The 121926-nt window shown below is 44.5% G+C and overlaps 7 protein-coding genes and 3 long non-coding RNA genes across 17 annotated transcripts in view; 5 read left to right on the forward strand and 5 right to left on the reverse strand.

Annotated features, from left to right (window-relative positions):
* The window catches only part of LOC114857885 (G-protein coupled receptor 22-like), a 5728-nt gene extending 320 nt beyond the window's left edge, over positions 1–5408 (reverse strand). The window contains exons 1-3 of the mRNA XM_029154799.3: positions 4959–5408; positions 2974–4097; positions 1–2230 (exon numbers count right to left, since the gene is read on the reverse strand). The exon at positions 1–2230 is cut by the window's left edge and continues 320 nt beyond it. Of these exons, the coding sequence (XP_029010632.1) occupies positions 910–2226 (1317 nt within the window). The 5' untranslated portion in view covers positions 2227–2230; positions 2974–4097; positions 4959–5408 and the 3' untranslated portion in view covers positions 1–909. The remainder of the gene's footprint in view (positions 2231–2973; positions 4098–4958) is intronic.
* Positions 1–9242, forward strand: part of LOC129604289 (uncharacterized) — a 14834-nt gene extending 5592 nt beyond the window's left edge. The window contains exon 3 of the long non-coding RNA XR_008695060.1: positions 8340–9242. This is a non-coding gene — a long non-coding RNA (uncharacterized LOC129604289). The remainder of the gene's footprint in view (positions 1–8339) is intronic.
* Positions 9243–41958: 32716 nt separating this feature from the next.
* On the reverse strand, positions 41959–48520 carry hbp1 (HMG-box transcription factor 1). 2 transcript variants are annotated; one of them, XM_029154796.2, is made up of 11 exons: positions 48438–48520; positions 46893–47036; positions 46621–46801; positions 45461–45581; positions 45239–45353; positions 44836–44948; positions 44568–44724; positions 44259–44403; positions 43586–43873; positions 43243–43384; positions 41959–42938 (listed from the first exon to the last, which is right to left on the reverse strand). In XM_029154796.2, exons 2-11 carry the CDS (start codon positions 46963–46965, stop codon positions 42921–42923), a joined length of 1353 nt encoding a protein of 450 aa, XP_029010629.1. In that variant the 5' UTR covers positions 46966–47036; positions 48438–48520; the 3' UTR covers positions 41959–42920. The 2 variants fall into 2 exon arrangements, with proteins under 2 accessions (XP_029010629.1, XP_029010630.1); XM_029154797.3 differs by lacking the exon at positions 48438–48520 and adding an exon at positions 47952–48366.
* LOC114857888 (uncharacterized) lies at positions 42830–44078 on the forward strand. Its single transcript, XR_003786287.3, has 4 exons — positions 42830–42964; positions 43063–43142; positions 43234–43396; positions 43602–44078. It is a non-coding gene; the product is annotated as an uncharacterized LOC114857888 (long non-coding RNA).
* Positions 48521–48920: 400 nt separating the features above from the next.
* Positions 48921–61152, reverse strand: hsp90b1 (heat shock protein 90, beta (grp94), member 1). The gene is made up of 28 exons (XM_041071049.2): positions 60985–61152; positions 60432–60534; positions 60075–60216; positions 59850–59966; positions 59436–59767; positions 59088–59199; positions 58864–58995; positions 58639–58755; positions 58401–58538; positions 58214–58291; positions 58063–58128; positions 57616–57885; positions 57230–57475; positions 56968–57104; positions 56790–56868; positions 56498–56657; positions 56206–56288; positions 54238–54544; positions 53306–53341; positions 52686–52738; positions 52508–52591; positions 52226–52332; positions 51932–52085; positions 50870–50971; positions 50711–50785; positions 50559–50627; positions 50333–50468; positions 48921–50253 (listed from the first exon to the last, which is right to left on the reverse strand). The coding sequence occupies exons 1-28, from the start codon at positions 61031–61033 to the stop codon at positions 50120–50122; spliced, it is 3618 nt and encodes a 1205-aa protein (XP_040926983.1). The 5' UTR covers positions 61034–61152; the 3' UTR covers positions 48921–50119.
* Positions 61153–62523: 1371 nt separating this feature from the next.
* On the forward strand, positions 62524–69508 carry nt5dc3 (5'-nucleotidase domain containing 3). Its single transcript, XM_029152652.3, has 14 exons — positions 62524–62911; positions 63432–63616; positions 63743–63817; positions 63902–63957; positions 64080–64170; positions 64256–64393; positions 65207–65267; positions 65488–65590; positions 66008–66109; positions 66280–66361; positions 66451–66537; positions 67311–67451; positions 67523–67587; positions 67777–69508. Exons 1-14 carry the CDS (start codon positions 62620–62622, stop codon positions 68054–68056), a joined length of 1758 nt encoding a protein of 585 aa, XP_029008485.1. The 5' UTR covers positions 62524–62619; the 3' UTR covers positions 68057–69508.
* A 124-nt stretch (positions 69509–69632) lies between these two features.
* Positions 69633–72856, forward strand: parietopsin. Its single transcript, XM_029152653.3, has 4 exons — positions 69633–70194; positions 70263–70588; positions 70675–70920; positions 71032–72856. Exons 1-4 carry the CDS (start codon positions 69843–69845, stop codon positions 71155–71157), a joined length of 1050 nt encoding a protein of 349 aa, XP_029008486.1. The 5' UTR covers positions 69633–69842; the 3' UTR covers positions 71158–72856.
* Positions 72857–72935: 79 nt separating this feature from the next.
* LOC114857344 (D(2) dopamine receptor A-like) lies at positions 72936–75248 on the forward strand. The gene is made up of 2 exons (XM_029153729.2): positions 72936–74611; positions 74823–75248. The coding sequence occupies exons 1-2, from the start codon at positions 73274–73276 to the stop codon at positions 74976–74978; spliced, it is 1494 nt and encodes a 497-aa protein (XP_029009562.1). The 5' UTR covers positions 72936–73273; the 3' UTR covers positions 74979–75248.
* Positions 75249–75548: 300 nt separating this feature from the next.
* LOC114856847 (potassium voltage-gated channel subfamily D member 2-like) lies at positions 75549–106775 on the reverse strand. Of its 7 annotated transcripts, none has more exons than XM_029152648.3 (7): positions 105649–106525; positions 104185–105302; positions 80788–80950; positions 80228–80326; positions 79214–79312; positions 78004–78227; positions 75549–76966 (listed from the first exon to the last, which is right to left on the reverse strand). In XM_029152648.3, exons 2-7 carry the CDS (start codon positions 105294–105296, stop codon positions 76792–76794), a joined length of 1872 nt encoding a protein of 623 aa, XP_029008481.1. In that variant the 5' UTR covers positions 105297–105302; positions 105649–106525; the 3' UTR covers positions 75549–76791. The 7 variants fall into 7 exon arrangements, with proteins under 7 accessions (XP_029008481.1, XP_029008480.1, XP_029008482.1 ...); XM_029152647.3 differs by having other exon boundaries at positions 104185–105366; positions 105649–106521; XM_029152649.3 differs by having other exon boundaries at positions 78007–78227; positions 104185–105366; positions 105649–106502.
* Positions 106776–111148: 4373 nt separating this feature from the next.
* On the reverse strand, positions 111149–121166 carry LOC129604269 (uncharacterized). The gene is made up of 2 exons (XR_008695026.1): positions 119008–121166; positions 111149–112715 (listed from the first exon to the last, which is right to left on the reverse strand). It is a non-coding gene; the product is annotated as an uncharacterized LOC129604269 (long non-coding RNA).
* Between the last annotated feature and the right edge of the window lie 760 nt (positions 121167–121926).

Here is a 121926-nt window from a genome sequence, read left to right on the forward strand (position 1 = left end):
CGTCGTTTGAGTATCGTGCCCTTTCCAAATGACAGCGCTGTTTATTGTTCTTGTTTTGTGTAGTCGGTGTTTGCTCTTTCTGTCGCGGCCCCCGTCCCACCGCGTAGTTGCGCTTCATTCGTCATACCAAAATAAGGCAACAGTAGATTTTCCATTTGGCTCAAGAAGTGACTGCTAATGCAAAACAGTCTGTGTTTTGATTACATCTGGTGTGTGTCAAACAAGGTGATGAGAACCATGGTGTTCAGTGGAATGTGTGTTCTTCTTCAACGCTAAAAACATGACTGGGAGTAGGACCTCGGTAGCTTTTCAGTCACATAGTGTAAGCCGGCTTTTCCCATTGCTGTCTCTTCGCATGTGGCTTGTTTGTTTTTATTGCATCCCCACACCTGTAGCCTCATTTCACAGTAAGGGCCTTCACTTTGAGGACTCACAGGCAATAAGGTTAGTGGTCACCGGGGACTGCAGGCTGTGTTGACAGAGCAAGTGGCATGGTGATGAATGGGAGTAATCTCAGAGCTCTTAAAGAATCACATGCACTTTACTTGGGGGAGGGGAGAATAGGAAGTAGTTGGCTGCATTTAGGTGAATGAAGATGAAATTTATTATAAATATACATATACATAACAATGCCTACTTCTCTTTCTATTTATATACCTTGTTTACCCTATGCTGTACATATATTATGTATGTACACGAAGTACTGTATGTTGCAAAGCCATGCAAGATCTACAGTACAGTATATGATAGTAATGAAACCCTATGTTCTCAATAAATAGTAATAAATTATACATTTCTCATTTTTGTACACTCTATTATAAACAATATATACATTACAGCTTTGGATTAGCGTTTCCCTTTTTTATCATGACCTGAAAGTCTGTTTAAGCTGCTTTTACTGACTGTATATCACTCTACATCCTCAGAAGACAGACATTTCTGTCGCGTGTCTTTGTCCTCAAATGTCACCTTTTTGTTCCTCTTTGGATCGATCCAGGAGTTGTGAATAATGGCGTTGTTGGGAGTAGGATCTGCCTCAATGATGGACACCACTCGCTTCTTCATCTTGCTTTTTAAGACTTTTTGAAACTTCTGTCTAGTAAAAGCGTAGAGTAGAGGGTGAAAGATAGTGGTCCCATAGGCCATGACGAGGAAGCCCAGTCTTAACTTCACCATTAGGTCACTGGGGCCCATACTGAGGATGACTGTGTTTAGAACTGTGATGGGTGTCCAGCACAAAAGGAAAGTTGACACAATCAAAAGGGACATTCTGAAAACCCTTTTTTGACGCTCTCTCCTTTCTCTGTGGCGCTTCACAGCCCTGCGCAGGGCGATGATCACAGACACAGAGGTGCGCATGCCCAGCGTGGGGTTACGGCTGCCGCTGCTCTGGGATCCGTCCGTCGCCTCCTGCTGTGTTGTCATGGCCGTCATGGACGGGCGCTTTTTCCTGCGCGCCTTCTTCTTCTGCGAATTGTGGAAACGCGTGCCAATGCGGATGTTGAGCGCCTGCAGGATTTTGGAGTAGGTGATGAGCATAACAACGGCGGTGAAGAAGAAAATTGGAATTTGAGCCAGCAGGTGATAATAGAGACCAAGTTCTGTATAGTACTGGTTGACATGGACCACATTCTCCACCACTGTTTGGTTCAACTCAGCATGGCCCTGGGCAAAGAAACCCACTTCGATAAAGGGTACCAGGAAGCTGACAAAGGACAGCACCCATATGGCAGCCAGCAGGGCCAGGGCACGTCCCATTGTCAGCACCCGGTTGGCTGGTTTCACAGAGATGTCGTAGCGGTCGAGCGTGATGGCGAGCACGTTAGCAGCAGTGGCGACGCTAGCGAAGGAGACGCATGCTTCGTGGAAGCAGCAGACGAGGGCTGTGTCGTCATCCAGGGAGAGCAGCACCACCACAATAGTGAGTGGGATGCAGCACACGCAAACCAGCACGTCCAACACGTGGAGGTTCATCGTGACTATGTTGCTCACCGAACTGATGAGGTTTGATTTCATGCAGTAGAGGGCAAGCACAGTGAGGTTAGAGCTGAGGCCCAGTAGGATCTCCAGCATGAGGAAGCCAGTCAAGGAGACTTGGAAACTGACGGGATAGGGATACGGGCTCGGGCTGGCCGGACTCATGGTGCGGCTGATTGGTTCAGTGTTGTCTGTGACTGTGACGTTGCTCATGGTGGCTTGTTTTTCCAGATAGGGAAGGATATGCATTATCCTGCATGAGACAAGAAGACAGAGAAAATGAACAACAGAAAAATAAGGAACTTGGTGTTTGTGCATCTCTAGAAGGTTGGAATTATTAAAGTTAAACACCTGCACATCAGATTTTCGCTACACAATGTCTAAAGGTAGTTGATTGCCCTTCAATCAACTCCATTTTACATGCCAACTTCCTCGGTTTGATTCGAAGGACAAATAACCTTGTAACAAAATAAACCCTAATATTAAAATCTGTTCATTCAGTTGTAAAATCTTGTGTATGTTAGGTTTTTAGTGGATGAGCTGCGGCCTTTATTGTGACTGGCTTAGATTTAATGTATTGCATTTATGCATTGCTTTTTACACAATAAATAAAGGCCTGGGGTTTACAGAGGAGAATGAAGGCACTGGTGAAAAAAGCAGGTGTTGCAATCATTCATACAGGATTAATATTTTGGGTGGAGGTAGAGAATAAAATATTTATAATGGTCCTTGCTTTCTCGCAGCACTACAAAACTGTTGTGCGCTCTATAGAAGGATTATTCTGCCAGATAATTATATTTACCTCATCAGCAAACTGCTTTGACCTCTCTGAAATAAACTGTAATGTACATGATGATAACCCTCATCACATTTACATTTAAGGATGTGTTTTTTTAGATGCTAATTTATACTACGTTTTAATTAGAACCACATTGACATGAACCGCCTCCAGCAGAGTTGTAAACGTAGGAAAACATTTTTTTTTTCAATATTTACCCTTCCCACCAGCACTATCTGAATACCAGGGCTGTGCAATCAGGCCATACAGTCCATGTTGGATCCGCAGAGACGGGCATCACATCCAAACATAGCCAGTGAAAAAGGAGTTTTTGCTCCAGCAGAACCCCCCCCCCTCCAGTGAGCCTTTTCCTTTCGCTGCCTGTCCCTCCCTGAGAGGCTAAGAGCCAGAAAAGCACCTGTCTGTCCTGCCAAAGACCGTCGATGGTCTGGCAGCTTTTTCTTCCTGACCGCAAAATAGCGAAGCAATCAGACACCTGCACACGGTGGATGTTGGAGCGTAAAGGCTAATGTCTTCAACAGATTTTTTTCTCAGATCTCCGCTCCGCTCGCTCAAGTGATGGTGGGAGCACTGATGAATGAGTGGAACAGGCATAAAATGTCTGAGCCACCTCCTGTTTATAATCTCATGATATTCCCAGGCAGGAAAGACACAGCCAACCCTGAAAACAAAGAAACACAGACTCTTTCCCCTTCGCACAGCTGGAATGTGCTGCTTGTAATAAAATCCAAATCCTTTTTGGTGTCCAGTAAGAAGATGGTAGTCAAGTCTGTAAATATTAAATAATGGGTAATATCCAGTAATGTGTACTCCAAGTGGCAGTCAGCTGTGTAGATTCCTCAGTGTACACCATGGTAATGTCCAGAATGTGTCCAAGAAGGGTCAGTGCATCCGGACAGTGTCCAGGCCCTCCTTTGGGAGCGCTAATGGAACAGGCCTTCACTCCCCTTTTTTCTCATCAGTCTCTGCACGCCCGGCTCTGGCCGCCACTGGCTGGTAAATCGAAGAGCGGTCCCCAGTTTGCCCCTTGACATGCTAAAGCCCGCAGTCACTGATGGCGCCGTGGGTGGAAAAGATTAATAGAGTGCATGTGTCTCCAGTCATCAGGACCAATGTGACATTTGTGATGTCACCGCTATTCGTATGTTCTTGGGTCGGTTAAATTAAGGTCGTCCTCGTGAGCTAGTGGATGCGAGTCCATCGGACGACAAGCCCACCTTGTAAGAAAGAGGTTTCAGACAATAATTGGACCTGGAGAGGCAGGGGCTTCATGCAGCTTTATCTGTCTGTCCTTCATCCCACGTCTTTCGATCACAGCGACCTGAGGAGAGGGAAAAGAGAGAGAAATGTATGTTAAAACACGGGGTGTTCATTGGTGCTAAGGAGCATATTTTCAGTAGGTGGGTGACAAGGAAGCTCTTTTTAGCGCATCAACAAGCCTGTGATGTGTGTCGTGCCGCGTGTATACTGTACTCTACGTGAAGGTGCAAAAGCAACTGGTATTTTCCACAGCAGCCATGATTCAAGTGGTAAATCAACTATGTTAGTAGTTAAAATGTGAATTATTGCCATTACGTGTGTGCCACTTGTGGCATTATAGCACAGCTTAGCTTATGGAAGTAATACCGTGAAATGGTCACAAATGCATAGATGGGTGTAAGTCTTATGTCTTATTTAGTCTGTCTTCAAGGTTGTTTCACTGAGGGAGTCCTGCCCACAATGTTAGTGGTGAGTATAGATGTTGGAGAGCATCGTGCACATTTACTGTAATTAAGACGGTGTTGAAGGGCACAACTGCATTTCAGGTTTTCTTGGATTATAGTCAAGTGACAGTTTGTAACGTGTGCGTGGTAGTAGGACACCCACGATGAGCTCGTTGTATGGGAGTATACAGGCACCTTATGCATAAATTATGAGCAGCCTTTTACAGTGTGACCTGTACATGAAGAAGCACTTGTGAAGAGCCTGAAGCTGTTTTAACCTGTCATTGATAGGTTTCACTCAAAGCCTCGTTATCAAAGAAAAGTCTTTCAACAATGAATTAGAATCAAAGTTATTCAGAATTATTAGTTAATAGAGTTTTAGTTTTGTATGGACTTTGCTCTTGCTTGCATTTTATTCAGCTGTGTGATGTAAATCAAGGCGGTGAAGTAGAGTGCCCCGTCGAATGGGCAAAGCTTACCACGCAGTGTAAACACAGATGCTCCGGAGCTCGTCCGTCCGCCACGCTCTTCCTCCACCTCTGCAACAATCCAGGTCGAATGATGTCAATTTGCTTGTTTATCTTCTGCCCCTTATTGCATTCGTCCACGAAACAGAATCAGATATTGATGAACGTGCAAGGGTCACGCTAGTGGCAAACCATCTCTCCTTCCTTGGTCCCGGATAGAGAAAATTTAGTCCACATACTGTAGGTGAGTCTTAAAAGGGATGTTGGTGGGATTCTTCCTCCTCTCCCTTTGTCCCTTTTTTTCTCATCCACCCATGTTTACTTGTGTGTGCTTACTCCTTTACTAACTCTGTTGCGCTCCCTCCTTGCCTAACAGTCTGAAGAGGAGGGCGAACGATTGCACTCCTGGTATCTCTCTATCTCCCGCTCTGCTCGTCTCCCCCTCGCTCCCTCGTTCCCGCTCTCTCTCTCTCTCTCTCTCTCTTACTGCGGAGGTTTGCAGTGCTCCCCTGTCCTGATTGGTCTTCTGTAATAGGCTTAACCCTTTCCTCCCCAGCAAGGGGAGGTATTTCCTTTTGTTCTGAATCTATCCTCTTCTCACCGCCACTGACATCCTGTGAGGAGCTGTAGTGATCTGCTACGGTTTTGCACAGAGGCTTAAGATGCCACCGCACTAATGCACAGCCTGCTGCAGAGTTAGATAGGCAGCCTTTTAGGGGAAAAATAGTGGCAATGTTATATTAATTAGCTCTGTCACAATGTAATAAACAAGTAATGTATTTGTGATGGGGCTTGAGCTCACAAAATTTATTTTCTTGTGTTGATTTGGCTCTTAAATATGGATCTTGGTGAGTGTGTGTGCGCAGTGAAGCAGAGGTAGTGACAAGGAAATACTGTAAATTCCTGCAACAGTGAGTGGGAGACATAGATTATGCAGCATGCAATGGAAATCAGAAAAGAAGAGTAGTAGTAGTAGATGGATAGAGGATAGAGCTGATTGATAGTTTCAATTAAGTTGCTCTGTCAGATCAGTGAAAGGTTGACCACCCACGATTCCTTTTGTCTGAGCTCGTATGTCAGGTGCAATTATTGCCACTGGCCTTCCTAGCACTTGAGCCCCTAGTAGGGGAGAGGGGGGCATCTGTGGTGGCGGCATGGCTACCTGATAAACTAATGATTAAAGCCCGCAGAAAATGCATCAGGTGTTGTTGTTCCCACGGTGACAGTTTAATAATTGCAATTTGCCAAGCAGATGGTTCACTTAGTCCTCAAGGCTTTTCTAGTCCATGTGCTGCATTTCATTGTAAAGGTCAAAGGTGTAGAAGTTACTCAAAGTCTGGGCCTTGATAGTCAAACAATTTCTTTGGTTAGTCAGTTAAAAAGTCAAATGAACATACATATATGACTTGATTTACGATTTACTAGATGCAGAGATGTAGTTTTGTCTGTCAAGGAGCTTGAATATGAATATTTTGAGCTTTTGAAGTACAGTAGCAGTTTTGTTAATGTACACTTTCATCTTGACTTCAATTTAATTAATTTCTCTGAAAATAATTCAGCATATTACTTGATTAATAGAACTGACACATCGTTGTTGTCAAGTTAATGTTACACGATCCACATACCAGCTACCATAATTAGGTTTACACTGTATATACTGAGTATATACTGGGGCAGCTCCTAACAGAAAGGTTGGGCTGTGCAGCACATGTCCTCTTTGGTTTGCATGTTGAAGTGATTCATGCCTGCATCCCAGAAAGGCAGCACCTGTTCCCCACAGTGGATCCGTTCGCATGCCTCCGGCTGGCAGGCTGTGATTACAGGTCAAATCAGCTTTTTTCGTCATGACCTGGAACTGGAGGCGCTTTATGGCTCATAAGGAGCAATCTGAAAAGCGTGGATATGTGTGACAACCACCTCATTGCTCCTCAGGATTCCTCGCTCTTTAAAGAGTAGTAAGTACTCTGCCGCAAAAACACTGCATTCCCAAAACTTCACACTTCAATAGAAGAATGATGTTAATATTTCATTCCCATTAATATTTAATTTGACTTTTCCCTGTCCCCAGATTCTACTATCTGAATCACTGCGTTTTTTTTCTCCCCTTTCACTTTGAATGCCTGTAGACACCCATGAATATGAATATGGCCGTCAATACTCAAGCCCATGCATTTCTTCCTGTTTCACACTTACAGTACTACATGTTTACACTCTTCCTGGCACAGCGTGTGCGGTGTGTCTGTGAAGAGGACCCTCTATGGCCTGAGCCAAGATGCAGATGTGCCATCAGTAGGCATCTTATTTTCACGCTTTAGGTGCCAAACATCAGCAGGCAATTGTGCAGAAGTGGGCTGGAAGCTGGCAGGCCCAGAGGATTCATCACACTGACTTTTATCGCTGCTCCTTGCAACAGGCATCCTGCTTTTCCATTTGTTTTCTCCATGATTTGCCCCGGACTGCTGCACAACAGCACCAGTCCTGAGTGACCGGTTTCGAATGAGTTAGTGGTCTGGTGTTTGCTGATGTAACCTCGAATAGCTTCTGGCCCAACTTCACATGCACCTGTGCAGTTTATAGTAATGGACTTACTGCATATTCCTCTCCCCTCCCTGCTTTGTTTGCTTCTTGATGAGAGGGAGACTGAATAGAACTGGAACGAGTGTACTGTACTGTATGTGTAGCCCTTTTTGCCTGGAGTTGAGCAGCAGTCTGCTTTAGCCTAAGTACCAGTGTATCTTCGGATTCATCCACAGTCCGTTGATGGATTTGTGCACAGATCATAAAGGAAGCAGAGGAGGTGAACAGAAGCCCATCTTCACCACCTCCTACGTTAAACACTCACTGAGATTGATGAGCAGCAGTTGAAGATGATTTTAGCCTTAGTTGAAATGTAAATGTATCCTCTTCCATCGCTGCACAGCTCCATTAGCGGTGAAGTGGTTTCAGTTGTGCATGACATTCAATGCAGTATATTGTGTAAGAGTTTTAGGTACTACAGTATCTCTATACCTATAATATTTTATACGCCTAGTTGGTAAAGATACTACCAATAGGTTATTATTACATAAGACTTTTTATGTAACATACAAAAATAACCCTTACAGACTTAAATGTACTGGTTTTTCAGTTGAGATAAATAAAAGGTATTAGGATGTATCAATTACTTGAAGTAGTTTTGAAAGCGGTTGTGCACAGTAAGCTGTATTTGACTGTATAGGAAAGTGTTTGTTTTCTGCATTAAACTTTCAGAACCTTCATTATTCAGTGATCACTGGAGATCACTTGATTATGCTGAAAAGATCACAGCTAGGAAAATGTCTTTTCAAAGCAGTTGAGAGCTGTCAGATGCTTTTGCATAATCATGCCGTAACCATTTTATCATCTCATTTGTAGAAATCCAAGCCAGAGCTGTCTGCTGCAAGATTCTGACATGGAAATCTTGATTTGCAATCATCATTTTCTTGATTTCACTGTTGCAGCCTTTTAGCTTTATCTAAGGCTGACGTTGGGTTACATTTCAGTGTGTTGGAACTCTGTAACGCTGGAATTCTTTGTTTTATTCTGTGTTTATTCTTGTTGCATTGTGGAAGCCAACCTACAAGGTGTGTGTTATACTCTGTGACCCTCTGAGTAAAACACTCGCTTGTCACATTTGAGACCTGTGTCAAGTGTTAATGCTACTGAGATGTTGACACCCAGAGACACAGAGTGCTCCTCCACACAGCTGTGAACATAGTGAAGCAACAAAGAAGTGATGATAAGCTGATGTTAGACACCTCGTGCTGTGTTTTCTATTTTACCATGAATGTACGATAACACTGAAGAACAACCAGAAGATGTTGAATTATGTAGTGTAGTAAGAAAGGGGTCTTAAAGTTTATTTTCTATTTTAGATTCATTGAATAACAAACACCCAAGTATGTGACAGGTGTATTGAATAAAAAGGCTACTGTATTGAAAATTAATTCACGTCTTCTAGGTTTCCCTTCATGTAAAATGTGGGGAAAGCATTACATCATTACTGTTTAAAGTGTGTGCGCAGATGTCACATTCCCAGCAGACCACACAACCAGCATCAACCTGGCTGCCTTCAGTAGAGGAAACTACACAATGGGAGTTAAACCCCTGCTTATCTGTTATATTAAAGGCAACTGGGCTCAGCAGTGAATATTACAACCTATTGAACCACCAGTCGTCCATATTCTTTCACTGCTTCATTCCTGTAGTAGAGTGACAACGCTCTGTGTCTGTGCTAAATAAAACACAGTGGAAAATATTTAGACCACTATGTGACAATTTATGTTGCTTCCCAGACTTGGTGCCTAGAAATCTGCTTTCTCTAAATCAATATGATTTCAGTGCTGGAACCTTCACATTGCAAAAACCATGTGAAACCATTGGTTTCACATGGTTTAAGTAGTTTTAGTGTTTAAGCACATTGCCTTCTGGGAATCATGAGGTTACGATGGTTTAATACCTGCATCACTACTATTCCTATGGAATGCAGTATCAGGGAGGTTCTTTGACCTGTGTGCAACTTATTAACTGGCAGAGCAGTGTGAAATGCGACTTTGTTCCACAGCACTGATAGTTATTTACATACATTAGTGATAAATTACTTGAGTTTGCCACCCACTCAGCACCAGCAGCAGCTGGTCAGCTTATTGTAGTAATAGTCATAGTGACAGGTCAGTGTGTTGGTTTTATGCTTTGTTCATAACATTATTATAATATAAAACTATTATTTATTTGAATAACAACACACGGACTTCTGTCCCAGTGCACTGTGTATATGAGTGTCGCCCTGAACAGCGTCTGTTTATGCCGATGGAATCAGCAAAGCACACTGCCTCACAAGACGGCGTTCATATACACACCGGCTGGTAAACGGCAGTCTCTGTGCACACGTGGTTGCTCATGGACCACGTTCAGAAGCAGCAGGTGCCGTTTATGGCTCTGTTTATAGACGCGAGGTGGCGAAATAATTCGGAGCAGCAGAGGAAAGATGAGGATTTATGAGCTCCCTGGCTTTTGATAGCAGGGACTGATGTGTGCTGGTAGTTTTCAGCAGTTGCGGCAATTAGCTGCGCTTTCTTCCCCCGGCACCCCTACACAAACGGCCGCCTGGGACCCATCTTTCACTGCTTCCTGCCACGCTGCAACCTTCTCGCCGTTCTTGAACAGCGTCTGTTCCATCAGAAGTCAGCCACTTCCTGTCACGGCGCAACATCTGTTTACGTTAGTCATGTCAAAGAGCGTCGGCCGAAGCGTGGGAATGCTAGTGACCCCACACTTACCCATGGGGAGGTGCGAGCGCAGCGCACAGCTGATCCTGGGGGGGAAAGCACAACATGCACAACACACTGCGGAGGACTAAAAAATGCACAAGTGTGTGCGCTCACCCCTCCAGGCACTCGGCCATCAGAGCGCTGAGCGTTTGTCATCTCATTTTGTCTGGTCATGCTGCTACCGCTGGGACCCCATGTGGATACTGCAAATGCTGTTTTCTAAAATGGCCACTACTCTTCAACAACTAGTTTAGGGACAGATTTATTTTATTACCTAACTTGAGGGTAATTGTGTCAGCGTCTTCTGAATTCTCTCGAATGCAAGGCGGGAAGACCGCTTTGTGCAAAAGAACGTACTGTGTCTGTCCCTTGGGCTGGATACAGTGTTTGCGCTTGTGTCTTTGTACTTGTGTGTAGTATTAAGAGCTGGGACTGCAGCGCTGTCTATGGCCTAATCCTGTCAGTCCGATTGGATCTCCCTATTGACCGTTTACTAAAACAATACCTTATCCATGAGCTCAGTCTCCTCCAGGGACACCACAGAGAGGGAGGTCCCCCCTTAGAAGAAATGACCTGCCAAAACTACAAAGACCATTAGGCTTTGAAGGCCACACATACAAAGGAGCATAGTGGCTTTATGTAGCTTAGTTCATCCCCTTGTTTAATTCATCTGGTAATTTAAGTTGCTTTATTTTTCTAAAGGTGGAAGGTAGATAAGGAACTGCAGATTGTTATTGATTATATTCTATTACACATTTAAAAGAAGGATATACTATATCAGACATTGTTTTATTCTCTTCTTTAGTCTCTTTTCTTTAGTTTATCTGGGTTAGATGTTAGGAGCGTGTACATTATGTGCAGGACATGTGCTGATCAGTCCCTGGGCTAATGTAAAGAAGGCTGTGGTTGGAAGACTATGACCTTGTGGTTACGACTGATTGTTGTTTCTCTTCTGTGCCTCCTTTAAGTTGTTGTCTTTGGGGGAATGGAAGAAATAACTTCAAACAAATGAGCCCTAATGAGAGGTCTGCGAATAGGAAGGGTCACTCTTCCTTATACACATACGCACGTATTGTAAATGTCCACATGCCTAAACGCAAGTTTCTTAGAAATTGGCATTGATAGTCACAACGAATCATTTTTGGATGTGTATTGATAAATATTTAGTGCCCCCACCCCCCTCCCCCCCATATTAGCACTGACAAGCCCTCTCTCACTCTCTCTCATACGCTCCAATCAGCTTCTGTCACAAATACCTGTAGAATGTCATTTTATTGGAAGCGCTGCACAGAAAATCTATCACTTTATGCCAGCTCCACTGTTCAGCAGAAATCCCATTTTCACGGGAGAGAACCTTCCCTGTCCAGTGATTTATTTGGCTCTTGACGACTGTCCTGCTTTAAATGAAATTTAATGCCTGCAGGGAAGACTTTCAATATTGCGCCTTGTAGACAAAGATGGCCTGACACAAACCTTTTTGCTGTTGTTCTCTTCCTCAGATTGTCAATTTTTCCATCCCTCTCTCGTGCCTTCTTCCAGTTCCCTTCATTCTTACATTCCTTGCTAGCACCTAACAATAATTAGCCAGTACTAGCTGTCTTCTCGTGCCTGTCCCTAGTCACACCTTGTCAGCGAGGCCTCTCCTGTTGGCAGGCCACCGCTAATGGGCCCCAGCCTTGGCTCTGACAGCCAGGATGAGCCTGTCCTCCTCAGCTGCTACCTCTTCATTAAGGCCAGCCTCTAGCTACTGTGGCGCAAAGATCAGCTCTTTGTCTCTGTGTCTGTCACACCAGCTGAGGAATCTCTCCAGCACCTTGGCTCCATCACCTCCCTGGGTCACTGTCCCTCAAGTGGCACACACAGTTCTACACTTGTGAACCTGGTAAAATGGTGAAAGAGTGGTTCGTGCGTGCGTTCGTGCGTGCGTGCGTGCGTGTGTGTGTGTGTGCGTGCGTGTGTGGTGAATTGAGCTGTTCGTAAATGTAAAACCTTCATATCAAGCTAACGTCTGTTTCACAGGGCAAAATGTTAGAAATCTTGATGTCTGCAGCACAAAATGTGCAGCGTGCATCTTCCCCTCCTTTTACTCCACGGTTTGAATTGAAAGGAAATTGATGTCAATTATATGTAATTAAGGGTTAAATGCTGCTCTAAGCTGCTCGTTCTTGTTTTGTGTACTGTAGCGGTGTATGGTGCATTATACCTAGTCATACGCCAACATTTGGCAGGTGTGGCGTTAAGAATCCTTTATCTTGCCATCAGAATTAGTATAATGTCCTGAAATGACATAATGCAGATTATTTAGTCCTTTGGAGCATCAGAGACACCAGGTGCAGTTTTGTCCAGTCTCCCATGCGTCATAGGGATGACTGTTGCTCAAGAGTGTGACAGTCTGTGTGGGTGGTAGCTGTAGGGTGTTGCCTGCCTGTGGACATATCAGGCTGTTGCCCTTGATTGTCTGGCACCAGGTCAAGGTAACAGGGTCGGCCACTGCCATCAGCAGCTCGCACTGTAACACCACTGGGGTATAGATATGTATATGCCAGAAGATGGCATCATACTGGTGGGGATTGGAGCCCTGTCAGGCTGGACTGCCAAACTTTCTTAGAAAATCTGCTCACTGTATACGTCTTATGACACTGTCTGGCTGATACTTTACTCTGTGAACAGAACAGTCTGTACTAACTCAAAACGGTTTAAAGACGTGAAAAACCGAGATTGTTATTTAGATCGACTTGTGAAGGTATTTAGTGATTGTTTTCTATTAGGAGACTGTAGCCTTGGCAGTAAATTAGTGTTTCTATCAGCGTGGAAGATTTTGATGCTCTCAGGCTGTTACTCATCTCTGCAGAATGAATTGATCGTACTTTATCTAGGCAGAAATTCAAGAAGGGTGACTTGGAAATTTCATTCCGACGGGGTGTTATATACAATTTGTGAAAGGGCTGTCTCTTTATTCACACTCTTCAGTACACAGAAAAAGGTATTTGTTTGTCTGGCTTTGTGGTTAACTTTTAAAATGCAATTTTCTGTACAGTAGTCTTCAGGATGTCTTGAGTGCAGGTGTAAACTACTGTATGCAGTGTTTGTGCTTTGCCACTTCCCACCTCTGGTTTTGTCTTTGCTAATGGCTAAGTGAAGTTAAAACCACAGAGGGCTTTTAAGTAGAATGTACTGTAGTTGTGACAACAAACCAGGAAATGTGTGGGACATCATAGATGGAAATCTCTGGGGCTTCAACTGTAAAGATGCCTTACCACATGCACTCATTCAAATGTGCAGTAGCAGCAAATGCACTTTAATTATTGAATTTGTTGAACATGACAATATTGTTAAAGGTAACTCCTGTTAGCTTTATGTCGTCAGGGGTCGGATTGGCAAGTGTTTACGGCGGATGCCCTTTCCTGACGCAACCACTCACTGAGGGGATTGAACCCAAGACCCGGGCGACAGGAGCACAATGTGCTAATCACCGCCTGACGTCCGGGGCCGAACACGATAATGTTGTAAAGGACGAAAGTGATTAGAAAGCCAGATGGCAACATCATTTTTGTGCCATGCAAACGTTAATCACCCGTGTTAAATCTGCAATACTGCAAATCTATTACAGCCCAAATACAATAAAAAGACTACACACTTAAGTACTTAAGCATTAATAGACCATTTACATAACATGCTGACAGATTTATATGGTCTCATTGTGTTATTGCCCACAACTGATGTTAAACCATAAGGGAATGCCTTTTAATGAAATATTTTTTTCCCTGGTTATATATGATTGTTCTACAGCATGGCTGTAACTGTGATAAACTAAGACCATGTTAATAGTGTCTCTGAAACTGATAGATATGTTCTTTGGGGTATTTAAATGTTGGATGTGATAAGCCATGAAGGCAGAGGCACTGTTAAGTGGGCCCCGTAGCAGCGAGCCTCGTATCATTAAACAAACAGATTAGATTTTGGTTCCACTTGACAAATTGACTGTAATTTCTTTTGCTGGCTGGATGATCGGTAGAGATTGGATTTCTGCTGGGCTCTGTAAGAAATTCACAAGGAAGAATTAACAAAGCAAACATCTAACAACTGCTCTGTCTTGATTCAAACGCTCTTTTTGCATGAGGCCGGGAATTATTTCTGCTCGAGACAAAACCGTATTGTGGAAACTCCCAAATGAAAAAGCTGAGCAACAAAACAGTTTTGGCTCCAAATTTGAGTTTACTGATTTACTCTAGAACCAATACTATATAACAGATATATGAGTAAGATGTCATATAATGAGGTGTCTTTGACAGGAGTGTCAGAATGAGTAATTCACGGTGTCCCCAACAGGAGAGCTCTCAACCAGGAAGTAGATGCTCTGCTGACAAACATGGCAAGCAGATGGCAAGCAACAGGGCCCTGTCAGTCCAACGTAGAGTTGTGCATTTGGAATAAAATACAAGGAAAATGGTCAAGATGGATGGTATCAGGCCATCTGTCTGCTATACAACAAGGTGTCATTTTTAAGAGGGTGGAAAACTCGCTCCCACTCTTTCCTCAGATCTGGGCTTTACAGCAGATAGTGCATAACAACTCTGCTTTTGCCTCCTCTGTCTTTGACTTTTTATGCAACCAAATCCCACAGTGGCAGTTGCATAATGATGTTTGTTTTAACATCTCTCAGCTTAGTTAGGAATTGTGCGTAGTGCCACTGTCTTTTCGTTGTATCCTCATTCCTCATTTCGTCTTTGCCCTTTTTTCTGTTTTGACTGGCTTCATTTCCAGCACTGGTCTTGCACTGCCTCAGGCTTCACTGTGCATTGTAGCTGAAGGTGGGGGGCAGTGATGATGCCCCCCCCCCCCTCTTCTTCGTTTAAACATGATTGAGACATACGTACTGTAGATGGGAAGCTGCCTGGAGAAGGAGGTGCTAAGGTTCAAACACATGTAGGGAGTCATTCTGACTGTTAGCAAGTGGAAAAGAGTTTGTCCGCCTACACACTCAGAGGACCAGGAGATGTGTGTCTGGGCCTGGCTTAGAGGCTGCTGGCTTGCTTTACTGTAGCAGGTGGTGCACATTTCCATTTACAAGAAAACACTAAGTGTAGGCAGCAAAGAGGTGCTGTCATCTATTCCTGCATCGCACACAGCCCATCTAAACCACTCTGTGGCACCATGAATGGTCACGTTGTATGGATGCTGTTTATTCTAGCACAATGTTTGGACTCTACTTCATTTTGAAAAAATTAGAATATTAGAAAATATTAAAGTAGCTATGGGTGAATAAAATATCTCTTCCAAAAAATTGTTGTTTTATCTGTGGGCATATTCTGAATTTATTAACTGAATAATTAGGTTTTGAAGATGCCGTGACTAGAAAAAGAGCCAACCAGCACCACAACACTTGATTGAACTTTGTAAAATACTTTGGTCTATAATCTGTTTTTCTTCTTCTTCAAAAAGCATGAACTGCCACTGTTGCTGCCCTTGGAAAGCTAGAACTGGTTTCCAACTTGAAGCTAGAGTTGCTTTCAAAGTAAAGGCTTTCTCAGGGTGTTTCTGTGAATATTAGTTGGTGCTGTTGCTTAAAGACTGGATGCATTTAGGCCGTGTAATATTTGCAGCACAATGTGGCACAATGTGATATGTGGCACTATTATTTTTCATAAATTAGCAGCGGCCCACATGAAGGATGGGATGCAAGCCAATACCCATCTTGAACATTTTGGAGCCAGTTTGATACTGTGCGTGGTACAGTAGATGCACACTTCTTTCTTTCTGACAGTCCAAATATCATTCTAGCAGTTCTAGATGAGAAAAACAGGGCCACTGTTGGCTTCTATCGTTGTGACCCAGAAAAGTCAAGGAAACTCGGTGACATGGCCTGATTATTTTTTCCCCCATATTCCATTCCACGGGACAGATGTATTGTATGGGCGTTAAGGATAAGCAAATTAGTTAGGACATGTTTTTTTCTTTTTTATACATATACGTCTCCAAACTCCCAGAGCTCATGGCTTCACCATCAGCACGGCTGTCACAATAATAATTCAGTGTTACGTCGTTTAAATGCAAATGAGGCAGCGGTAAAGGGGCGGCACAGTCCTTTCTATGCTGTGTCCCTGCAGCTGATATTTATACCAAACTGAACATTGATGCTGAGTAATATATGATGATGGGCCAAAGCTTGTCCAATTCCCAAAATGTGATGCGCTTCAGTGGCTCAGGTCATTACAGTCAAAGCCGGCATCCTTTGAAAAGCACTTTTAATGATAAGAGTTCTGTAATAAAGGCTACAGGTAGACATTGCGTCATGGTTAGTTGGAGTTGCTGCCCACAGTTCCTTCATTTATTTTAAATGTTGTTTAGCTGTTGTTGCCACTATTCTGTGGCTTTGTTGATTTGTTCATGGCTCATGTCGTCGGCATAAATTGCAGTAGTTTTACCAACTTAGCAACAGTGGTGTAGTGATATTATTTTCATGTAGTAAATATTGTGAAGCAGGAAATTAGGATCTATATTTGATTACAAAAATGTTTTTTCCTGACACGCTGTTTGATGAAACCCGTTGGTTCGGTGGTATTTGTGTCTGTGTGGTTTTCTTGTGGCAAACCTTCGCCTCAAATGCTCAGAATGACATATTCTTCTGATTTGCTTTCTTTTTTTTTATTCTTAATTTTACCTCTAACACCCCCTTTCCCTTCATCTCCACTCCCACCACATCCCCCTGGGCAATGTGAGCAGAGATGGAAGGAGAGATGGATGATGTTGTTTTGAACTGTGACATGTCTCCATGCAAGTCATTCCATTATTATTTACAGATAATTGGCCAGGAGCGTCTGTGCGAGCTATTTATAGAGTGTGATTGCTGTTTTGCCAAGGAGCACAATCTCTTGGAGATTTGTTGTCCCTTTTTGTTTCTCTCCAAATGAAAAGCTAGACCCAGGTTTAGTTTTGTGAAGTTTGTCAAGCCTCGTGTTTGACCTCAGGTTATTTTATTTGCCCTATAACACTGCTCAAATGCTTTAGTTTGCCAGTGTTTAACATATTAATTCCATCCCTAGCATTTCACACATTCAAGTTGAAATCTCTCAACCACTTCAAAACTGAGGCTTAAGCAATTTAATTTCCTTCTCTTGCAGCCAGAGATTATCTCCTTCCCTCTCTGAGGATCTACTGTACATACTGTACGTATTCCACTCGAGTTGAAAATCACTGAAGGCTGTGAGGCTGGTCAGTTCTAGTAGATTAGCGTGGAACACTGATCCCGCTCAAACATACAACCTAAAAATACGTGGATCACTTTTCAGTTGTTGACTCTGGCAACAGCATTGCACCATCCATTATTTAGAGCGGTTCCCGCTTGCATGTCTGAAGATCTGTGTGTCTGCACACAGATAGACTGCACTGGTAAATCTTCTACTGTGCCCTTGAATGTTGAGAGTGTGAATGACAGAGTGAGCAGGGAATCTAGGCGGAGTTAAAAAAATGAGGAAGTGATTGGGAACAAAGGAGTGGATTATTATACCCACATGGTTCATTAGGATAAGCCTGGAGCCTTCTGGTGAATATTACATGAGAGACTTAGATTAGAATGAATGAAAGGGGACTCTATCACAACCAAGTTAGGTAAACATACTGTAGATTTATTTGCACTTAGTTTGATAGGTGCAGTTGAAATTGGAAGATGCGGTGGGGAAGAGTGCAGAAGATGAAATGAGACTTTCTGCAAAGCACCTGGCGTTAATACACCTACCACATGCATGCGGGATTAAACAGGTGGAAACACGGCAGTGCCAGAAGGCTGTCGTAATCATCAGCCGCCGCCGCCGCCGTGTCAAGCTGAATCAAGATATCAGGGTGTGGTGTGATGAAGTTGCGGGGGAAAAAAGAGGCAGCTTTAACCTGGATTGGATGTGGGCCTATCTGCATAACAATGAAGAATTCAATTCCACAAACGAGTCGGAGCTTTGCACGTGCCAGAGCAGAGCATGTTGCATCACCTCATACAGCGCTCCATCTCCACCGCAGCGTGACAGCATGAGAACATGGCTGGAATGCGGGATGACAAGGCTGTGTGGGGAAACGGTCGGCTGTCATTAGTATGCAGCACAGACCCATCTTGTCTAGCTGGACCTATGCAGAAGCCCCCCCCCCTCACAACAGCAGATAAATTGTCTGTAGTGACTAGAGCAGCTGAGGCAAATCTGTGCCCTTTTTACACAAGGTGATTTCAATGGATCGGTTCCACACTCAGGAGTCACATCAGTCTAAAATACGGGAGTTGTGTTAAAATTTGGGTCAAAGTTTAACTTCACTGTAACGTTGCCGTCAGAAAGAGAAGCACAATGACCGAGAGGGAACCTTATTAAGACTTGTGATCCAGCGGCTTAGCTCTCAACTCCTGAGTGAGTTTTATCAAAGACGGCCCTTCAAGCATGACCACAGTAATGAACCTATTAGCCATGAAATTGACTTTTCTGATAAATAAGGAACAGATGAGTTTAGAGGACCAATTCCTCATTTCAGCCCTTTTGTTTGAAATTCATAATTACACTGGAGCATTTATGCCTTTTTAACTGGATTTGCACATGTGCACTCAAGGTTTTTGTCATCAAGTTTCTTCTTAGCTTTGTCTTTCAAGTATGCCGTGAAATATTAATTGAGCCAGTTTCCTGGGAAAAAGTATTTACCCCATGCCGTAGCCACCGCTCAGCATCCAAACTATGTAAATAATAGAGTGCTTATATTCATTGCAGCCTATCAGCGAATGCAAACTTCCCTGTTTCCTGAAATAGCATTTAATCAACTGCTGTGATTACACTCGGAATGAAAACTTTACAACCGCATACTGCCAATGTCTCCTGTCTACCTTTAATTACTGCTGGAAAATTAATTTGATTTGTCTTCCTGCTGATGTGAATTGTGCTGTAGGCTTCCTGCAGTGATCTGTTCCTTGCAAAAGATAACTACTGTAATTCTGGCAGACAAGAGGACTTGTCTTTGACAGACAGGTAGTAAAAATAGGTGTTGTACATGAACTCTGTCACTAACAATATTTTATTAGAGTAACTATTACAATATTATTATTTTACTCTGCACCACTGACTTTGTGAATTGGTGCCAGCTTGTTATGTGTAAAATCTTTCTCTGAAGCAAATTGCACACGCTCATACACAAAGCAAAGACGTGGAGCAACTTGATTTCCTCATCGACATGTGCAGTCGTTGGACTGTTTCCAGTAGCATGCGTTTTGTAGAGTACTGTGTTTCATGAAAGCTTCATCTTTTGTGGCCTTTTATGAATAAATCTGTTTATTCTCCTTTTAACTTGTCTGTGACACAAAGTTATTTAGAATTCTAATTTTTCAATTTTAATTTGAAGTGACTTTTGAAGATGCTGTTGTCACCGGTTCTGCTTCAAAACAGCTTGACTTTCAGTTGGAAACTTTAAATAAGGCAAAAAGACGGCAGAGAATGACTTTAATCCGTTCCCAAGCAGTCATTTTTTTCATTGTCCACAATGCCTGCCTTGACTTGACTTTCCTTATCAAAATAAGCTAAATTGAGATGTGAAGCTCTGAGTTCTTATTAGTTTCACTTGCCTCAGACACACCTGATACCACACAGCTGTGTTTAAAGACACACTAAAACCAAACCCAACCTGCCTAAACTAAAGAAGGGCTAAGGAAAATAATTATAATTTTTATTATTTTTTACTGATTTGTATGTTTTAGCAACAAGATTTTGACTTTAAAAAATGTAAGTAAAAAAACAGCCCATGATGTCAAATGGTACTACAATAGTAACTGTACAAGTTTTAACAAATAACACTGAACTTTTCTTCCATCGCAGCATTTGTTTGTGCTTCCTATTGACGTCAGCAGAGCTTCACTATAGTTGATGAGGCAAACAACAATCACCATATGGACAGAGCACAGGTCATGTGAGTACAGTTCAGTGATTGGAGTTCTGTACACAAACACCCACAGAGGAAGTAGTGCTGCGGTCACTGCAGTTTTGACCAAATCCATCTTCCATCTTTCATCAATCAGATCTTTTACGAAACAGGTGGTTTTGGGCATTCTGTTGGCCAAAGTATGGAATACCAATGAAATCCAGCTACTGCTGGTGCCAAACAGGCCCAGACAATCTGTGTGTACAGAATGGCCATCACCACTTTCCTATTTGCATGGGTATTCTGTGACATCCAATCAACATATCCCATTGTGGAGAGTGTCGGACCCTGGTTGATTGATTGTAGTTGTGCACCGCTCAGAGCTCAGCTGTGCAGTGACAGAATAGAAACAGATGAATAATGCATGTCTATATAAACCCATCCTGCAAGCACAGTGCAAGGAGAGAAAGCGAGACGGATAGAGAGAGACAGAGATACTACAGTTGATCAAGTTATACTTACAGTATAAGTTAGAATAACGCAGGATTATACACAATTATATTAAGTTTGTTTTACTAGTGTAAGATTGTTGCTCTTTATAAAACCTATGCTGTATCTGTCTATAAAAAAAACAAAAGTCGATCGTTGTTTTGAAGGTTTTACTACTGCTCGCAGAATTTACAAATTGTAGGACGAGGCCATTATGGGCCATTCGCTCCTCCAGAATGGAAATGGAATCACTCAATACCTGCCACAGTCAAGTATTCATTTCAGTCTACAAAGGGCATCATAGATATTGCAGAGACAAACAGCTATTTGTTAACCTTGACCAGGAGCCGTCCATGGCTGAGGATGTAGGGCCAAAATACTGAATTTGTATCAGTAGCCGTTTGCACTTTTGTTGGTTGGTGCTAAATCTCTCAGCACAACTATATTACCCTCCATACAGATTAGAAAAGCATGCTTCTTTCCCTTATACGCCTGTTGTTTTTACTATTACTGTTCGCCAACACAAGTAAAACTATTACAGTATGGCACTAAAGGCAGAGGAGGTGTTTTAACAAGAGGGGGAGGCAGCTTTGTGTCCTCTTTAAATGTTAAAAATGACTGTAATTCAAGATGCCAACAAAGTCATGGGCACACAAACAATTGAAACCTTTTAAAGAAAGCATAAGTTGGCAGATGTTTTAATAAACCCACAAAAACAACACAGATGCAAGAAAGCTTTTTTTCCATCTCCTCAGCCACTGTTTACACATGTCTGAGGGGAGTAAAGGGAACAGCATACTGTAAGAAGTTTAATGCATTAAAAGTCAAATTTATTTGGATTCCAGGGGAATGTGTTTCATGTGAAGACAATATTGTTGCTCTTATTACCATCTCTTTATTTCCACTACTGCTTTACACAGTTTCACAAGCTTTTAATACAGCAATAGTAAAACAAAGTTGTAAAGAAGTAATGTGTTAACACAAAATACGTAGTAGAATACAGATGCATACTAAATCCAATTAGTATTTGATGTGACTGGCCTTTTCATCAGTTTTCCAAGAAATGCTGGCACTAGAACTTACCAGAGTTCTTCAGTGGATCTGGTGCCATCTTCTCTGTCTTCATTGAGTCCCAGATGGACGCGATAATGCTGTGGGGGCCAAACCATCTGTTGCAGGACTCCTTGTTCTTCTTGTCTCTGAAGTTAGCCCTCTGTGTCTGTTCAGTGTTGTCATCTTACTGCAATGATTGTGGTCTTCTTCATGGTGCACATTGTGACATGTCTAAATGACCTAAAAGCTTTTTACAGCACTGCTAATGAAAATTAATACATATCTTTAAATAAGAACTAATATTCAATGTGTAATATGTGGGAGACAGCAACCATGGCGACCATGTGAACAGAAATATAAAATGCATACAAGTACTGTACCGCAGCATTTTCTATACAGACAACCCACCCACTCACACATCGTCTCGTATGCTTAGTGTCAAGTATCTTCACACACAGCATCATTTCATGGAGAGAAATATTAAGCTAGAAATTCAAAGATTGGCTTCTGTCTGTTTTTTCTAGTTTTATTGAAATATGACATTTACTGTTTATTGGTAGATGTTTTCAGTTATAAATACTGACTGTGCTGCATGCACAATGACTAGTGCACATGCAGTACAATAAACAGTGCAAATGCATTTTTCTGTAATTGAGTAAAATAGTTTGAAACAGCATGAAAAAAAATCTTTTACTTATGTATTAGGTATTATATATGCAGTGTTTGCATCGTGTGTTTGGCTGAGACGCTACATTAAAAAGCTCACACTATAATTACTTTAAATCCATCAGTTGTTGCCAAATCACTAGAAAAGATTTCAATATGACCCAGTTTAAGGAGATTAATTGTGTTTGCTGACGTCAATGTCTAAAACACTAGAGGTTTGACAAATCCAATGTGAAGAGAAAAAGTCTATGCAGAGAGCAGACGTATGAGAACATACAGTCTGAAGTAAAAAGCCTCCTACTGTAAATGTCACCAGGAATTTAAACTATGTTAATAATTGTGACAGACCCTAACCTTTTAACATCAGTAAACTTAAATGATTAAAATATTACTAATATAGAAAGATTGCCTGATGGTGAAATCTGATTCTACGTCATCAGACCTTCTTAGAGTCGACCACAATCATGCATCAGTGTCAGTCAGAGCAAAAACTATTCACTTACTGTAGTTAGCTCTTGCAGAGATGTATTGCAATTATTGTGGCGTACAGTGGATGAATTTGCAGCTGGGTTCTCAAAACAAGCTGCTGAGCCTTTTGGTGTTTCCTGTAGCCTGGGGGAAAAGCTGTCTTTGAAGGCTAGTTCATGGGAAAGAGCGTTCCTCAGCTCTAGTGTAACGACAAAAACTGAAATGTTGACTCAGAGGTGAAAGGTTTATTTAAATAAAGTTTTTTACAAATTGGATGTGAATGAAATGTTGTTTGTAAGGAATGTGACTGGTTGGAAACAGTGCTGTTTACTGTAGTTAGTGTGCAGCCTGTCCTCGTGGTAGACTGGATGTTGGCCGTGACCTGATCCACACTAAATGCCATTTCTCAGCCCGTGTCAGTATAAAAATAACGTACAGTATCTATTCCATCTGCTTAGTAATGACAGGTTGGAATTTGAAATTCTAGTGTCACAGCCGTCGCTGATTTAACGTTATCGCATAAACTGACCCCACATGGTGGAATAAACAGCACAGATTTTATTATTGGTGAAAAAGTGAGAGCAGGTTTCAGATTGGTATCAGATGATGTCCTGAGTTATCAGGATCAGGAAAACATTGAATTGTGCATTCCTATAATACTGTGTATGTAATCCTACAGTATGTGACCTGTTCTGGGGAATGCTGCTGCACAAGTAGGAGCCACTTGGGTTGTTTGGAAGGTCAAAGTTAAGCGGTGCTGTGCAGGTTCCAGTGAGTGGTTGTAGCTGTTTGTTTGTCTTTTGGTTATTTCATTCATGTTTAATTTATTATTGCCATCCTAAAAAAACTGTCAACATCATCTGGATATCATAATTTGGCCCTGATCACAGCTTTTAGAACCATGAAGCATCTAATTACTGGAAGATGCTTCTCCATTGATGTCATTTGAGTCAGCATTGTGTGGAGCTAAAGAATACTGTAAGTTAGAAAAACTGGATTCCTGTCCTGAGTTTTAGACGCAGCCGTCCATTATGAGGATGTTAAAGACATGCAGTGCTAAATAGTTTTTACACTTGTGATTTTTGATGTCAGACTTGTCTGGTCTAAAGTGTGATGCACAGTTGCACATTTCTAGTGTTAATAAAACTAAAGCTGAGGCCTATTAACTGTGAATTACATGAATTGAATTAATTCTCATTAACTACAGCACAGATCAGATGCCGGGTTTTCTGGCTAACATAAAAATTCAAACTTTTCAGTTCACTCATTTGTAAGTGTATTTAATCTAACACGTTGCCGTCCTTGGATTGTATGTTGCCCGTTGATGGATTACATAGTGTGTTCTTGTCCTTGTACACTGGATCCTCCCATATCCCATATCTGTGTTCCCCCGAGGCAGCAATTATCTCCTAGTCTGTCAGTGGCTAATGGCTTTCTAATTGAGTCTCCACAGGTAGTGTACCTGTTTGTGGAGGTTAAACGGAAACAGTGTGGCCAGGACACACATCCTCCCGGATCTTTGGGTTTCTCTTTGCTTTTTCGGTCATCTCACAATGAACAGCAAGGAGCCCCAATGCTCCTTATGCAGTGCGCTGCTGCATCATGTCCTCAGCTCAGGCATATTGTCCCATTTGTCCACTAGAAAAAAATGTGACATAAATACATTAACAATACATTTTCTGTACACTATTAAAACTGTGTAAGAAAACATTTGAAATGCAGTTTGTTAAAAGAATTCCTATTTGTAGAGAGTATGACAGGATGAAGTTGGGCTTTTAAGGCATGTTGACACATTTTCCTCATCAGTTCTTCATTGGTTTGTTATTACACTCCTGTACATAATTCTTTCATTTTTTGAAGCCTTTCATTCCCCCACACCACACACTTTTTTTCACCCTGCGTTTCGTCTAGCCTCTTACCCAGCTTCAATCTTCTTTCCAATATCCGTCTCCTAAGGTCCATTTTCCTCTTTCCATTATCATTCTCTCACAGCGCGCTCTTTTTGGAACACACCTGTCATCTTCAACTCCATCTGTATGTGCCCTTTGAATTTTTTCAAACACCATCAAAGTAAAGTACACTTGGATAATGTCCTTGTTTAATGATTATAATGAATTTTTGATGGCGACATTTTCTCATTGGTTATTCCCAAACATTTCAGTGAACAAGGCACAAGTATATTTGTTGTTGTTTTGCTTTAGGTCACATTTTGGAATACGATTTTAATAAAAGTATTGTGTGTCATCTTGTCTCTACTCTTCCTCTTTGTTGAAATCAGCAGCTCCAGCTCTGTATTGATCAGGGTTGGTGAATTGCATTAGTGCCTAAACACGGAGTCTTGTTTTCAGCCTGGTAAAGCAATAAAAAGACTATTGATCATGCAGCTCATCTGACAGCTGCCTGTTTTGTGTGTGCCTCTGTAGCTTCTTCCTGCCCAGTATTTAATGCTGCTTTGAACAGCTGCTGTAGATGCATTATAATTGTTAGTGTGGTGTAATTGAATTATACATTTTTTCTTGTAAGAAAATTAGACCAGTAGGAGCAAAATATTTGCTTCCTCTGCCGGTTTGAAAGAGAAAGTTGGGCCTAATGTTACTACAGCTATGCTTCTTGCTCCACTGTCTCCAAATCAGACTCAAAATTTACTTGCATGTGCAGAAATATGACTGGACTGCAGCAGTGTGGGTCTGAGATGGGCCACAACAGTGAAAACAGTAGTTATATGATTGTATTTGGCTGAAGACATTGCTGGTCATTTACAGTGCCATGCTCATACTGCACGGTGTTTTGTGCACATTTCTATTGACTGTTATTAAGGTTCTATGCAGAGCATTTGCTTTAGTGAAATACAGTGTCCTCATATCAGGGTTAACACAGCTAATTGCCCACTTCATTGTCTGGCACGCGGCTATCTGTCTCCCGCTGTAATATTTATTAATTATGAATAAAAGAAGATCTTATAGTCTCACTGCTCATCTGCCTGTTCGCAGCTCTTCTGTCCCTTGGACTTTTCTGCACAGGTTTGTGCAGAAAAATGTGTGTTTGATATTTTTGTTTCTCTTGAAGTGTGGGTTTTCTCTTTTCTTTTTTTTTTTCAAATGAAATTCAGAGATACAACTATGTGCCTCTGTATCTCTTTCCCACTCATTTTTCTCAGAGCGATGGAGCAGAAAATGGGAGTGCACTGCATTGTTGTGTGTGTGTGTGCGTGGAGGTTTTGTACAGTACATTAAAGTGGGTGTTTAAGAGAGATGTGAGATTATGTGCATGTGAATGATGCTCTATTCTCTGCTGCAGTGCAGAGGCATGTACATGTAGTTAGTTTATTAACAGCAGACTGATTACATTGATCTAAACATCTCGTGCTTCTCAGGTTAAACAGGACACTTTAATGATTTTGTGCAGAATGGAATCAAATACACAAACTTGACTGAGTGAAAGGAGCAGGAGGAGGTGGTGTGGTTCTGCGTGTGTGTGGAAGCTGGTAAGAGGAGGGATGTGAATCCATGATTAATGCAGCATTGCCCTTGCATGTTTCAGAAAGGAGAGAGGACAGAGGTGAGCCTAACGGCATTAGCATTCTGCCTGTGCTTGTGCAGGAGACTGCTGTGCCCCTGTACAGATGCTCCACTGCCTTTCAGATTACTGAATAGACACTTCAGACACTTCAGTCTGGATGCACACCAACCAGCTGTTTCAAACCTGGTTGAGGTTCACTGCACACTTGTGGATGCACTTTGCATTAGTGCAGTTGTTTAGGGTGCGTCTGCATATGTGCTCCTCCCTGCATTGTCAGTAGCATAGGGTGAAGCTGCCAGTGAATATAGAGACAATTATGTTGCTAATTCTCCCCCCTTGTTTAAATGTGTTAAATGCACAGAAGGAAGTGCTTCCAAATCTTGTACAAGGTTGAACAAGGGCTGGATTATAAGCGGATTTTAAAATTCATCACATATTAAAAGCCTTTATGCTACACTTTGCTGCCAAAACCATTTGGGGTATTATTTAGAGTAGTGACAGCAGACACTGTAGCGTTACTGGTATGCACAGCCAGGCATTGCAGCACATAAAAGAGCTGCCGGCCTGACGGTGCAGCTTTTTGACATTTCTGGTTCTGTAGTGAATAATAATTTAGGCTATGAGCACAGATACCTTCACAGCAAACTCTGTCACAAACTTAACTTTAGTTCGAGCGATACCAACTGTTTGAACGTCCTGCAGACAAAGGTGAATTATGTTTCTCTCACACCTGACACACATCTGAATGAGAGCAACAAGAGCCTTAGAGCAGCGTTTCTTCTGCTTGAATTAGGACAGTTTCTTTTAACCTCAAATCCCAAAAAGTAATTAATCATCTTCTGCTACTGAAATTTGGGTTGCACCAACGTTTTATACAAATATGCGAAGTTGTATTTGGTCAGCTTGATTTGGTTTGGTCCTTTGCTGGTTTCACAATAATAAGCTGCACTGTTGGGGAATCAAACCTATAGGCATAACTAACTGTTTCCATTAAATTGTAATAGAACCTTTGAGCTCTGTGTTGAATCACTGTGTGCTCATCGCAGAGCGTCTCTCTCCACAAGTGGCATTGGTGTCCTACTGTGAGTGTATTTCGTGCTGGCAGTGGCAGAGCTGTTTTAACATGATCATCGCTGCCTCCGTCCTAATCGATTCCAGAGTTTATCCTCCGGTGCCTGTCATCATCTTTCTGTACCCCCTTCACTGAGCCGAGGAAATGTTTACACACAGCTTGTTTGACTTGTCACTGCTCCTTCTGCCTCAGGTCACATATTGAGCTGAGGGTAATAACTTTTTGCTGCGCGTCAGACAGTTTCTGTTGTCAGGGTATTTTTGGCCAGTTAGTCACTGGCCCTCATAAATTCTTAATCATTATAATATAGGTATTTAACGTGTGTTGTTTTTTACTGGATATAATTAATAATACTGCACCTGAGATGCTGACTAATAATCTTCTATAATATTTATTATAATAATGTATAACATTTATTATTATTATTTTTAACTCCTCCTGTGGAATTGAAAATGCAGCACAGCTACAGATCACGGGCTCCACAGTCCTACTTACTACTACTTAGAAGCTTTGCATCTTGCAGCATGGGTCAAGGAAGCAACATTAAACTCACTGTGTCCTGCTTCTACTTCCCTCTGGCACAGTGTATTCCTGGTTTATTGATTCTGTATAGTTAGTGGGGCAGGGATCTTGTGTTAATTGGTTTTTGCATTCAGAACCCACGTTTTTCTGTTTACATCTCGAGCCTTTGATAGCATCATCCATATTTATCTAGCAGATTTTATATCTGCATAATGTTATGGAGTGTTTGTGTCTGTATTGTGAGATTGTAAAACATTGCTAAAACAATGTGTCATCATTCTTGAGACATAACCATATGTTAACGTAGGTAATTGTCATAAGTTATCATAAATTACCATGTTCTTATTACAAGCTGCACCTCAGTTATTTAAAATCAATTGTAGTCATATTTGGATCCAAATTTGTATGTACAGTAATATGCTAAATATGTGTTGTTGTTGTTGTTGTTGTTGTTGTTCCACCTGAGAAAAAAAAAACCCAAGAAGCTAGTTTTTTATGAAGTAGCGATGAAAAGTAGACATCTTCTCAGACGAAATATTGCTTCTTCTCATCTGGCTTCTGCTCATTCATGTGTTGGACTGCTTGTCTGTCCAGTCTTTGTCTTGGTCTCTTTTGGCTTCAGTGCACTGTGAAAAATGTCTGACAGCCTCTGTATAACCAAAACCATTAGGCTGTGCACCGCGCAGGAATTAGTTTCCTCTCTTCTACCCACAACGACCGGCAGCAGCATTAAAAGCTCTGATGTGTTACAGTAGAATGTGTAGTATTGATTTACTCAACGCTGTGACACCTGTCAGGCGATGGGATATGTCAAGGCTGCAAGTCTGTCAACAGTCTGCTCTTGAAGTTGATGAGGTGAAAGCAGGAGTTTTGACGGGAACCCAGTGGTGACGGTTGGACCTTGTGGGGCCTTGGCCAAGATCTAACAAGAGTGGAACCAGTGACAGGGTCATGGGCACCCAAGCCTCACTGAAATGCATGGAGAGGCAGAGCCGCAGTGTAGCCCAGCTGGTCTAATCCCACAGAAAGGATACTGTATGTAACTGTAATGCTGGCTGTGATGAGCAGCTGTACCAAGGTACCTGTGTATTTGTCCCTACACTGTAAAAAAAAAAATACATCAATTAAAACCAGAGTGCATTGAGGCTTTTGAATAATGTACCGAAGGCTTTTTGCCTGTTATCCTTGTAGTACGACACTGAGTGTTCATGTTTTGTTAAAGCGGCTTTGTTGTACTTTACATCTCAAACAGAATGATTCATTTATTACAGTTCTTGGATAAAAGCAGGCCTTGACGTGTAACACCAAGACTTCCATGTAGCATGGAATTAGTGAACGTCAAGGATGTGTTCGAGTGCAGTTATAAATATCAGACATTAGACGTGTTACAGGGGTCAGCCATTAGTAAATGAGATTCTCTGGGAGCAGGACCTATTTCTGGTCCCATGACTCTCAGCATTGCTCAGCTCTGGGACCTTAAAGCACAGGTTGTGTTGAATGTAGCTTTAATTGTGTTACCACTGGCCTAGAACTCCAGCTGGTTTTCTGCATGACATGTTATTCTTCTACTGTCTATTTGCCCACTGTACTGTACGTTGCTACGTAGACTTAGTGATAGGGTAGTTAAGTTTCTTCCTTCGCTCTACTTTTCTACTGTGCAAAGCTCCCTTCAGAGTATATAGCTCGGATTTGGGAGTTATCCCATGTAATTGCGACTGAGTGAAAGCTGTAATGATGATTAATGTACAAAAAGGTACATACATTAATCAAAAGGGCAACGATCCCAAAGTGACTCAACTCTACAAAGAGTAATTTTATCTAATCATCCTTTTTATAGCAGCCAGAGTGGATACTGACATTTTAAAAGGTGATGCAGATAAATGTGATAATGATATCAGCAGCTTTTCATTTTTCTTAACATAAAGGAAGTCTTGCTTCTTAAAAGAGGGAAAAGGCTGAAGCATCCACAGAAAAGAGTTAGATATTGTACACACACAGTACCAACTTCAGTCTGCTTCTACTAATTCAGCAAATTGCTTTTAGTCAGATTGTCTTAGCTGTGCACTGGTTAATACAGACCAAACCTTTAAAGGTTGGGCTGCTTCTATTCTATTGCCAGTGTGTTCCAGTGTGTAGCTTGTTGTACGCTGAAGTCCCCCCCCCATGTCAACATGAAACGAGCATATGTTGCACAAGATTCATTATCACTGTGGTTAAGGTCATGGCACATAAAATGATGTTGATAATGCTCCGGCCATTAACGTGTGGACGTGTGCATGAATCAGATGCCAAACTGCCGCCACAGCAACTGGGCTCAAAACTGTGAAATAGCAATATAACAACATTACACTCCCAAATTTTCCCAGTGAGATTTGATTTCTCTCCCAGTCTAGGCCCGGCTTCTCCCAGCCTTATTCGTCACGGGGCAAGCGGTACATTATGGTCCTCCTACTGTGCCCCAGGTTTGAGCCTCGTGCCATCATTAATTCTGGGCTCAGCATAGTGTCGCTACAACCCATTACAAACCAACTCCCCCATCTTGGCTCTGTGGTGATGCATGGCTCTGCTGTTCTCATTAATAACCCCCCCACCCCACCCACCCGCATACAGCTTGATGGAGGAAGAGACGAGGAAACGGCGCCACACCAAACAATGAAGCCTCCAGTTAGCGGAGCATGCGACACTGGGAGCAGTGACGGCACCACGTTGGAGGGAGCAGTGGACCACCTCCATAGACTAAACCCTGTGATAATCCAGTAGGTGATGAAATAACATCCACCTCACCGTAGCTATTTCTACAGAAGGTGCTGGGAAATAGTACAGTATGTAAACGCTGCTAGTCAGTTGTGTGATGCTATAGATCATATCACATCTCTCTAAATGTTGAATGTCTGCTCAAAATAGCAGTTGGGCTCAAAAAGTATATAGAAGTATGCATGAATAATGCATTCATTTCATTCATGTGTGCTTTGAACTGAAGTGTATTCGCCAACACTTCAGCAGAAGACATTTGCCTTGATATTGCGTGGTACTGGCCTTTCCTTCAGTCTCTGAGAGGAGCGGTGCAGATACGAACATCTCCCTCTAACATTTACATCTGGGATCATTTACCAGATCCCTGAATGCTTCCTCTGGTTCAGGATACCCACTTTCTCTAATGCATCTCACATTTTTAACAGGTTTTCTGGTATTTTTTAAGAAGGATGTCATGGTTTACCTGTGAATCCTCTCTGGATTGTTCCACAGTAGAACATTTAGATAAGATCGTGTTTAAAGTATTTTATTTATTTATATATTGATTTTTGTTTTGCACAATAAGGTCTCCAGAGGTTTGTGTTTATTTGAAGACACTAATAGTAACAACTTCAAGTCTGCATCGCAACTAATGCATCATAAGTAATTTATTATCTCCCCGTCATGTTCACTTAGCTGTATTTATACTAGAAGGCGGTGTGGTGTTAGAAGCACAGACCCGCTCACTGCTGATGACATGGTGTTTGCATTGGTCTGTTCAGGCTGCTGCATGTAGGAAACCTAAAGCCTGTATATGCAGCCATGAGCAAATCTGCTTGGATTGCTGTTATAATAAATGCACTACAATTCTCTGTGCTCTTGATATAATTGCAATATTCCTCAAAATAATTAGATCTACATATCTTACACAGATTAGCTGAAGAAATGCAGAGCCTCATTACGGTACATACACGCTAGCGTTATGATATATAGAACCAAACAGGCTCACAAATAAAGATGTGCTCCTTTACTAACGCATGAAGTGGTCTATTGGCTGCAATGTCCACTACAGTCACAAAGTATTAGGGCCCTGATGTGTTTGTTGTTAGTTTCTCTCAGACTCACAACGGATTTCCAGCTACCGTGATTAAAAACCTTTCATATTTGACAGCTTGGCTCTAATAAATTTAGCCTATTTACTTATATAAGAAGTTTTGTCAGGTAATTTATCAACTCACAAAAATGTGCCAGACGTTGGTGAGCATTCGTGGAAACCCAGTATTAATGTCAAATGATGCTTTGACCTGTCGCCCGTGTCCTGCAGTGCCGATCAAGCCATGCCATCAGTAATCTGCTGCGCCCCTCGAGAGGTGACACCATTTTCTAGCCCCAACCCCAGATGCTCTGGCCTAACCTACATTTAAGCAGCTTTTTCCTCCCATTCGTGCCCAAGCAACGAGTCATTTAGCACCCTTATATCTACCATGGCCTCTGAGGCCGATCCAGCAGGACTCCAGGCCGGAACCGTCAAACTTGACCATACTCTGATCCGATTAATCAACCTGCTGCATGAGCCGCTGTGTTGTCATGTTAAATGAGTCGATATCTAGTTGATGTCCATATGCAGCTACTGTACAGACCCAGACACCCAGCTCAGCTCATACCACCTCAGCATTTACAGGAGAGAAATCAAGAGACTAGACCCGCTGTGCCTAGTTACAGTTGCCAGGCAATGATTGGACAAGTGCTGGTGGAGCAGTTTAGCAAATGATCAATTTTCTGTCTTTTACCTGTATGCTAATTACAAGGTAGCTGAAGAGTGTTGAGTAGTATTTACAGTGAAATGTCAACTCCATAATAACTGTTGATTACATGTTGCATGTTGAGACGAATGTGCTGTTCAGAGTCAGAGTGTTGTGTCTGTGTGCGTGTGCGTGCACGCTTGGACTTTTAGATAAAGTGTGAGAGGATTTGGAGTCTGTGATGAGGAATTTTGCAGCCAGACATTAAAGCTCCCCAAACTGGAGGAAAGGAATTTGTCAGTTTTTTCTTAGAAGATTTAAAGAGTGGATTTAAATTTAGGACTTGTAGAGATGGTGTTTTTTGCCCTTCATTTACCTCTAGCTGTAAAATATTAAACTGTGTGAAGATGCTTCACAGATGCTTCATGTGTCTGAGGAGATTAACCTCTGAAGCGCAGACATCTTGGGAGCTGTTTGCTTTCAACTCTGCCCAAACACAGCAAACACTCAACCGTCTTAAAGTGGAGTTTTTAAGGCATCACTTATTATTCTGATCGTCACCTATTGTAAGTGTGAAAGTCCAAACATGTGATTCCATCTGTTGGGAGAGAACCACGATGATTAGCTAAAGAGCCATGTGTTCATAGATGAACCTTGGAGCTGGTGTGTGTGAGGTAGTGAGCACTGCTCTACTTGTTCCAGTAAAATCATCCTCCTCCAAATCAGCATCACGGACCACATACTCCACAACAGTTTTCCAGTTTGTTGGATACAGATTATCAGATAAGGAGCAGAAATGCTGACTCTCTCCTGATTTGTATGTGACCCCTGTAGTTTCTACCAACTTTCTCGTCCCTGTAGTCTTTTCTTTGTCTGTAACCCACACTCACTTTCTTTTCTTGGATCTTATTAGGTGCTGCTGGTGCTTCATCTTTGAAGTGGGCAGCCTGTCTGCAGTTTGCCTGTTGACACTTGTGAGTAATAGTAGCTTCTGCTTTTTTCCAAATCTCGAACAAATTTTCATTAGTGAACATCTATTTTGCCCACAGCAGCACGTTAGCATGTCTCTCATCTGTCCTTTGGGGAACAACGCTGTCCTGCAGCCTGTACATAATTCTAAGTCTCACATAGTTGTACCGTACGTTCTGATTCGGTGATCGCTCCAGCTGATAGCTTTGTGTAGTGTCTGACTGGGGTTTTATCAAAGATGTGAACATCTTTCGTTTTGAGCTCTTGGCTTATTGTGCAAAACCAACCTTTCACTGCTGCAGCAGGCGGCTCCACCGTCTGCATTTCCCCTCAGGAGGGACTGAGGTCAGTTCCTCTCCTGTCCTGCAGTAATACTCTTGTAGCCAGTTTTCTCAACAGTGATGGATTAAAACCTGTGGAGAAGTGACAAATAACAATTAATAGACAAACATAAATCCAGCGTCTCAGCAGGATGGTTTGTGACAACAGTAACAGCTCAACGGCAGCGTGACGATGACATGGATAATTGTGCAGCAATTTGTTGATATTAAATTAAGTGCGATGCTTCTTTTGCCCTGACACTTAAAGGTCCAGTATGTAAAGTAGAACATAACGGTCCAGTAAGCGATGATGACATGAAGCATCATCTTCGTGGTCTCTGGCAGATGCTGCAGAGGCTGCGTGTCGAGCTACGTGTGAGGCAGTTAGAGCAGCACATCTCTTGGTATTTCCCTCACACTTTTGCTTCCATCTTTTGCACTGAATTGTAAAGGTAAAAAAACGAGGCTAGTCTCCCGACGCGCGGTTCTCCTGAAATACCTGCAGGTGATAACTAGCTGAGGTTTTCTAGCAGGTGTCCTGTCACCTTCCGCATAATGTATGCATCATAACTGTGGGCGGAGGTGGTAATTAACTGTTGCTTTGCCATTTTTAGAAGGTTGCCATGACAGCTCTCTGTGTCTTTTTCTTCTCACCTTTATTTTCTTACTAACAGTACGCAACGTTCATTGTCTCGTTCTGTTCCTTTGCTTGTTATTCATCTTCTCATTTTCATTTCATTTCCATATCCTGTGAGTGTGTGTAACTATGTCATGTCTTGTCTGCTTTAATTCACAGCACCTTCCTGTATATTGGAAAAACATTTTTTTTGGCTCCAAGCCTACAAATAAAAGCTCATTTGTGGCTGGACTCGCACTGATATTGAGGTCTGTGGCTGACGACGTACATATGATTCAACACTTTGTGGGTTTGTGTCACTCCGTAGCCTTGTTTTCGTTGCGCTAACACTATCTGCTGTAGTCATTGTGGTGTTTCCCATTTCTCAAAACAAATGTTCAGATTTACAGAAAATGAATCCACATCATTCCATTCCAGCTGAGTGGCAGCATGTAAGTGCTCGTCGTGGACTAGTGCTGCAGCTCCAGACAGTTTATTTCTGCTTAACCAGTAAGTTTTAGAGCAAATTATTCATTGACATTTGTTGTAATGTCATAATGACGACTACCTGATGCTGTGGGCAGAGGATGGAGAGGATTAGATTTACAGTGTTTGCGCCCGTGTGCCAAACAAAAGACACAAAGAAATCCTTTATTTTATTCACATGCATAAAACATCCTGTGAGTTTTGTATCATACAGGTGTTGCTGTTAATGTGTCCTCTGTCAGTAGGCTTCACATTAAAATGGCACTTTCTCTCCCCACTTCACTGCCACAGTTCCCTGACAAATGGAGTAATAAAGTGAAATGGCTGCCTGTGTTGAAATATTTAATAACCTGGATAACAAATATTAATGTTGGAAAGTAAAAGTGTGATTTGATCAAAGGGGAGCATGAGTTCCATGATGTTTGACTGATGATAACTGCGGTCTGCGAAAGCTCTTCCCCATGTCTGTTTTACGTCGGAGATGGAGAACAGAGGCGATGAAGGCCGTACATGCCAACATTCACATGTTACTGTAAATCAGTCACGATTCTGTCTTATTCAGAGCTGATGATTACCTGCCAAGTACAATCATTTTTTACCTATAAAACAACGTCCTGCTACTAACTGCTCATGATTGTGTCTATAAATAATCTGCGAGGAAAGGCAGGATTTTATGTCTGTGTAATATGATATAAAAAGATATAGGGACAATGAAAAGATCTTCTCAGGTGGTGAACCCCTTTTTTATTTGGAAGATTGTTTCATTTGCTTCTTTCTAGTCTGTCTAGTTTCCACTACAGTTGGAACACACTGAGAGACATTCTGCAGCTTAAATAATATGACAATAATATTTGGCTTCATCAATAAGTCCTATTTTTTTCTTAAACAATTCTTGTCTTTGAAGAGACTATATTGAACCTAGTTGCAGGCTTATATTAACATCTACTGAAACAGTGTTGGATAATTCTAAAATGAGGTTGTAGTTCTTGTGCTGCACCTCTTCTACTTCCTGTCTAAAACCATTCATTGCTTTCTCTGTCATACCAGCTGTCTCACCCATGTCTGAAACGCTGACTGTTCCTTGGACATGGCCACAGTCTTAGAGTTAGAATAGATCCCAATATGATGACAGATAATGACAAATATTACAGAGGGCGTGTTGCTTTTGTCGTAAGACATAACCGGACCTGACCTTTCACAGCCATTTGTAAAATTTGGCTTGTCTGTAATGTTGGCTAGTTGTAATAGACACTATTTATCATAATTTATTTCTCTGCATATTCTTCCAACAACAAAGCTACTGTACTGTGGTCTCCATCCGGATCTTTCCAAAAAATGCTAATGTGAAAACTATTCATGGGGACTTGGACTGTTGCCAGTGTCTTGGAGGACCAGTGTTGGGTGTTATATACACACGTGATGGGCAGACCAGATATTGGGTATTTGTCCGTATCACAGACCGGCTTAGAGCAGCAGTCTATTAGGCCTTCATTGATGTCTTCAAAGATTCAATAAGAGATAAGTTGCCCACATCCAAAGCTTGCTTCCCTTGTTCTGTGTCCTTGGCAGAGGTTAATTGTTACTCATGGTGGTATACATTAGTGCGCCTCACAAACTGTGCTGTAAGGTACAGGATTTATATAAAGATCAGAAAGTTCAAATCATTTTGTTTTATCTGTCAGCAGCTGCTCTGTTGGAATACTGTCATGATAACACTCGTTTTGCTTTCTGGTGATTTCTGCATTAATATAACATTTAATACACTTTATTAATGCAGCACACTTCAAATCATTTGTAGAATAATTTAAATTTACCTTTAGCAAAATGATAAATATCAACATTTCAGCAGACTTGCTGAATCCTGGGGCTAATTTAAGGTCCTCATTATATGCCTAGATTGTTCAGGAAGATATTTGCATGTCATGAGCATATCAGTTGATTGAGATACTGAGAGGATTACCTTGACTTAAGTTTTAAGTCACATACTGTACACTGCTCTGAAGAATCTCTACTTTCACTACAGCATTTTTCCAAAACAGTCATTGCATTTTTCTATTTAAACTCTTCCCATTTGCTACTGCAGTGTATTTTTTAATTCAAATGGAAATTTCTCAATCCTGATTAGGACAGGATTAAGATAATAAAATTAAGAAGCCAATATTCAGAAATGCTAATAGGTTTTGGTAGGAGCGTTGAAGGCACCTCGGGGAGTTTGTTGCCAGTAATGTGTGGGTGTGTCGGTGAACACGTTAACCTTTAAGTGGTCATGGTCTTTTGTTTTTAAACATCAGCCCATTTTAGCAGACTAAAACGACTTCCCACCACACAGCCACAGCTAAATGACTGCTTGTCTGTGGAGCTGTGCACTGCACTCCGTTGGTAGCTCGTTAACTCGTCCGTGACCAATTATCGCATCTGTACTTGTGCATAACTGCCTCATACAAGAGCACCCCCGCACCCTGTAATGCTCACACAGGCATGTCACACCCCCAGCAGCTGCCTCATGTTGGACACGGCGCCTCCTCTGTGTTGATGAATTAGCCCGCTGTACAGGTTTATAATGTCTTAATAGGTCTCCTGATGAAACGGCTCACTTCAGGCAAACGACTCCAACTGCTCAAAAAACTCTCAAGCAAACAGCATGAAACCAAAAGCAATAATACAGTTATCTTCTAAAGCTCTCAGTGTTAATGTCTCAATGTCAAATGTGTCTGACACAATAAAGAATCAATTAATAATTTCCTGTTGAGCTCTCACTAGCCACTATTTTATGACCTATAGACATCCTATTAACACTCATCACATCAGTGGAGCAGAGACGAGTGTCTGGCTCTTTCTGTCTTGAAGTCTCATTAGCTACCGTGCCTAAAGGGTTATTGATCTTATGGTTACATTAGCTAACCTTGAGTTGTATATTTTAATATATTAAACACAGGAAATGAGGATATGAGGCAAATTATGTTTTCAGTTGTATACTAGCCTGAGCCTCTTCCTGTAACCGTAGTATAATGACTCCAAATGAGGAATCACTTCATGTATCAGCAGTAATAAACGCTTAATGCATGTCATTTTAGATCACGTTTGCTTTTTAACTTGTACTGCTCAGGGACTTATTTCTTTGTTGTTCAGACAGTGTGCAGCATCATGAGTTTGTTTTCCCTTGCATTCAGGTGGCTAGCCTCATTTACACAGGGCTGCTTTGGGCTTAGCTGTTATAAATTGCACAGTCTTATTACAACTTCCCTGCATCACTTAGGAACGTGTTTGCTGCATGTAAGCGAGTACTGCGAGAAAGTCACTGTAAAAGTGTAACTATATATATAAGTATAAGTGCAACTATAGATGTATTTTGTACAGAAAGTGTAAAACAGCTGGTGGAATGGAAGTTGAAGTGCAGACTGAAACAGGCCGACACCAAGAACCTGGGGTTTTACAGTATTTGATTTTTAAATGATAAAAGATTATGCAGCATCCGCTCATCAGTTCTTTAGCACCTTTTAATATTCCAGGTTGTTTTTGTTGGTATTAAAAAGTTGGCCCCATAAAGTTGTGGCAGCTAAAGCCACACAGCCTGGGCTTGTGTGTTTTCTATGTAATCCGGGGCAGCAGCTTCAGCGTGTGCATTAGTATGGATTAGTATGCCGGCGGTTGTGTCCCCGGCTTCTCCAGAGCTTTGTTTGACTCTTATGTGATTTCTGTCCTCTTGGCTGTTCTGTTGTTCAGCTGTCAGACCGAAGTGCAAATTCTATCAGCAGGGGTTTATTCAATTCATTTCTCTGTTGCCCGAAACCTGTGGACCAAGAAAATGGAATGATTTTCCCCCTTTCACGGTGTTCATATGCCATCCAATTAGGGCGCCGAAGCACAAGGGAAAGAGCAATAGGCAGGTCGAGATGTGGGTAGTATAAAATGACAAAAGAAGAATGTGTTGTAGAATATAATTGTAGAATGAAAGAGACAAAGACAGGCCCAACGTGGGGCCTTTGAATTCCATCATACTTCCTTGTATCCAGTAAGTGCTCTTGGTTTTTACTCAGTTACTTGTAAAAAGTGCGGCGGCTTCCATGTTGTTTGTATGACTTTAAGTATTATTTCTATACTGTTTGTACTACAGTAGTACTGTATATGGGCTGACATTAAATTGTTGTTGTTGATGTATTAGTATCAGTGTATATGTCTCAGGAGTAAATGTTTCTAGGCTCAGTACTTTTGTTTGTGTGTACATGTGGTTGATGGGGTGGAGAATGTAAAAACCCTGGCTTGATCAGAGGAACAAAATATCATTAGTGAAGTCAAATAAAATGTCATTAATGGTCCATGTACATAGACAAATGTAGTTCATTAACATTGGAAGAGAATGGAAGGATAATTAAGTGGCATAAGATATAGAACCTACTGATGTCCACTCCTTTGTGACAAAATGATATGTCATCAGTGATTTCTTAAGGAAATTTTCCTTTTACTCATCTCGACTTTTTTTTTACATCAGTTATATTTAGATTTTATGCATATTAATTTGATGACTAACAAAGGAATCATTTTCTCCAGCCTGTCGTTGCTCTGAAATCTTTCTGTATCTGCTGACTGTCAGGAGACATCATGCACCTCTAAACGTAATCGGGGATCATTGTGAGTGGATTGTGCTGCAGGAGTCTGTTCGGTTTCTTTTTATGGAGTTTCTGTCAACACTGTCAGACCTGCAGCAAACACTTGCTCACCTCACAGTGGGCATGTGTCAATTTTAGCAAAACCTAAATCAGGAAGTAAGGACTGTGACCAAGAACTCTTTTACTTCATCAATCTTTAGTTGTTTTCTTTAAGCAATTACCCCTTTATAGTTTTAAAAACTTTGATTTATTATATATGTGTTAAAGTATATATGAAGTACTGAACTAGTTCATAACATTGGGAGTGTTGCATACAGCTGGGTTGGACTTAAAACAAGTGTACTATGATAAATTATAGACCAATATCATCAGCATTTATTCGTCCTTGTGCTTTCAGATTGTGGTTGGTGTGATGAATTGCATTGCATTTTATGTATATGGTTATGATTTTACTCTATACATAAACATAAAGATGCAGTCCAGCTCTTCGAACCCCGGTCGAAACAAGTGTTAAAGAAACACAAACTTAGTAAAACAGTCATGTTTCCACAGCACAGTGACAAGCACTTTGCTCTGATGAAGACACTGAGACTCTGCTACCTCTCAGTGCATCACAAAGGCTAATTGCCCCTAATGAGGAAGTCTTGATTAAGGTGCAGATTTTGAGGAGACAGCAGTGATGATCCCTCTCTCTGTTTCTCTCCATTGTAATTGTTCATTTCAAGCCTTTTTTATTGTTCCCATCTAAGGACTTTAGGGATTAAAGCAATCTATGTGTTAAAAAATAACATTTGTGATTTTTATCACGTGAGTGCAATGAATGAATGATGTGATGGTTACATTTGTTTGTTCACGTCGTTCTCCAGTATTTGATTCTGTAAAAGAATCAAAAGATGGGCGACGTTGCTTCTTTGTAAGACTTAATACAGCAGCCGTTAAAACAAACGCGCGCACAGCTGATGACACTTGTTGTTTCTACAGACGCATACAACAATATGTTCCTTTACCAACCCTGATTTCTGCTTCTGCGTTGAGGTGACTTGCCTTTTATCACAGCGACAGTGTTGTAATTTACAAAACTGTGACTACATTTGACAAATGCTTTTAATTTCTGACCGAAAAAAGCTACTGTTGCTTCGCTCATTTAAACTTTCAAGTACTGATACTGAGGTACATCAGAAGTTTCCTTTTCTCCATATACTCCATAAAGTATTCAGTTCAGTTCATGCCGGAGCGTGCTGTTATGAATATGCTATAATTAGATCCCTATGCTAGAAAGGCTTGCAGGGCGTTGATCATTGTTATTTCATGAGGCACATGCAGTGCTATGAATCTCATCCTTTCAGACAAACCATTTTCTACCAGCAGACAAACAAGGCCCTCTAGATATTCATAAACATGAACATAATATCATGTCAACGTCTATAAATCATTTGACATGCTTTCATTTATTTTTAACTTGGAGTACAATAACAAGTAAACCATTTGCTATTCATATACAACCACATGATAGTCTCTCTTACAGACACAATATTTATTATTAACATTACTCTGTATATAGTATTCTTTTTTTGTTGACCTTACAATCATACTACTTATTTCTTAACAAACACTAAGATGGGAGGCATTTAAATCATAGGGGAAGGCTGCAGGCTGCTGCTGAACAGGAATGGCGTAATGGTGCCCTCTGGCTCTCATAGTATAGTACAACTTAGTGTTTGTGGAAAAAACTGATGAAAAGTGTCATAGTATGTGGTAAGAAACGTTTCTTAGTAATAAAAAGCATTATGGTATGTCCAGAAAGTGTAATATTGTAGTACCTTGTCAAAAACACACGGTAGTATAGTACAGTATGTGATTTAAAAAGTTCATGGGTGGAAAAAATTATTTTAGTGTAGTGTTTAATTGTATACTGTGTGCTGAAAAAAGTGTCATAGTATTTTGTCAAAAACACTTCATAGTATAGTATGTGATTTAAAAAAAGGTCATAGTATGTGGTGAAAAAAGTATCATACTATAGAAAGTGACTGCAGTAAAAAGTTTCATAGCATAGTATGTCATGGAAAGAAAGTGTCAAACTATAGTATGTGGTAAAAGAAATTAATTGTATAGTATGTGATAGTATGTAATGGAAAGAACATGTAAAAGTATAGTATGTGGTAAAAAAATGATCTATTACTGTATGTTGTTCTGCATGAAGCGTGATTCTCCGAAATGTTGAGAAATGAAAATACTGCTAGTAAAAAAAGCTTATGATGTGCTTTTTGATTTTCCATTTCCTTTCAGATCCTTTGTCGCGTCCAGAGGAAGAGGCCAGAGCTGCAGTAAGTGTAAGACTCTATTAAAACATTTTACGTTGCCCTTATTTAACCCACAACCAAATAGTCATCAATACGCACAGTTTGTACCGCTTTGTTAGATCTGTGCATGCTAGGTTTGATGTGGCAGGCAAACACCATGAATAAAAACACACTTTAACTGTGCTGGTAACAGGAAGCCTTAGACTTTACTTGTTAGACATTTAATGCATCATTTGATGGCATGAACTTGTTCATGGGAGGAAGCTGGTAATGAATCAAGGCAGAGGAGAAGCAAATATATGTATTGAAGCATGAAGTCAAACATCCCCACAGGTTGATTACAGTTTATGAAAAAGAACCATACATTTGAATATGATGCAAGTTTTAAAAAAATATTTATAATATGGTACAAGGATATTCTGTGCAAGAGGTTGTTGGGGCTGTGAAATCTGTACATTTATGAACAAAGCACTTTAAATTCAATAGAAACCTGAAAGCTGAGCACGGCCGCTGGACCATGATTGTGACAAGATACTGAAGTAGCTGTATTACACAAATGGTTTCCACCAGTATACAATGGCGGTCTAGGATTAGATTACATATTTATATAAAGTGCAAAAGAAAGAAACACTTCCATTGAAAGCCTGAAGTGCTTTGTGTCTGAGTGTAACCCCACCACCACATGCTGAAGGTCTGCTCCCCATGTGGCAGGGTGGTCGGGCAAATACCAAGGATTTGGCAGGGCAATATCACAAACAGTTGTCCATAGTACAAATACAGAAAATATACGGTATTACAAACTGTATGAAAGGGTTATCGATCTGTGCAATATATTGAATGCTACAAATATAAGCGATATGAACAGTGGTGAAAATGTCTAAAATCCCCCTTTTTACAATTATAAATAGTCACCTGTTGTTTTCTGCTCCTAGGCTGAAGTATAGCACCACAGGCTCTCATTTGCTCCAACTCTGAATGTGAAATAAAGTGAAATAAATGAGAGGATTCATTCTTACTTCAGAGGAATAAGACTACACTTTAAAGATATAGGAAAATATATGCACTGTTAGTGACTAGATTATACATTTTGTTTATAGTCATAATTGTGGTTCGTCTTAAAGGTTACGAAAAGCAGGTGAATTCAGCATCACAGTCGAGTCTGAAGAGCATAGGCGAGCGAAGAGGCGTCAAGCAGTTCAATAGACTCTGTCTCCAAAAAACCAGCAGCTGGGGACCCTGGTGGAGGAGCTAAGTTTGCTGGGAGCCCTGGTGAAACAAGGACAACAGCAGTAGTAAGTGCACAGTTCATCAAAATACAGTGTCTGTGTGCAACCTGGGTCTCATGGCAATAATAATTAGGGCAACTAAAGTAATCTTTTTTTGTTAACAGCTGTTCCTACAGGTAGATCTGATGAAGGTGTCTGTGAGCTGCTGCTGCTACTGGTGACTGATGACACAGCAGCTCAGACAGTAAGACATCAAACACTATACAGCTATGCAGTATTAGCATTGATGTTTGGGGCATTGGGACCCATCTCTAATAATCATAATTCATAAACAGGTGCCGTACCGAATTGGTTCTCTTCCGTTTCCAGCAGTCTGGATTGAGTCTTTTCTGCTCCTCCGCCAGAGCCTTGGCCTCCATGGTGTACATCCTTCGCTCCTCATTCTTCATCTTCTTCCACTTGTCACCCAGGATGACACTAATGGCTCTGGAGTCAAAGGTGAAAAACAACAGCATCAAGAAAAATGTTTGAGATTTGTATCTTGCCATAACACTTATTATTCCATATCTGTGAATTTGATATGTCTGGTCAATGCCACTTTTACTAACATAAATACATTACAGTTAAGCTGGCCTATGATCAAGCTTAGGATGTGACATAGAAACTGTAACTGAAATGCCTCCGTACCTGTTGTCCTTTCCAGGATACATCTGCGTGTACTCCACTCTGTACTTCTTGGCAAAGAGCATGAAGGCATTCATTGGCCGCTTGCATTTCGTAGGTGTGGCACCACTGGTTGTCCCTGAGGTGTGGCCCCTGTTGGATTTGCTACTAGAGGACTGTGGGGAACTGGAGCGCTCAAGTTTATCACAGTCTGGACTGACCGCGCCCCCACTGGACAGAGAGGTCCTGCGCTGACGGGCCATGCTGCTTAGCACATACACTGCTGAGGAATCTAGTGGTGTGAAGTCATAACTGGAGAAAGACAGAAATTATTACGGTGATTTTAAATCTGTAACATGTTATTTTTTCATTGTAAATATGTTGTTTGTTACAGAAATCTAAACACGTGACTATGAATTTTGCTACAGTGAATAGGACTGGGTGACTGTTGCTGTATAAATAATTACCTGAACTTAAACAATAAAAATGCATATGTGCTATATAATAGAGAACTTTATGAACAGTTTGTTTTGCAATCTTATTGTCAGATTTTGCAGAAGATGTTTAAATGAGTGTAACATTCTATAGTGAAAAGGCCAAGTCATAAGTGATGGGCAATAGCAGCGCATTCAGTAAACTATTCTTAAACACATACTTAAATCTTCCACAATAAACACAAAAGGTTACAGGACTGTACCTTCTGAAAGTGTCAAAGACGACTGAGTCATCACAGTTAATGGCATCTGGGTGGTTTGGTGGCAGACACACGTCTCCCAGCTGCATCTCATAGCAGGGGATCCCATGGTGCACCACAGTAAGGCTCGGATAAAAGGAAGACCACCCTGCGAAGCACATGGTCGATGACAGGCCGTTCTGATCCTACCGCTCTTTACGCAAACTGAAAAAAGGTTTCCCTTAGCTGAACTGTCCATGGTCAGTGACACCTTGCGTTTGTCTCTTAAAACACATAACCTACAGTCCATTAACAGCTCAGCTGCTATTTTACCTTTATTTTTGACGAAGAACGGGTGATCCAGTCGGCATTCGGCCGTTAAAGGGCTGTCGTCAGGGGAGCCAGGGTCAAAGGTGAGTTTCAGAACCGCCTGACCAAAGGATATCGTCTCTTCGTGGCTGACCAACTTCAGCCCCTCTGAACCATACCTCTGTTAGCAAAACATAAGATAAGAGGGGTCTTAACTCAAGATAAGTGACCAGTTATATTAGGCCAGCATTTCAAAACATCAGAACAGCCACTGAAGTCACAGCTCTGTTACCTTGAGAGAAGAGGAGGAAGGCATCATGGTTTCATCATCCGAGTCATCATCTGAAAGTTCATCAGCTTCCTGCCACTCTACATTAGGACCTCGGTGGAAGCGCAGGCGAGTTCCTGAACGACAATCAAGCGATATTTAAAAAAAGGGATTCTAAAAAGGTGCAATACTGCTGTTTGGACAGCAGAGGTCATCATTTCTAACTCAATGACAAAGAATTTGGGTATTTTACACTGTTTTTGAACATGGCTTATAAAAACATTAACCAATTCATTAAAAACATACCTTAAAAACATACCTTGTAATATGTATGTTCTTTTCCATATTTGTATACATACACAATTCCCAAGACAATTCCCAATTAACGTGAAGTGTGCATGAGTGCAGTAACTGGAGAAGTACGCACCCTTAAGAAAACAATGCCAGGCTGTGGACGGCCAGGAGTGAGACCAGGCCATGTCTTCATCGTCAGAAAAGGACGAGGACATAGAGAAGACTCCAGATTCAGATTCGCTGCTGGCCTGTTGCGTATGATAAATCACATGTTTTGGTGAGTAAAGTTAACTATGGCAGTGCACAGCTCATGCAGAATTGAATATAGCTCAGAGGTCCGAACGCTGAAGGTTACCCTGACACGCCTGCGCTCCCTGAGGTGACCTCTGGACGGGTTGGGTGCACTACTGGCTAAAGGAGGCCGAGCATAGGAATGTAAACTATTACTGTTGCCAAAGATGTGGACAGGAGATGATCTGAAAATATTAACAGAATATTATAGGTCATCAGAATAATACTGTTGCAAAGAAGACTTCCTGAAGAGTACACTAAACAAGTTACACTGTAAAGACAAAAGCAATGACGTCAACCGGTAAACGACTGCAAACACATGAAGCTCAAGGATCACAGAACATTTCTTTATATATTCTTCTCTGTAATAGTTTTGCTTTTTCAAAAACCCCTCCAGGAGTATGGGGTGCCGAATGTAAAAGGAGCACCTATAACTAGTTTTCTCACATTTAACAAAATGACACATGTTTTCTCACATTTAGTTAAATGTGCAAAAGTCTAAATGTAAATGTTAAATGTTAGCCGAGTGTAAACTGAATATTCATGATTGCGCAAGTAGACTCTACCCCTACCCTCAAACAGCGCTGGTCTCAGATCAGAGACGCGAACTCAAACACCTCAAACAGTGCGCGCAAACCCCGCCCACATCTGATCTGGAAACTTTTGTTTTTAGCCTGGACGTAACTTCAGCTAGCTAGTATAGTTAGCCAACTAATTCTCCACCGGGGCCACAGCAATATTCTGTTTAAACCTACTTAACTCCCCATTAATAGTGTTTACGACAGAACAGCAGTTTGAAGCGGAGCCTCAGCCCGCACACCTGCCGTTACAGCCCGTTCAATCTCCGCTAACGGGAGGAGCTGGCGGCCATGATGGCTTCGACTTCAGGCTTCTCTCCAGTATTTTCGTGCACCGATCCAGAGTCAGATGTGGGCGGGGCTATGCGTACTGTTTGAGGCGTTTGAGTCCGCGTCACTGATCTAGGATAGGGGGTGGAGTCTACTTAAATATTCAGTTCGATCATTTAACATTTACCATTTACATTTATATTTAACATTTAAATTTAGACTTTTGCATATTTAACTAAATGTGAGAAAACATGTGTCATTTAGTTAAATGTGAGAAAACTAGTTATAGGTGCTCCTTTTACATTCGGCACCCCATACCAGGAGTGATTTCATAGACTTAATTTATGCCAGTACTTTACTTAGTGTTTGCACCAACCTCTGATGTGGTGCATCCTTCAGTAAGGGGCTTTGTGGGCTTGTGGCAATGTTGGCCAGCTCAGCAAGCCAGTTGGTATTGGGGGAACAGCTGAGCTCCTGGTGAGACACTCCTGCTCCAACCTGAAATAAACCAGGAGACCTCTGGTCCTCTTCCACCTCCTGCAGCTCCGGCATGTCATCTGTAGAGATGTTAACAGTATTGATAATAAAGCTGTGAAAAAGCCCAGCTTTGACAAAAGAATGCATTTTCTGGCCAGTGTAGCATTTTACCATAATCCATGTGGCAACCAGGTGAGGACGGCAGCTCCTCATTGCACTTGAGTGGATCAAAAGATTCGTCCATTCTCACCAAGTCCTGCCTTTTCCTTGTTTAAAAACTTCTTACTGGTCAGTATGCTCGGCGTGCATCGTAGCCTGTAACGTAATAAAAACAATTACAAATTATTCTACTGCATGGTTCTCATTAAAGATCTAAATCAATTAGATTTTTTATAACAAATTCAACAACTAATTCAATTAAACTTTTGGTATTTTGACCCATATCAGGGTGAGCAATTCCAGTATTTCAGACGGCCACTGTTCTGATGGTTATCCAACTATGCCTGCTGTAGCTACCACTAATAACTGAAGATTGAAAACCTAAGTGACACACCTGATTAAGGTAATTAGTGGGGGGAGATGGAAAACCAGCAGTAGAGTGGCTCCTGGGGCCTGGAACTGCCCACTCCTAATCTATGTGGTTTGAATGGCGGTATCGTTTGTTTGAATAATAATAATAATAATAATAATAATAGCAATAAAAATAATAACCTACTACTTTTGTAGGCAAAATAACTGCAAAAAAAATCCCTAGCAGCTCTAATCGCAGCCAGTAAAGTCATGTTCAGCACAGGCCGGTGGCTAAAGGTAGGAAGCCTTTAGTCTTTTGTCTCTAAATCGACACAGTAAACCGCTGGGACTGGTCACGTGATCCGCTGCGTGGAGGCCTTGTTTATAAACTTAGAGGGATTTGGCGCATGCGCAGCAGAGCTCATTCATTCATAACTGCGTAACAAAATGGGTAAATAGCAGAAATTCGTCTAAAAAAGTGACGAAAACACAAAGTTGAAAAGGTGTGCAGGGAAATGCACGAAGGAGCAAAAATATTTCAAGCAGTTTTGAAAATGATGTTCTCTGCGTTTTTTGTAAAACGGAGGCAAACATTACATAAAGAAACTGTGAAAGTCAAATGGACGAGTTTGTAAAGATCATCCGCGCTCAGACGACCGATCGACGCTCGCCACAGACAAACAGCTGGGCGACTTCGTTAAAGCGGATATACCAGCATACCGCCTGCAAAACGCTTGAAAATGTCTAACTCGGTCCAGCGGAGAGTGTAAAGGCCCGAGCCGCTGTCCCCCGCTCCTCAGCCCCGCAGCTCCGAGCCAGGAGCTGTGGGGTCCAACACTATAAACAAAAGAATGTCAACAAGTTGAGGCATGACGCAACCCCTCTGCCCCGTTCAAAATGAATGACACGAAAACAACCACGGCCCTTTGGGGCCCGTTTGCACGGGGGAAAGCTGATTTCAGCGCCCGAACGACTTCCCGTGTTGCACCAAAGCCTAACGCAGCTGGTTTGTTATCGCCAAAACAAAAAGCGCCACAGCGAAAAAACGCTCACGAGCAAACCCGCAATTCGACGTCGAATAAGCGCGTGACAACCCCGATGAAATACGCCAACGTCGCTGCAGAGACGCACGTCGCACAGCGTTCCAGTTAAAATGCGTTTAAATCCGTTATTTCATCGAAAAAAAGTGGTCAACTTCCCACTCACCAGACCTGTCGCCATCAAGAAACTCTCTGGCATTCACTCGACGGGTGGGAATGAATGTTTCAAGAGGAAGCTTCCTATTGGTGGATTACAACGCCAATAGCAACAACGTGAATGTTCTATTGGCCGAGGCTGCTACAAAAAACACAAAGGGCGGAGCTTACTTTGTTGATCGTCGTGCTATTGGCTGAAAGTACAAGTCTGTTTCTACCCAGTAACAGCTGATTGGCAATAACAGGAACAATACAATGGAGATTTTTACTGTTATATTGCAACTACGGCAAGAAGAGCTGCACACAGACGCTGCACACGGGTTTCATTTGCCTACAGCGAGGTCGTGGCTTTATCGTTCACTAGCTCACGAAATGGAACGTCAAATGAACGCACGGAGAAGGAATGAATGGGCGAAAGTCAGTAACTGAATGGTTTTGTGTGATAAATGATATTTTGGTTTTAACCACCAACAAACAATTATCTGGACGCAAATTTAAAAAAAGGGTATTTATTGACATGAAAAGTGAAACATATGGTATTTTCAGTCAGCGTCATGGGTTCTCTTTCAAAAATGACCAGTACTATCTTCACAGGGTGACAATTCAGAATGTTTACATGTTAAACCATTAAACCTTTTAAGCTGCAGTAAACCACAGAAGACTCCAATGATCCATTTAAAAAAAGAGTGTGGACCCACTTTAGATTTCTGCTGGGACACCAGAAAATCTGTTTTCAACCAGTAGAAGTTGTTGGCAGAGGTAGACAGCAAAGACAGATGCCATAATTATAATGTACTTTATGTCTCACTAACACAAAAACAGTGTGACTGTTTTACATTAAAACACAGAAAAATCAAGACATTGCTCATGACTACAGTCTAATGAGGCAACTTATTAAATTGAGAGTGGCCCTATATATTAACAGTAAATACTCAGTTTCAAATTGTACAGCAATATGTTGTATATTCTTACAAAACTATCAGCTATCTCTGATTATTTTTTTGCAAAAGCAGTATAAGGCTAACAGCCACAAACACTTAACCAACAATGATATTTTTTGTCAATACGTTTTCATGGGGTTAAATCTTAAAAAAAAGAAAGAAAATATCCTTAAAGCACTGCCAAGTCTCTATTCTACTGTGATCAGTAAGCAAAACATCATTTAAGCACGTAGTCAAATCAACTTCTTATTCAAATTGTCCGGCTGTTGTTGCTAAGTAGCTTTATATGGTGGGATGTTAGCACTTTTGCAAAAAATGACAAGAGAATATGATGTTTGCTCATAATTACCCACGAAGAAATTAGCTTTGGCATCTGATTTCAACAAACAATTTTAGAAATTTACAAATGAAATCATACCATACACTATGTGTAACTATAACACTGTGGCAATAAGGTGAGAAATAACAAAAGACTCAGCATCCAGACAAATAACGTGTCTGATACTGACACGTTAAAGGTACACTTAAACCTTTAAGGTGGGACTTGTGAGAAATCGAATTAAAACAAGCTTGAAGCACTTTGCTTTGGCTCACGGTTATCATAACACTCTGTGGTAAACTGTCTGAATGAACCTCACAGGTGGGTAACAAATGACATAGTGGGCATTCACATAGATTGTAAGAAAAGCAGTTTAGGTGGTTTGGGGGGGGGTCCTCACATCCAGGGGATTCCTGATCCACTGGCGGCGTCTCACGCGCTCTGTTGTTCAATTTCAGGGCTACTTCCAAACAGGGTGACCAGCTGCTCCTCGTAGTTTGCAATGTTCCTCTTCATGATGTCCATGCACGGACCCAGCAATCTCTCAAAGGCTTTAACATCCATGACTGACAAACATAAAATACACAAATAAATAAGTAAATGGCACAAAGAGGAACATATTGTATGTAAATGTTGCACACATACCCAAGCATTTCACGTTCCCGACGGCGTAGGCCGACGCCGCTCTGGGTTTGTTTGTGACCAGCGCCAACTCTCCGAAATACTGGCCCCTGGAGCACGTTGTAATGTCCACCTCCTCTTCCTCCTGGTCCTTTTTCGTCTGGTAGGAAACACAGGCACACAACAAGGTAGCAGAAAGCACCACAACCTTAGGGCGTGCGACTCAGAGGCTCACGCTGCGCAAACATACCCTGCTCCTTTTCATGGTGATCCTGACTTGGCCAGACTCAACAATGTAGAAGCAATCTGCTAAATCGCCCTGTAACGCAAAGCATTGATGCAACAGAACATAAAGACCAACCAAAGGCCGAGCCTCAAACAGGCCACACACGCATCCGTCACCTGAGCAATAATCTGCTGTGAGTCACCGTACACCTTGGTTGAGAGCACGTCTACCACTTTCATTCTTTCTGAGAGCTGTGGGCGAACACATGTTTCGTTAGCAGGGGTTTTACTGTAAATGCGAGCAGCATGTTGACGCAGGGGGAGCGGGCGACTAACCTCTAACGACGTGAGCAGCGGGAGCGTCTCGATGAACGCCTCGTACATCTTCCTCTTCTTGGCGTTGTTCTTCACTATGATCCTCCTGAACGTCAGACGATCCTGCCACAGGTTGAAAGGAACGTGGTCACACGCGAAGAAGAACTTTTGTATTTCTACTTCATTTTCCTGCACTCTTTAACAAACAATAACCCCCAGGGGACGCCTTCTACCAGCAGGGGGCGCCATAAACCAGGTTTGAGTTGAGCCTCTCCTGCAAGTCACAGCAGCGCTCGGGAGAGTTCAGGCTCCTGTGTCGTCCTGAAAGTTTCCATAACACACTTGAAATGCTCCAGCTGCATTTGTCTGTGCACACAGAACAATCAGCCACACGTTACATGGCAGATGTACCTGCAGCTTTACACAAACACCTGCAGCGCCCTAAAAGCTCAGAGCGGCTCTTTAAAGCTCCACCAGGTCACCAGTTCCCAATCAGCGTGTTGTTGCCAGCTCTGAACCCAGGCTTTAGCTGGACTCAGACGTGGGGAGCATGCATGAGCGTTTCATCCTCGAACTAATGAGCTGCTGGTTGCCCACAGCCTCAGACACACAGGTGAACGGGGGCTCGAGCTGCACCCTGCCCCGTCTGCACAGAGATGACATAACATCGCTGTTTAAGGACACGACCCTGACTGAGTCGCTGGTAAACAACCTGCTTCACAGGAGGAGATCAACTAGCAGATGAATATGCGCAGCTGCTCTTTCCTGACAGTCACTTCATCACATTGTTAGTGTTACAGAGTCTTGAGTGTTGTAGCCAGCAGACTTTATATTTTTTAAACAGGACATGTTTACCTCTGTTGGTCTGATTGGATTTACAGCTCGGCATAATGAACTTTATTTACATGCATAAATAGATACGCTTTCATATTTATGGTGTATCTGCTTGCGGCAGGATTCGTGCAGTTCATGGGGTGAAGTGTCTCGTGGCGGTGGATGTTTACTGTAAATGGTGACACCTGCCAACGCAGCATGTAACCAGCCCCCTGCTGTGCTCACACCCGCATTGGATGCTGTACTCACTAGGCACCAAAGGGCTCCGCTGGAGGTGGCCACGATGGTGGCGGCCCGCAGGGTGTTGTACATCAGCGCCAGCTCTCCAAAGCTGCCTCTGTTGTCATAGCAGCCCACCAGCTTCTCTGCGCCATCAACCTTCACGAAGATATTGAACGTCCCACTGAATGAGAAAGGAAATAAAGAGGACAATCAGCAAAACCGAGCGGGCAGATGCCGCATTGGTGCTAAAACCTTTATTCAGCAAGACAAAGAATTGAATTGAATTATTCACTATTCAACTGTAATTTGGTACAAGTTCACCTCTCAATGACGTAGAAGTTGTCGCCGTCGTCATCCTGATCTATGATGTGCTCCCCCTCAGTGCAGAACTTCTCAAACATGGCATCCAGCACCTGAGACATCTGCTCCTGCACCCGGAGATGAACAACACCAGCGTTTCAGCAGAGCATTTCAGTTGACACAGAAACCCTTGTGTGCCTAAAAAGAGCCGAGGCCTCGGGCCTCCTTCACCTCTGTGTAATTTAAGACATGGCAGAGTGCAAAGCAGAGGGGAGCAAAGTGCCTTTGGAATAAACCGCTCACCGGGTCCAGGTTCTTGAACAGAAGAATGTCCCGACACGCTTCCTGTAGTCTCTGTCTCTGCTCGTCGGTTTTGGGGTGGGTCACCTGCAAATGGAACAAACGCCGGTGACGTGGACGCAGCGAGGGAGGGATTCTGCGCCGCTGGCAGCATATTTCGTGAAGTGCGTGAAGAGCTCACCCTTGGCTCTTTATCCTCGTCATCTTCATCAGGATTGAACGCTTCAGCACACACTGCACGACAGAGAGTTCAACAACGTCAACGGCAAACGGGTTCGCACAAAAACAAAAAAAGAGTTGCAGCAACATAGGATTCCTGCAACGTTTCATGCCACAAATCCTAAAATAAACCTTTTTATTTTTCATTTTAAAGGAGGCGGAAGCAAAATGGAGACAAGATAGAGCGAAACATTGCGTCCTGTTTAAAATGACTAAAAGGTAAAACGGAGTGTTACAGAATCCTTCCACTTTCCATTCACACCGTCCGTCATGCAGCTGTCAGCACTAATACAACAAAGTTATTCTGGTAAAGAATCTCCTCACTCACGTCACTCACAGACAGACCTGCTTTAAAAAGTCCAATAAAATCCACACTATTATGATGAACTGCAGAAGGCGAGAAAAGACAGATGGAAAAAGCTCTGACTTTGCTGGTGTTACAGGAAATGTGACGTAGCTCACATGGAGATAAATTGTCACAGGACCTTTGCAGACTTCCAACACTGACACTGTGCAGAGTTTTTTCCCTCGACAGAGCAGGTTTCTAACTCGACCAGTCAAACACAGCGCGGTTCCACTCACCTGATGCTCTTCTGATGAATCGATTTATGACCGGGGCTGTAAAGCATGAGACACACATTAACAGGGTAAATACCGCCATCATTTACATCTATCCACGCATGTCACTGGCTGAAATCGAGTTAACGTTCCGTTTTTCAGGATTCATCCGGTGTAAATTAAATGAAAGCTGAATAAGCTGCCTCGAAGCGCCGCCCGCCTCTTTGAATCCCATTTTAAAGGACAGAAAACACTGAAACGCTCCCACACAATAACCCAAATATGAAATATGCATTTGACAGTTTCAGAATAGGACTCGGTGCTGGAGGAGCGGTGATGCTGGACCACAACCCAGTACACAGTAGCTCGTCTCCTGATTGAATAGTGTCCTTATGTAACCATTGCTGCCAGCCTTGCAGACCCCACCGCTCATTGGGATGCTGTGTCAGAGCTCTAGGTTGCCATGCTACTTGCTGCACCTTACAGCAACCATTGTGTTAAACATCCCCACAGCATCAGAGGGCAGCAAACGTCACCTTTTTTATGTGCTGCACCACGGCAGAGCTCCTATTTTCAACATCTATTGACCTGGTCGTGTGAATAATAACCCGCCCAGGCCCATCAGGCCTGCACCTGAATCTGAAAATGCTCAATTGTCTCTGAAGTGCACGGCGCCTCCCAGAATAGCCGAGGGTCTCGGTTCTGTCAGCGCAGGCTGCAGGAAGAGGAGCTGGACGCGTTCATTAGCAGCATTCAGCCTCCGTGGCCATATATGGCGAATGACAGAGCCCTGGTGGATGCGAGGTGGCGCGAGCCCGAGCATCAGCTGCTCCTCGGACCGGAGCGGACGCCGCGCGCGCCGCGTCGCGTGGCCACGGCTCTAGATGAATCCACACCGTCCATGTCCTACGTGCCTCGTCTCCCCATCGTGTCTGTAGGGGCGAACGGCGGCTCACCTAAGAATTCCTCGTCATCGTCGTCGTCGTCCTCCTCTCCGTTTTCCGAGTCGATCTGCATGGCTTCGTCAATGAAATTGACCGCTTTTCCAGGTCGCGGGGCCGAATTTTGGTCATTGCCAAATGAGGCCTCTTTGGTCTCGCTGTCCTTCAGCTGGGTGAAGTACTGTAGCGCAAACTCGAGCAAATCCCTGGGCTGATTCCGCAACACTTCCACGGTAAAGCTCTGTAACAGCTCCGTCAGTCCTTCAGGAATTTCTATACTCATTCCTGTTTTCAGTCTATGAATGTGGACCAAACCGGTTTGCTGCGATTCTGAAATAAAATCTCACGCGCACAGCTGGAATAAAAAAAAGGCTGGAATCTAGCAGATGGGTGTAGTCAGGAAGCCATCTACAGCCGATGCTCGCTTTTTCTTGAATGAAAATGGCTCTGGGTTTTTTGGTCCGAGCATCTTCTGCTGCTTCTGGCTACAGGAAACCCACGCATGTGACCCAGGAATCCATGGCAACCACCTATCCAGTATTACGTATGAGGAGCAGCGGCGCACAAACCGCAGTCAGTCGCAAAATACAAATGATAGGAAAGAGAACCCCTCCGGTGAATCGGATCAGTCACAGATCGATTTTCACTGGAAGACGTGACGGGGTATGAGATGTTCACCATTTGTGGCCATTTTCCCTATTTTACGCTTTGTTCCTACTTTTAATTCATTCAAAATGTGCAAGTGCAATAAAAACAATTCTACGAGGAGGAAATTAAGCTTTAGTTCTGCAGTATTTAGAAAAACGTAGGGAATAATGTAGACGCATTTCTAAATGAAATGAAATTAATAATTAAATTATTACAACAATGTGAATCATTTGCCTGTGAGTAGGCTTTAGTCCCTTACAGAGCTGCAATGTGAAACTACATGTTCTTTCCCTGAAACCTGGTTCATGTGTCTATATGCAAAACCAGTTCAACCCCCCCAGGTCCAACTAGAAATGCAAGGTGAATTAGTGTGTACACATTAACGCAACCGCTGCACATCTGCCCTGCTCTCTCAACCATAGATCCCTAATGGATGCTGCGGCTGTTGAATCAGCATATTTTAAATGTAAAGTTAAAATGTTGCTTTGCATTAGATTTTACATGCAATATTGTAAATGTATACATGGAACCATCATTCAGAATAAGGCTCATTACAGTATATACAGTACTTACAGGAGACAACCCGCTGCATGTGATGACGGGTTGACAGGCGAGAACTTCGTTACAGCTGCTGCAGATCAGACAGGTTTCATCATGTCTGCAACTTCAATTATTGTATAGCTCATGTAATCAGAGGCTGCTCTGCCCCAACTACATGTTTTCTCTCTGACAACTTAGTCATGTATAATTGTAAGATGTGGGAGACTGTGCCACCCACTGGACAAAGCAAGCCATTGGAATGCACTGTTGCAGTGTCACATGGCAGATGTGCATAAAACACAGATCGGTTTCCTTGTAACCCAGTCACAGTGTGCCGGAGGGAACACAACATCAAACAAGTAACTCACACTTCAGTGGCAGATCATCTTGTGATTAAAAGCAGACAGTGCATGTGTTGTTGTTTTTTTCCAGGAAACATTTATTCGATCAAGTGACAGGATCGCATCTTTCCATTGACAGGTCAGTTAAATATTAACAAATTTACAGTCATGAGGAATGTAAAAAAACAAAAACAAACAATGCTCGCCTAAAAAAACCAAACAGAACAGACCCAACCCAGGGATCCCACCCAGGGTAACAATGATGGTGCTGGAAAAAAAAACAAGACTCAGATCCATTTTCCAGCTCCATTGTTACAAGCTCTTCCCTTCAGTGCTTCACAGTTCATCTTTGTCTGTTTTTGCCTGTAGGAGAACAAAGTTAAAGTTACAAAAATAAAAAGATAAAAATGAGAGCAACGTAATCTTGAAATACAACAGCGTCAAGTGTTCTCACCGAATCGTCATCATCATCCTCATCTACAATATCCTCTTTATCTTCAGCATCTTCCTCTGCATCCTCGGCATCCTCTGCAGGCTCTTCTGGCTCCTCCTCTGGCTCCTCTTCAATCTGTAGAACAGTAATATTTAACATATTGTCTACAGCTAAGCTAATATTACTGAGCTGATAGACAGAATACAAAAAGAAAACGCCTAAAGAGGCATTTAATGAAAATCTTGTTTCATCAAAGTGGCCACAGAAGAGGAAACTATATAACCTCACTCAAAGCATCTGACATGCAAATGACTTGCCTGTTCATCCAAGGGCACGTTCATGCTGAGTCGGAGCATGCGCTCTATCCTGTCTCCGTAGGACTTTGTGTCAGCGAGCTGATAGCCTGAGCGCAGCGTGGCCGTCTCAAACAGAACTACAGCCAGATCTGAAGCAGTCTGGTCCTCGGCATCATCCTGGAAATAAAATTTAAAAAAAAAGGAACAAAGTGTTCAATCTTTTTTGTTCAAAACTGTAATAAAAAAACATACAATCAATAAATGACCAATAAATAAAAAAAAAATGGTAAAGTGACTGAACAGACTTACGTTGACTCTGTTAAGCATCTGCTTGATGAGAGGATGCTTAGGGTTGATTTCTAATGTTTTCTTCTGACTGGCATAATAACTGAAGGAGATAATGGAAATGTCTGGTCAGCTCTGGAAACATTTGCAATCATGATTATTGCATGTGTGTTACTAAAAGCACAAAGTCACAAGTGCTCACTTTGTGGAAATATCTTTTCCTGTCTGATAAGCCTGGGCCTTCATGATCCTCTCCATGTTTCCAGACCAACCGTACTGACTGGCAACCAGTGCACAGGGTGAATTGGTGAGCCTCTGAGACAGCACAGCCTTCTCAATCTGTGGAGAGAAAAAAAAAAAAAAAAAAAGAAAAAACATGACAGATGGATTAGACGTAAGAAAGCAGCTGAAGGAAGTAAGTCATATGTTGTTAAGCAAAGGAAATTAGAAAGTAATTCTGTCACCTTGTCCTTCAGGGGCTTGTCCTTCAGCCAAGTTGTGAGAGGTTCAAACTCTTTCTCCAGGGTCTCCCTCTTCTCCTTGGCCTTCTCGCTCTCGTCAAACTTGACGCCCTCCTTTGCCACATTCTGGAAGCGCTTCCCGTCGAACTCTGGCAGTGCCTGGATGCAGTACTCATCAACAGGCTCGGTCAGGTAGATCACCTCATAACCCTTCTTCAGCAGCCTCTCCACAAATGGAGATGACTCAGCCTGTAGAGCAGCAGAGCTAGTTAATACAATTCCTTTATTGCCTTCACTGTATCCGCTTTAATTCATTCACACGGCTGAAGATGTGAATGAAGTAGATTCAGGTGACTGGTTTTGGTTTCGCCCCCCCCCCCCCCATTTACCTCCTTCCTGCTGGTACCAGCCATGAAGTAGATCTTGTCCTGCTTCTCCTTCATACGTTCCACGTACTGCTCCAGGCTGGCTGGTTCGGTTTCACTGTGGGATGTCTGGAAGCGCAGCAGTTTGGCCAGTCGGGTTCTGTTGGAGTGATCCTCAATGACACCCAGTTTGATATTGGTTCCAAACTCCTTCCAGAACTTCTCATTGTAATGTTCCTCTGCAATCTTCTTGATCATGTCCAGCGTCTTACGCACCAGCTTCTTGCGGATGACCTAAGACAGGACAACAATAGTCTTAACATTTGTTTTTTTTCCTCCTATCTTTTCTACATAATGAATTCTGCTTTATAGCAAGCTTAACACTTTGCCAATCAAATCATAATCTTAAAAATGGCATTTACAAATAAAATATTTGATATCGACTTGGTTTCTCTTGAATGTGCAGTTCACCTTGAGCAGTTTGTGCTGCTGCAGAGTCTCTCTGGACACGTTCAGGGGAAGGTCATCAGAGTCAACCTGGCAAAATGAATTTCCATTAATGATAGTGCAGACATGATTGAAGTAAACCAATCGGTCTATTATCAGCGTGTAAATTACTCACCACTCCCTTAACAAAGTTTAGATACTTGGGCATCATGTCGTTGAAGTCATCTGTGATAAAAACTCTCCTGACAAAGAGCTGTGACAAAAAAACATTTACAAAGAAGGTGAGGAAGTTGTTGAACATCCGTCTAAAAGTACATAGTCTGCCTAAAAATAGTTTCTTAATCCTGCTTGGAGGAACATACTTTGATGTAGTCGTTCTTCTTTGAGCCATATTCGTCAAACAGGCCACGAGGAGCAGCACTAGGCACAAACAGGATGGACTTGAAGGTAACCTCACCCTCAGCTGTGAAGTGGATGTGAGCCAGAGGGTCTTCACTGTCCTGTTGAAAAGCCAAAAAGGTTTGTATTGATAAAATAGTAATCATGTTGGACCTACGGGACAAAAGACACAAGATTGGGTGATACTAGTCAGGTTCCCACCTTTGAGAAGGTCTTGTAGAAAGCCTTGTACTCATCCTCCTCAACCTCCTTAGCTGGTCTCTGCCAGATGGGCTTGATATCATTCATCAGTTCCCAGTCCCACACAGTTTTCTCAACCTTTAAAAGATCAGACAATTTCAAACATGTCATGATCTCAGGACAAAGGCATCAATAGTATGACCACACCAAAAGCATGTTAAATTCTCTATTGAATGCACATCTTACCTTCTTTGTCTTCGGCTTGTCTTTACTGTCCTCATCCTCCTCTTCTACCTCAGCCTCATCTTCACCAGCCTCTTTTTCTGGTTCCTCTGTTGCCTCAGCATCTTCCTCAATGGGCTCTTCCACAGTCTCAGTCTAGGGTGTTGAGGAAAAAGATCACATACATGAACAAATATGTAAAAGACTAAGACTGAGTCAGTGTGAGAGGCAATGTCCTAAGCAATCACCTTGCTCGCCCAAACATAAATGGGGAAGTTGATGAACTGAGAATATTTCCTGACAAGGTTCTTGATGGTCTCAAGCTCCAGATAATCTGATGCCTCCTCTTTTAGGACCAGTCTGAGATATTAAAAGAAAACAAAGAGTTAATATCAAAAAATAATTGCATTCCAAGATTTAGATAGATTAGAAACTAGACAATGTTTAAAGCTCACTGTTACAGCTCAAAACTAATAATTGCTGTTTGACTACAATAAGAACATGTCAGTTTTTAGGTGTATATAAATAACATAAGTTGATAGTAATGTCAAATAGGAGTGAAGTGGTGTATGGTAGGTAACACAATGTGAACTCACGTGATGGTAGTTCCTCTGCCAAGTGTGGTTCCACGGGGGTCCTCAATGACTGAGAACTGATTAGAGTCAGACTCCCAGATGTGCTGGGTGTCATTATTGTGCTTTGATGTGACAATGACTTTGTCAGCCACAAGGAAGGCAGAGTAGAAACCCACACCAAATTGGCCAATTAACTCTGACGTGGACTGTCCCTCAGACTGCATCTCTGTCATCTTGTTGAGGAACTCGCTGGTGCCAGACTTGGCGATGGTGCCCAAGTTTTTGACAAGCTCCTCTTTGGTCATTCCAACGCCAGTGTCAGTGATGTGGAGCATGTTCTTTTCCTTATCAGACTGCAAACGGAGCCAGAACATTTAGGTCAACAATTAAAAGATTACCATAAACTACAATACAACCACATTGTACTTTGCATACTTTAATTTTGATGGTCAGCTCTTCGTTGTCAGCCAGTGCATCCTCATTGGTCAGAGACAACAAGCGGATCTTATCCAGAGCATCTGAGGCATTAGAAATCAACTCCCTAAGGAAGATCTGTAAAAGAATTTGAACATTTAAAAATGACCATCAAGTCATACCATACATTCATTCATTCATTACTGCTGACTGCACATGTAGATGGATGTCATTTGTTTCGCTCACCTCCTTGTTCTTGTATAAAGAGTTGATAATCAGCTTCATCATACGGTTGACCTCAGCCTGGAAGGCATGTTTTTCAGACTTCTCTCGAAGTTCCTTTATCTGAGCAGCATTCAGGCCATCCAGTTGGATAGCCTCCTCCTCCCTGAAGACACACAGACGCAATTATAGATGAGAAGAGAAGGTTGAGAGCAACATCTGTCAAACAGGCAGATGAGACGCAAAACTAAACTGTTGCTATGCAAAGTCGCTCTGTACATTAGAGCTTGGTCAAACTGACCTTGTGCTGATATGGCACAGCCGATATGTGCAAACAGACTTTACTCAAAGAGCATTCTGAGGAGATGTTCAAACACCCACCTCTGCACCACCTCGTCGTCTGTTCTGGAGCCCTCCCTGCTTTTACCAAAGTCCTCCTCCACGGTGCCCTCGACGTCAAGCTCATCCTCAGCCTTTACAGCAGCTACAAGACAGACGCAAACTTGTTAGATCGAAATTGAAAATCTTGTTAATTGAGGCGAAACTGCGTAAAAAATATCGCTAACCTAAGAATTCAAGTTTATAGAGACATTACAAAGAGATAAGCCAAGAAGCAAGGCTGCGCGACATTAGGATTGGATTAAATTGGGTTTTTAATAATGCTAGCGCCATCATGCTTAAACCGCGGCCACGTATCCATTAGAAACTTCTAGAAAGACAACTGAGAATAACGGATGCTAGCGTGCTATGACTAATGCCAAACATCTAAAACAAAGGCACCCCGTCAAACCTGGACGTTTTAAACGGAGGACGCGTTGATGGCATCAATTATCGCTCACAGAGAACACGCACGAATGCAAGTTCACACTAGCTTACTGGCTAACGGTTAGCTACTATAAAGTGAAGCGGTACATCTAACAACCCCTCCACTCACCAAAGGCGAAAAGCGCGAAAAGAAGACCTATGAGCCAAACTCGTCTCATTTTGAATTACTGCTTCAACGACAGCGTGAGTCGTCCGCTCCTGGAACAAAAGCCGGGGATCAGTGCAGGGAGCACTGCCTTTACGAGAGACTGACAAGCTACCGCTCCCACCAAAGAGCCCACTATATTAAACCCGTGGCAACCGACCAATGGCTGAGCACCACGCACAAACTTTGACCAATCAGCGCAGCGTGTGCCGCACATGTCGTCCAATCAGATTCTTCAACATAAGCCAATACCCGAAACTCGTGGCTGGACCCCATTGGCCGGTGATGAATAATAACCACATCACTTCCTAAAATCTACCTCTCGTCGCAGGGGACGAAATCTCAGTCAACACTTTAAACTTTGATTTTCTTATGCAATATTTGAGGCCAGTGATGTACTGAAGGTAGATGACATTGGACGTTGGTGTATGACCGAGGCGCTTTCTGTGCTTCAGTCTATAAGGACGAAGTATATCTTCAATCTTTTGCATTTAATTGTCTTAAAGCTGTGGCTTCACTAGTTGTAATTTGTTTATGGACTCATGCACTAATAAATGCACTACACTTATCCTGCTCACTGTAGCATTGTTCAATTGTTCAGTTTAGTCAAACATATGTAACGAAAAGCTTTTTGCTCTGTTACAGATGTACACACATGTATGGATTACTGCGTTGTTTGATGACGCTTATTATGAAAACATATAATACAGTCACGAATGCTTTTGCGATTTATTTTTAATAATGCATGACAGAGTTGTTGGTTAATCAGAATTAGTATGATTAAGAGGTACAAAATGCAGGTAAACGCTAAAAAAAACGCAAGAACCCCTAGGTGGCACTGTTGATCCAGAGAGAAGCAACATAACCTACGAAAAAGCTCTGCAATTAAGTTAGGGAGAATGAAATATTTTTGATATAATGATTCTACATGCAACACGAAGTACAACAAGTAAAGAACATTGTTGGTAAACACTACTAACACACAAGATTATTTTACCTACAACAGTCTATGTTTTAAACCTGGATGCCAATTTTTCTGTTCATTAAAGACTCGGCCATACATTTGAAATAAGACGAAAGGAATTCTGTCATAGTATTGATAATGACAAAATTCCTTAAACATATAATAGTAAATCATTAACTGAATCATCTCTTTAACTGCTGCATTTTATAAGCCTATTTGAAATAAGTTCCATAAAAGTGTGTTAAGTTCCACCAGCAGGAATGGCAAAACACACATATGATGAACTAAGTCCGATATTTAATAAACATATATAAAAAGTGAAAGTGTTTGGTCAGTTAAGTTACAGTGTAACAGTAAATGTAACTGTCAAACCTTGCATTAGTTTCTACATGACTCTAGGATTTTGTTACTGTTAATACACGTATCAGTTTTCTTTTGTTAGCTGTTTAATTATTGGGAGGAAGCGACATGCGCAGACGCATCCGTCTCTGATTGGCTGATCCGCAGCGACGCTGCACAAAGCGGATGTGACGTCAGCGCAGCCGTCCAGCGGCTGTAGCCTTATTTACAGAGTAGCCTGCCGGCCGCGTGCACAGCGTGACGTACGCGCAGGCTGCCGCTGACAGAACCGAGCCATGGCCCCCGCGTCATTCCGCCTCTCGTCTCTCCTCAAACACAGGGACTGTGTGCAGAAGGCGGGCGTGTTCCGTACCGTCCTGCGGGCTCCTCACCGGCCGCTCACCTCCTCCCTGTGGAGGCGGAACGCGGGTGCCGCGCCGCTCGGAGTGGGCCGACCACCGAGCCACCGGCCCGCGGCCACAAACTACGCGGCATCTGTCTATTCTGTGTGTAGCAGCTCTTCAGCGAGTCCGGACCTGACGGAGAGGCTGTGGGCTGTTTACAACGAGACCAGGAGACAGACGAAAGGTAGGAGCGCTCAAACGCACCGCTGGAACAACGCTGTCATTGCTTTTCCACAGCTTTAACTGGACCGCTATGGAAACGTGGTGAAAACATCCTATCACACGTCACATTCCGTGACACTTAGTGCAGTATTTTCTTATTCATTGGTTGTGACTGTTGTTCTGGCACAGACCCAGATATGATGTATTACAGGGTAGTACCCATTCCTAATAATGTGAAAGTCCAACGTTTTCTGTTCATGTGGCATCAATAACACAATAATGGGTTCTTCTTGCTCCGTCCTAAACAATTTCCCACCTCAGCGTACAGTAACACACACATATTTAGTTTTACTGTAAAAATAAACAATCTGTAAAATGTCATTTATTGGAACTAATTGTCCTTGAATGTTTTCCTCCAGTATCAGCTGGGCGTTACTGTTCACTTAAACTCAAGCCAGGACAACCCCACTCACTCCAACACGTCTGCTTCGTGTCGATAGCTGACGCGCCGGTACTTTTTTTCCGTGTGTCTCTCCTGTTAGATTCGATCCCGGTCATTTCCACCAACTCAGTCGACCCCGACACCATCTTTGCCAACAATGAGATGAGCCTCCGCGACATTGAAATCTACGGCTTTGACTATGACTACACGCTGGCGTTCTACTCCAGCCACCTCCACACCCTCATCTTCAACATAGCGCGGGACATCCTCATCTCTAACCACAGGGTGTGTGTGTGTGTGCGTGTACTGGTGCTGTACTGTAGAAGCATTTCTGTTATAACTATGTTTAATAAATGTAAGATCACTGTGTACTGGTGTCTGCTGATGTTATACTACCCTCTGTTTCTGTAGTACCCAGAGGAGCTGCGTAAGTACGAGTATATTCCCAATTTTGCAGTAAGAGGACTTCACTATGATGTTCAGAAGGTGAGAAGGTTTTTTTTCTAAATCATATATGATGTTGATATCTTGGCTCAGTGTTTAATTGATCATACTGGCTGATTGTAATAGGCACTGCTGATGAAGATAGATGCTTTCCACTACATCCAGCTGGGAACCGTGTACAGGTATTATGCAACATCTCATACTCTCATAGCAAAGTAGTGAGTAATATTATGTATGTGTACACCATTACCAGTGAATTGTACTGCAGTATTTGTACTTATAATATATTATCTTTCTCAAACAGGGGTCTTCATCCAGTTTCTGATGAGGAAGTAATTGCCATGTATGAAGGCAGCCACGTGCCTTTAGAGATCATGAGTGACTTCTATGGGAAGGTGAGGAGCACTTTAATCAGTACCGGTGTCATTGGGCAGATGTAGAAACCGCACAATAACACAACGTGACTCCACTGTCCTGCAGAGTTCTCATGGACATACCATGAAACAGTTCATGGACATATTCTCCCTGCCTGAGATGACTCTCCTGTCCTGTGTCAATGATTTCTTCATGAGGCACAACATCGACTATGAGCCGGTCCATCTCTACAAAGACGTGAAGGTAAACTCTTTGTGATTTTGTTTTTACTTTTCTTTGATCTTTGATCCTGTGGAGTATAATGATCAGAGGACTCAGCAGCACTGTTCATTGATTCTATCTCTGGGGGGTCAGAGTGTGTAAACACAATACCCTCACGTATGTGTATCTAGTGAGCTCTGATACGCTGGTCATCCAATGCCGGTTTAATTTTAGCTCCAGAAACTGGTGCCTAATATTAGTTGAACCAGTCCCCGCTCAGCAGCCGGGGGTCTCTGGTGGCTCTGCTACTTCAGAAGGAGAGGAGTGGGAGCCCAGCGCCGTTTCCCCTTTGAGGGCGGCCGTCACGCTGGTCCTGTCTGTTCTGTTTGACAGATCGCTGTCATTAAAAGCCCTCAAACACACTTCAGTCCATGAGCACCTCTCCTGTGTTTTCAAGGACACCCTTAATGTGTTTTTTCTGACTAGGCTAATTTGTTTTTTAGTAATAACCTTTATCTTTTTTTCGACTTCAATGGTCCTTGTGTATAAAACACGTCTTTTAGGTTGGTTCTTAAATGTCCTGCTCTTTTCACTGCTTCACTGATTTTAAAAGAAGAAGGCAAACTGTTGAAAATGTAATGGAAATGTGCTCCGTGTGTCACCGAGACAACTCACTAAACCCCGGGGTCTGCTTTCTTCATATTTCATTTGTATTCAGAGATGGACTTTCTCTGTGCTTCCAAGTCAACTGTTTATATATACAGAGCAAAGTGTTGCTACCGGAGCTGAATGCTAACGCTGTGTCACCGAAGTCACGACTTCCTGGCTGAGGAACGTTTATTTTTTCCTCCACAGGAAGCCATTAGAGACGTTCACGTCAAGGGAATTATGTACCGAGCTGTGGAGGCGGATATTGGTAATCCTCTTTGATTTATATTAACTTTCTATCAGCTAATATAAAGGACATTACGCAGCCACAACACGGCTGTTGCGAACACATATAGAATTAATTTAGAAATAATGAGGGTGTTACTCGCAAAAAAAATAAAAGCAGAGTTTTGTTTGCATGCGTTAGATGAATAACTCACCCCCACTCCTCCTCTCCGACGCGTTTTCTGTGTTTTCTAATTTCCCAGAGAAATACATTTGCTACGGCGAGCAGAGCCACGCTGTGCTGAAGAAGCTGTCGGAGCATGGAAAAAAGATGTTCCTCATTACCAACAGCCCCTTTGACTTTGTGTAAGTGCGAGCCAACACAACGCGAGCGTCCGCCTGCCGGCCTGATAAATGCAATGTGTCATCTATTTGTCCACATATATTTAATTGGCTCCTCTTTCTAATGCCCTGCTTCTATGGCTGTGGAGCCACACATCAAAGTGCACTCGCGTGCGTTGGTCAGTCATTGTAAACCAGGCTTCTTTTGAAGTCAGGGTTCACTGCACAAAATGACCAGCGACGCATTTCCAGTCTCAGAAGGCTTCCCAGTATTCAAAACCATTAAACATGCGCCCTTCGTCTAGTAGGACATTACACCGAGGCATCAAAGCAACATTATATTCAGTAACCAGGAGAACAGTGACGTGGCCTTGTTTTCCCACCCTCAGAGTGAGCTGTAAGATGCTGCTGACATTATTCTGTTTCACTGTTACTCATCAGCGACCGAGGCATGAGCTACATCGTGGGGAAGGACTGGAGGGACCTGTTTGATGTTGTAATTGTTCAGGCAGACAAGCCCAGTTTCTTCAATGACAGGAGAAAGTAAGTGTGATTCATGCTGTCTCCCTGTCATGCATCTTTTAATCCAATAGGGGTCGCTCTAAGCCGCAGCAGTCACAGTCACTATAGAACATGTATGCGCTTTACACACAGTGCAAATACTGTGTAATAGTTGTGAGCGGACTGGTGTAAGTCTGTGTGTTTCCGGCCAGACCTTTCCGGCGGGTGACGGACAGAGGCGCGCTGCTGTGGGACCGGATTCACAGGCTGGAGAAGGGCCAGATCTACAAACAGGTGCCGCTTTGACCCCGATTTGACGTCAGCCTCTGGATGCACGTTAGAAAACACGCAGTTTGTTTCACGCGTCTGTCTGATCGCCGTAGGGGAACCTCTACGAGTTCCTGAGGCTCACGGGCTGGAGAGGCTCCAAGGTGCTCTACTTTGGTGATCACATCTACAGTGACCTGGCGGTAAGCGACAGCCATGCACTGTAAAAACAAAGAGCAGAAGTATTAAACTCTGTAGCATTTAATATTTATCTTATGCGCAGAAGGTGGATCAAGGTCGTTGACCAGTAACACCAGTCTAAATCTGACTGTTCTGTTCCAAGTATATGATTAAAGCCCCGCGGCTAGGCTCATCTGTCTTTATTTTACTGCACAGCAGTGGATTATGACACATCAATGTGTATCTGATCAGCTCTAGCTGGTGATAATGAGAGATACAGTAGAGTTTACATCTTTGGCACAGAACCTCGCCAGTGGCAGGCGGCCAGCTGTCAAACAAGTGGTCCTGCTTATTTAGGAAGATGGAACACGGCTCGCGTGGTTTACGGCAGCCACAGTTTAGCGTCAGCCTCGCTGGCTGGAGAATGGGATCATTAGAAGGACACAGACGCAACCGGACTTACAGAGGAGTCGCAGGGAACAGGCCGCTCAGTTATGTCTGATTCATGCCATTTTACTAAGTATGCAGAACCCAGAATAATATCACCTCCCTGGATCCGTTTCACTTTTTCCATCTAAAGTTTGTCTGATGGAACAAATACACTTTGGTTTTAATTGGCGCCGGTTGCTCTGGTCACCCAGTGGGCGCACAGAACTGCAGCTGTGAGGTTTTGAAGTCTACCGTAGTTTAAGTCTATATATATTTCGGTCATTTAGGGGAGCAGCCGATCCTCAGCAGAACATTTAAACACCTAAAATATTAAAAACACAGTATTTTGGTTTCCCGTATTCTAAAGGATCTGACGCTGAAACACGGCTGGAGGACGGGCGCCATCATCCCCGAGCTCAGGAAGGAGATCAAGATCATGAACACGGAGCAGTATGTGCACATGACCACGTGGTTGCAGGCGCTGACTGGGCTCATCGAACAGATGCAGGTCGGGAGACGTAACGCACAGCTTTGGGTCAGGATTCTCCGGGCCTCTGCTCTAATGTTTGTCCCAAACAGGTCCACAGGGATCCGGCATCTCAAGCTGTCGTCGAGGAATGGATTAAAGAGAGGGAGTCCATGAGGTAATAAAATAAATATAATATAAATTATTATTATTATTATTATTATTATTATTATTATTATTATTATTATTATTATTATTATTATTATTATTATTATTATTATTATTATTATTCATAATCATAATAATTACTAAGACGATAGAGATACAGAGCTGTTCCTCCGTGTCTTATGGATGAATGTGTTTTCAGGCCACAGACGAAGGACATCTTCAACGCTCAGTTTGGGAGTCTGTTCCGGACGTATCACAACCCCACCTACTTTTCCCGGCGCCTGTCGCGCTTTGCTGACATCTACATGGCCTCCATCAGCTGCCTGCTCAACTACGACCTCCAGCACACCTTCTTCCCCCGTCGCACCCCCCTGCAGCACGAGTCGCCCCACTGGCCCGAACACAGCGCCGCCGGCCCGGACGTCTCCTCGCAGCTGCACACGACCAAAGAGAGGGAGGAGGACAGGGTCCAGAAGTAACGACGGCGCCCAATGATTTCACATTCACACCAAAAGTTGTGTTCACGTTAAACAGTTGACGTTGATGTTCATTAAGCTTAAAACCTGCTCGCTACACTCAGTTTTGGGACTTTGTCCTTTGGCCGCGCTGACTCCGCTTTAACTCGCTGCTGTTGCGGAGCTGTCAGTTCATCCCCCTTTTTCATCTCTTGTTTTAATCTGCTGGTTTGTTCTGTGTCAGGTGTTTCTCTATTTTTAAGTTTGATGTGGTGGTGTAAGGGTGGTGCAGTGAGTAGCACTGTCGCCTTACAGTGAGAAGGTCCCGGGGCGGCCGGTTATGCATGTTCTCCCCTTGTTTGCGTGGGTTCTCCAGCTTCCACAAACATGTTCACAAACATGCATTCGGTTCATTGCTCACTGTAGATTGTCCATAGGAGTGAGTGTGTTGATTGTCTGTCTGTGTGTTGCCCTGCGATGGACTGGCGACCTGTCCAGGGTGAACCCTGCCTCCTGCCCTCAGCCTGCTGGCATAGGCTCCAGCCCCCCCCACCCTGCATGGGATTAAGCGGTAGAAAATGGATGGATGTGGTGGCGTACAGAGGATGAAATGCCAGAAACCTTATAGTTTCTGAAACGTCTGTAAAAGTACAGACAGGTACGTATATAATTAAGTCAGAAGCAGTAGATATGTATTTTATATTTTTAACGCACAAAATGTAAAGGCACTGATTTTTTAAGGTTTTCACGGATTTTGATTCTTTGTCTGAATGAGATTGAACGTGGTGATGCAGTTACGCCGTGTGGGCTGTAGGGGGCAGTAACATCCAGTCTATGATGGTGGAGTGCTTCATGTTTAAAAATGAATTCTGCCTTATTTTATTGTTTGCATCTGTAAAAAGAGATTGCTTACTTCTTGAATGACTCAGATGTGACATTTACATTTCGACCTCTGTTGCCTTAGTGTCTCGTTCCTATGTGCTGCAGTCTATTTATATTCTTTTGTATTGGCTTAATTTAATTTGTGGTAATGAAGCCTTTCAGCCTTCTTTGCAGCTTTGTAGTCGCATTCATTTGGTTCTACACATGCTATGCTCTGCACACCCATGTTCTGAGGTCTTTGTTTTAACAGCGCAGCCTCTACGTCTCAATTTAGCAGATGAGAAACGTTAATGTTTGTCAGAAAAAATAGAACACTGGCTATTTTTAGCGGGAGTGTTGCTATTTGATGCGTGAAGGCAGCGGTTAGTTTCAGTTTGATTTGACACGTTGCGTGTGAAATATTCACACTGTAAAGTGACGGCTGGAGAAGGACTGATTAGCACCTGCAGTCAAGTGGTTCCTAATGAATTTGAAAAAAGGGAATTCTTGCATCCAGGACTTTATGGTTTATTTGTGCCCCTTTAGTTATGAATATGTAATAAGTGTATTTTTATTTGACTATTTATTAAAATGGAAATGGCTTATTGATCTCAACCTACGGTTTGTGTCACTGATTGTCATGATGTGATTGAATAACTTTACTGCATTGACATTTAATTTAATTCAATCTATAAACAACAAAGGAGGACATATTTCATAATTGGACAACGACAAAATGATCTATTTTCAACAGCCCTCAACTTTGCAATCGCCATTAAAGCAGACGATAAATCCGTGCAAGTCGTGCTTTGGATCACTGGCCCGAGGTGGATTAGTGGGTTTCTGTATCGGGCAGGTGCACGGCCGGGGCTCCAACGGGGATCAGACGTGATAAGATCCATGACCCTGGGTCCTGAGCCGAGCCCAGCGTCTGCTTCACTCACACATCATGGAGGCCGGCAGCTCATCGTGCAGCGCCCCCCCTCCTCCACCCGCCCACAGCGCGCTGCTGCTGGCGGCCGGTCCCACCGTCCTCCCGCGGCTCGGCTACGACGTCCTCTTTTGCCTCATGCTGATCGTCACAGTGCTGTCGGTCTTCAACAACTGCCTCGTCATCGGCGTGATCCTGAGGAACCCGTCCCTCCTCCGGCCCATGAACGCCCTCGTCCTCAGCCTTGCTGTGTCTGACCTCATGGTCGGCCTGTGCGGCTCGCTGGTCGTCACCGTCACCAACTCCCGCGGCTCCTTCTTCATCGGCCACGCGGCCTGCGTGCTGCAAGGCTTTGCAGTGAATTACTTTGGTGAGTGGAGCTTTGAAGCAGAACCTGAGCCGTCTGTCCGCTGCTGTAACCTGTCTGTCTGTTTCCAGGCCTGGTGTCTCTCTGGACCCTGACCCTGCTCGCCTACGAGCGCTACAGCGTCGCGTGTAAAGGGGCGGCTTCGAGGCCGACCGTGCGCAGATGCAGCCTGGGCCTCCTGTTTGTGTGGGTCTTCTGCTTGTTCTGGGCGATGGCGCCTTTGTTCGGCTGGAGCTCGTACGGACCGGAGGGGGTTCAGACCTCCTGCGCGTTGGCCTGGGAGGAGCGATCGTGGAGCAACTACAGCTACCTGCTCCTCTACACGCTGCTGTGCTTCCTCCTCCCCATCACGGGCATCGTCTTCTGCTACTCCAAGGTCCTGGCATCCATGAATAAGGTGGGCCGTTCATTCCTCAGTCCATCATGTTTGCAGGATCGCTCCCAATGGTTTCCAATGGTGTGAGATGTGCCTTGCGCTCGTAGCTGAACAGGAGCGTGGAGCTCCAGGGCGGCGGCTGCAGCCAGAAGGAGAACGTTCACGCCGCCCGCATGGTCGGGGCCATGATCACAGCCTTCTTGGTTTGCTGGCTGCCGTACGCTGCGCTGTCGCTGGTGGTGGTCGTGGACCCGGAGCTCCACATCTCCCCGCTGGTCGCCACCATCCCCATGTACTTTGCCAAGACAAGCCCTGTTTACAACCCCATCATTTACTTCTTCTCCAACAAGCAGGTGAGCAGCCAAAGCCTGTGCACTGAAGATGCGATGACGCAACAGATGCAAATATGCATGCGGTCTGTAAATAAATAATAAATAAATAAAATAATCTTTTGTGTTTGGCAGTTCCGTGAGGCCGCGCTGGAGGTGCTGTCATGCGGCCGTCATGTTCCCCACGGGCACAGAGTCGGCATCCACGCCTCCTCCTTAAGCAGGGAAACCAACGCGCACAGCAGGGTGTCGCCTGTGTGACGTCCTCCAGCAGCACAACAAGCTGCCGTATGTTTATTGGCGACTCATCAAGGACACGAACCAGCGCAGGTTTGTGTCTCAGGCTTCACTTCAGCCGCGTGGGAACGAGAGCGGGTCACAGGGTGTTTTTTTTCTAAAAATTCATCATTCATTTTGAGGTTTCCAGGTGTGTGTGTGTGTGTGTGTGTGTGTGTGTGTGTGTGTATAGAGAATATTGACTTCAATTAATGTTTTGTGAGAAATCGCTTTTCAACACACGACTTTTAGTTTGTAAATTAAACAACCATGTGGTGTGAAAAGTCGTCTGTTCTGTTTGTGTCCTCTTGGTTAATGAAATATTGATTTTTCTACAATAATTTACATAATGTTACGAGGTGTATATTTTAGAGACACACATTTACGATTTCGGGAAACAAATGCTCTGATTTTCTCTAAGACGTTCTCCTCTGCCCCTCACCTGCGTAACATTATGTCAATAAATGCAATTAGTGTCCAGAGCACAGAGCTCCATCATCCAATCAACACAGGCCGCTTGGCCAGATCAGTTGGTTTATTGTGGATTATTCCATAAAACCTGCCTTCTGTAAAAAAAATGACACATAGGAACACCAGGTTAGATTTCTGTTGTACGTGGAAGTGTGATTTCTAGTTTATAGCTGCAAAGCAATAAAATATGTTCACGTTAGCGCAGGTCACCACGCTCACTGCACAGCAGTTATGTAGAAGAACAGTACTTGTGTTATCATTATTATTATTATTATTATTAGTCTCTGGGGTGTGATTCAACCTATCACGTGGTTCCTCTCACAGCTCATGTCTGAGCTCATCCTGAGTCACCAAACATAAAAAATGCATCAGGGTAAAATTAGACTAAACGATTCTATTCGAGTTATTTTAGTCTTCAGTTATAGAAATTAGAGCTGAGCCTTTCGAAAAATGTTTATTCTAAGTGATGTATTTATGTATTTAATGGTTAAGTTTGTGTGTGGTGTTTTTATTTGCAGTCAACAGACACATAATTATCACCGTATTTCTGCGCGGCTCTGCTTCCTCTGGTGTCTTTCTGTGGGTTTGGTCTTTCATCTCGCATCTCGTTATCAGCCGGTCCTTCCCATCTGTGAGCGGCGCTGGTCAGGCTGAAATCCAGTCGCTCGCTGGAGGGTTTGTCTCACATGCACGGCTCAGCGTTGTCTGATAGATCTGATCTCTGCGTTTTGACGTAAGACAGTTTGTATCTGTTGATAAAAGCCTGGCAGAATTTGTGTTTTGTTTCTTATTTCGCTTCCTCCCACACGTTTGGCTCACTAGACTAGAAAAACTGCAAACAAGGACCTAATTTTAAATTGTTGTGCATCTACACCTTGGTCTCGTAATTTCTATTTCAGTGAGTCAACATGTCTCCGTTATTTACAGCTATGTGTAAGCACTGGGGTGTTTGATGAACGCTTTTGTGCTTCACTGTCTCTCCCTCAACTTACAGTCTTTATCTGCACGATTGTGAGGCTGCTGCGGAGCAGAAAGCATTGTGTTGATCTAATCCCAGATTTGGCGTTTTCCATAAGCTCGCACATTAAAAGCAAAGAGCATTTCACACTTTACCTCCAAACAGGATTACATAATGTCATGCTATAATCCAGCAGCACGGGTCCCTTTATTTGCTGAGCCAGTTCAAGACTTCCATCTGGTAAAGCAAAGTCCTTAACCTGTGTGCAATGAGACAGACAGTTCAACACACACACACACACACACACACACACACACACACACACACACACTTAAAGACCATATGTTGCACATGTTCCATTCCATCTTTGACTCCCATTAGCTTTATAAAGTTGCTCAAGCTCACTAATGATGACATAACTACTATTCAGAGAAGGCGGAATACTTTTTTCCCACTCGACTCTGCTGTGAATACACAGCACAGTCTTTAATGACCGTGAGCGCTGAGGACTCCCCGGTGGCCACGATGCTGTGGGCTGATAATGAAAAAGGGCGGACGCTTCGGTCCGAGCAGCAGACTCTCATTATCATCACTCAGTCAATGAAGAGCCGCGTGCTGGAAAAGAGAGAGAATGAATCCAGAGTTTAATGTGTCCACACTTTGATCCTGGACATGGGAGACGCGCCCACAGCTGCGTGGGATCACGGGAACAGCAGCGTCTGGGCCGGCGGCGTGGACGGCGCCTTCGTGGCGGCCCACGGCGCCATCCTTCTGATCACGTCCGTCGTGGGCACCGCGGCGAACGCGTTCGTGATACTGGCGGTCTCCCACCAGAAGTCCCTGCAGACGGCGACCAACGCGCTGCTGGTGAACCTGGCCGTGGCGGACGCGCTGCGCTGCGCCGTGGACTGCCCCGTCCTCCTCGCCGTGGTCGTGAGCGTGCACCGCGGGGGGCGCGCGCACGCGGCGGTCTGCGACGCGCAGGCGGCCTCGTTCTCCTTCGGCTGCTGCATCCAGCTGCTGACGCTGGCCTGCATCAGCGCGGAGCGGTACCAGGCCATCGCGCAGCCCTTCAGAAAGAGGCAACGGAGAAGGCGGATCATGGTTCTGATCCCCCTCACGTGGACCCTGGCCGCTGTTCTGACCGTCTGTTGTCTCCTATTCGTGAAGGACTCGCTTGTAAACGTGAGGTGTCAAGGGTCACAGGGCGCGTCTTCCTCCTATGACGCCTTTGGACTGTACATGCTGCTGCCTCTGTGGGCGACCTGCTTCAGCGTCATCACCGGATTCTATGCGCGCATATTTGCCCTGGTGAGAGCTCACAATCGCAAAATATTCGACAAAGGCACTTCACTCATTCCTAACAAAGAGGAGGCCGTAAACACAGACAGGACAAAAGAAAGCGGACGAAAAGAGTCAGCGCGAACGCAGAAGCTCAGCAGAGATCCTGCTCCACGACGCGTCTCCGTCAGTTCAAAAGGCGGGGCCCAAAAACACACAGGGGCCACGATGGAGCTGGAAACAGAACGGCGGCACCAGGAGAAAACTTTCAGAAGAGGGCAGTTCAGCGCCTGCGTCACGGACGCTGGAGCGCAACCAGCGAATGGAGGCGATGCTGCGGGGGCCACAGAGGCGCCGAGCGGCCTGAACACAGAAAACCAGTCGAACGAGAAGGCAAAAATTGAAAAGGTGCCCCCCGAAACCAAAGAACCCGGATGCCAGGGTCCCTCTGCCGCACAGACACAAAACCCTGCTCTGTTGATTGAGCCCAAAGGGGCAGAAACGTTGCGCCGAGCGCCTCCGCTACCTCCCGAGACGAGCAGCGCCGTGGTCAAAGGTGCGGTTTGCATGATGCCTTCAAAAGCAGGACGAGAGCGGGCGAACCAGAGCAAGGAGGGGAAACTAGCCCAGCGGGCGGGCTACATCATCATCAGCTTCCTCGTGTTCTGGCTGCCGCTGGTCACGACCACGCTGGTCAACCTGGCCGTCTACAAACTCAGCCACGCTCAGGTGAGTGTGGCGCCCACGCCCACGGACGCGGCAGCGCCTCAGCGCTTTCAGCCGCCCATAAATATTTGAACACATTTCTCCGCATGCATAAGTCATGACCTCCGTACACGCAGCCGAGAGCCGCTCGCTAATTACTTAACACGTGTCAAACAAAGTGATGTCAGCGCTCGGTGACATTTTGAAACGCTCCATTTCTTTTTTTTTTCCCCAGATAAAGATCATCCAGGACGTGGAGATCCTGTCGGTGTCTGTCGCCTGCGTCACATCGCTGAGCGATCCCATAATATACGCTGCAGTGAACCCTCAGTTCCGCACGGAGTATTACAGGATCAAAAGCGGGATGAGATCCATGTTCAAGAAGAAATGAGAACATTTCCACGTGACAAGGGCCGTAGTTAATATTCTCTGCGTAGCTGAATACAACAATTGTTCATATTTGCCTCGTCGTTGTTCAAATGTGAACTAAATTAAACACCGGGCGTGGGAGTGACTTATTTTACTTGAGTACAAGAGGCCAATTATTTTATACGCTGCTGTGTTATCTCAGATTTTATGCAGGCTGACTTCGCAGCAGTTACCAACCACGGGCCGGCCCAGTGCAATCAACCCAGCGGGGGGGCACTCGTCTGTCTCCAGAGTTCCTGCAGCTACGACCCACCGCTGGGCCAGTCAGGTCCTCACATGTCCTCCAGCAGCACCTACTTATTAGCGCCTCACTGTTATTAGTGCCCCTCGAGTAATCTGGCAGTGTTTTCTAGGAAAAAGAAAAGACATGGGTCATTTAATCGATGTTTCAGTAGAGCTACAGTATTTATTCTATCCACTGCACCAAATGCACAATGTGTGATTATTTGTCCTACTTCCTCACCCGTTGTGTATCTACAGCTCTGTGACAATATCTGAACTGTATTAAAAGCAAAGTGTAGAGATTACATCATAACATACGAGCCTCGTTTTTTTAATCCATCTCGTTTTTACTGACAAACCTCCAACAAGAAGCAGAGACATACTTTAATAAAACAGAAGTCTGCAGTGACAGCATGCAAATCCTTAATTCAACCAGTTAACAGACAGAAATTGTTTCCCCAACAACCGTCAACTAAATCTAGAAATAAGAGCCAACTTCGAATGCAGTCAATAAGGTTCTAACCCAGATATTTACAATATGAGTATGAAAAATGTACAAAATGGCCCTTTAACACAGTGAAATCTACCAAGTCTCGTAGCTTGATATTAGAATTTAAGAGGAAGTCAATGGGAGAGATGTTCAACCTTTTCATAGGGTTCTCCAGGTCAATGCTGTCAACATGTCTCCACATCAGGGTTAGTATTAGTTAAGTGGAACATTCACTTATATTTCTAGCTTGGAACCTAACTAATATGCACCCTTTATATATTTTTTTATATCAACCGTTAATTAATGACGGTGGCTTTCACATAGATCCATATCAGAATGTCAAATATGTCAACTAACACAGTTTTTTGGCTTTTTGACTTTCACTTTTCACATTTCACAAACATGTCAGAATGTGTGATATATTTTACTCATCAAGCGATGACACCAACCAGTTAATGAGTCAGTTAATGAATATTCACAACAGTTAATCATTCCTGTGGATGTATGTTTTCTGCATTTACAACAGTGAGGGGACTATTAGAAATCAGTTAATTGGGGGTTTAAAACAATCTATTTAACAGGATGGTGAGTGACATAAATGTTTCTAATGAGTAAGTAGGCTGATTCAATATTCACAAAGGTGGCCCCCAGGTAATGAATATGTGTGCTTTGTTATCAGAGGCCATCAAGACTGACCTTTGAATAACTGCTTTTCCTTCCCTCCTCTGAATCAGAAGTCAAATACAGCTACATTACATATTCAAAAATAAAGTTTTTTCTCAATATTTTAGGCAACAACGATAACCACGCAATCCCAAACCTTCCTTGCTCTGCTGTGCTTAAAGGAGTAAAATCTGCTGGTCACGTTTATTCCAAGGCAGCCATCCACATCATTCTAATACTATGTAGAGTTTGACATCAGATGAGATCACTACTTCGAAAAACCCAGACCTCCGCTAATGTTATATTCCGTCTAGATTATGGCAGGTTGATGCTCGGTGGTCCCTCTCCTCAGCGTCTGGCGCTTCTCGAGACCAGCCAGCTGAGCTGATAGGCATGACATCTACAAGGCAGATACTCGGACAATGTTGCTCTGAGAGTATGCGGTGGTGCTGGAGCCGTCCCCGTCTGATGAGGTCACCACCGGGGCCGACAGGGTGACCATGGAGGGAGAGATGTAAGGGTCGTCACATTTCAAGGGCACAGTCTCATCGAGTTTGGCATTCAGGCTGGAGCGGCTGTGGAAACAAACGGGATGAAAGAAGGTGAGCCGCGACCTTGTGAACGTACTGTACTGTGCGCAAGCGCTGATAAAACAGCACATACGTTACAAAATGCATTCCTATTCTACGTGAAGGAACATTTTTCTCTACAGAATAAATGGATAAATGAGCATTAGCTGGGCACTGCAGCTGTAAGAGGACACACTATGCTTCAGGCTCATTCTGTATAGATTTACACTATGAAATGTTTTGAGATGTGGGCAGATTCACTTGCTAATTGCATACAAAAATATTACCACATGCACGAGCAGGCACATACATTGTTCAGGTATTATGTGATTACTGTGTGAGATATTCAGCTCGGAGGCTTGTGCTATATAACGCTCAACAGTAACCCCTCTTTCCAGATGCAGCGTCCTAGTTCTGGATAATCCACAAAACATGTTGTCAGTTTTCACTGAGAGTAGGGACTAATTATTTCATAAAAAGCAGCTTCACTAACAACTCTTCTATATAAGGTTAAAGCCAAGGTGCCGTGCATCATCCAGCGCCTGTGTGTCTGCAGGGGCATGTGGGTTGTTTTTCCCCTATAAGACCTAAGACATCTAACAACAGCACCAAGGGCTGGAAGCAGAAATGTCAGAGGCAGAAACACATGAAATGAAGCCAGTGCCGTCTGCAGGTAGCTGCTACTGGAGAACAGTGGAATAAATGTGACTTTTCATAATTCCAGATAAACAGGCCCTTTAAAATAATTATAGGCCACTTTGAAAATTACACGGTATAATAACAGTGGAGTACGTCCAATAATTACCATTACAAAACTATTTATAATTTTATTTAAAACATAGGAAAAGAATCAATTTAAAAGAGAATGAGCTTTTTTGTTCAGTCTACTGTAATGAACGAAATATATAATTTATTTCACCTGTACTTATATGCAGTACATATAAATATTACTCATATGCATAGACTCAATAAGGATAGTCATATTTTTCCAAGCAGAACCAGGTGTTTGTATCAAAAGAGACAAAACAGCAAAACATACAGACTACCTGTTGGCAACAGGCCTCTCTCTTATCTGTATGGTGCTGAGCTCCTGGTTGTTTGTGCTTGGCAGGCTGAAGCTGCTCTTCTTCCTGTGGCGCCTGGAGCAGCACGAGCCGAGGCCGTGCGGGGATGAAGACAGGGAAGAGGCTCGGGAGCCCGACTTGTTCATCACAGAGATCTCCATGCAGTTGGCTTGGAACGTCTGCTCGTCGACAAACTCGTGATTCTGCAGGGGGAAGAGGGTGGAAATTTGGATTCAGCGTTGCTCATGAATCACCCTATTACATCTGCGATGGGCTCTGCAAAATAATGAGTAAAGATGTTTCACGGTGAAGACTAAACGGATTGAACAGAATCCGCGGCAAAACAGTTAAATAATTGGAAAATTAGGCATCGGGGGAATCAAAATACATCGGCCCAGATGTCCATGTTAAGTGCCATCTGTGAAAACATTCACAACTGTTATTCCTGTGACAAACGAGCATGACTTGAAGGTCAGGCAGCACAAATCCGGCTTCACCAGCAGGGGGCGCAGTGGCGCCACGCAGTGTCTGATGCCAGGCTTCTTCCCCCGACCCCTTACTTCTGTCACTTCAGTCCTGCATCTAATGATGCACGACACGGGAGGTCTGATGTAAACATGTGCACTGCATCCTGCATAGCGTGAACCCTTCATTGACTTTATCCCAGACGACCAGCAGGAGGATCGTCTCGTGTTGTACTACTTGTCCACGTCCTCCTTTCAGGGTTTCGTGCTGCAAGTGTAAAACTCGTGTCAAAGCCAAAGGATTAAAGAGGCTTTCACATCTGTAAATTATAGATAGTGTAAAACAAAGTATGCTGCCTTATTTGGAGGGAATAATGTTACTGGCTGGCAAAGTCATGTTATTTGCAGCATGGTGCTGGCGGGGGGGCTCAGCAGCTCAGATGCATTATACTATTTTTAACTCATGCGGCACATGATATTTGTCTGTACCACAGTTTGTGCACAGACAAAAAAAACTTTCTGCTTACAACACGCCACCGTGGGCAGGTGCAGACCGCACGAGTGACGCAACTTTGCATAAAACGGATCTATTTTTTGCAGCGAGCTATTTTAAACCGTGTAAAAGTCCAATAGCGAGATATTAAAAATGAAAGCTGCCAAAGTGACTGTGTGTGTTTTTTTTAGTGGACACAGCGTTGGAGTTCGGGAAACAAAGAGGGATTTACCGTGGTTTTCTCCAGGCAGTGCAGCAGGTGATGGTGCTGGCTCTCAAACGGAGGGCTGGCAGCCTTTCCCACCAGGGCTTGTCCTGCCTCCTTGGAGGCCTTGGAACACACAAAGCAAAAGGAATATACTGTAGATGAGCGGGTACGGCCTCTGCATGGAAACAGAGTGTCAGGCAACAGCCGGCCGGTCGGTGATGTAGTGGAGAGTAGGCAAAGCACTGAGGGTTGAAATGCTGATCTGTAGCATGGCAGCCAATCTACTGAGAACCTAGTGAGATGAGGATGCTTCAGAGATGCAGAGAGACAGCAGCCCGTTACACCAACGTCCATGTTTCGTTGAATTAGTTATGCCAGTCTTTCGCTTATTTGGTGAGAAGGAGCGTAAAAGTCAAGTTCAAAGTGAACTCGGGACAGTGCAACAGCAGTGGCACACCTGGACACAGATCGGACGGATTGCACCAAACACAGCACGGGTTTCGGACAACATCGACACTACACACTTTGATGAAGCTCTGCACGGCTCTCGGATGGAAGGGATGTTGTGTTAGTCTGCACTACAACCTGGATGCTATAGAAGTAACACACAGAACACGCAGCAGATCAAAAACAGAGTTTAGAGGAGACAGCCCTATAGGTGACCTACTGTCCAGTAAGCCTTGGGTTCCCTCCTTTCCCCTCCAAACCCTGTTGGACAGACATGCAGAGCTCGTCATGAGTCAGTGTAACTGTCATGGTTTGTGCGACGCAAGAAGGCGAGTGCGCCTGCCTGGCCCCCCTGCTGTGTGGACAGAGAGAGAGTGTCGACCACGCATGTCAATGCTGCGGCTGAGGGGTGGGATGTAGGAGAGAGGACGATCACATTGAAGCACTGGAATGACAGCAGCCCATGTCACAGCATGATAGGTCGTCGTCCCCCACCCAGAGTATGGTGGCATGGCCCCCGAGCAGAGCGGCATGCAAGCGTCAGCGAGGCCCCAGTCCGTCAGCCCCCAAGCCGCTGCTTGGCCCCGTTACCTCCTCCAGCGAGTCGATCAGGAGCCCGTTTTGTTTGTAGCGCATATAGGCATTAGTGCCCCGAATCTTCGCGGCGCGGATTCTAGCAAGCCGAGTTTTCTGTTTGAACAAACAGACCTCTGTTTTAGCCCCTGACAGTTTGTCTGTCACAATAATTGGCTCTGTCTCCCACTGGCAGGCACAACATTTAGTAGGGAGAGCCTCTGCTTAAATGTACGATTAGCAAAATTTGCAGCGGCAAACACTTTTGGAAAGAAATGCACATATTGTTATTGAAAAGCTGCTGACACAATACTCTGAAGATCATTTGTTCTGTCCTTGTCACTCCCTCTCCTATTGCATTCCCCACTGAAATGTACTCAAGCAAGTTTAGCCCATCCACTACACGCATACACAGAGGCACAATAAAAGATTAATATTCGGAAAGATAGTGTTTGCCCTGTCATCTGTTACGTTTGGATAAGACAGGGACAGAGAAAGGAGGCAGATAGAAGCAAAGTAGAGAGAGAGAGAGAGAGAGAGAGAGAGAGAGAGAGGCAGAGTAGGAGGGGAGTCAGTACCCTCTGGGCTCGGCGCTTCTCCGCCCGCTGGCTTTGGTGGTAGATGCGGCTGAAGTTTGACACTATAACAGGGACGGGCAAGGCGATGACCAGCACCCCACTCAGAGAGCATATGGACCCGAACACCTTCCCCACGATGGTCTTTGGCACCATGTCTCCGTACCTGAAACACAGAGAACACGCCGCAGTGAGCTCGCTCCGTTCAAAGCACCCGCCCCGGAGGCTCGTTTCATCTGTGGTTTGGGCTATTTTTAATAGTCCTGAAATAGTTACAGTGACCTTGAATTATTTCACAACTTCAAACAAGAAGTCACACATTTGAAGTGATGTGAATAAATAGGACTTTTCTGAAGTATCTGCTCGCTGGCCTACTTTCCGCGTGTCATTGTGATGCTGCTCCTTGAAAACGCTGTTTCATATATAATTACACACCTGCTGGCACAAGCTAATGCTTTCATGTCGTGACCAAACGGGCTACAGATCCCCTGTGACCTCCGTTAGCCAAACAGCTTGTGAAAGATACAAGTAGTATCGCAATGAGCCAAAGCAAGAGCGGGAGGACACAGTGTGACGCTGAACCCTGGAGAGGCTGCTTAAGTGTGCCGGCCTCAGCGGCGCCCACTTGTGTTGTGCTCCTCTTTCCACATCATAATGGACCTTGAATATTAAATGCAAATATGTCGACGCACGTACAGTACGACGGAAGCGCATTAAAACCGTTCACGCTCGGGCTAAAAGACAGAAGCGCCTCTTGTGCAAATCCTGCACGGAGCTGATCCAACCGCAAACCCGAGCACGAGCGTGTCATTTCTCGGCGTCACACAAATGTTTAACAGGATACATTCGGCATGAACAGATTAATGGTTTTACATATGTCACACAGGCCTGAATCATCTCCATTACAGAGGTTAGAGCGTCTGTCTAGTACTGCAGACAGCTGGAACTGTCTGCGGGAGCAAGATAAAGCCAAAATCAAGCCGTCACGATCTCACTGTCTTTACATTAGCGGACACCTCCAGGAATTACAAGCGGCGCCGCTCAAGTGAACACGCCAGTGCAAACACAGTGACGTCCTGTCGACACACAGGGCTGAAGAACAGTCAATGCTATTAGGTAATTAGGGAGTAGCTCATTTCTCTGAGGCAATTAATTAAACGCGACACACAGGTACCTCACGCATCACCTCCATGTTGTGTTGGTATTGCAGGCCAGAGGGGTGTAACAGATAAAGCCTCCATGCAAAAAGATGAATCAGACTCGGAGCCTGTGTGTTTACCTCGTCTTCTAATATCTGGCTGTGTGCTGCGGAGGACCTCTGCGGAGGTTTGCAGGTGGGCGAGATGAATGATCGAGACCCTAATGCGCAAATGACCTGAGAAGACCATTACCTCCCGGGAGTAAGATGAATGCAGGTAGGAAAGGACATCAGCATTGCTCAGTGGCTGTGACAGCGGCGCGTCTCTCAAGTGAGGCAGCGTAATGTGAATGTATCGCTACACGGGAGGTTGACTATTTCATAAATGAAGTTGTCTAATGCCCACAGCCGTCTGCTTGAGTCATTAGCCCCAGGTTTCTGTCGCGCTGGGCCCCGCGGCCCGGGCTTTTACACGGCTGGCGATGGAAGATGTAGAAGTGGACATTTTAATATCACGCTTGATGGGACTTCATGTACAACAGTTTGCTTTCAAGTTGAATAATTTCACACGGACGTCATTAGTTGAACAGTTCATTACAGGTTAAGATGTTTCGCTGGGTACTCGCGGACGACAGGTGTCAGTTTCGCATAGATCCTGGACACAGTGTTGAAAGCCTGTTACAAGATCCATATAAAAAACACAGAACAGCATTCCTTGACATGAATGCGCCTGCTAATGTGTTTCATTTCAGTGGGAGGGGTGTCGAAGCGCTGTTAGATATGAAAATAAGCCTGAACACTCAACTGTGCAATACAATATATTGCAGTCCTTGCCTTTGTAAGCATCTTTTGAAAGCCAAGCATAGTAGTGAGCCGGCGAAAAAAAAAAAAAAAGAGAAAGGAGCAAGCACACTCTGGAGAGAGGCACTAACAGTGATGGATTGTTCATAAGGGGGAAGCTGAGATACACAAAGCTCTGCCTCCTGGATGATGGCAGAGGTAGGAATTAACAGCAGCAAGAGATTAAAGTAATGTTCCTGCTTTGTTCTTGTTGTCTCTGACTACCAGTTATCCACACTCGCTACCCAGAGCTGACATGGGTGAGACACAAAGATGGATGGCCAGATCCTTATCCGCCCTGCAGAGGAGGAAGAGGGGTGTCGGAATGACTGAGTATCAATTCCCCGGTTCCACCCACCTGAAACCACACTGCGCTCGTGCTCACACTGGTCTTAAAAACAACGCATTCTCCACAATGGTACTACAGTGAGATGACAGCATTGCAGATGAAGCCCAGCGCAGCGAGAGCACGGAGGTGGGGGGGCGCCCGCCTCAGACGGCGGAGGAGAAACGTCAGACTAAAAGGAATATTTGAATTCCAGAACCGGGGATGAATGTCCCCACCCAGCTCGGCTAATAGACCAATCAAACATTCATGAGTCCCTGTATCAACGTGCGGTGCCGGGTTTGTGTGGTTAACCTTAAAAGCGGCACAGCGTTCCATCAGGGGGTGCTCGGAGACAGACTTCTGTACATGACCTCACCGTCGCACAGCGAGCGGCGACACCCAGCAACACGGACACGCCTGAGACGCAGGAACACACAGGCAGTGTGTGTGTGCATGTGTTTGTGTGTACGTGTGTGTGTGTGCGTGCGTGCGTGCGTGCGTGCGTGCATGTGTGCGTGCGTGCGTGCATGTGTGCGTGCGTGTGTGTGTGTGTGTGAAAGGCCTTTAATTTGACATCTAGTTAAAGCAATCCCGCTTCCTAAAAAAGCAATCTTGTTCCTTGATTGTTTTCCAGAACCCTGTGTCTGAAATCTGACTGCCATCTGGTAAGCGAGAAAAAAAAAAAGAGGAGGATATCTGGATGACTTTGTGAACACATCATTTGTTTGTTTTCCTTTTCACAGAAAGGGCATTACTCTTTATTCTAAAATCAAGCAAAATGGCATACAATTGTTTCAGCTGAAACGGGTGTAAATGATCAAAACTTGACCTTTTCCGGTTATTTGAGCCACGGCACCTGCTGCACACAAATAAAGCAGCCTATTAATGCATTTGGGAGCTGGCAGGAGGAAGGCAAACATCCCCTAAGTCAGCACAGCCTCTAGTTTCTGATGTAATCGTACCGGTCCAAAGTAAGTCCTGTTGTCCCACTAAGTCACACACCAGTTGAGACTGTCACCAGCAGCTTAGCAGTGCTGACAATCAGGCTCCAAGTAGTGCTGTGGCACATCCTTCAGCTGAGGGAGCTTTGTCAACAGTGGTAAAATCCAATCATCCACTGGCAACTCTGTCGTGGGGCTTGTAGCTCCCCCGTCCAGCGTTTCACCATGAAACTAAATTACCTTCTGTAGAAGTAGTAACTGATTTAAAGCACATTTAAAAAAAAGCGAAGGGAGTGAGTGATGCTCAAAGCTACTTGAGGTGTTTGATTCCACTGATGTGATAGATGAAGGTCAAGGTTTGTTAGAAGAAGAAAATCCCTTTGATTAAGATACTGTACTAAGTTGCTGGACTGTAGGTGCCATTCTATTAAATCCGTCACGGTAAAGACATTAAATATCTACCCCATCAAACTGCACTTTGATCTACTGTACTTTGATATTTCAATGAGAAGCAATGGAATGAAACTAATTTGATTAATACATTAAGCGTTTTGATTCATCATCTGATTAGAATCAAGACGAATTAAGCACACTGGTCTATCTCGTGCGCCATCTAAGCTCTGTTGTTTCAAGCCAATAATTACAGAGCGGTCTCCAATCTAATAATTTGAGTCTCAAATTAGTTTCTCACCTTCCTCCGTGAAACTAGTTTACCTTAAAATCACATCCAGCATTTTACTCGTGAACTCATGCTGGACATACTGACCTCTGCTGATGGTGTGCTTTTGAAATGCTAAGATGTTTATGTTGAAAAGCTCGACATCAGGGTCAGGGATTTTTTTAATCCAGCACAGGAGTTTGATCAAATGATCAAATCCATACGTGCTATCTGCAGCAGGTGTCTTTGATAATTCTGTGAATGCATGATTTATTCTTTGACCTTCACCAAACACCCCGCTGCACCGAGCTCCTCATCAATGCTTCCTGAAGTAATTCACTCGCTCAGTTTCACAGTTCAATGATTTCTACAGCACAGACAAGCCAAAGCTGTCAGGCCCAAACCTGTCAATTATCCGGAAACTCTGATACTGTCACTGACTGTACCAATCACAAGTTGATAATGAAAGGGAGAAGCATTAAACTGGGCAGGGACATCAGGATAGTGGCAAGGTCGGGACGTATGGCGTACTCTTACAGAGGTGACATCTCCTGCAGGCCTGATGTGGAATGTAAAGCTGCTGCAGGGATCAAAGGGTGTCAGCGTGGACACAACATTAAAATCTTATCTAAGCACTTGACATAGGAGTGATGAAGTCTTACACTGACCAACCGAGAAGAGCTCCGTATTTTACAAATCGTGACAAGGAGCAAATGGAGCAATGCTCCATGACAATACAGCTCTCTTCCTTCTCCACAAGGCTGAAAGAGCACAATATCCATCCTCGCTGACAGTTAAAAAGATGTACCAAAAAATGCAATTTTCTTCCTGAACTCCATCGTGCTCCTACAACTATGAATTCCGAATCTCTAGAAAATGGATTTTACCGTCCGCATGTCATAAGGCATGCGATCATGAATGACAGGGAGGTATACATTTTCTGGGCTTGTGTTTGTGAATGCCGCAAGATTTATGAAGTACTGGGAGAGGTCTGCAGGGTGGTTATGTCATATTAAGAGCCCTCATAAAAAATTCAGTTAAAAAACAAGAGAGGCACGGCTCTATGATCTGTCTTTTCTGAGCCAATAGGCATCATGAATCTGAACATTAAGTACAAACAGACAAATACACCAAGCAAAGACTGCCGCAACTCCAGACAAGTAACAACGCTTGTTGAATAAAGGGAAACCACCTCCGGTGCAGCCGGTCTTTAAAGCATTACTATATTGCATGAAGCGTTAGGTTGTTTGGTTAAATATTAAGCACGTTCTGTGCACGAACAGAATGTAAAACAAGTCAAATATTTGTATCACCAGAGAGACGAGCAGCATCGCTGGTGGCGAATATGCTGCAGTGGACCGGCGCCACTATGACCCACTGCAACAAAACCTACGAGGAGATACAGCACAAGGTTTCAGGAATCAAAAGCACAATAAATGAACATGATCTCCAGCATGATCCCTAAACACCGCGCATCATTCCTGATGTTCTGCACTGCATCTCTGGGTACAGCCTGGAGCACACATCCATAACGATGCCTCTCTTGGGTTTGGACACCAAAGACTGATGGGATTAAGAGTGTGTGGGCTGATAGGACTCTGCTCTGATGCTATCCCTCAGATATACATCATTATGGAGGGGGGAATCCCACAGGCGCTGGGATTAGCCCGCTAGATTTTCACTGCAGGTGATAAGGGAGAGAAGGGGATTTGGCCAGAACTATACAACATAATGGCGAGATGGGAAAGTACAGATAGGAGGGATACAGAGAACTACACTGCCTGGTGTAATGTGTGCAGTAAGGAAAACTGAGTGCTCAAGTACACGGAGAAGAACAACAGCTACAGGGAAGGACAACTTTGAGACAGGTGAACATCACCAGCTCCCTGACTACATCGTTCTAACTGGATGGATTGCGAAGCAGACGTCAGAGCTATTTCTCTGTTTTCCACAGTCCAGCCGCCCCGAGATGTGTGGAAGCCACCGAGTAGAAGCGAAGGTCGGCGCGTGAAGTTAAGGGAAGCAGCCCTGGCGTGCGTGGCTACCTGCTCCAATGCATTGTAAATGAAGACATTGTGATGCAGCGGTGTCAGTGTGGCTTTGATCTCCACCCCAGAGTCTCCGGAAACACACGGCTCCAATAAAGACCAATGAAATAGCTCTATTTTAGCCATGGAGACACAGATAAAGCATATGGAATAATCCTCACACATATAGCTCTGGCAAAGGCATCTCAGCTCTTTCCCGCTCACATATCAAACATGTATTCCCTCAGCCCCCCCAAATCCCAGCTTAACCCTCACCCCACAAAACCAGGCGGCTAGTTATCACTGCGGCTTTGACATTAGCATGCACGCCCTCACTCATTTGGGAGATCTTCTTAAGAGTCAGGGATGATAAAAAGCTTTCCTCTCTACCGCTCTTCCATTCCTGACTTTGACTCACCCTTCCTCTGCCCGGACCTGCCTGCCTCTAACTATGAGTTGGAGATGAAACGCTTCATTCTCTTTCTTTCCCTCCACCTTTTCTATTATCATGCAGTGCTAGCACAGCCCTGCTTGACATTTTTCTTTTCTTCTGCTATTCGCCAGTCTGGCAGTGTACACCTGCTGACACGTGAGAAACAACTGCTGTCCTATGCAAAAAAGCCAGCCTTATTTCCCTGCCATTATACGGCAAGTCACGCCACATTGTCGTGATTACCATCAATTCCTTCTGGCAGTTTTGTCTAATTACTAAATAAATGGGTGATCCGAATTAATAGAAGTTTTACGAGGGTTAAGCATCCACATGGACGCATAAAAAGCGCTCTATCATGCAAAAAACACTGGCAGTGTGGATACTGCAATGGGATCAAAACATGTCAAGTCATCAAAACATGAGGAAACAGTTACATTAAATTTCATCATTACGTTACTGTACAGTAAGTCAGAAAATCAAGGGCTAAAAATACTCTCACAATGTCAATATACTACTTTGATAATGCAATTACACCACTTTGTGGCTGAACAGAGCAGACAAAGGAACATGGGGGGGGTGTGGGAGCATGGACGAGTGCACAAGCTATGGATTATGAGAGATAATGAAATGAAATCATCAAACACTCAAGCGATTATGTTAATGAACTAATTCCATATTCATTACAGGTTAATCGGCACGTGGGTAAGAGAGTGATGGCATTTACTCCGATTTAGATTTTACCTCACCTCTGGCGCGTTAAGACCTGGAGGCTGGGGCTGGGTGGGATTTAACGTGTAACTGCAGCAATTTAGAGATGACAAATTAGGAAAAGGAATAGACAGGTGATGAAAACGGTAATCATTAAAACAGGGGTGGTAGAAGAATTAGCACTATTTTTTTAAATGTGACATTTATGAAATACTAAAAAAAACGCACCTGAGAAATGTATCCCAAGTCTGATTACAAGCTGTATATGCTAATAGTCACCTAGTATTGACAAGATGATGCTTGAAAGTGACCCCTGTAACCTTTGTTGTGAGGTTAGCTGATGGAAAAGAAGAAAAACGTGAAAGGTCTCGTGAATTAGTGCCTCTGTGTTGAAAAAGGGAACGGGTCCAGGAGCCTCATCACACTGACAGCAGATTAGTGCTCCGCGGCGCCAGAGCAGACGGTGCAAGATTAACTTTGATGTGCGATTCCACACAGAGCAGCCGCTGGATATCAGTTCCCTTCACCAAATGGCCCCTTAACTCTGAGTCTGCAGTGTGTGCATTCATGAGCTACTGTATCTAAAAATCTGCCTTTTAAATGGCTGAGAGCCTGGGTTTCTGTGAAATTCTGTTCTTGTTAGTGTTGCATCTACTGCATAGTAAGAATTTACAGTTTTTAAATTTGCATATGCCTGTTTATGATGAATCTAATCGCTATTTTCTGAGACTCGAGTAGTTGCAGTTTCATACTGTGAATGCAACAAACCAAGGCTGGAAATAAAAATGTAGGATATCAAAGTAATTTTCTCTACAGAGATTCCAGCAGTGTTTCAAAACGAATCACAATCAAATGTGGTAATTTAATTTATAACTATTTACTCTCCTTTTAGAAGCTGCATTCTATCAATAAATAAAGTAAGAAGCATAAACCAGAAAGGGGATCTTATCCAGGTCTAGTACTGTATAGATTTCTATGATTATGTGACTTACTGTAGTCATTTATCATCAATCTGCAGGTTCCAAGAATATCAATCAAAAAGATCAAAAGATACAATAAAAATAGGAGCCCACAAAAGAGTGAGTCAACAAAGTCATAGTCAGCCTCACGCATGCATTTACACAATGTAGAGCAAACGAGAAAGTCTCAGTGTAATACATGCTGTGGTTGGAAGAGATCGATTTTACTCATGCTCGACACAAGAAAACTTCCACATTCTGTTTGAGGAGCAACTTTAAATTGTTTGGTTCAGCATTTAACGGCTGTAGAGCCTCAATTTCAGGTTTGCAGCTTGAAGATGTAGTTAATAGCCTACATTCTGTAAGTGTAGTACTCAATACACAAATGGCCTCCGATTATTTCTTATGCAGTCAAAGAGGCCTTTTAAATTCCTCTGTGTGTCTTTGAAACAAGCATCAAGGTACAAATTCCAGCCGCTTAAAAAAAAATATATAACCGCTGTGAGTTCAAAGCAACACTTCAAAATTTCCCACTGAAGCTGAGGGGCATAGCAGAGGTTGGGATGAGACAGAAAGAGTGGTGACGCGGAAAAATGCGCTCAGCACTCTGTCGGAGAGTGTGGACAGCAGCCAGGCAGCCGACAGCAGCCAGCCTCGATAACAGCGAGCACCAGGAACCCGCGAGAACCTGTGGGGGAGTATTATGGGGAAGGAGCTGCATCTCTCCTAGCAGCTGCTGACTTGCCCCGGGGGCAGAGTAGCAGCGTTAGCTGCAGTCACATCCGCCGTCTCCCCACCTGCACGCCGCCGCTGCATGCACATGGGGACATCATTACTTCCTTCTTTTTTCCATCTCACTTCACAAGACTTCTCCTGTCAAATCAAAAGAATGACATGAAAAATAATAACCCGGGGCCACGGGCGGAACAACAACACAGCCGAAAGGTCATTCTGCCAATGAAAATTCACACACAATCTATCAGTCATCAATGGGTTTATTGCTGTGTCTGCTTCTGCAGCAGGAGCCGGCTGAAGCTTGAATTAAACTGACCCTGGGCCAGCAGAAGAAACGTATACCTAATGACACATCCTATATTACTACAACTTTAAAACCTTTGGAAGATACTGTAATAATGTCAACGCGCTGAAGACAGTCCAAGCAAAGGAGTAGTAGCTTTGGCTCCACTACGACACATTTGAATGTACCGTTAACAAACGTGACTGAATGAAGGTTATTCATTTTAATCACACTACAGCACACGCCCCTCTCCCACTATCCCAGGGGGTTGCTATATTTAAGCACTTTTTCATTTCTTCTCCTTTTTTTTGGTCTTGGCTGATGGCAAGGCAATTGCTTTGTGGGATGTCTGCCCTTGAAGAATCAGACAACAGAAGGAGATATTTATACATACTGTAGATGTGGAGTGAGAGCAAGCTGTATCAAATTCAATGCCTTCCTCCTTGACTGTTTAGTGGAAAGAAATAAAATGGGAGCCTTTATTTCCACCTCACCTGCTTTAGTGCTTCTCAAGTTTATTTCCCTTTTTAAATGTTTCCTTCATATATGTGGTGTTGGCTTTGTACCTGTGCTGTAAAATTAGCTTTCTGTCCTGGGGGACAAAGGAAAAGGTGGAACGCTTGCCTCCCGTTTCACCCGCTCATTTGCTTACAGCGCTTTCTAATTGGACTTCTCCATCTGTGGAGATCTACAAATTGTTTTGTGGAGACACTACAGCTAAAACATGATATGGAGCACACAAATACATCAGGCATAGTCTTTCTGGAGCTCTGCCACACCTGACACTGTAAGACCAGTCTGTAAGAGCGTTTGTGTGATCTATAATCAGAAGTCCAGCAGCGTACAGGCTAGAGATAAGTACTGTAGATATACAATATATGCTGAGATCTGATATAAAGGTGACAGGAGCGGCTACTGAACTGATCTATCTGTAACACAGGACATCTGTCTGAGGAGGTTGACGCACTTAATAAAAATGATTTCACAAGATGACAATGTTGATAGATGCCTGAAACATAATTTCAGTAGTATTGACTGTATGTCACATGCACATCAAATAAATGTTCCTCCTCTGCAGCAAAGGTGGTAAGAGAATACAAACTCAATACTGAAGTAAAAGTGCAAGAACCTGCCTAAAAATACTCCACTAATAAACCCACACTTCAGGTCTAAAGACTCTGAATGTGTAGTAATGTAGTAGTAGTAAAACTAAGCATCTAAAGCAAATTTACCAATAGGCTGAAAGATGTCAGTTCCCAGATTTAGACATCATTAATAGTTTATTATATTTAAAATGACTTACACTTTAAAAAAGATGTGAAACAGCTGAGAGACGACATACTGTATCTCGCCATATATTTTACTTAAAAATTGTAGAATATTAGTTACTGCAGCTTTAACTACAGTGCATGAGTACTCACACCTCCACAGTTTCTACAAAGTAGATTTTGGCCCACAAAAAAAAGTTTTCCAGTTTTCCTTCCCATTCTAACCCAGAGTTGTTAAAGATATGGGAATGTATGTCCCTCACCTCTTTACATCCCATTGACTGGGAGTTGAATACTGAGGAGTGAGCAGTGGGACGTGTGACAGTGTATTTGTGGTGATGATTACAGCCCATTAACTTTGATGGATGCCATTTCATAGGAAAGACAATGGGAGTTGCAACGACGGCAGCGTAGCTTGTTTTTGTCACAAACATGTGCACACAAAAATTAGAGAGACGGGCCAGGAGGAGTAAATTATATCAAAGTCCGTGCAAAATTGATTTTCAGATCCAAATGAGGCCACTTTAACTTAGAGTAAGTGAGTTTGACATTAGAGGCTGATGCTGGGCCAGCCTGCGCATGCCTGAGTGCTGAGGCCTGATTCCCCTGTGACCTCCCGAGGACATCAAGGACCGGCTCCTGCACTTATACTGTATGTATGTGACTAACAACCACATCAGGAAAGCAGAGGGTGTGTGTGTGCGTTTATGTTATGTGTGTTTCAATATATGAAAGCGCGCGTCTGCATGTGCAAGTGGATGAGACTAAGCAGCATCAGAAATTGATTGCAGTGCCTGGCTTTATTAATGTTAACTGCCTGGACGGCTTTGTTCTCCGCTCAGCTCGCTTGCTTGTATTTGTCTTTCAGCCCGAGTGTCTGCTTTAGTCAAAATGAGACCCACTCCATTTGTCTGTGGTAGTTATGTAAAGGCCGTGCATGCCAGAAACCTCACTCTTAAGCTCCTCCACCGGGATTACGGACAATTGGCTGAGGGGAAAAATACAAATAATAATCAACTGTTTACGCCCGTCCACTAATACCTTGAAAAAAAGAATCCAGAGGGGCACATGGGCAGGAGATCCTCCAGGTAAAAGCTGAACCTGCAGTTCACGAACACCCAAACACACACTTCAACCTACGGCAGCCATCCTCCCTCCTGCACTGCTGAGGATTACAGGCAATTTACTGCAGGAATTCAACCGCACTAACCAGTTATTTTTAAATACAATACTCATCTTTTCTTCATCCTTCCCTATATCGACTATTTGGTGAGATGCAATTTTATTTTATACAGCAAGGCAAAGCTGAGCGGTCAAGTGTTTCATGATTGTGTTGCTGAACATCGTACAGGCAGCACATTAAAATTCAGCAGCTACGGTGCAGACATCTATAGACTCGGTTGTTTATCACACAACACTAGAAGCTTGGGTTAAGTTCTGCATCTAACACATCTCTATGTGTTGCCAGGTATCAATTGATGAATTAATGAAGCATCAGTTTACGGTAGGTGTCATTAATCAGCACGTACTATAGGTACAAAGCATGAAATCACAGCATGTGACAGGGAAACAACAAATGGTAAAATATACAATGTACGTGTTACAGTATACAATATACAAATATACTTAAAAACTTAAGCCTCAAAATGTACATGTATGAGCCTGCTTTACATTTCTATCATGACGTTTCACCTATTTTATTAACACAAACAGCAGCTCGCTTCTCAACGTATGAAGAGGCTAATTCCGACAACCACCTACTTTAGAGCAGCTAATGCGAGCGTTAGCTTTTTAAATCGCGCTAGCATGAAGCTAAACGTTAGCCACCTAGCTTTCAGCTTATATTGGAAATACGACATGATGTAAAGGCAAAGCGCTGGACATTTTACGGAAGCATATATGAAGTCTTATTCTTAGCACCTAATGACTTAAACCGTCCACTCTTTATCACCACCACGACAGACTCACCTGGAGACTCAAGCACCATGAACGTAGTTACGACAGAACGTTCACTTTACGGTACATTTGGACCATCTCTGTCTCTAGAAGGAATGAGAATCAAAACAAAAAATATGAGGATATGGCGATTTAATTTGGTCGGTGCATCGCTTTTACTACGATGATGTCAAATTAAAATCTCTAAAACAGGTCAAATAATTTCCTACTAAAACACACCGTACAATCACACAAGGTTGGTGTAAATGGACCTATTTGTAGCTTACCTAAGGAAATCCTGCTAAATTACTGGCGCTGCAGGCAAGAGAACTACAACACAATTACAGTAAAGCACCCTGACTGGCTGCCTCCCTCCCTGCAGCACTACAGAGTGTAACAGGTGACACATTAGCGGGGGGACGGCGGCATCCTGCACGGGCGCATGGAAAAAGGCTCGGATGAATGACTCATGTTTCACAAAGGTGTGAATTATCCGTCTGAAAACCAGTGCGCTCACAGAGAAACACGGTAACAAGGTAACATTTCGCAGTGATGAAAAAAAATCATCTGGAATACAAAATGAAACATATGAGTCAAGCAATGAGATATTAAAGTAAAAATGTTAGATCACAGTATTGTGAAACTCGTCTCACAGCGACAGCAGACTGAATAATGGCAGAGTAACCAAACATGTCATTTCATTGTAAAAATACAGACTCGGAGTCAGAAGTGACTGAGAGTCAGTGAGTGGATGGAAGGTGCTACTAGCTGCTTATGCGCAAACCTGAAAATGACGACAGTTTATCTCTGCGGGATAATAAATTATGCTGAATTACAGAGAGGGGACAGACACTGATACGCGCTGCCTCCTACCTGTCACGTGACTGCTGTGAATTTACAGTGGGCGGGCTCAATAAAAACATCATTACCAATTCCCTCCGTGGAGATTTAGAGCCCAATTCTTGCTGAGACGGTGGCAGTGAACTTGTTGATTTAACGCCCTGATATTTTTCGCACCGGATTGTAGTGATTCCGTTGCGTCACGCGGTGAAGTCGCCGACGTTTAAAACAAACCTGGCGCTTCTCACAAGGTGGCAGTTACTGCGGCAGCAGGTGGAGCTTTACAATACCTCATCAGTAATAATAAATATAATAACACATACGTGTGTATTATCGATCTATAAAAATATATCGCATTTTGCACTGCGCTTACTGTGCGTTGGATCAGCTGGAATAAAAGGAGACAGGAAGGACAACGGAAACCTGGAGGGGACACTGATACACCTGTACATGTAAAATTAGTTTGAGGTGAACGAGAAAAATATGCCCCAGAGCACATGGCCTGTTTAGTTTAGGTTTGACCAAATGGCCTACATTAGGTGATATATTTGGCTATTTTTAGAAGCTGGGGCAGGCAGGAAACAGCTGCCATGCGTCAGGGTGACAGGCTGACATCCCTCATCTCAGCGGGACCTCCCTGGCAGGCAGACAGGAGGAAGTTCTTTATACCTAAACTGAAATGGGACACAGCCTCTTATCATTCACACTACACACAGAAACTAATAATCTATAGCGCCTGTGGCAAAGACTCAACAATGGAAGTGGGTTAACAGTGGCGGCTTTGGGCAGCTCGCTTCAAAACCACACCTGTGTGCTTTACAGAGATCTGTATTCTGTCTTTATAGGGAGCGCTGTGGATCCCATTCAAGCGGGATCAGTATTGATCGCGGGCGCCTTTCATTGTGGCATCCTGGTGCTGTAAACTGGCACAAGATTCCTCCGCTCCGACAAAAAATGACACGGTTCATGAACAGTGAAACAGGGCTTAAAGCTGACAAACAGGCTGAATCAATATTCATGACTGCGCCATGAATCTGCACACGTCGGGGGATTATAAATGGGCTGTAAACGCGGGTTTCAATTAATGCGTTAGCATCAAAGTTTTACAGCTGTCTCTGTAACTGATGGAAAGCCATGCTTTATGTTTGCCTGTCATACATGAAAGTCCGTATTGATTTTGCTGCTTTCACAGGATACAACACAGTGTTAACATACACGCCGTTATACTTTAAAAGTATGTCAGCGTGAAATGAATGTATGCTCTGCAGCACTTAAGTGTAGGTGCTTCACAAACTAGGGTAACTGTCAAGGTAATGAATTTCCCTCATTTTACCCTGGTTAATGTTTTGCTGAGAGGCTTTAAAAACAGCATGACCTTCTTTTTAAAACCTTTTTCTGCGTTGATATCCAGATGAGGTGTTAAAGAGGCAGAAGTTACATCACTCTCGGAACTCGTCTGCTTCGTATGGGCGGCAGCCTGGTGCTTGCTATTAGGTATAATCTCTGAATCTCTGCTGATCACAGATGTTGCCTGAGGGGCGTTTTTGATAAAGAGACAAATGTCAGGGGGAGGGATTATACACACTCTGGCATTATAAAACCTGGCACCGCTTCAAGATACTGTGTTTACTATGCCGTCCAATGCGCCCGGGAGAAATAATCGGTGCAAAGAGCAAAACACCCCTCCGAAACACATCACAGTGACAAGTGGAACTATCATTAGCTTCCTCTTAACTTTCTAGACTGGCGCCGGTGCCGCGTAGCTGGATTTTAAAGTCAGCGAGGAGGCAAAGGTTGGTTTGGGTTCAGCCAATGCAGAGTGATACTCTTTAAATGCCACTGTTGAGTGCTGTCATGTTCTAGCACCACTGCTGTAGCGGCATTAAACGCGTCACAGGTATAGAACAGCTTGTTTTTGGTAGGAAAGGGAAAAGGTGCAGAGTCTCTCCCGTGTTTCATTGTACAATTTATTACAGGGACTTTTTTTAACAACGCTGTGACCTGTGGGAAAAGCCGACTTTAATGAATTTCTCGTTTTTTTCTCCCGCACTATGTTGAGTGGATAATTAGTTTTCTGACCTCACAGTGAAGCCCTGACCTGACATGTGAGGGATCATACTTACTTCTCTCCAAACAAACCTTTACTTAATGTTCTTGAACATTACTGTTCTCGTGCTAGTTTGCGGGAAGGCTGAATTGAATTTCGGCTGACTAAAAAAGGACATGAATCGACAGAAGGCTCGTAGAAAAACCTTGGTAATATTGTTAGGAATGTTTCAGAATAAAAGGGTAGTACGTTCACGGAGAGTAATTTTTATGAAAAGTAAAAAAGATATTTAATTCACCACAAATAAATTAATAAATGTAAAAGGATATTACAGGGCCACGTTCTGTCATCCATTTGTGCGTCTCAGGCTTCTTCCTACCGTATGTGATCTATTGCTGACTTCCTTTTCGTTGTGGTGGTGACTCACACTCAAAGGGCTGATGCTGTTGTTATGACTTAACGTTGGTGACAGCCGAGGCAGCCAACATAATAATCTCAGGTTGTCAGTCCACCTGTTTCCCTGTTCCAGTCTTGTGAATGCAATATCTCATGAATGCCTTGAGGGGATTTATTCAGATTTGGCACAAAGGTCTACTTCAGCACAAGGAGGGGCCGCGTTGATTTCCGCGGTCATGGGTCAAAGCTACCGTGACATCCTGTGTGCACGCGACATCTCGGAAGCGGATGAAGGAGACGTCTTCAAATGTTGGCACAAGCTCATTGGTTCTGTGTTGTTTGCTGAGCGTTATGAGGCTGATTGACTTTCCACATGGTCAACCTGCCCCCTGCAAACACTGAGCGCAGCTTAAATGTGCAGGTCGCCCCGACTCCGGGGGCATCTTAACCCTCTGAGGAGGAGCTGGTTATTAAAGTAGTGTGTCTACATGGACTTCCCCCGACCTCTGCTCGACAGAAACCAGTGAGACATGCAACATTCAATGAACATTACCAACCTCCACCTTTTAGCCCTCGCTATTAAGCATCTCAGTGAATCAGAGCCTCCATCTTCGCTGGCTGCATCGTACGCGTCTGTGCAGACACGCGTTGATATGCGACTGGCTGCTCCACCTGTGCCATGTTCATTTGCAGAAACACTGAGCAATAATTATGCTGCTTCTTGAACAGAGGCATCAACAACAGGACAACGCCAGGCAAAATCAATCTGCACGAAAATATGGAGCGACCGCTAATTACTACACGGAGTCTTTGCTTCGCCAAACATTTCACATAAATCTCACTGTACACATTTTTATATTAATTATTTAAAACAGCCTTGCCTTTTAAAATGCAGTGGCTAACAGAACATTAAAAATGAATGTGCACAGCGTTGAGGAAAATACATCCTGAAGTAGCCTATTAATGTCGTTAATACTGGCATAAGGTCCTCCCCTACACGATGTTACATTAACAAGCAGCGCCAACCAACAACAAGGTCTCAGGTCTGTGATCAATGCTAGAATAACATTGTCAGCGGAGGCATAGTAATAACAGGCATCGCTGTTTGGGATATGAATCTCAATATGCAGGCTGACATTCCTAAAGTCTAGAATATTTTAAAACGCATTTACTGTGATCCTGACATGATAATTGTGATGATCTACTGTAATGCTAATCACAGGCTAAAGCAGAATGCCCAGCGAGAAAGGAACCACTTAGAACAGTGCTGTAGATTTTACCAAAGTGATGAGCACGCACTGTACGCGTCTGCATACCAATCTCCACGAGCAGACAAGCCGTTTTCATCTGTATGTTAATGCTGAGTATGTAAATAAGCCATGCAGCACCAGAGGAGGAGATAGCTGATGGGCTCGGGCTTATCATTTGCACACTATTTGATCCACTGATGTCACGCGTGCACTTCACATCTGATATCTTTTACAACAAATCAACTTTCAAGATAGGACACAGTCACAGAATAGGTAATATTTCCCCGTTTCATTCATTCACTCAGGCAGGGTCAGAGTTTCGAGGCTGTTAGATTGGATGGAAGTGGATCCAGGCACGGCAAATGCTTTCTAACAACAATGAAATCGAGGTAATGTGTTTTCTCACCTATCTCCTTATTTCCTAATGCGGTGATGCTGCATTCATTCAGAGTAACTTTAATCTTGTTCTGGAAAATTCCATTAATCTTTGATGTTGCTTGCCATACAAAGGAGAAGTTGCTGAGCGGTGGAAAAACACAGCCATATTTTATGTGCCCACACTACTGTACGTTACTCGGGCTCGAGCGCGGAACATGCTAGTCTATTTCCCGGCTTAATGCACCACATTCAGAGTCTATTAATGAAAAAACGAGGGGAATGAGTATTATTGGGGCTGCCTCCAAGACGAAATGTCAAAGAAATCGAATCAAATGGAAGGACAGCCATTTTGTCCTTGCCATATAGATTATTTATCAATCTGACCATCCGCAGTGACGCATGCCTGCTTTTAGAGTCCGTTCACACACACAGTGTCCCCACATCAACCTACCAGCTGGCCATAATCTGTTTTTCAGTGCAGGGTTGACTGACCACAAATACCAGTTTTTTATTTTTTACTTTATTTGATCCAACTAAATTATAAATGCTGTCATTAAAATTGCATTTAACATGCAAATGAAGACGTTTGACGTTCCTACATGGAAGATGACAGAAGATAAATATTGTGTAATAAATCGTAATATATGAAAGCCCATAAAATGTTAATCAGTCATTCACCTGGTACCTTCATAACACCCTTTGGAAATGCCAGTGGAAAACTGCTTCAGTGATGGAAACAAAGGGAATAAAGGAAACGCAGGCGCTTGCATATTTTCAATTTACCAGAAAAAAAAGGATCCAGTGGGTTTTTTCACCCGCAGATTCTGTCTTTCACTGTGATCTTAATCTTCCCTGAAGAAGGCTGTGTGTTCCCGCCCCTCGCTCTCGCTCCTCCATTTCACAGTCATTTGCATGGGCAGAAAGGGAGCGTGCACGGAACACATTTCAGCGTTTCAGTGCCAGGTTCCCCTCATTAAGTCACCTGTCACTTCAGGGCCATTATACCAGCCTCATATTAGCATCACCTCTCCTCCCCAATAAAGCACCTGGAGGGGCAGCGCCAGCCTACAGGCTAATGGCAGCCTACACGTCTCACATCAGCCACTTCTGCTTTACACGGTAATACATCAAATCGCTCGTAATGGATTGCTGATTTTCATAATGTGCATAACATACACAATGCCAAGTGGTGTAATGTATTCCACTGAACACAAAAATTACACCCATTGCAGTACATAATCAAACGCACCAAATGTTCTCGCTGACTGTCGGGCTCAGTGGTAAAAAAAAAAAAAAAAAGAGTGAAAACCCTCTGCATCGCCTGCTGGAGGTACAGTAACATATCCATCCACACCAGTCTTCTATTATCAAGCATTTGTTATCTCTTTGCTGCAGATACAGTAAAAGGCCCTCCAGATTATTCCTGTACAGTTCTATTACATTTGACATGCAGATGGGCTTGGACTTCAGAAAGCTTCGCTCTGCACCACAATGAAGCATGAAGTTAATGCCGTGCATTGTGGGCTTTGATTGCCATGGGATCGAGGTGTCAGAACTGGCAAGCATGATAATGGTAATACTTCTGCTGGTTTATGGGCCCTGCAGTGACCCCTGTGTCTGTTAACCTTGCCTCCTCCGTCCTATAAATCCTGCCCAGAGAGGTTTATAGGGCTCACTTGTCAAGCCCTTCCAGTCCTATTGGGTGGGTGGGGCGCTAGCATTCACTGCAAACGACACGGTGATGAATTCTGCATCTGTTCGGCTACTACAGAGTACAGACACTATTGTCATAGAATAATGTACATAGTAAATGTCACAACAAATCAGTAATTAGTGTGATCATTCCCCTCGCTGTTAGCTGGAAGTGGTAAATGGAGGAGACGCTGACTTCAGAGCTCTCGCTTGTAAATGTGATGCAGTGAGTTTAATGTGCCAGCCACAGGTTTTAAAGCATTAGCCTATAAACCCTCAAAACTTGGATTTTAAACGCGTTAATAAAATAACTCATAACTTGGGTCACGCTTCAGATCTGGAGCAGACCTTCAGTTTGTTTTTGACTTGAATGTGGATCCTTTTTGCAGTTGTTGCATTACACACCACCAGATTCCATTCAGTCATGAGTTGGAAATGATGATCCTGTTCCAGACATTAACCTTCCTACCACATTTTACCAGTCACGCAGTTAAATCTACACCTTCCTCATTTCAAAGTGCTCTAAATGCATTTAATGACGAGCCGGCTCCAGTCGAGACAATAAAAGCTATTTAACGCTATTTGAGGAATCATAATGTGACTGTAATGTTGGATCACACAGTGTAGACAGCTCAAAAATAAACTGCTATTGACACAATTCCATCTTCCATCCTTTTAAAAAGAGGGGTTTTAATCCATTGTCGGGGGAATAGAGTGCTACAGTAGTGTCTGTTGAAATTAGCAATTAGGCCTTTGTAAAAAGGCTCAAATACATTACTACAGGACAATATGGTTTCAAATGATCAAATTAATTAGTGAATACACATTTTTTAAAGCTTAAATGACACTGAGGATTGCTGTGGACATTAAACTTCACTGTTCAACCTGCTTCACTCATTTTACATGTAACAGCTCACACCTCCTGATTTGTCTGACCTCTTGGTTGTCCTAAAACTTGTTTTCACTTTTCCTTTAAATTCTAATCTCCTCGTTTGTCACCTGCGAGGCTCTATGACTGCGCTACAGCTAAAAAAGGGCCACACAAATATGGTTTGACAAACACTAGATGATTGGGGGGAATGTGTGTGTGTGTGTGTGTGTGTGTGTGTGTGTGTGTGTGTGTGTGTGTGTGTGTGTGTGTGTGTGTGTGTGTGTGTGTGTGTGTGTGTGTGTGTGAGATGCTTGTCAATGGCCACAAAAAGCGTCTTTCGTGTCTATCAGAGGTAATATCTATGTCCGGAGCAACGTGTGCCTCCATGCCAGACTAAACCCTGTCCTCCCCACTCCTCTTCCCTTGTGGGTTGCGCTTGACTTCCACCGTTTTCACAGCTGCTCTCAGCAGTGCACTCCATTACACCTTAAATCACTTAAAAGATCTGAAGCACCAAAAAAAATCCCTCTGCTGCTAATTCACCCTGACTGTGTGGATCATCTAGAGAAAACAAGAGCAAGCCAACGCCGCAACATCTGATTCTAGTCTAATAAAGTGCGATGCTATCTTTATTTCCAAGGCTATAATATTAAATTGAGTCACAAAATTACACCAAGGCCCCAGCGCAGTTCCTAAGCATTGGAAACACAATACCACTGATAAGAATCTCATATTTTACACCTAGTCACCCAATTGTTGAGGATCTTGGCAGGAGCATTCATACGGCGGTACATTCCTCTTTGCAGGGTATCTGAAAGCAGCAACAGAGATTAGGCTCAATAAATAAGGAGGGATAAGTGGGTCTTGTCCTGTGTTTGGTGGCACAGAGCAGTAGACACACAGAGGCGTGACACGCAGCTGCACAGTGCTATTGATTCTCCGCTGGTCTCCAGGCACCCTTCCCTTTCATTCAGGCTGCCTGCCAAGTGCCTCTGAACAGGAGCCCCTGCTCTCCCAATGTCTGCACGTCTGCTTAAGCACAATCAATGGCCCATCAGCAGGGGAGAGAACGCACGCCACTGTCTTTACTTCCACAGAGTGCGAGGCAGGGAAATTGAAAATATATGTAGTGGAAAGGCGTCATGATACCATGCAGGAACAAAACATTATTGACTATCAGAATGAAATCAGACGCTTTTAAAGGCGTCAGATGGAGGTTCCAGCCAGCAGCACCCCTGTTAGTGTCTAAAGAGCTTATTTGCCACCGAATGAAAAGCCTACCGCACTCAGATCTGATTTGAATAACTATTTGTTAGCTGTGGATCAATTTTTCTGCATGCTGAGCTCTGAAACAAACCATCAGAGTACCTCATTTCCCCTGATCAGATAAGCATTTGAAGGTTAGTGGAGGAGAGAACACAACAGATATTTTCCCCATTCCAGTGTATTCCACACACGATGACCACCGAAAATCATCCCTGCAGGGTTGTACGAGATGTGTTCTTTTATTTTTTTTTAAAGCACACACCTTAAGACAATGATAGATCGTGAGAATGAACCGACTTTGTCTCTCACTGATGAGCATTCAGCCTCTCCGCTGGTGGTCCACGATGCAGCATTCTGTACCACTGCAAATAGTCAGCTCAGGTTGCAGATCCGTCAGCCAGGCTGTCAGGGTTCACAATGGAGAGACAGAAACGTTCCCATTACCAAGGACATTTCGGTTTTGTTCCCACGCGGCAGAACATCTTTTTCAAATCCATCTTAACCAAAACAAAGGGGACGCGAAGCTGAATGCGGCAACATCTCTATTGCTCCCCAAAGATAAATAATGTACCCTCTTATACAACTCATGTTTCATCTGCGCTTTGAGTCCAAAACGGAGAACGTGGCCGTTGCAGCGCCGGCTTCAATCAGCGGATCATGCATGTCACTAATGACGCTCTCATTGGTCATTTTGAGGGTGAACAGCAGTTCGACTGGTATTGAGCGAGTGCACGGGGTCAGAAAATCCACTGGCTCTGTGTCACTGCAGTATGAGAGCAGATAATAAACAAATGGCTCCGTGTTAATTACAATAAAAACAACATATGTTGCCGCCTGCAGATGTGAAGGGTAGCCAGGTGCAGACGGGCTGCATCACTGCAGACATGAGAACAGAGCAAAACAAGACATAAAACCTTAATGATGAAAATTGATTGCTTTATGTATAACAAGCACCCTTATGTTAGTTATATAAAAAAATAAGAGGAAAGCACATATTTGAACTTATCCACTGAAATATTCATGACACACGCTCGCAGCCGTATTTACACACGTACACATACACATATGAAGCCATGGACACACACACACACACACACACACACACACACACACACTCGGGCTTTTTTCCGCAATGTTTGATCTGCGCTGCACCGACTTTGAAATTAAAAGACAACATTATTTCAACAGGACCTAATTTCTGTGTCATCGGTGAGGAGGACATGGGGGCATGAGCACTAACACTGGCTGAGCGGCTGTACAGCCAGACAGCAGCAGCGGCGGCAGCAGCAGCGAGTAAAGACGCTGGCAGCATATTTTAAGCACATAGATCTGGACCGGTGTCATTATTATTTCCCCCTCTGTCTAACTAACTAAGAAGTTATGGCACCTCAAGCAACCACACGCCGCATTCGCTTTGTTTATTGGAATAAACAAACAAAATGCAAACGGCATCCAGTCGTCTCACTGACACAACTTTTCAGCACCTTGGATAGCGCTCCGCCGCCGTCTGCCGAGCCGGGGTGAATAATGGTAATAATAACAACAATAATAATAATAACCCTCTCCGAGCTGCTGAGCGCTTGAGTGCGCTCATCAATACAAATTAATTTGATGTAATCGTCTTACCGCCTTTAATTATTTTATGCTACATCAGCACACAGTACGGCTGATGTTCACGGGCATGAAATTATAGCGCTCAAATATTTACTGTACCTCGCTGAAAGGGAGAGGAGCCGGGAGAGAATGAATGAGATGACTGAAGTGTGTGTGTGTGTGTGTGTGTGTGTGTGTGTGTGTGTGTGTGTGTGTGTGTGTGTGTGTGTGTGTGTGTCGTGCTACAAACTCATTTCATCCGAAATTGCGCATCGGTTTGGCGTGTAACTGCAGAATGTTGGGTCTTTGCCAGCGAGGAGCCTCCATTTCTTTCTAATTTTGCCTCTAAACGCTCTCCTGCACGGTTGACATTTTTTTGCAGGGGGACTCGTCTGTTGTCAGTTCATTGCTCTGCTCGTTGCTGTAACCTTTCCTAAAGAGCACATCCAAAAGGGACCCTTGAAAAAACGCAGGGACGAGGCCTAACCTTCCGATAAGAGCTGTTCGCGCGCCTCGTTGACAGGGTGTGAATAGCGCGCTGAAGCCTCCTATAATCGAGCTCTGATTGGCTGAGCAGCGCTCGAGGCAGCCAGTAAACGCACACCTGTGGCCGCACGACAATTATTTCCAACAAAGGGGAACAGCGTTGCACTAATTAGGCTCCGTGTCGCTCATCAAGCTAATTTAGAAACTCCCCAGGAATTAGAAAACAAAAAATGTTTATTAGTAGATTGTGTTGTAAATACTCAATTCCAGCCGAAGCACCTTGCGTTTGAACATCTTAACAGGTTTATAAACTTAGGCAGCCACCTACCCCAGTGTTGTCATGGTGACAATGGTGTACCAAAACGCTGCGGGGATGCTGGTGAACTTGCTGGCCGTGGAGCCTTTCTCGGCGTAAAACATGACCGTGGCGAAGATGATGATGGCCATGGTGAGGGAGAACAACAGGAAGCCCAGCTCGGAGGCGCAGCTCTTCAAGGTGTAGCCCAGGATGCGCAGTCCCGCGGAATGCCGGGAGAATTTGAAAATCCGAAAGACCCGGAAGACTCTGAGCGTGACGAACGCGCCGCTCACCTGGTCATTGTCGGTCATGACCAGCCCGATGTAGTACGGCATGATCGCGACCACGTCGATGACGCTCATCACGCTTTTCATGAACTTATATCGGCTCGGCGCCGCGATCAAACGCAGGAGATACTCGACTGTAAATATCATGACGCACGCAGTGTCTAAACAAAAGAAGGCCAGCGCGTAACGGTCTCCACAGGAAACCTCCTTCGACCTGTTGGGTAAAGTCCCGCACGGAACCGTCTCCACCACATTGGCCATCACCGATATGGCAATGAAGAAGCCGGTGACGTAGTAAAAGACCAGCGCTAATGTGCTGGTGTGAGGATTTTCAAAAGCCCGCCACAGGTACTCCCGGAACGTCAGGTTCACCGGCGTGACGTCATTGCTCATGTCCATCTCCTCGTCGTCTTGAAGCCTCTCCGCATTTTCGCGCCTCCGGTCTTTGTATTCCTCGTAACAGCAGTCCCCGATGATCTCGGGGATTATGCCGAAGAACGCGAGCTCCTCGTCGTACGCCGATATGCATTCTTGGCGCGGATAGTGCAGTTTGCCCGTGCGGTAGAAATTGAGAATATGCCTAAAGATGTCGGGGTCGCGGTCGAAAAAGTACTCGTTTGTCTCCTCGTGGAAGAAGAAGTCTCGCTCCGTGCTCCCCAGCAAAGTGTCCGGGTACCGCTCCAAAGTGGTCCGCCACGTCTGAAACTTGGTGCCGCTCACGTTGAGGATGATGAGTCCGTCCTGCGCTTTCCGCTTGTCTTGCGGGGGCACGGGCATCGGGGTGCTCGCCACGGGCATCCATCCTATGGCCGCCGCTCGAGCGAAGGGGAGCCACGCCGCTACACCTGCTGCCATGCTGACCTATAACGATTAAAACGACCCTGCTCCGGTTATCACAGTGCTATGGCTCAGAGACGAATTGCATCTGCAAGAAGAACAGCGGATAGAGACACCGATGGTTAGGCGCATGATGCACCTGGGCTCAACAGAATGTGATAAGAAAACACACAAACCAATTTATTCATGATGATACTGCGCATAGCACTGATGAGTATCACTCTCCAGCCTTTTCCCACAGTCTTACTGTTCAGTTATGAAAGCCTACTTTGCGGCAGAATGTAAATTGGATTTAGAAAGCGTCACCCATCAATCAGAACGGGTGTTTCGGCGGGGGAGAAAAGAGCCAAGTGCAACCAAACGCACGTACCTTAGGAAACGCTGCTCTTCAAACTGCACCCGCGGCGAGTTTAACGTGCCCGTCCGCGGAGGTGACCACTTGCGATTCTGCCGCCCATTTATCAACCACTGCGGCCGGGAGGTGACGGGAAAACAGTGCAGAAACGTCGCATCAACAAGTTAAACAATTCACGCGGCAGTTTCTCGGCCGCTCGAGCGGTCATTCGTCCGAGCGCGAGCCCCTCTCACCATCCGCGAGGCGACCGTGCTCAGTGGCATGCGTTTTTTCCCCCTCCGTTGCAGCTACTCCTCAATAAACTCCTGTTCCTCTCGTCGACTGCAAGACCACCCCCCCCCCCCTTCTCATCACCGAGCCTCGACCGTGGAGAGGGGAGAGAAAATGATATGCAGAGGGAGGAGTGGTCCTATCCGCAGTCAGAAATTCCTCCGTCGCTGCGCCGTGGGGGGAACTAATCAATGCGTAATGGTAGTCTAAGTAGGCGGCGCATCCACAGCCCGAAGTTAACGCTAGCGCGGTTCTGTCCCTTCACCTGCAGCACAACGGCGCTTAGACGATGGTGGCTCGTTTTCTGTCGATGTTTTGATTTTCCTGCTTTTTCTTCTAGTCATATTAACGCCGCAAGTCACTTGAAGTTTCCCTCCTATTGCATATCCAAAATGACGCAAACGCATCAATGAGCGCTTTTACGCATATTTATACATTACGATACGCAGGGCATCAATCAAATGTATTGGATACAGTGTTTAGGGCTAATATTTTTTTTAGTTGAGAGAAACATACGGATTTCAGATGTGCAACACTTGATCGATACCGTTTCTGAATTGCACCATTTTGCGAATGCTGTTCAGCGGACTTACACAACTTAAAAGGTCAACATTATTGGGCTACACCGCTCTACTGACATTTTCCAAAATAACCATAATCAATGAAATGTCTCACAACTCGGGCATCTCCCGGGGAATACGAGCCAGCTGCGCCCACCGCGAAGCCCGTGCTTCGGCGCGAGCCTCGTTTTGCCGCAGGTCCACGCGTCGGGACACGCGCGGAAGTTCGCGCTGAGCTGCTTTAGGCTCGCGTCCTGGCACCACGGACAGCGCACGAGCCGCCGGGAAACGGGCGCGTTGGACGCCGCGCTCGCTCGCTCGCTGCAGCTGTTGATCCTCTCCAGCTTCCGCCGAGCGCAAAGGTTCAGAGTCACGCTTAAGTACACACAGCTGCAGAGCTGCTGGAAAGTGGATTGTCTCGCTGGCTATTAACCTGGGCTCTATTGAGATGAGATGCAGATTCATTGTCTTTGGGAGGGGGGGAAAAAACATCCGCAGCTGCTACTGTTCTCAGTGCTGCAGTTTGCAACAAGTGAGTTCACGGACACATTCGATGCTGCAGTCAGAGCTGTGGCCTTTCGTTTTTTTCACATCCACAGCCAGTTTTGCTACATTCACATCCAGCCTCAGGTCCCCTCTGGCGCAATGCCGACTTTTTGTAGGATGAATGCACGGGACTGTCAGAAGTCCCATTAGTGTATGCTGAGCATGTCAGAGCACACTCAGTGTTCAGTTTGAGCAGTCGAGCCCAGGGGCGATGTATTCATCAGGGCATTTAAATATTCCAGCGGTTGCCAAATGGCACCAAACACAGGCGTCCCAGCGGAGCTGGATGCCAGGCTTTAGCTGCAAGCTTGTCAGAGCACAGATAGCCACAGTGTTTTCATTTAAAAGGTAGCGAAAGTGCCTGTTTAGCAATTACACATCCTACAATTTAGGCCGAGCAGGTAAAACGTTCCCAATTTCTAGCACACGTCAAAATTGCTCTTTGCCTTTAGTTCCGTAGTCAACGTGAAACCGCAGTCCCGTCGAAGAGTTAACCCAAAGTGTCAGAAAAGAAACTTTCCTGGTTTTCACTCAAACATCTTTCTCCAAAGTGAAACAAGGAAAAGCACGAATGACAGGGGCAGCACTCTTAGTCTTGTGGAAATTAAAAGTCGATAGCGTAACCTTTGTGAGTGACAACAACCTGGCAGCAGCCGACGCTGGTTTTCTTTACACTATCCTTCAAAATGTCAACAGAATTTTCTCCCCTCACGATGCCGTGCACCTGAACAAGGCTGCCCCCCCCCCCCCCCCCCCCCCCCCCCCCCCCCCCGCTGGACCGGGACGGAACCAGCGGTCGGGTCCTCTGCGGCGGCCGGTCGGTCGGTGTCGGACGCGTCGTACGAGGCGGCGACGCGCTTCACGAACACCCTCCAGTCCCAAAAAGTTTCAAGGTGATTTCCGGTGATTGGTGTTGACACAGAGCTGCGAAGATGATTTAATTACGTTGTCTGTGTGTTTATGGATCGACTCTTTGGATAAAGCAATTAGCATGTGTCCCTAACAAGGTTGAGCGGCTTGTCGTTGGTATTCTGCGCAGACACGAGCGGCGGCCTGAACAAACATCGCTTTCCTTGTACAGCTGACGATACCGTGAGTCCAAACACGCTGACGCGGCGCTTTCCATTGGCCTCCAGTGATGATGGCACATAATCAGACTCTGGCCCGTCTCGCCAGACAGCGCTCGCTGGCGTTTTGAACTTGTACCACTCAAGTGACGCCGACGCCCTTGCGGGATTACGTTGTGTAACAGGATGTGGTTTGTAAACAGGGCCTTAAGTGAGCGCCGCGTTGTAACGCGGAGGCACCGACCCAAAACACACGCGAAGCATCTTTTCTTACTCGATCCACTGACACTGTAGCAGTCTGTCTACTGTATAAGGATGCAGCCCACACTGCAGCCTGTTTCCTCTGCTCTATATTTAGTCAGGCTTAGCTCAGTGATTGAAATGATTAAACAGATGAGTCCTCTTCAGTGGAGATGTGCCAGGGCTTGTTAAGGAGGAAGTGGAGGGTCAGCCGCCCTTTGATTCAGGCCATTTATATAGAAAAATACTTGAAGGGGATGCAGCTATTTCAATGTGAGCCTGTGACAACAGGTCAGCGGCGAGAAGCTTTTTTAATCTATGTCTCAATTCCTGAAACCATATAACCGTCATGTAGCCAATACGCTACATGTGGAGGATAGTAGCAGAATGCAGGTGAAGTCTAACCTTATAATAAACTTTATTTATGGAGCATTTTACCAGGATTCAAAGTTGATGACAAGTGATAAAACGGTAGTAAATAAAAAGCCAACGAGAGCAGCAGTAAAATCCTAGAAAGCAGACAAAAAAGGCGACAGATAAATAAAATGTCCAACTGCACCCCGGCATGATTTACAGCCTGCCGCTAATAAAGTCAATAATCACCCTCGTGACATGTGAGCTCAATGACGTGCCGCTGCCCTCAGGTGAGCGCCCCGCGGCTGCACAAGTCATCTCCCAGCGCGCCGTCCCTCAGCTGCGTCTGCCTTTCTGTGGCTGTAATGAGTTATTGACCCCCTGCGGACGTGCAGAGCAGGTCGCCGCCGCTCTTTATTGCACACGGCAGCTGGTGCGCGTGCGTCTCCGTCTGGGCGCGTATTGACACCGGCGTGCGCTGAGGTGCCCTGCGTGCATGTGTGCGGTGCCGGTGTTGACGCTCGGAGGCGGAGGGACTGGCTCCATCCGATCAGGACTGTCGGGATCATCTTTGGTTTAACAGCGGCTCGTCGTCGTGAAGCTGCGAGCGTCCGCGTGCGTTACGCTGCTGTACAGCACCACTACAGTAGAAGCTGGTCTGCATCACGTATTCACTTCATAATTCATACTCTGGGAGCCAATGAAATGGGGGATCCACCCACTGGCGTGTTTTTAATTGTTTTACATAGCTGCTCATCACCGTGTCTTTAGGGGAAGTCGCTCTCATCATGTGGTGAAGGGAAGAAGGGATTAGACGGGACTTGTGCCTGTAGCTGAAGCACATGCGCTGCAGCAGGTGTCTGGGGCTCCAGGACAGAGCACCACATTACTGCGGGATCAGCTGGAGACCTCCCGGCGCGGCCCTGGAGCCGGTCCGGCCCGTGTGCATCCCTCGCTGTCACAAGCGCAGAAAGCCAAAGTTCAGCTCGGGATCGGATCAGACATTAACCGGCACATTGTGCTTCGCTGCTCATCACCCGTGCACATAAATTAGTGTGAGGGTAACGCTGGAGCGCATGGGACTCCATCCAAGATAGAAAAAATATGACCTAATCTACTTCAGCGCTGAATTCATAGTGGTTTGACAGATGTGAGGAAGCGATTCATTGGCTCGGGCCCAGACTCTCGCTGCCGTCTCAGCTGACGGATGCCTCAACGCGGCCGTCTCCACGCCAGGACGGGCTTTAACTGCTCCATCACGGTTATTACAAGCGCGCGGCAGCGAGGCGGGGGGTCGGGGGCGGGACTAGTGGGGCGCGTGGGCTCCTCCTGACGTCGCTCGTCGGGACTTGGCACCGGCGGCCCTGTCCAGTGACATTTGCTTTCCCACCATGTGGCCCCTGTACTTTGAGGCCAGATGGCGGATGATGCCTCGGAAGCAGGCGACACACAAACACTGGTGCAAACTCACCCGCACATTTACATAAGATCTCACACACAGACACACTGCTCACAATCCAGTTTCCTTTCTCTAGCTGAGCATGGGGGGGGGGGGGGGGGGGGGGGGCAGAGCAACAGATCGATTTGTCACCTAAAATAATTTATAAAGTCCTGATAGAATGCCAGAAAGTAAACTTGGGGAAAAGTGGATGTATTATGATTGGAGTCGGGTAGATCGATGCTTTCCTCTCTCTGTGAGGCTCAGCTTGTTTTTTCAGGGTGAAATATCATCATGAAGGCAAAACACACATCGCCTCCACCTCCCCTTCATGTGAACTGCAGTATTTGTTTCCACTCTCCTCTCCGTCTCCCGTCCCCTGGTTTTCTCCCCCTTAGCCCCACATGAAGGCACCGCCAGTCATACGCTTGTGGGTCGCATTCCGCCGATCAACCGCTGAGCTCACATTTATTATTGAGCAGACGCCCTGCGATGTCGTCCAGGGGCCGAGAGAGACGGGAGTTGAAACGTCAGCCGAGCAGATTGTGACAGTACAACGCGGCCTATTAACACTGCGAGGAGGAGGCAAATCAATTTACCCCCTCTGAAAGTTTTATCAATCATGAGCATCACAGCTTGGAGGAAGACTAAATGAAGGAAGGCTTTCTCCAAATACATCATGTCAGTAAACTGCGATAGGCATCAGTACTTTAATCTAAAGCTCCTTTGAGCAGCTTTTTGTGAAATCATTTCTGCTCTACTAGAAAGCACACAAACCGCAGATTCACAGGAAATTATAGGGCAGAGAGGCAGTGACACAGACGCACATCCCTCAGCTTTTGTCACGTAGCTCTTCTGCTTATAAGCAAACTATCTGATTTGTTCCCATGTGCAACTGAACCCGAGCCGTCCCAAATCTGACCGATCCGCTGCACAGCGTCGCGTACCGCCGGGCCGCTAATCTCACACCAGTGACATCCTGACATGCGGGGAATTGTATTTGCTTTCTAGTCGAGAATTGATTGAAGCCAACGCCACCGTCACGGGAGTCAATTTATTGTAAAGGAACAGACGGCAACTGGTTAGCAAAGCCTGACAAACTGGAAAGTGAGCCGTGGAAAGGTAACAAAATCCGCTCATTAATTTACAATTAATATTATATATGGGGGAAATTTACAATTAACTGGTTTTCTCCCTGGAGTTGGCTCCTGCTCCAGGCTGATTTCTGGCGTTCTTTACTGGGGTCTCGGCTGGTTGCTTAGCAACTGCTCGGGGGCAAGAAGTGGCTTGGTACATAAACCCCTGTAAAAAGGAGCATTGTGGTTTTGATCATTTAGCATTTGTTGAGCTGCTGGAAGGCCGGCCGCCCCTGAGCCGCCTCTGCTCCCGGGCTGCGAGCTAGGCTGCGCTAACCAACGCCGGCTGGAGCCCCGAGCCCAGCAGCACCAATGGGAAAACATTACATTAAATCACATTACACTATCCTGTCAACTGGCAAAAGGCACATTATCACACAGACGCATACATTAAGCCACTCAAAGCCCCCGAAGACAGAAAGTGATTAAGTGTATTTCCTTAATTTTGGGATGAAGCAGAACGTCATTGTCAGCGGTTTCCAGAGTGATATATCATTGGCCGAAGCCTGGAATCAGCATCTTTAGTAATGACACTGAGCGTGGTGAAAGGACCGCTGCAGATAGGCTATGTGTCATAACCACAATTGAACTTCCATTCAGCACACAATTGTCTTAGCATTTAAAGAAAATCTTTATGTGGAGCAGCTTGATATGAAGATAATGACGCATTCCAGTCGCGCAGAAAAAGCAGTACAGCAAATGGATGGGCTGAAATGAAGATAACCTGCCTGCGACAGATAAAGGAGAGGTGTTTGGGTCATCAGCCGCAGCGCAGCGCCTTTTGGATGGCAATACAATTCAAGAGGGGGTGGACCGTCCTCTGAGAGTTTTATAATTAATCAAACTCCCCCTTTAAACTCAACTATTTTACATTCAATTTTATCTGCCCGTCTCCCACGTGCAAAGCCCTTGTGTGATGTGAGCCCATATCTTAATTACTCTCAGATCACTGATACCCCCCGCACACACACTCCCAGTATGTCTTGCAGAGACAGAAAATCATTTTACAGCTGAGCAGATAAGTCCCCGTGCTCCTTTTAACAGCCCCCCCAGCCTAAGCACATCTGACAGTGTTGTCGTGACAGACAGCCAGCGAAGGGCCTTGTTCCCATAATTCCTCAGCTGCATAGTAGTAATGAGTCCTCGTGATGGATTTAAAATTGAGCCCCTGCAAAAATATTATAATGTTGAAGCAGACGAACATCGTTAATATGTTATTAATGGCAGCGGCTGCTGAAGCCGGTGACTTAAGTTTTTTAAGTTGAGGGAAGGATCATTATCAAATGTCTGTGGATTTGCAAATAAACCTCCAGCTCCATATCGGCCGGTGCAACATCCTATTTGAGGCCGTTTTCTCCGGTCGTAGTGAGGGTCAGTGTGTGTGAGAGGCGACCGGTCGCCCGCGGCGTCCCGCATCCCGTCGGATGAGGCCGTTTCCCGGCGCCTCCTCTTCCTCTGCGCCTGCGGCTCCCTGTAAAGTCACCAGAGAAGCACCACTAAAAGTTAATCCATTAAAGTTTTAATTTGTGCTTCATAGGTAATTAAAAATGTGTGCATTCGCAGGAATGACTGCAGTGGCTATAAAAGGTGTGCGTTTACACTCATGAATATCTAAGTGGTGAAAAGGAAACACTTGAACAAAGAGCATTATTGAAACCAACACGAAAACAAAAAAAAAAACACACTGTCAGACATTTACTCCAGTTCAGCGTCTAAAGCTGTCAGAGACAACGCCGGCGCGCGGCACGTAGCAGCTTTAGAATGACACCATTGAATATGAAATAATTATAAATCCCTCACTCTATAAATAAAGCTGACATATTAAAGAGCAATATTTTGATATGCCAAGCCACGGGCTTCTTCATCTGCAAAGGGAAAAAGAGCCAGGGGGCGGCGCCGGGGCTGTGAGTGCAGCTCTGGGGCGACGCTGACAACACAAGTGTGCGGTGAAATTAAACAGGAGACCGAAATAAACACAAGGTGAGCAACCGCAAGTCAACGCCTGGTATTAAATAGTCCTCAACTTTTTTGATGTGCCTGAGCAGACGCGCCGGCGCAACGGCACCACTAACACCCCGTTTTATTACACTTCAACATTCTCATTACGGCTGAGCTCGCCACCACCAGCGTAAACATCATTACCGCAACCATTATTGCATAAAGCAACGCAAACATTCACCTGCAGCAGTTTTGGGTTTCCCCACTGGCGGATGAATCAGCGCGCAGTTGTCTAATCACCTCCTTTCACTCTTTCAGCTTGTTACCGGCTAATCATGTTCATTTAAATGGCTCACATGTGTAATTACAGCCGTCAAGCAGTCCCAGGCCTAGAAAGGTCAGCTTGCTTAGAGGGCCAGGCCCATTATGGAGACATTAAGTTATGATCATAGCTGTAGGCCAGCTGCAGTAATGTAACCCCAGGGAAAAAACGCCAGCCTTCCTCGTTGGGAGAATGAAGCGTTTGTTGAACAGAGAGTGAGGTGTGTGTGTGGTGTGTAGATTTGATTACCCTAAATATGACCATAACTCATTTATGGCTCATCACCGGCTTCTGTTTAGCAATCAGTGAAATCCAGTGCGTTTGTGTTTATGGCTTTTATAATAATTTTGTTGATAAAAGCTAATAACGGTCGCAGGGACGGCGCGTGTGAGTGCTGGTGTTTTTCTGAGGCTGTGTGAGTGATGGAGGGAGGCGTAGGGACGCAGATAGTCAAGTCGTAGAGTGTGTCTGTACTTAGCGGACAAAAAGGCTTCTTATTTAGGATGCGGGGAGTGCAGTGACACTCAGAGGATTAGCCGCAGCGTTTTCCATAAAGCCAGAAACACTCTCAGGACACCTTCGAGTCCTTCTCCCTTTCCTCCTTTAACTCCCCGTTTCGTCCGCTCGCGTTTCTCTTCACTCCGCCGCCGCGCTCTCCCAGGAGGTGAGAGGAATAAACCCTGAACCGTCGGAGGAGAGGACGGAACAGGGTGAACGTAAATTCGCGAGGTGTTTCGCTAAGATGTCGGCGCGCCGGCAGCAGACAGACATCTGGGGATGTCATGGTTCCTGCGGGCAGTAAAGCACTGATAAAAAGCACCAATGCAGATCTGCAGCTGGACGGATCCATTGTTATGGCTGCTTTATGGACTGTGGCCGTCCAATCAGAGCTCTAATTAAGCAGGAGCAGTGAGGGAGCGCTAAGAGCATAGCACCTCGCAGCCCTCTGGATGCCGTTGTTGTTTACTGGAGCCAGGAGACTTTGCACAGTGTCGCTGCCGCAGCGCCATGTTGACACGGCTGTTTTATTAAGAGCAAACGCACTCGCTTTCTTTCTTTCTTTCTTTCTTTCTTTTTTTTTTTAGCACCATCTCCGCTTAAAAGAGTGCCGGCGAGGCGAACCCAGGAGGCTGTACATTCTATTTCATTTCCATTTGAAAAACAGCGCGGTGGAAATGACAAATGTGTGAGGCCTATTGAGGAGCCCTGAGGGCAGTAATGTAAATAACAGAAATTAATCATCCTCTGGAAAGAGGGAGGAACACGCCTCGCAGTCAAAACAAAAGGTCACCGAGCCGCCCTCCGCCTTCACATCTTCAAACTAGGAATGAGAGACTTCTGACACGCCGCTAATGTCTGACTGTGTGGTCTGAGATGTTTGTGTACGAGCGTCTCTCTGTGAGAGTGGAGGTGCCTTTGAATGTGTGTGTGTGTGTGTGTGTGTGTGTGTGTGTGTGTGTGTGTGTGTGTGTGTGTGTGTGTGTGTGTGTGTGTGTGTGTGTGTGTGTGTGTGTGTGTGTGTGTGTGTTTGCTACATCCGCATGCATACGTACACGCACTCCATTGTCTGTTTGAGTGAGTGTTTGGTTGCAGATTTGCAGGATACCTTTTTTCTCCGAGGCCGGACCATCCACTTTCAGCTGACAGCAAATAGTTGAGCAGAACCAATTTAATCTTGTTTTTCAGCCCGGGATGACACGCGGCAGAATAAAGCGGTGGAGCCCGTCCTAACTCTGCTGGTGGAGGCAGTCACACTGGGCAGCCGCACGCGGCGGAATAGATGGTAATTGCAAGGTGTTGATTTGAACTTTATAGACATCATGGGAAGCTATGGCAACACAGCGCGCGTTGCACTGGGCAGAGACATACGGCGGCGGGCGTCTCGTCGCTGCGCTAACAGCTTCCAGGGAAACTAATTTGCGGCTCTGGAAAACACTACCTGACAGATCGATTCACCAGTTGTACCCACAATTAATGGACGACTCACAGTCGCGGAGGAGCCGATCCTCTGGGCAGCGTTGGCACGAGAAAAGGGAGAATGGTGAGAAAACGTTGCTCTCCCACGTCTCATAAATGTCACAATTAAAAGCAACCGCGGGCTCTGTGTACATTACAACGGCTCCTGGGGGACGCCTTGACATTTGGACAATCATTTCCCATCGCGAATAAGTTGGATTTTATGTAGCCCGAAAAGCTTGCGCATTGCAGCATTATTGGACTCATTTGCAGAGATCGAGGCAATTGCTTTGGAAATAAAGCACAGCAGACTGTTGCACACATATTCATAGCAGCGAGCGCCACTGAAATGGGCTCTTTGGTTTTTTTTCCCAGTGACGGCGATCTATACATAGAGCTGGTCTGAGCTGTGAAGTGTTGCTGGTGAAGAGCACACACCAGCTGTCAGTGTGGGGAAAGAGAAGAAAATAGCTTTCATCACAGAGGGGAGAAGACTGTCAGGCCACGGGAGGCAGAGCCTGAATGAGTAATACGTTTTCAAATAAATCCACATGGGTAAACTGGAATCTGACTGCAGGAATCCGGCGCCGCGCGCGACGTAACCAAACGCCTCATCTTCCCCAGAGGATCTGCAGATGAACAGAATCAGCAAGAAACAACAAATCCCTTCCGCTCCGAGAACTCTGCGCAGCCCCAATCAGATTAATAGCAGTTGCACCGAGTAGTCCATGAAAATTTACCAGCGTCCGCCGGTTTTACATAACACCAGGGTGGACCCGACTGAGCCGATGCCGACTGGCTGTAACTTCCCCCCATTTTGGGAAAGACTGAAGCTTCATCGTTGTCCTCTTGCTCACGGGTTTCCTTTTTTTCCGTTGTTGATGGACGAAATTATGGGATTTGACTAAGAGGATTAAAATGACAGCAGTTAATGAGACACAGCTGGGACTGGATCACAACAGACAAAAGTGAACCCCCACCCCCCCATCCTTCCCCCACTGGAGTTAGAAATCCATAAACGCATAAACAGACACCGCGTGCACACGGGGGCACGCACGTCAGCACACGAGCACATATGTTCCCCCTCGTTCGCCCCCTCCCTCTCCCCGACACGAACCTAGAGGCCACGGGACGAGCTGCCACTCACTTCCATATAATGCTTATTACACAGGGTTTATTATCCCATTCAAAGGAACCAGATTAATTCGTGTCTTTTCTGCTGGATTTGAAGTATTTAGCCTGACAGGACACACTGGGAATAATGGCATAATTGTAAGCTCCCAATAACCCCCCCTCCATTAAGTGAAGGAGAAGCGCTCACTTTGAGGGGCAGAATATTCACACGTGACAATTCAAAGTTGACCCGCATCTTATTACCGAGCTGATCCACGTTATTATGTCGACAGGATAAACAGGAGCTGCTAGTATTTGATGCTATGCCAGAGGTCGTGTGCAGTATATTAGCTGATCCAAAGGACCGTTGACTCCAGCGTTTTTTAGCTCTTCTCTATAGGATTTCGCAGGCTCCTCCCGTTCCTTCTTCCAGATGTTGATTTCTCCTGGGATGAGCAGCCGCCTGCTTCTGGATCCTCCCACGGCCTCCGTCCGCCGCCTCCAGCGGCGTTTTGCGCGCTGACCTTGGCACGGCCGCGCCGCGTGCGCGTGCCAGATACCCGGCGATGGCGTCTGCTCGCATCCTTCACGCTGCTGTTACGCGCTGGGCAGCCTCAGGGGCATCTTTGCACCGTCTGCAGTCCTGTCTGGGTTGGTGGATGCCGGCCTTTATCGATCTTGTCCCGAGAGGCTCTTGTTGTGCTGCTGTGATTAGTGCCTCTGTGCTGTCTTCCAGTTTAGCCAGTGGAAGAGCTTTCTGATCTCAGCCACTTCTTCTGTCAGCTCCATTCTCTTCCTCATCAGGTATCCGCTGCCTGAGGGGTTCACTAAGCACGTCATTACTCGGGCCCATCCTGCTGATTTACTTATGGATCATCCTCCATAGTGGCTCTGATCCTCACTAGTCCCCGGCTTACAGTCCCAGGGTCAAAGAAACTAAAAGCGTCTATGTAACTGACTGAAGCAGCGGAGTCAGATGAGAATTCTCTGTGGGCTCATCACTGTAAATTATAAATTTCATATTAACTACATCTGCATCGAGCCCTTAGGAAGTAATGCCGAGTTAAAGATGGAGCCAAAAACACATTATACAGAGCGAGTCCATCACCAGAAATGTAATCGAAAACTCCCATGATGCAAACAGTGACTGTGAGATGAAACCACGAGTCCAATGTTTGTTCATGTATCATTAAGGGACGAGGAGTTAAAATCAGCTAAAGTAAACCAATTTTATACAAGCTTCCTTCTTTCTTGTTTACCTGCAGAACACTTCTCAGTTCAGATAGAATAAATAAGTGCAGAATGTCTAGTTCCTTATGATCAATAATACAGAATACTACATGCTTTTATAATATTAATACTACAGTATATTTCCTTCATGTACATCAGTGGAATAGTGGGTGGTTCAAAGAATGTAGTGGTGTAAAATGCTTGTCTTCCTCTCCACACTATGCAGTGACAGGTCCACTGTGTTTTCCAGGGTAAACACATTTGTCCTGGAGGTTAAGTCATTCCTGGACCCTTTGTGCTCATGCTAAAAGCAACATGCTTGATTAAATCCATGTGGACCGTGATGGACCCACTGTGGGTGACACTAATGTGGCCTGAGCCTCCATGATAATGTAATATGTATGTTAATAAAAAGCCATCTACTTTAAAGATTCTAATAATGTAAGCAACACATTATTAATCATAGCTGGGAGCACATCAGGAAGACAGAGTGCCTGCAACACGCGCATTCTGAAGCGGTCCTGATGAAGCGGCGCCCGCGTGTGTGTGAGTGGTGATGTACAGTACACCTCGTCACGTCCACACGCGGCGCTGATATATTATATCACATTCCCTGCGTCACATTGCTGCAGAACGCTTATTGTGATTCCTTTCATCCCCCAGACTTACAGACGACCCAGGATTTGGTGCTCTCGCGAGGCGGCGACTGTGTTAAACTCTGATAAAAAGGAGCCGCGCCGCGGTTTTTAAGGTGAGCCGAGCCGCAGAATCAAAGACAAAAGACCGGATGCAAAGAAGGATTGGAAAATCAGAGCGAGATCACAGCAGCAAAGCCGCGGCTGAGCAGCGGCCGCATGGTGTGATGTGGGCTGTGATGTCAGACAGATCAGAGGCTGAGCCGGACGCCTGACCACGCAGCATCCGCCCGTCGCATCCAGACTCAGCAATTAGCTCCAGCACTTGTTTTGGCCACAAACAGTCGATCTCCTCTAATATTTGGAAACACATTGGCCTTTCAGAGCTCAAGGGCCACAGCATTATTTAGCTGAGCCCGACGCTGTGATGAATTAGTGAATTTCTGGGAGTGTGCGCTGAATTCCATTATGCTAATCTTAACAGAAGGCTCATCTGCAAGTGGCATCGGATGGGAAGCATTTCCACTCATCTACATTACTTTTGCCCAGCAGAACACAGCATTAACCACCTGTGAATGTATTCCAGCACAATACGATTTGCAGGCGGGCGCCGTATCCATAACGGGAGACGTGTTGTGTGATGCAAATGTGCCGGTCGCTGAATCGTGAAGGCCTCGGCGGCCGTCGCCCGCTGACCCCCAGGGCCCCGCCGTCCTCGGGCCGGAGCCGACGGCTTGGATTCCTGCAGCACGGGGGGGGGGGAACGAGAAGTTGTGCCTCCATTTCAAATCAACCTCAGTTTTAGCCCACACACAGGCCACGCTTCAGTGGTGTGAGAAATTACAGGATACCACGCCTTCCAATTTCTCCATCACTGGACCAGACTGTTGCAGGTTTTCGAAACAATTACCCCAAGGGGATCAGAGTAACCTTGTTTATAGCTCATTGAGCATCCACAGTTCCAATTTAGCACAGGTAATTACAACGTCGTTGTCTTCTCCTAAATCTTCACCCAAGGTGTTATCACACATAGCTGCCTTTGGTCGGCTTGTTTGCCTGTTGGACGCTGATCGAAGCAAACATCATCAGTATTCTCGGGCGTTTCCTGGACGGGCTCGTGTTCATTCTCCAGGTGTCGGTGACCCGGTGCGGCCCGCTCACCCAGAGCGCATCAGTCACACTAACACACATCTGTCGCAGCGGTCCACCCCACTCCATCACAGCCGCGGCCGGTCCCTCTCCTTGAATGTCCCGCCCGCGCGGAGAGGACAAACAAATCTTCCGATTTGCGTCTAATCTGCAGTCTCCGCTCAGCGTGGGCCTCCGTCGGCCTCGCACATCAAGGACACGCGCGCCATGGGGGGGCCATCCATTAGCGCAGCATCCTGCCTCCGCCATAGTGTGATAGGGACAGGGCAGAGGGATACGCTCCAATTAGAGATGGAGACATGGGGACTTTGCCCCTGACACGTCCCTGCTGCTCCACAAAAGCAGTGTGAGCACACCTTCCCGATACAAAATGAAGGCTTTGCTGCCTGTAATTTTTCCTCCCTCAGGCTGTGGCTGTTCATTCACCTCGTGAAGCAAAAGCATTTTGCGTCCCGCTGTTCCTGGTCGTGTGCGGCGCCGCCCGGCTGTGCGGGTCCGCCGCTATGAATGGCCAGTCAAGCTTATCTGTTCCTATACGTCTGCGGAAGGAATTGCGCGGCGCGGGCGCGCTCCTTGGCGCCCGCGTGGAAACGCTACGCTGTGATGGTCTTTGGCATGCGTCTCTCATCCCAGGCTTCCATCAACAGAGGAGAAATCCGTCTCTCTGTGTAGTGCAGCATGTTCGGCTCGCCTGTTCCGTGTCGAGGTAGCTTCATGCGTCGTGCATTGGCATGCCGCATGAACACAAACTGCCGATGCCCACTGGGAGCTCCTTCCATCCATTTGCATTATACTGATGCTCCTAAACAAAGGAAGCAAAAAAAAAAAAACCCATCAGATTTTTAATTAGAATTCGTGCACGAGAGGTACGAGGCGCAGGAGAGAGCGCTGCTCAAAATCTGTTATGAATATTTCATCCTTGTTTTGTATGAATAAAACACAACGTGGATCTGATTCGACTACAGGACAGCGCGCTTTTCACGAGTCCCGCGTGTATCTGGCCATTCGAAAGGCGAGAGATGAGCACTGAGATATGAATAAGCCCTTTTTCGCTGCGAGACACCTCCCATGGAATCTAAACTCCACCAATGACCTGCGAGTGCACAAGTGCAGCGTTCTACATAAACAGTGGGAAAATCTAGTGTATTCGGTTGATTATGCAGTGTATCAACTATGCATGAAGCAATTACATTCCCAGGGCCTTGGGGCTAGGATGGAAACCAAATGGATGAATTCCTGCAACGATCCCTCCCTCCATTCTCTATACGTGTCCATTCATTAATCCAGCCGAGCAGCTATTTGCTTGTGCAAACATTCGTTTAGCTGTTTGTTTGTCTGTTCACTCAGCCATGGAAGTATTTCTTTTTTATCTGCTTCAGGAGACGCTGAGATTCTTGTGACCAAATCTATGGGGATTTCAACGCAAAGTGAGGAGACGGGCTGCGCTGATAGATAAAGGTCAAAGGTAGAAGAAGCAGAGCCGGGGACACGGTCTGCGGTGACAGAGGAAGTGAGACGGGGGGAAAAAAGCACCGGATCTGTGGAGGCTTAGATTGATTAGAATTTAGAGTGAGGGAGGAAAAATTAAATTGAGAAAGGGAGGGAGGGAGGGCTGGAAAGAGGGTGGATCACATTAGAAGGGGAGAGAGAGAAGAGAGCACGAGTCAGCATGATAGGGGCAAGCCTGAGAATGAGAATTTTACCCTGAGAGCACCAACTTCAAAAGCTTTGTGGGCCATGCCTTTACACATTTTCACTCTTAGCAGAATCCAGATTTCTGACAGTGTGTGTGTGAGAGAGGGAGGGGGGGGGGGCAAGGACAGGGATGAGAGAGATGTAAAGGAGGCAGAAGCATCTCCGTGGCAACCACACCTCCTCATTGATCCCTCTTAGAGGAGAATTAATAACTCGTCACCCAACATTTATGATAGCTTTGGAGGTTAGGCTAAAGGCTACATTAGCATGTTGTAAACGGATTCAGGGCAGTGACTGATGATACAGCGCGGCGTGCTTTGGTTTTTTCACGTTGTCTTAAGTATTTCTGCTTGTCTGTTTCTGCGCGGGTCTGTGTGCCAGTGCCTGTCTGTCTGCCTCTCTTCCATCTGGATTCTTTTAATCCCATTCTCTTCCTCTAATCCATCTTTCTCCCTCTCTTCCTCCCACTCTCTCCCCCTTCTCTTTGCCCCCCCCACCCCCCACCGCGCATGCAGCTCCTCGCTGCATCTTCCACGCAGTGGTGATTCACTTGGCAGCCACTTCAGATAAACATGTTGTGGTGGACAGACGCCTGGGTCCCGGTCCGGAGAAGCAGCCTGACGTGGGTGGGCCCTGCCCTGGAC

The sequence above is a fragment of the Betta splendens genome, chromosome 6 (genome assembly GCF_900634795.4).
Source record: "Betta splendens chromosome 6, fBetSpl5.4, whole genome shotgun sequence".
NCBI classification, from domain to species: Eukaryota; Metazoa; Chordata; class Actinopteri; order Anabantiformes; family Osphronemidae; genus Betta; species Betta splendens.

What these genes read in the sequence shown, in the direction of transcription:
- hbp1 (XM_029154796.2), bottom strand. Translation starts at nt 46,965, where the DNA reads ATGGACGAATCTTTTGATCCACTCAAGTGCAATGAGGAGCTGCCGTCC. An exon ending in AAGGATGCACCACATCAGAG is followed by an intron (nt 45,582 to 46,620) that starts GTTGGTGCAAAC and finishes TAATATTTTCAG; the next exon opens with ATCATCTCCTGTCCACATCT. An exon ending in GGGAGCGCAGGCGTGTCAGG is followed by an intron (nt 45,354 to 45,460) that starts GTAACCTTCAGC and finishes CATACGCAACAG; the next exon opens with GCCAGCAGCGAATCTGAATC.
- hsp90b1 (XM_041071049.2), bottom strand. Translation starts at nt 61,033, where the DNA reads ATGAGACGAGTTTGGCTCATAGGTCTTCTTTTCGCGCTTTTCGCCTTT. An exon ending in ATTCATCAGAAGAGCATCAG is followed by an intron (nt 52,739 to 53,305) that starts GTGAGTGGAACC and finishes TCTGTCGTGCAG; the next exon opens with TGTGTGCTGAAGCGTTCAAT. An exon ending in AACTTCTACGTCATTGAGAG is followed by an intron (nt 52,086 to 52,225) that starts GTGAACTTGTAC and finishes TTTCTCATTCAG; the next exon opens with TGGGACGTTCAATATCTTCG.
- nt5dc3 (XM_029152652.3), top strand. Translation starts at nt 62,620, where the DNA reads ATGGCCCCCGCGTCATTCCGCCTCTCGTCTCTCCTCAAACACAGGGAC. An exon ending in TTCTTCAATGACAGGAGAAA is followed by an intron (nt 66,110 to 66,279) that starts GTAAGTGTGATT and finishes GTTTCCGGCCAG; the next exon opens with ACCTTTCCGGCGGGTGACGG. An exon ending in GGCTCATCGAACAGATGCAG is followed by an intron (nt 67,452 to 67,522) that starts GTCGGGAGACGT and finishes TGTCCCAAACAG; the next exon opens with GTCCACAGGGATCCGGCATC.
- parietopsin (XM_029152653.3), top strand. Translation starts at nt 69,843, where the DNA reads ATGGAGGCCGGCAGCTCATCGTGCAGCGCCCCCCCTCCTCCACCCGCC. An exon ending in TCCTGGCATCCATGAATAAG is followed by an intron (nt 70,589 to 70,674) that starts GTGGGCCGTTCA and finishes TTGCGCTCGTAG; the next exon opens with CTGAACAGGAGCGTGGAGCT. An exon ending in ACTTCTTCTCCAACAAGCAG is followed by an intron (nt 70,921 to 71,031) that starts GTGAGCAGCCAA and finishes TGTGTTTGGCAG; the next exon opens with TTCCGTGAGGCCGCGCTGGA.
- LOC114857344 (XM_029153729.2), top strand. Translation starts at nt 73,274, where the DNA reads ATGGGAGACGCGCCCACAGCTGCGTGGGATCACGGGAACAGCAGCGTC. An exon ending in ACAAACTCAGCCACGCTCAG is followed by an intron (nt 74,612 to 74,822) that starts GTGAGTGTGGCG and finishes TTTTTTCCCCAG; the next exon opens with ATAAAGATCATCCAGGACGT.
- LOC114856847 (XM_029152648.3), bottom strand. Translation starts at nt 105,296, where the DNA reads ATGGCAGCAGGTGTAGCGGCGTGGCTCCCCTTCGCTCGAGCGGCGGCC. An exon ending in GTCACCATGACAACACTGGG is followed by an intron (nt 80,951 to 104,184) that starts GTAGGTGGCTGC and finishes TCTGTGTTTCAG; the next exon opens with GTACGGAGACATGGTGCCAA. An exon ending in AGGCCTGTTGCCAACAGGTA is followed by an intron (nt 76,967 to 78,003) that starts GTCTGTATGTTT and finishes TTGTTTCCACAG; the next exon opens with CCGCTCCAGCCTGAATGCCA.